The sequence below is a fragment of the Colius striatus genome, chromosome 18 (assembly GCF_028858725.1).
Source record: "Colius striatus isolate bColStr4 chromosome 18, bColStr4.1.hap1, whole genome shotgun sequence".
Taxonomy (NCBI): Eukaryota; Metazoa; Chordata; class Aves; order Coliiformes; family Coliidae; genus Colius; species Colius striatus.
Window position 1 is genome coordinate 2771832 of NC_084776.1, and position 115479 is coordinate 2887310.

The 115479-nt window shown below is 53.7% G+C and overlaps 5 protein-coding genes and 1 long non-coding RNA gene across 18 annotated transcripts; 3 read left to right on the forward strand and 3 right to left on the reverse strand.

Annotated features, from left to right (window-relative positions):
• Window positions 1-2575: 2575 nt before the first annotated feature.
• FAM20A (FAM20A golgi associated secretory pathway pseudokinase) lies at window positions 2576-16784 on the forward strand. The gene is made up of 11 exons (XM_062010796.1): window positions 2576-3028; window positions 7272-7456; window positions 7766-7816; window positions 8198-8276; window positions 9615-9707; window positions 11094-11209; window positions 11998-12178; window positions 12462-12571; window positions 12944-13025; window positions 13103-13162; window positions 16110-16784. Exons 1-11 carry the CDS (start codon window positions 2715-2717, stop codon window positions 16372-16374), a joined length of 1536 nt encoding a protein of 511 aa, XP_061866780.1. The 5' UTR covers window positions 2576-2714; the 3' UTR covers window positions 16375-16784.
• Window positions 16785-19217: 2433 nt separating this feature from the next.
• On the reverse strand, window positions 19218-33546 carry PRKAR1A (protein kinase cAMP-dependent type I regulatory subunit alpha). Of its 2 annotated transcripts, XM_062010810.1 has the most exons (12): window positions 33447-33546; window positions 32326-32389; window positions 31266-31444; window positions 27852-28025; window positions 27129-27220; window positions 26884-26945; window positions 26357-26403; window positions 25608-25766; window positions 24907-24967; window positions 24502-24623; window positions 23907-23988; window positions 19218-21667 (listed from the first exon to the last, which is right to left on the reverse strand). In XM_062010810.1, exons 3-12 carry the CDS (start codon window positions 31440-31442, stop codon window positions 21495-21497), a joined length of 1149 nt encoding a protein of 382 aa, XP_061866794.1. In that variant the 5' UTR covers window positions 31443-31444; window positions 32326-32389; window positions 33447-33546; the 3' UTR covers window positions 19218-21494. The 2 variants fall into 2 exon arrangements, with proteins under 2 accessions (XP_061866794.1, XP_061866793.1); XM_062010809.1 differs by lacking the exon at window positions 32326-32389.
• A 6725-nt stretch (window positions 33547-40271) lies between these two features.
• On the reverse strand, window positions 40272-44026 carry LOC133627150 (uncharacterized). The gene is made up of 3 exons (XR_009819972.1): window positions 43587-44026; window positions 41561-41731; window positions 40272-40835 (listed from the first exon to the last, which is right to left on the reverse strand). It is a non-coding gene; the product is annotated as an uncharacterized LOC133627150 (long non-coding RNA).
• Window positions 44027-44426: 400 nt separating this feature from the next.
• Window positions 44427-65106, forward strand: WIPI1 (WD repeat domain, phosphoinositide interacting 1). Of its 6 annotated transcripts, none has more exons than XR_009819969.1 (14): window positions 44427-44536; window positions 45708-45790; window positions 47274-47443; window positions 50784-50880; window positions 54770-54867; window positions 55795-55887; window positions 56510-56580; window positions 57459-57566; window positions 57926-58090; window positions 58231-58338; window positions 59346-59467; window positions 60292-60392; window positions 62069-62585; window positions 64640-65106. XR_009819969.1 is itself a non-coding variant. In XM_062010470.1 (13 exons), the coding sequence occupies exons 1-13, from the start codon at window positions 44466-44468 to the stop codon at window positions 62153-62155; spliced, it is 1374 nt and encodes a 457-aa protein (XP_061866454.1). In that variant the 5' UTR covers window positions 44427-44465; the 3' UTR covers window positions 62156-65106. The 6 variants fall into 6 exon arrangements, 4 of the variants coding, with proteins under 4 accessions (XP_061866454.1, XP_061866455.1, XP_061866456.1 ...); XR_009819970.1 differs by having other exon boundaries at window positions 62069-62464; XM_062010470.1 differs by having other exon boundaries at window positions 62069-65106.
• On the reverse strand, window positions 56088-89012 carry ARSG (arylsulfatase G). Of its 4 annotated transcripts, XR_009819965.1 has the most exons (13): window positions 88536-89010; window positions 84690-85430; window positions 83894-84081; window positions 82990-83037; window positions 82799-82910; window positions 82033-82170; window positions 79189-79382; window positions 78543-78623; window positions 75075-75183; window positions 70680-70800; window positions 67392-67482; window positions 65816-66823; window positions 56088-56681 (listed from the first exon to the last, which is right to left on the reverse strand). XR_009819965.1 is itself a non-coding variant. In XM_062010464.1 (12 exons), exons 2-12 carry the CDS (start codon window positions 84917-84919, stop codon window positions 66477-66479), a joined length of 1659 nt encoding a protein of 552 aa, XP_061866448.1. In that variant the 5' UTR covers window positions 84920-85430; window positions 88536-89010; the 3' UTR covers window positions 64884-66476. The 4 variants fall into 4 exon arrangements, 3 of the variants coding, with proteins under 3 accessions (XP_061866448.1, XP_061866449.1, XP_061866450.1); XM_062010464.1 differs by lacking the exon at window positions 56088-56681 and having other exon boundaries at window positions 64884-66823; XM_062010465.1 differs by lacking the exons at window positions 56088-56681; window positions 88536-89010 and adding an exon at window positions 85926-86288 and having other exon boundaries at window positions 64884-66823.
• Window positions 89013-90893: 1881 nt separating this feature from the next.
• Window positions 90894-99803, forward strand: SLC16A6 (solute carrier family 16 member 6). 4 transcript variants are annotated; one of them, XR_009819967.1, is made up of 7 exons: window positions 91803-92227; window positions 93064-93305; window positions 93907-94050; window positions 94723-94851; window positions 95834-96655; window positions 97266-99303; window positions 99659-99803. XR_009819967.1 is itself a non-coding variant. In XM_062010468.1 (6 exons), the coding sequence occupies exons 2-6, from the start codon at window positions 93071-93073 to the stop codon at window positions 97502-97504; spliced, it is 1569 nt and encodes a 522-aa protein (XP_061866452.1). In that variant the 5' UTR covers window positions 90894-91068; window positions 93064-93070; the 3' UTR covers window positions 97505-99803. The 4 variants fall into 4 exon arrangements, 2 of the variants coding, with proteins under 2 accessions (XP_061866452.1, XP_061866451.1); XR_009819966.1 differs by having other exon boundaries at window positions 97266-97998; window positions 99129-99803; XM_062010468.1 differs by lacking the exon at window positions 91803-92227 and adding an exon at window positions 90894-91068 and having other exon boundaries at window positions 97266-99803.
• Window positions 99804-115479: the final 15676 nt, after the last annotated feature.

Genomic DNA, 115479 nt, shown 5'->3' on the forward strand with positions numbered 1-115479 from the left:
GCTGAGGGCAGACAGCCTTGAGAGAGCTGGGGGTGTTCAGCCTGGAGAGGAGAAGGCTGCAGGGAGACCTTAGAGCAGCCTCCAGTCCCTAAAGGAACTGACAAGAAACACAGGGAGAGGCTTTTTGCAAGGGCCTGGAGTGACAAGGGGTGATGGCTCCAAACTGAAAGAGGGGAGATTTAGATGAGGTATTAGGAAGAAGTTGTTCCCTGTGAGGAGAGTGAGGCCCTGGCACAGGCTGCCCAGAGCTGCTGGGGCTGCCCCATCCCTGGGAGTGTTCCAGGCCAGGTTGGATGGGGCTTGGAGGAACTTGGGTTAGTGGGAGGTGTCCTTGTCCCATGGGTGGGAATGAGATGAGCTTTTAAGGTCCCTTCCCACCCAAACCATTCCATGATGCTGTTCTGTGAACAGGGTGAGGTGCTGAGGGATGTGTGTCGGATGAGGATGAGCTGCAGCAGCATCTCCCCCTGCTCCCATAGCATTCCAGGCCACAGCTGAGTGGGCAAGTGGAACTGGGCTGGTGGCTACACTGGCAAAGCCCAGGTAGCCCTGGCATCACAGCAGCATGGCTGAGCCCTTCTAAACGCCAATGAGAGCAGCATTGTTGCATTCCAGCATGTGAGGGGCTGGCAGTCACTAATGCTCTGGGCAGGACTGTAGTGCTTGGATTCATTACAGATTAATGGGACTGATTGATTAGGTTTTGTTTCTTTTTAATTAGTCCCATTACAAGTGGAATGACCTTCCTGTGGAGCACTCAATCACACCCAGCCACGGGCCCAGCTGCTTTGGTTCCTGATGCATTGGCTCAGAATGAGCGTGGCCAACCAGGAAAGATTTCAGAATGGTTTCTAGGAGAGATTAGCAACAGGGAAACAGCTCAGGGAGGATTAAGAGCAAGGCAAGTATTAGCCAGGTTTTTTCCTGAGGAGGTGTTTGTCAAAAGCAGCTCTTTTAAGTTTGAAGTGACTCAAGGAGTGCCCTTCAGAGGGCTGACAGCCACAGCCCAGCCTTTGTCCTGGTGATTCATTGGGGTTTGTTGAATTCCACAGTTTGTTGGCTAGGGCTGGTTAATAAAGTTTCTTTAAAGAAAGAAGAATCCTGTTGCTAGTCCCAGGCCATTGCTTATGAGCAGGGTTGTGATGATGCTGGCTGGGGAAGCTACAGAGCGGCCAGGCTTGTGGAAGGGGTGAGAACCACAGTGGCCCTGTGCAGAGCACTCTGCTGCAGCACAACATCCCTTTGCTCTCTCCCAAGAGACAGGGCCAGAGAGCTGGTGATCATTTTTATCCACACCCCACTTTAAGCTGCTTCTCTTCTTTGGTATTAGGAAGATCAGGTCTAAGGCTGGTGGGAGCCCTTCCCACCCTGCAGACCCCAACCCAGTGCCTCTGAGCTGAGCCCTTGCCCTCCCAGCACCCCCCAGGCCTTTCTCACACAGGAAAGACTCTACAATTTTCCCTCATGTCTGGTTTTGAGCATAAAGGAATGTGAGCATCATCACAACACCAATTTCATCCCCAAAGAGCACAGAGGTGTGGGGAGCACAGCCTTTGCTCCAACTGGTCCTCTCTGGCCCATAGAAGCACCAGCTGCAGCTTCTGCTTAGGATTTCTGCAACATACTGTGGAAAATACATAAAACTTGGGATTATAGGGGGAGAAAAAAAAGCTTAGAGCAAGGCCTGTCCCCAAACTCATCAGATACCAAAAGGTGGAGCAGGTTTGACATTGCATTTCTAAATAAGAGCATGAACTAGTCCCTGTCTTCCAAAGACCAAGAGGCTGAGGGGATGGATGTGCTCCAGGTCCCCCCAGCCCAGGGGACCATCTCCTCACCCAAAGGAGCATCCCAGGCTGTGGGAGAGGTGCTGGGCCACCAGCTCCACAGATGCCTGTTTGCACAGCCCCAAACCCCTGATCCCAGCACGCTTCCCAGAGCCTCCCTTTGCAGTGCTGCATACAAAACTGAACCCTGCTCTGGGCTGCTGAGAACATACCCGACTCTCCCTTCTTTCAGCAGCTGATTTGCTGTTGTCCCTTCAGCAGAGCGCTGGAGCCAGGCTGCTCTAGCCCAGGCTGCTCTAGCCACGCTCCTTTTGTTTACAGCCGGTGTTTTCTGCATTTCCCTCCCTTGGCCTAGCGCTCCTCAACCTGAGCCTTGCCGGGCTCCCCGTGCTGCTCCCAGCACGACTCTCCCTCCACGATGAGCTCAGTGAGTCCCAGCCCAGCACATCCCCACGGCCAAACCTCCCGGAGCAAACTGCAGGGAGGAGTTTCCTCCACTATTTTTTCTTTTCTTTTCTATTTTTTTTTAAGCAATTAGGAGACTCGGAGCAGAGCCCGAACCGTGTGCTCAGGAGCATCGCAGCGGGCTGCCAGCCAAGCTCCGGGGCCACAGCCCAGCGAGGCTCAGCCCGCAGACACCCAGAGGCGCAGACACACCTCAGCCCCGCGCCCCCGGCCCCTCCCGCAGCCGCACTCGCCGCCTTCCAGCTCCTGCCAAAGCTTTTGGCCGGCCGGACTTTCCGCCTCGGACACACGGGGCAAACCCCGTCCCCGCCGCGGGACCGAGGGGGTGAGGGCTGCTGGGGGGCGGCTGCTGGCGGCAGCGCCGGGGGAAGGGGGGGCTCGGCTCGGCGGTCCGCGACCCCCCGTCCCCATCCCCGCCCCGTCCCGGCGGCTCCCGGCGCCGCGGCTGCCCCCGCACCGGCCATGCCGGGGCCTCGCCGGGACCGCCCGGCCGTGCTGCTGCTGCTCGGAGCTTTGCTGGCGGCCGATCTCTACTTCCACCTCTGGCCGCGGGCGCGCCGGGAGCTGGCCGCGGGCAGCCCGGGCTGTCCGTGCCGCCGCCGCCGCCCCGCGCCCGCCGCTGCGCTCCCGCCCCGCTCCCGCAACGCCTCCGCGCTCCGCCGCCTCTTCGCCCACCCGCTGTACCGGCCCCCGGCCGCGCCGGGCCCCGCCGAGCCGCTGCTGCCCGCCCGCGAAGCCCTGCGCTACTACCGGCGGAAAGCGGCTCGCTGGAACAGGTGCGTCCCGAACGGGCACCCCAACCTGGCACCCCAACCTGGCACCCCCTGCACGGGCAGCTCCTGGGCACCCCAACCTGGCACCCCAACCTGGGCACCCCAACCTGGGCACCCCAACCTGGCACCCCAACCTGGCACCCCCTGCACGGGCACCCCAACCTGGCACCCCAACCTGGCACCCCAACCCGGGCACCCCCTGCACGGGCAGCTCCCGGGCACCCCAACCTGGGCACCCCCTGCACGGGCACCCCAACCTGGCACCCCAACCTGGGCACCCCCTGCACGGTCACCCCAACCTGGCACCCCAACCTGGCACCCCCTGCACGGGCAGCTCCTGGGCACCCCAACCCGGGCACCCCAACCTGGGCACCCCAACCCGGGCACCCCCTGCACGGGCAGCTCCCGGGCACCCCAACCTGGGCACCCCAACCCGGGCACCCCCTGCACGGGCAGCTCCCGGGCACCCCAACCCGGGCACCCCAACCTCGGCATCCCCTGCACGAGCAACTCCTGGGCACCCCAGCCTGTGCACCCCTTGCATGGGCAGCTCCCAGGCACCCCAACCCGGGCACCCACTGCACGGCCAGCTCCCAGGCACCCCAACCCAAGCACCCTAACCTGGGCACCCCCTGCACAGCCAGCTCCCGGGCACCCCAACCTGGGCACCCCAACCTCGGCATCCCCTGCACGGGCAGCTCCCGGGCACCCCAACCCAGGCACCCCCTCCCCGGGCACCCACTGCATGGACAGCTCCCAGGCACCCCAACCTGGGCACTCCCTCCCCAGGCACCCACTGCACAGCCAGCTCCTGGGCACCCCAACCCGGGCACCCCAACCTGGGCACCCCCTGCACAGCCAGCTCCCGGGCACCCCAACCCGAGCACCCCAACCTGGGCACTCCATCCCCTGGCACCAGCAGGATTTCCAAGCTCTCACTTTCTTCACTTCATTGTGGATTCCTCTTATTTCTGGGACTCAGCCAGTCCCTGTTCCAGGTGGGATTCACAGCAGGAGATGCAGGGAAGTGACAGTGGAAGGAATTAAAGGGTGACCATCGTGGCCTGAGCAGCTCCCAGGGGCTGGAGCTGCCAGTGTGCTTGGCAGAGGTCACCCCTGTGAGGCTCTCCCCTTGCCTGAGCTGGTCTGGGGCAGGTCAAACCCCTCTTCACTTCACCTGAGGTCCGTGGCTGGTGGGTTTGGGTGTCCCTGGGGACATGCCATGGCCCACCCTTGGGTGCATCTGCTCAGAGCTGTGCAATGCCTCCTGGAGACATCAGCATTTGGGCAGCAAGATGGAGATTTCCCAAGGCAAAGCCCAATGGGGATGGGCAAGTTGAACCAAGGCAGCTCTCAGCACGTACTGGATGGTTCTTTAAGCACCCCCAGCAGCACTGGGCACCCAGTGCTCAGCACTCACAGCACTGCTGGCATTTCACCCACACCAGCCTTGCCCATGGCACAGCCCTGGCTGTTGGGTATGAGCCCTGCATTCCCCAGCGTCCCTTCCCATTTGGTTCAAACCTGTGACTTGTGACAGCGTGGCTGCACGTTGCTTTTGGTGCTGAGGTCTCACTGCCAGGAGAAAAGCCATGGTGCTGTTTCCTTCATTGACTTTGCTTTGCACCTCTGGAAAGGAGAAGGGAGGCAGAGTATTGATTGTTCCTCGGTCACTTTGAAACAAAGCACATGATGCTCATCAGTGGGTGCAGCCTCCAGAGAGCAGGCAGAGGCTGAGGTGACACACAACCTCTCCTGCTGCTGGCACTGCACATGGAGTGTGCAACAAGATGGCACTTGCCAGCTGTGTTTCATAACCCTGTTGATTTGCTGTGGGCACAGAGGAATTTCTGCCTCCCCAGAGCACTGCAGAGCCCGTGTCAGCTCCAGCATGGTCAGTGACAGAGCTGCCTCCATAACTGCTGAGAGCAGGGTCCTCTCTGGGACTTGGGAACCCTTGGCTTTGCCTCCCAATGCATAGGTTTAGTGAAGCTGTTGAGGACTGGGGGTGGTGCTACAGGAGCAATGTCCACAGCAGCCCTCAGTGAGGGCAGGAGGCTCAGAGCTGGGTGCCCATGGGCCACCCTCCCCTCAGCTCCACTGGATGATGTTTCTGTGTCACACACACATCTGGCTGTTGGCAAAGCAGCTTTCCAGGCAGCAGGATGCACCTCTGGAGTGAAACAAGCTGTGGCTTATCCCTGTCCTATAGCACAGAGTACCAGTCTTCATCTCTGCAGCCAGATGGGCACCAGCTGGACCAGGACTCTCTGTCAGCTCATGAAGTGGCTGCAGGGTTCATCCCATTTTGGATGCCCACAGCCAAGGCAGCATGTCCCACCTCCCCAGCACTCACTGCATGCTGGTGACTGCTCTGCTTTTCCCTGGCACTTCAGTTAGGAGCAGGAGCTTGATTGCAGGATGCAGAACCAGCTGGAGAGACTGGCAGGGATGGAGGAAGGAAAGCACAGAACAAGCCATCCACACCTCTTCAAAACAGAAAAAACACCAACTTTAAAACCTCCAGAGCTTATTTTTATCCATGAAGGAACAGCTGCTAAACTCTGTAACCAGCTCAGTGCTGGGGGAGGCACAGGGCAAGCAGACACTGGTAGCCTGAGCCCAGCATCCCCCCCAGGCCGTGCCCCAGCCCAGTGGGCAGCTGGCCCAGCACAGAGCTGGGGCAACCCCGGGGCTATTGATGGCAAGGTAGGAGTCAGCCTGGGTGGGTTTGTTCATATCATGATGACTTTTGCAGAGAGCTGTTCCTGCAGGGAAATATTTCAGGAATCCTGAAGGAAACAGGGAGGCAGAGGGAGCTGGATTTGGGGTGTAAAGGCTGGAAGGGGGGTTGCTGGCCCCATGCCCAGGGCAGGAACCCCAGGGTGCTGGGCTGAGAGGAGCTGCTGGGCAGGAACAGCCTCCCCTTGCATAACCACTGCATTTTTCATCTATTGCTCACTGTCACCCTGGGGGGTAACAGCCTGTGTGTATGGGAGGCAGGAAAGCAAATAGGGTAAAAGATTTGAGCTGCTTCTCTGGGGGAGAATCCCGTGTCATTGTAAGTCACTGTGTCATTGTAAGTCACACCAGGGTCTTGATTGTCCCTGGCTACAGGAGGTTGTGCCTCAAAGACTTGCCTACATGTGCTGGTGCACAGCAGCATCCTGGGACCACATCCTAGGGCACAGCCTGCCTGCCAAACCTGCCAGGGAGTCTCAGCACCCTGCCACATCCCATCCTCCCGTTTGCAGGTGTCCTGAGCCAAGAGCCAGAGCACAAGGGGACGGCTCTGCCAGCCTGACCATGCTCTCCTGGACTTTGGCCCGTGGCTGACCCAGTCCAGCTGAAAGGCAAACAAACAAATGGGGACAGGGAACTGGCTGCTCTGACCTGCAGATACAAACAAACCTGTTTCCTAGATTCCCCCTGTCCCAGGGAGCTTCTGAACCGTGTCCCTCACTGCCTGCAATGTTCAGCCCTTGCTCGTGGTTAGACCAGGACTCACCACACTGTTTAACCTGCTTGGATGGAGAAGGATGGGGGAAGAAAGGAAACCAAAGGAAACCCAAAGCTCTCCTGCTGGCATAGACAGGGAAGCAAGTAAACCCCAGCAACATCCATGAGGCCTTTCCAGGCACCAGCAGCAGCTCCTTGGCTGGTCAATGCCTTGGTGCACAGTCTGTGCCCCCTGGCTGCAGCCATGGCCACCACTCGAGCTGCCATCCCATCCCATCCCATCCCATCCCATCCCATCCCATCCCATCCCATCCCATCATGGCTCTAAAGACAGTCCTCTGTGGAGGCTGGCTCAGACAAGACCTTGTTATCCTCTGGGGCTCTCCAACACCTCACTGAGCAGTCAAGCCCTAAATTATCTGCTGTCACATCGGGTCCCCTCCCCAAGTCTGGGCTGGAGCCTGCAGTCCCCTGGGGAAGCACTTCCCCCATCACACAGGACAGCTCTTGTGTTGCTGGAGATGTGATTTAGCTCCAGCCACACCTTGACTCTCCTCCTGGTCCTGGTGGGGTGAGGATAAGATGACAGAGTCCCTCATGTTCCCACTTGATGCTTTCCCAGGGCTGTAAGGCAAGAAGGCAGCAGAGTCTGGGACACCTCTGACCGCCTCAGTCATCACTCCCTGCCTCAGTTTCCCCTCGGGTAGCACCCAGTGTCCTTCTCAGCACCTCTCAGGGCAGTAAGGGCTTTCCATCCCATGGCTCATCCTCACTCTCTCTTTCCCAGGAGACACAAGCTTTACAGGGAGGAGCTCAACCTCACCTCGCCTGCAGCCCCGCTGCTGCTCCGGCCAGAGGCCAGCTGGCTGCAGTTCCACCTGGGCATCACCCGGGATGGGCTCTACCCTCGCTCCAGCCCCACTGTCAGCAGGCTCCTGCGGGACATGAGGGACCTCACCACTATCAGTGCTGGTAAGTCCCCTCCTGCCATCGAGCTGGGTGCCATGGAGGAGGCCCCAAGCCCAGTGACAGCTTCCCAGCAGGTGTTGTGCTTGCAGTTGTTGTGCTCTTACCTTGAGATGGGAGGAAGGACCTGGGCTGTAGCCCTTCCTGCAGCATCTTTTGGTGCCAGCCATGGTGGGGACACATTGCACAACAGTTTAGTCCCAAGAGGACTGGACACTGCAGGCAGGATGGGCAGGAACAGGCAGGCAGTGCCCCCTGCATGCCCAGAGCTGGGATGGGGGTGAGGGGTTCTCACTGCTCCTCTTGCCCTTGCAGACTACAGCCAGGATGAGAAAGCGCTGCTGGGAGCCTGTGACTGCAGCCAGAGTGAGTGTGACACCCTACTCTGCCCTCACACCCCAGCTGACCCCAACCTTCACCTTTTCCATGCCAACCTTGGCAAGGGAAATGGAAAGCCAGGCAATGCCAGGCCCTTCTCCATCCAGTGAGACCCCACCACCACAGCAGAGGGTGGGATGTGGGGGCCAGGACATCAGTGTGCCACTGGATTCTACCAGAGAGAGGAAAAAGTCCCCAAGAGGATGTAACAAATAGCTGCTGGGAGGAGTGCTGGGGGGAAATTGCCTCTGTGGCACAGGGGAGAGGGAGGGAAAACAAGCACAGAAGCAGAGGGGAGGAGGAGGCAGCTGTGGGGTGCAAAGCTGAACCCTGCCCTTCAGGCAGCTAACGGCCCCTTTCCTCCCCAAGTCGTGAAGCCCAGCGGGGTGCACCTGAAGCTGGTCCTCAGGTTCCAGGACTTTGGGAAAGCCATGTTCAAGCCCATGAGGTAAGGCACTGCTAGGGACTGCCCATCTCCCAGCTGCCTGCCAAGAGGCCAGTGGCATCCTGGCTGGGATCAGCACTGGGGTGACAGCAGGAGCAGGGCAGGGATTGTCCCGTGTGCTGGGGGAGCCCCTCACTCACTGCCATGGGACACTGAAGGGCACAGAGCTGAGCAGCAGAGCTGGGGAAGGGGCTGGAGCATAAGGGTGCTGGGGAGGGGCTGAGGGAATGGGGGTGTTCAGCCTGGAGAAGGGGAGGCTGAGGGCAGACAGGAGCCCTCTCTGACACTCCCTGACAGGAGCCTGCAGGGAGCTGGGGGTCAGACTCTTCTCCCAAGTGACAGAACGTGAAGAAACAGGCTCAAGCTGCCCCAGGGGAGGTTGAGGTTGGAGCTGAGGCAGAACTGTTTCCCTGAGAGGGGTGTCAGCCCCTGTGCCAGGCTGCCCAGGGAGCTGAGGCAGTGCCCAGCCCTGGAGGGATCCCAAAGCCGTGGGGCTGAGGTGCTGAGGGCCAGGGGTTAGTGCTGGGCTGGGACTGCAGCAGCTTCAGGGGCTTTTCCCACCACAATTCTGTGATGTGATTATTCCCCTTCCCCACCTGACCTTGTGTTTTACCTTGTTTCTCCTTGGATTCCCCAGAGTATTTCCAAGAAACAGCCATCAGACCCAGTCACCTCACACAGCAGTTTTAAATCACTTCTGCACTTACCTGTAGCCCCCTGGGACTCTTCACACTGGCTCCCAGTTGCTTTCCTTCCCATCCACCCCAGCTGGCATGGTTTGTTCATCCAGAAAGCAGCCAGCTCCTCTCCTGTGGCTTTCCATCCTGCAGTCCAGCAGGTCCAGAAGTGTCAGAGAGCCAGGAGGGCTCAGCAGTGCTTGGGGGCTTTGCTGTGAGACACAGCTGCTCTGGAGGCTGAGCATGCAAATTCACCTCTTGACATATTGGGGCACTGTGTGACAGCCACTAAATTAACTGAGCTGCTGTTCCCACCCCAGGGGTGTGAGATGAGCAAACCTGAGCTCTTCTCTGCCTCCCACGGAGACTTGAGAAGTGCAGCACGGCCTCTAGCATCCCCTGGGCCTCTACCCACCTAAAATGCTGTCCTAAGTGGGTCTAAACTCTGGCACAAATGGTTTAAAGCCTTCTGGCTGCCTCTCAGGGCTGGGTGTGCAGGTGCTGCTCCCTGCCCCAGCGAGCGATGGCCCTGAGCCCCCAGCGCTGCAGCTCCGGCCCTGGCACCAGCGTGGCCACCAGCACACTGGCTGTCCCAGTGCCATGGCTTAGTGCCCAGGCTGCCTGCCAGCTGCCCAGGCTGCCCTGACCCCCTCCCTCTCCCCAGGCAGAAACGTGAGGAAGAGACCCCTGAGGACTTCTTCTACTTCGTGGACTTCCAGCGGCACAACGCCGAGATCGCCGCCTTCCACCTGGACAGGTAGGGAGCTGCCCCAGGGCCTGGCCCTGCCAGCACCCCCTCCCCTGCCAGCACCCCCTCCCCTGCCCCCCTCACAGCTTTGGCACCAGAAAAGCCACGCTGAGCCCTGCAGAGCTGCTCAGCCTCAGCTGAGCCATTGCTTTGCAGCTCCCTTCTGGGCACTGATGCCTCGTGTGGGGATGGGGTGGCTCTGGTTCTCCTCTGAAGCTCAGGGAGCAGCTTTGACTTGGTCACTGCACAAGGGCAGGGTGGCAGATGGAGTCCAGGGGTCAGGTATTTGCCTCCCCTGCATCAAAGTGCAAGGAGGAGCTCTGGGCACAGCCTGGATCCCCTCTGAGGGAAGGTGGCACAGTCAGCAACCAGGGTGAGTTTGGATTAACTGCAGCTACAGAGCAAGGGAAGCTGGCAGCTCTCCCCAGCAGGCTCTGTGTTTAATACAGAGGACAGCAGCCTCCTTCCCCTCCATGGGGCAAGTATTGAACACCAAGGGAAAGTGATCCCTGATGACAGTGGTGGATGGGGGGCACTCCTCTGATAAGCCTGACTCAACTGTAAGTGCTGCAACTCAAGCCCAAGCAAGGGAATGGAGAGAGGAGAGCTGAATCCTCCTTCCAGCCCTGCCCCAACACATCAGCTTGCGTCTGCACCCCAGCTCCACTGCCAGAAAAAGGAGGCTGATTGCTTTTCTGAAGTGCTTTGTGGTTTTTAGAGCTGAAAGGTGCTAGATGAAAGCAAAGGCTGTTTTGTTGTCTTTAACCATTGCTCAATAAGTAACAGGCTAAATCCTGCTTTGGACCCGAGTCTCAAAGCAGAGAAGCAGCTTTACCCAAGGAGCAAAGCACAGCATCAGCCTGTTCACTCCCTCTTACTGACTCAGCAATCAACAGTGGCTTTCCACTCTGCCAGGAATGCCTTTCTGCCCCAGGCCCTGATCTTTGTGAGGCTCTTTGAGATGAGTCAGCAGGGCCTGACTGCCTCTGTGGGGGAGGGAATCCCACTCACCTCCCGCTGCCTCTCATGTACCAGGTCCAACACATCTTCGCTCCCAGTCAAACCCAACATCACAGAAGGGCCTGAAAGGGCTGTTTTGGCTCCTGCAGGACCCAGCTTGTGTGTGAGGGGGTGGGAGAAAGCAGAGAGAGACACAAGTTCTGGAGAACACCCAGATTGTTCCAGACAGTAGCTATTAAAACACCAAAACCTGGACTCAGACACGTTTTGGTCCAGAGGGTAAGAGGATCCTGGCTGCTTGCTAGAAAGAAGCTGGGAGGGAAAAAACCACCCCACAAACCCCAAAGATGTGGGTGCAGCCATGGAAAGGCCCCTGGTTTAGCAAAGGAAGCAGCCCCTGTGTGCCCCTGTCAGCCCCTGTGTGCCCATGGGCAGGATCCTGGATTTCCGGAGGGTGCCGCCCACGGTCGGGAGATGGATCAACGTCACCAAGGAAATCCTGGAGGTCACCAGCAATGAGATCCTGCAGAGTGTCTTCTTTGTCTCCCCAGGTAGGTGAGCAGCTAGCTGCCTGCCTGCAGGGGGAGAGGGGAGGGTCTGCATGCAACAGGGGCTGGAGGGAGCTGGGCTCTGGGTTCACCCTCAGGTGAAACGTGCACAAAGACCCAGCTGCAGCTGAGGTGTCCCTGGGATCATCCTGCCCCCTTCTCCCAGTCTTTCCCTTACAGCATGGGACCAGGTCTGTCCATTGATCAAAACACAGGTATTGTCCATCATTTCCCTGAATAGTGGGGGCTGGAAGGGCCCTGCAGAGCTGCTGCAGCCCCAGCCCCTGCTACAGCAGGTTCCCCTGGCTCAGGGGGCACAGGAACATGTCCAGGTGGGGTTGGAAACCTCCCGAGAAGGAGCCTCCACACGCTCCCTGGGCAGTCTGGGCCAGGGCTCCCTCACCTCAGCACCAAAGGGGTTTCTCCTTGTCTTTAAGTGGAACTTTCTGTGTTCCAGCTTGTGCCCATCACCCCTTGTCCTGGCACTGGGCACTAAAGTGTCACCCCCCATCCTCCTGACACCCACCATTCAGGTACTCACAAGTGAACAGCCGCAGGTCCTGCAGCCTTTCCTCCTCACACACATGTTCCATCCCCTCAGCCTCCTGGTAGCCCTGCCCTGGCCTCTCTCCAGCAGTTCCCTGTGTCTCTGGGGGCAGTTTCCCATCCAGACTGTGGTGGCATTTGCCACAGTACATGCAGTTACTGACAGGTGATGGGGAAGGGTTCAGCCCAGCCTACCCTGCAGCCTCTTACAGTCTGTAGCTCCTTTCTCCTCTCTCTCCTCCCAGCCAGCAACGTGTGCTTCTTTGCCAAGTGCCCCTACATGTGCAAGACAGAGTATGCAGTGTGTGGGAACCCTCACCTCCTGGAAGGGTCCCTCTCTGCCTTCCTGCCATCCCTCAACCTGGCACCACGACTCTCCATCCCCAACCCCTGGATCCGCTCCTACTCGTTTGATGGAAAAGAGGAGTAAGTGGGTAAATGCTGCTGCTTCCCATATCTGCACTGCAGGGAGCAGGTGGGATGGGGAAGGGGCAGAGCACAGACAGACAGAAATTGCACCTCCAGGCAGAGGAAAGCCATGGCACAGAGATGGCCCAGAACTGATCTATTAACTCTTAATGCCTGGCCCTTGACTGGGTTTGATTTCCAGTCTCCTGCATGCAGGAGGGAGATTGAAGTCCTCTCCATCTGTCTGGGAGACTGGACTCAGGGTGCTGAATGTCTCTCCCTTCTCCTCCATCTCTGGCAGGTGGGAAGTGAATCCACTCTACTGCAACACAGTGAGGGAGATCTACCCCTACAGCAACGGCAACCGGCTGCTTAACATCATTGACATGGCCATATTTGACTTCCTAATAGGTATGATGAAGGGGGAAATCACATCCCTTCCTTCCTTCCTTCCATGTGGGCCTTCAGCCTCAGTCTGTCTGCCACAGTGTTCCTCAAAGCCATCCCTCCTGCTCCACAGACAGTTTGGGGAGATTCCTGTCTCCCCACAGCCAGCCAGAACGACCCCTCCTGATGTGCAGGCAAGGGGGACACCCCCCCACACCCCACTCCTCACCCAGGGGGAGGTCCAGCAAGATGAAAACAGCAGCTCTGAGCATCTCAGACCCTTCCAGCAAGGCAACAAGCATTCCCTGCAGCTCTGAGAAGGAAACGTAGCGTAGTCTAGACAATGACAGGGTCACGTGCAAGGGAAACTCTGTTCCTCTGTCTGCCCTTCACCAGGGAACATGGACCGTCACCACTACGAAATGTTCACCAAGTTTGGGGACGATGGCTTCCTCTTGCACCTGGACAATGCCAGAGGGTGAGGCTGGGGGGCACAGGGGAGGGGGCAGGGGCTGGGCAGGGACTCAAGCTCTGCTCTCCGTGCTTCGCCCGCAGGTTCGGGCGCCATTCGCACGACGAACTCTCCATCCTGGCACCGCTGTCCCAGTGCTGCACGTAAGTCACCCCTGGAACAGGGCTTCAGCTCCTCTTAGCACTCCAAGGTTTCAGTCCCTGGTGCACTGCAGCCTGCCACAGCCTCATACAACTTCTTTTTCCTGGATGCTTTCCCACTGAAGCTCAAAGACCCTTCCAGCAGGGCTGACTAACGTCTCCCAGCCCCTGCACGTGAGGTGCCGTCAACACAAGGCTCAGAACTCCCCCTGCAAAGGCCTGGTAGAACTCAGTTATCAGGTTTCTTCTTCCCAGGGCATTAAGGAGAAGCTCAAACATTTTACTAGGTGAATCCTATCTTCCCCTTCTGTTAAATTCACAGAAGTCATCAGCTGGAAGTTTCCATTTGAGAGACAGAACGAGCTGCTGTGCCCTGTGGTTTCTCTTCAGGAGCCTCCTAACCAATTTCCTCGCTGTGCCTGCTCCAGCTCAGCCTCAAGGTGTTACCTGCACTCTCTCCCCATCCTCTCACATCCCTGGATCTAATTTTAAGAACTGTTATTTGCACCCAGTGAGTCTTTTCCTTTCCAATTGCAGGCTCACAGTGAGTCCTTCTCTCGGACTCCTATGTTGTGCAGTTCAAACCAACTCTGCCTCTTAATTGGACCTCTATACAGTAATATCCACAGGTCAGATCCTCCCTCTTCTTCCACATCCACCTCCCAGGAGCTCCTCTTAATTTAATCCTCCTTGTAAGAGGCAGTTAGAAGGAGACTGCAAGTCACACCTTGCACTAAGCCAGCTAGGGCTGAGAACAGCACAAAAGCCACTCATGCTCCCGAGGGAGATGCACAACCCCCATTTCCCACAGCAGCCAATCCCTTCTGAGTGAGGGAGCATCCAAAAACTGCTGGGAAAGGAAGGAAATAGGTTTATCTGAGCAAGCACAGAGGCCACAGATTTCAGCCTGTCCTGAGCAACTCTCTGGACTCAGCCCATCAACTTCTCTCCTTATTCCTACATGAAGTTGAGCCATGTACAGCTCAACTGGAACGAAGTCCTGCAGCAAAGAGAGACCACTCCAGCCACAGAGATGCTCAACAGGCTGCTGGCTTCTCTATCAGACACACTCAGCTCATTCCCAGATGAGTTCTCCTCTAAGTTTGGCTTCCAGCAGGTTTTAGTTGGGTATTTTTAGCTGCCTTTCACAGCTCCCACACCAGTCCTGGTCCCACACGTTGAAGTTTGCTGCTCTCCTCTGCCAGCATTGCTCCAAGGACAGTAAATGGCACAAACAGAGCCATGCAGTAGGAGATGGTGGTTGTCCTTAAAGTCAGAACCCTCAACAAGGCACAGACAGCACTGAAAACAGCCCCTTGTTAACCCAGCACATGTATCTCCTTGGCTGATGAAGCCCCTAGAAAGCTCTGGGTCAAACCTTCAGCAGTTCAGTAGAGGAGTGGGGATCTGCCCTGTGGGACAGGAGCAGGGCTGGGGGCAGGACTTCCAACCCCCTTCCACATTCTGCTTGTTCCTCATTTAACGCTGTAACAGTTACACAAGCCCTTTCCCCACAGGGTCAGACTATCCCCTTCTCCACCTCCAAGCCCCACTGCTGTTCAGACCAGAGCAAACACAGCTGGTGTTTACCCACAGCAGCTCCTCACTCACCCCTTGCACAGGCTCTGCACAAGGCTTTCCCTGGCAGCAGCAGAACCCCACAGCCACACTCCAGCACCAATATAAAACAGGTTTAGCACCTGCTCCATTCATTTATCATTAATGCCAGCTTGCAGTGGGCAGCCAGGACAAAAGCCAGGGTTTAAAGTCACCTGCCCTGTGCCAATCACTGCACATTTCTCCCTCCCTTGTGCAATGCAACAGGCATCACTAGACTGTGACACTCAGGGCTTCTGCAGCAAGGTGACCTGATGGATGGGGCCAGTCTCTGTTCTGTGGTGCCCAGTGACAGGACAAGGGGTAACAGGCACAAGCTGGAACAGAGGAAGTTACACTGGAACCAACTCCTTTGGTGCTGAGGTGAGGGAGCCCTGGCCCAGGCTGCCCAGGGGGGGGTGTGGAGGCTCCTTGGGAGGTTTCCAAACCCTCCTGGACACATTCCTGTGTCTCCTGATTGAGGGTAACCTGCTTTAGCAGGGGCTGGGGCAGCTCTGCAGGGCCCTTCCCATCCCCAGCATTCTGGGATCTGAGCAGCTCAGATCCTCTCAGAGAGCCACATCCCTGTTCCACATCGATGCCCTGAGTAAATGACAAGCACACACAGGCAGATCCTGGGGTTGGTGAAAAAGGTTTCTAACTTGACCTTTTACCATCTGAAAATTGTGGCTTAGCTAAATCAGAAAGGTTCCATGAACACAGACTATTTTGTTTCCAAAATGTAAAGGGCAATAATTAAAAGCCCTGATTAATGTCAGTATTTGAGGTACTGGAGTCAAAACAATTCTCACTGAGGATCAAACAAATGATTTCAGAAAACTGAGTTTCCTTCCCAGCAGTGCTCTAAGATTATAGCTTGTCACTGGAAATGAGATCTGAATCTCAGCACCTCTGAAGGTGAAAAAAAGTCACAGTTAAATGAGTGCCAGGAAATATTCCCTCTCTGCTAGTGTTTGACAGAAGGTTTATGTCTCATTCATGCCTCTTCATTTTACCTCCCCCTCTGCCACAAATGTCACCCTGGGAAGCAAGGCAGCACCCTGCAGGCATCTGGGGAACTGGGTCACTTGTGACTCAGACAAAAACCACTCATTACTGAGAACTTTGATCACATTTATCTCTCTGCTGACAGAACTCTGCAGTAGGACTCCTCTGCAGGCTGGAAACCCAAACCAAACCCAAACCAAGGGGGAATTTTGTTTCCTTCAGAAAGTGAAAGTTCTTTGTGAAGAGCCTTCCCCCAAGCTCTGCCCTGCCTCCTTCCCTGGCAGCTGGCTCTTGCTGGGATGCCACCTGAAGTTTGCATTAAGATGCTTTCTTGCTTTTCTTCCAGCATCAAGAGGACGACGTTGTTACGGCTGCAGCTCTTGGCCCAGCCCGAGTACCAGCTGAGTGAGGTGATGAGGGAATCCCTGCTGCAGGACCCCCTGGCACCCATCCTCACCGAGCCTCACCTCCTGGCTCTGGACAGGAGGTTACAGCTTATCCTGAAAGCTGTGAGGAAATGCATAGACACCTATGGAGAAGCCAAGGTGGTGGCCAATGACACCACACAGCCCGAGGCTGCTGCATCCCACAGAGTGAAGCTGAGCACTTAAACAGTCCTTAGCTCGTGCTCAGAGGGAGGGAAAACAACCCCTGCAAGGCAAAGCAGCAAGTTTTCATTCCCACCTACAGACACTTGCAGAGACTGAAGGGGGAGAACCCTTCAGAAGACCTTCAGCAGTCACCCTGGGCTGCTTTGCCGGGTGCTCAACCAAAGCTTCTGCGCTTGGTCAGCGTGTTGGTAAGGGGTGGTCTGAGTGCAGCAGCCCTTGACAGCCTGACCACCAGCTCTGGGGGATGAACAGCAGGAGTCTCCTGCTCTGGAGGTGGTCATGCCCTTGGGAGGGCAGGGGAAGGTGTGGCCATTGGCTTGCTCAGCCTGCACAGGGTCTCAGCAGTGAAAGACAAACTGGATGCGAGGATGAGGCTTGAATAAAGAGATGGCAAGAGCACATTCCTCTGAGGAAGTCTCTGTTCTGTACTTAAGGCTGGGTATTTGAGAAAAGAGGCATCTTACCTGCCCCTGAGCCCAGACAGCAGGCTGAGGCAGGGCTGTCAGCCTGCACAGCAGCCACCAGCAGGCCTGTCCCCAGCCTCTTGCAGCAGCCCACATCTTGCTTCACAGGGCAGCAAAGCCACTTCTAACTTTTACTGTCTCATGGGTGGAAGAACCAGTTGGGGAAAACACAGGTAATGTGTTGCCTTTGACCCCAAGGGAAGAAAAAAAAGCAAAGCAACCATAAAAAAGCCAAACCCTCAGAGGCACAGGGCTGTGGTGACAGCTCCAGCAGCCACCCACCTCTGGTGAAAACACATGAGGGAAATCTCAGGTCACCTTCTCTTAGCTTTGACATCACTGGAGTTGACAGAACTCTCTGGGTGTCCCTGTTGTGTTTTGGTGCATTTTGAGGAGATGCAATAGGAACTAGATAACAAGAGCACAAGGAGGGAGCTTTCATAGACCTTTCAATGTGCAGTTTTTCCCCTTGCCTCCCAAGGACAAGGTTTAACAACTCCATGACTGAAGCTCTCTAGAAGCGTCTTCCTTTCACTGCTCAGGAATAATTGCAGGGAGTCTTTTGTCAGCTTAGAGAAAATAGCTGAGAGCTCTGTTGATATTTATCATCCTTAAGGGGGAAAAAACTCCAAAAACCCACAAAGCAACCCAAAAGCACCACAACCAATCTACTAGAAGCTCACTCTGAAGTAAGTTTCAAGTTAAAACCCACCCACAGCATTGCAGACCTTCCAGAGAACTCCAAAGCCACAGCACACAGCCAGGCAGGCAGCAGTTAACAGCTTCTCACAACCTGCTGCTCCCACCACCAGCTCCTTTTCCTCACTGGCTGGAATTTTGCCCAGCCTGAAGGGAACATGGTGATGCTGGCACTGAGTGCCTGGGTCATGCAAGGAAGGAACAAGCATGGCCACAGCTATCACTTTTCACTGGGCTGACATTGAATTCAAACCCCACAATTGTTTCTGTCTCCTCAGTGTTAAAGCATAGGAGGGACTGTAGCTGTAATTTGAGTGTGTCCCTACAGGCACCTCTCTCTTCACTTGTATGTTTGAGGGAGTTTGGAGTGTTTCTACTTAGCAATGAGATTCCTCCAATGTCCTGAAGCCACAGAGGGTTAGTACAAAGAAAACCCCCTCACACAAACCCAACCAACCCAAAGCAAACACCACACCACACTCCCTGAGTCTCCTCCAGCTTGTGATCCAGCCACATCCTTCCACTCCCAGCTTCCCAAAAGCCAAGGGCTGTGGCAGTTTCAATCAAACAATCCTCAGCGGTGGTGGCCTTACAGACCCTTCTGTAAAACAACAGATAAAGGCAGAAAGGGTTGAACTCACTCTGGGCATGCCCGGTGCGGGGGTTCCCTCGGTACAGGACGCGGATTCCCAAAGCTCCATCTCCCTCTACTGGTGCCTTTTGCGAGTGCTCAGCACACAGACAGCGATGCCAGGAATGGTTGGTTACTGCTGCCTGCTTCAACAGGAACAACATGGCAGCAGAAGATAAGTTTAAAAGTCGAGTTATAAGGCTGGAAGAGGAAGTTCTGAAGTTTCATTTTAGATAGTAAGGGTTCTGTCTTCAGCCTCTTTATCAAGGGACAGGGGGAAAGGGCCAGAGGAAGGAAACAAACCCACAGGTATTTAAAGGGCTGGGAAAGGGGCTGCAAGGTTGCTTTCTACTTGGCTTTGTTCTCCCTTACACTGAGAAGCTCCCATGTATCTTCACAGCTGTGTGAAACACATCCAGTCTGAGCTGCCTCAGGTCAGCACTTCTAAAACCTTTCCCATTCAGAGTGTGGAAGTCCCCCTCTTGTAAATGATTAATCATGGATTCATAGAATACATGTTCAAAATGTCCATCAAAGTGTGCAGCGATGGGAGCTGAAAGCGTCCAGAAGCTTCTGAGCTCCAGGAACAGTGGCTGGGCCAGGAATTAACCCCCTCAACAAGAGATCAAAGCAGCACAAGTTGCTCAGAGACACTCCAGCATTACACAGGAACCTTATGGCTTCAAAAGCAGTTACTGCCTGTAAGGCAGGCTCTGAGCATCCAGAGCTGAACACAAAGCTCATCCATTGAGAAACACAAGGACAAATGTCTTCCCTGTTGAGGTGAGGCAGCACTGGCAGGGGCTGCCCAGATGGGCTGTGGAGTCTCCTTCTCTGGAGACATTCAGCCCCAGCTGGATGAGTTCCTGTGTGCCCTGCTCTAGGTGGTGCTGCTCTGGCAGGGGGTTGCACTGGATGAACTTCCCAGGTCCCTTCCAACCCTTGAGATCCTGTGATTAAGCTGATCATTAACTACCCCATTAATAATAAGGAAAACAGGAAAAACACAACACAGATGAGAGGGGAGGGGAAAATAAAAGGGAGACTGATTGCATTTAAGAATTTAAATCATTTTATTGCTTTACCTGCCATTAGGACAATCTATAACAAAAGGAATATAATAGAATATATTAGCACATACAGTAAATCAGACTGATAGAGTCAGGTAACAATACAAAAATGGTCCTCTGGTTGACTATAGCTTCCTAGGGCAATAGACTTGATAAATTCACTAAGGTTGGACTAGCAAAAAATTCCTTCTAAAGCCCTGAATGTTAGCTAAGGCAAAACTATGCCAAATCGTGGTGTCAAACAGCTTGAAATTGCACACAAAGGTAAAGCTGTAACTGTTGGTTAATATTGAACTCAGACTTGGCTGATTTCTCTTAAAATCTCGTAGGTAAAACTACAAAAGGGAGTCAACAGCAAGCTAAAAAGATGCAGTAGTGAAACTTGATTAGAAAGCCTTCTATAAAAAAAATGTGCATTGTGTGTTTGTTTGGTGAGCTCTAACTAGTTGACAGAGTTTTTGGTGCTTTGAAAGTAACACAAAGAACACAATGAAGAAAAATAAACCTGGAGAGAGTCAAAACTTAAGAAAACTGTTGTACCAGAAAAATCGACAACAAAAAGAACCAAAAAGGTAGCATTTGCTTACCCCTTAAGGACTCTGGCAGAAATCCTCTAGCCAGCATCTTCTGAAGAGGCATTTCAGGTAGAGAAATACCCTGAAATCTTTTGTAAAGGCTTGATAAGCTCAGTGTTCATTTGCAATTAGACTCTTCCTGATTAACATCACACCTGGGAGAGAGTCTGGTGGCTTTTGAGTCCGGTATTAGCTCAGAAAGCAAAGAAGGGCTCTGTCCTTAGAAGTAGCTGCACAACAAATGCAAAACTGCTTGCTGTCACTCCCAAATACAAACCTACTTTATATAAATTACAGTGTAAAGGAAACCTTAAAAATTGCCTACCATCATTGAACTGTGGAATTCAGTACAAACTTTGGGGGAAGTATTGGAGAGCACAGAGCAATGGAACACAAAGCTGGTAAATACTGAAACACATTTAAGACTCTGCAAGGTATTGGGAGGAAAGAAAAAGAGTATGAAACGTGTCAATTCCATAAGCAAGATGATGCACCTTTTGTATTTCAACTAGATTGAGTGAACCATTTGAAAAGTTACAGATTGGCAGATTTTAGACCTTAAAAATAGCTGAGTGCTGCAGGAAAGTTACAACATTCACTTTTTCTGCCTCACCTTCTCCACCAAGAATAATGGCATCTCTACACACCAGCAATCTTGTCACCTGCAACTGCTGCTGGCCAGAAATACTCAGTGTTTTTAATTCCCCTGGTAACAAAGGGTCACCTGCTGATGATTTCAAAAGTCAACTGAGGAATCCAAAGCAAGAGTCACGGGGAAAAGAAAGTGTTTGCTTCCAGTTTCTACACCAATCTAAGTACTTGGACATTACTAACAGCTGGACAGCTGCAGCATTCTCACACCAACCTATGTACTAGAGACCAAAGTCAGGCATTTAATGTAACATTTGGTTATTGCCACTTTGACAGGAAGAGTTTTCCATGGCAAATCTATCGCTGAAGAACGAACAAGAAACCGAAATGGGTTGCAGCCAGTCAGCAAATTAAGTAACAACTGCAGTGGTTCACCAGAACTAGTAACCTTGAAAGCTTTGACTTAACACTTGACAAAAAACATAACCAAGCAACCTTAAACCAGCAGACACAGGAACAATGATACTGTTATATCCCAACTGTGGCTTTCTGAGCAGCCAGTGCCTCAGGATTGAACCTGGGAATACAGTACCCAGTGAATCAAAGCAAACCCCAAGCCCCAAGAAGCTCAATTACAAGGGCAGTTCTCATTTGAAAAAGGAATACAGCAGATTATGACCACAGTCTCAGAAAAAAGATTGGTCAACAGTTTGAGAAGACACCTTTAAAGGAATTTTTCCCTTCCCACTCTACTGTCACCCCCTTCTCTGTGGCAGCTGGTGTGGTGCCAGGAGCCCTGTCTCTCACTGAAGCAAGGCTGCACTCACCCAAGTTGGACACTGGTGCACAGAGAGAAGCCCTAAGCTTAAACATTTCCATAGAACTTTCCCTACCCATCAAATGGGACAGAGAGCACAGAACCAAGATGCTCTAAATTAAAAACAGTGCCATGATAAGCAGTTGGGTTTCTCTTTTCTCTCTCTTTTTAAACAGACAGGAAGCTGCAAATGCCAGTGGCAAAGTGGCTCTGCACAAGGGGAAATCAAGCAGTCTGCGTTGGTGAAGCGTGGTTGGGAGAGGGAGGAAGGCTTCAGACAGACAGTGATACAAAACTGTTGTACTGCTGGATGTTTCGCTTGAGGATGTCGGAGCAGGGGCCCAGGACACGCTCGAACCGCGGCCGATCCAGCTTCACGCACTTCAAGAGCCCACGAGCAACCACTGTGGCAGCACGGGGCCGGTTCATCAACAGAGCTATCTCACCTAGGGACACAGCAGAGGGCAAACACTGTGAGAAACAGGTGTGCAGGAGAGCAGAGGAAACCACCCTGTTGTGTTGCAGACTGCTGAGCATGAGGTCACTCAGGTTCTCATGCTGCTCAGAACGAGCAGCCACGGAGAAGGAACCGGGAATGAAGGTTAAAAAAGTCTTTCATTAAAAATCCTGCCCCCACTTTCCAGTCTCCCTGGAGAGAGCCTGAAGGATTTTCAACATTGGTTCTATTTGAGAACAGGTTTTGTTTCCATGAACCACATAATTTCCCCAGTCAACAAGCAGCTCGTTTGCTAGTAAAGCCAGGTGTGCTACTGCTCAATTCTGGTCTTTCTGGGACACTCAGGGCAACACCACCATGGTGCTGAAGTAAAGAAACCACCAATACACAAGACAGAAGCCTCTGACCCATAGCTAACCACCATCAATAGTTTGGCTTTGCCATGGTGCTGTGGAAAAGGAGCATCTTCAAGGCCCAATGAATTCCCACTCGATAAGTTAAGCACAAAGATGCCAAAAGCTTCCCTTCAAACACCTGGAAATGAAGTTTTCAACCAGCCTTTGCTTCCACTGGTGACAACAGCCACCCCTAAGATTCCTAACACCAAGCATAAAAGAAACCACAGCATCAACTTTTGGGTTTGTTTTTAAGCTGCTGGGTTGGTTATCTCCATGTTCAGCACTGAGGCAAGAAGTCAGTGCTCCCTGGAGGATACATTTGCCTGCATTATCAGAAGAAACATTCAAAAGAAATGAGGAAACCTTTTCCTCTGTGCCAAATTAAAACCCTTGAACTCAGTAGCCTCCAAAACACAAGCTTGAAGAAGAGTTAAGTAGGTTCTAAAGGAGAGTTAAACCTCTGGGGGACAGGTCTGCAGCACCTGAACACAATGGCAGAGATAAAGCTTAGTGTGAGGGTGGAGTACACATCAAGGGAAATATTAGAAGAGAGCAAAATGATGCACATAGAACAAAACTTTAGTAGCAGATCCTGAGCTGGGCAGAGCTTTGGACAGATCCAGTACTACCAGTGTACCCTTGAGTCCATCCCACTGCAGGCCTTGCAGCAATTTGTTGATTACATCATCTACAAGGCTTAAGCAGTCCCCCTGCTAAGGAAAAGTGGTAAGGAGACAGGACCTATCTTAAATATGAGGAAAAAAGGTAAATTGTTTTAGGGTTGGGTGGGTTTTTTTTGAGGGAAGTATTTAAACAATAAATAGCAGGTTCTGACCAGGTTGCTTGCTGGGCTTCAGAACTGCAAGACATTTTCCTGCTGAACCCAAAATAAGGTCACCAAGAATATCTTGTAACATACTGTTACATTAGAACCCAAGAACACTCTGTGAGCACACACACACTCCTCTGTGATCCAAAATAAATCAACACAAGTGATTAGTTCCATGTGAAGATTATTTCAAAGACTTCATTAGTGTTTGTAACAGATCTTGGCCTTTCTCTCTGCCAGCATGAGCTCTTTCAAACCAAAGGAACTTATTTACCCCATAACTTTTAGCTGAGTAAGAACACCTTCAACAGAAGGAGAAAAGACCCTGATATGCACTTGGGAGACCGTTTCCAACAGAGTTTTGGGTCTCCAGTATGCTGACAAAGCACAGCAAGCCCAGCAGTGCTGAACAGATGGTCGAGGGGACTGCAGCACAGGATGTACAGAGAGATACTGTAGAGCTGGGTTAGTCTGACCTGGAGAAAAGGCAGCTGAGGGGGGAATCTTATTGCTTGCTTCAGCTGCATAATGAGCTGTTATAGAAACAAAACTAGACTGACCACTCTCAGCACAGTAAAAGGCAGAGAGAAAGCAACAAGTTGCAGAACAGGAAATTCTTGTCAGGCATAAAGAACAGAAATCTTCACAAGGTTAAACAGTGAAAGAAATTGCCCAGAGACATCCCTGGAGACACAAGACACTGGACACAGCCCTGAGCAACTTCATGCAATTTTAAAGCTGGTCTGACCTTACTACTCTGAGCAGAGCTAAATCACCAGCAGACCCCTTCTAAATTAAAGTGTTCTGCAATGATCCCACTCTGTACCATGTAGGCATCCCTGTAGGCCAAGTGGCTCTGATAACTCACCTGACATTGAGTGAAACCACAAGAGTTGACCAAAACAGTCATTAAGTGAATCCATCCCATCACTATCACCCACAGCAGAGGTGAAGTGGTGACAGAGGTGTATGTAACGACAGCTGTCACTGTGTAAACTCACCAAAATAATCAGAAGGTGCCAGTCTGCCCACTTCAACAAACTCTTCATTTTCTGATCGACGCTGTAACACTGCAGCTGTGCCCTTTAACAAATCACAGTAGTTAAACAACTGGCACTCCCAGCAGCATATGAAACACTGAATTTCATCAGGAATCAGCTCTTCTGCAGAAATAACCTCACACTTCACAGCCTTTGCACAGTTCAGACTCCTCCCTCCTCTAAGCATCAAATGGTTTGTGTATTTATACATCCACAGCAACGACTTCTTCCTGTTTGTCCTAACGACACTAAGAATATTCCAGTATGACTAGCAAAAAAGCCCAAACCAACCCAGACAGAAGACACTAATACCACTAGTAAGACATGACTAGCCATTTAGAATGTGTCTCTGCTCCTCTGAAAAAGAGAAATTGGTTCCAGACCAACTTTTCCTGCAAGTAACATTTGTGAGAACAGCCCAACTAAATGGGAGTCCCTGCACGTCCAGCAAGGCTCTGTTGCTTTAGGAATTCTCTACAGGTGCATTCTGGCATTTGGTTTTTCTCCAAATGTCTATTTAGAGGCAGAAAGAGCTTTTCATTTTGACCTTACTTACCTCCAAGATAATGAAGAACTCGTCTCCAGGCTCTCCCTGGACCACGATCTTTTGCCCATCCTCAAACTGTACCGGTTCCAAGGCATCAGCTACAGTGAGACGCTCCCACTTGTCCAGAGATTCTGTAGGGTTAGTAACTCATTAACAAAGCAGCTTTTCAAGGCACAAATTATACTGTTTGCTCTGTTTTTAATACAGAAGCCAACCTATTTCTGGCTACATTTGTGCATTAGATAACAACACTTGAATTAGAATTCTTTTGGAAGGATGCAGCAAAGCTGTAGAGGCTCTGGAGTCAGTTTTAACAGATCACTACAACAGCCTGTAATCATCATAATGCTGGGTAACAGCTTGATTACAACATGGCATATTATTCCCCTTCAGAACGAAAGTCTTCTCACTTACCTAATATAGAGACTTTACTAAGGAATTCCTCATACATCTTTCTCTTTCTCAAAGTACTCCCCTACAAAGAAAAACACAAGCACAGGAATTGTTTCCTTCCTACTTCACATTTTACATGAGGTTTCAAATGAAACCCCAAGGCAAAAATACAGTTAAGCAGACACACCACATCCTGTCTCATGCCCCCAAACCCACAGAATTAAGTGTTGGGACTTTAATTCTTTCCACAATATTTCAGAGTTGAGCAACTTGGTACTTTGCATTGATTGCAGCCTTAAATGTTTCTTCAATGCATTCTAAGTGTATAGAACCTTACCAACATTCACACCTGCTGAAGTGAGCTGTTCTGCACACACATTGCTTTCAGATAGCAAGCCAAATGCAGAGCAGGATCAAAACAGCTGGCGATTTAACGAGCAGGTATTACATTTTTACTCCAGTTTAATGTCATGTTGGTATTGTTTTGTTCACTAATGCAATATTGGCCCTTGCCCCATGCCTGGTAGATGTATGGATGCTGAGTGATCAGCTTGCTGATTACAAATGAGAGCAGGACTTTGAATAAGCAACTCCAGCAAAGCACAGCCACAGAGAGAAGGGCAGATGACCAGTACAAGTTGAGTGACTAGTAAAACCAAAAGCACAATTCCAGGCTATGCAGACAGCTATTTGAGGCACACATCAGCTAGAAAAATACTTGCCATCAGGATCCTTCTGTAACTATCTCTGTCAATGCCCCACAACTTCACATTTGTCTTTGCTTTGACGGTTGCAGCACGAGGAGTTCCATATATAAGGGCAAGTTCTCCAAAGCTTCCACCCTCACCAACGCTGGTGGCCCACTCGTTGTTCACATAAACCTGAAAGGCAGTGCAGGGTGCTAAAGCCAAGGCCCACAGTGTCTTGGGAACTCATTAGAGACAACATAAAGCTCCTGCCACCTCTTATTTCCTTAATAGTAAAGAGAAATTCTCACATCTGTACACTTAATTGACTATTTCAGGACATCATTAAGGCTTGGCAGCCAACTCCAGTCCCAGCTACAGCTTTTTACTTTCATCCACAAAGGGATTCTCTTCCACATCACATGGTAGGACATCAAAAATCTCAAAAGTCTCTGTCCCAGCAAGCTATGGATTAGTTGGACTAGAAAATATAAAGCCTGGTGATTCTTAGAGGCTGTCCTACACCTCAGCTAGACTCCACATCTTGCACTTATAAAGCATTAGTATCATGTTGATGTCTGAAACACCCAGGATGAAACTCAACACAACTCGTGATCTCTAAGCTCCAAAAGCAAACTAAGGATCCAAAGCAAAATAAGCTTCTATATGTAAGAACTTCTTATGAGAAAAGCTGCTAAAGGAAGGAGGCGTAGAAGAGGCTTACAAATATCAGATCATTCTTCTGCTAGGAATGAACACATTAATAAACTACCCATAATGCTTACATCCATCTCTCCTTGATCAACAACATAGAAGTTGTCACCTTCATCACCTAAAGGAGAAAAACAAAATTGAATGCACACTAAGGAGAGGATAAAGCTATGAAAGCATTCATGTTTCACAGAACCTCTGCCAGCTTTGACGTTTAGAATCTAGTCAGATTTGCACAGCTTGCAAAAATGGCATGTTTTGCTGACTCCACACTCCTCTGTCCTGTGAGAGGACATCTACTGGCATGCAGGAGATCAGCAGCACTTCCAGCATCACTGGAAAGGCATACCAGATCCAGAGGTAACATAACCTGTTCTACAGAGCCATTAAATGGTAATATTTTGACTAGATAACATTTGCAACAAAACCACATCTTCCTCCACTTGCTGCAGCACTCACTTTAGTACGAGCTGTGCTTCAGGTAACGAGAAAGGATCACTGCATCCTCATAATGTTTTTCTTTTCAAAACAAAATGAAAACCCCAAAACTAAGAGCAGCAGGCCAGAGGCTGCAATCATCACTGTCAACATTGTCACTTGCCTTGCTGTATGACAGTCTCTCCTGCAATGTAAGTGACGGGGAACATGGCATCGAAGATGTCACTGAGGAAAAAGATAACCAACATTAGCCAACTGCCACCCATGACACATCTGTCCCTGCAACCCACCAGTCCTTTCCCTAAACCCTCTGTGTGGTTACAGGGCCTGCTGTAAAGAGGCTGTGCAGCTTTGTACATCGTGACACATTTAGCTCTTCAGTCAAGCTGCATTCAGATTTATTCCTACCTTCTTTCATTATCATCAAGATGGGCAAACAGCACATTCTTCTCAATAGCTTTTGCCAGAGCAGCCATTGTCTTATAGTCCTTTGGAATAACCTAGGATAGAATCAGAAAAAGTAACTGATTCATGTTTGCAGGAAAGAATTCTGCATTCCCCAGGGCAAATAACTTCTTTAAAGTCCTACAAAACTCTGGCTGAGCTTTTCCAGTTTCTTGCAAGCACTATGGATCTCAAAGCAGCCACAGCCAATGTTGATAGCCAGTCTGTGCAGCGGGGAAATAAAGCTTTGCATGATTTCATGGAACTGCAAAAGCATTATTCCATATTTATAAGGTTTTTTTGCAAGAACACAAGTAAACTGTTCAATTTATGTCTTCCTATGAATAGCAGCAGGTCTGCTCTGCCATTAGGCTCCATGTCATGTAGCTGAAGCTGTTGAGTAACTGGAAGGACTTTGTTTATATCTATATAAAAGATATTTATGTGTACATCTAAACATACATAACTTCAAACAGAACAGGCCTAAGTTATGTCTAAATGGTTTAAGTGCATGACAGTTTTGTCTAACCTCCAGTTAAACATCCCTGCACACAGGTCTGCTGCTTTTCACAACTCCTACCAGGCTGCAGGAGCTTGGTGTTATTCAATACACTGGAGAGAATGAGGTCTTAGGCAAACTTTTGGATTGCAGATGCAATTTTTAGCAACTTTTAAAAGTCAGAGCACCTTTCTAACATAAGATGCAGCATCCTCTTCTGTATAGACTTCTGCACTGATGGCCCCACGCCTTCTTCGACCCTTAACCACAGGGTTCATAGGAGGAGGAGGAGAGATTTCATCCTCCCGTGAGTCTGAGCGAGAACCAGACTTCTGTTGATTCAACAACTGCTTTGTTTCCTCCTAAACAGGAAGGAAGGTATGTTTGTGTCACATAACTCAGGAAAGAAAAAGAATGTCACATAGATCATATTGCAATTCAGCCTGCCAGGGCAAGGCAGCTTCCTGTGTCCTATTACTCCTACATTAAGGCAAACAGGACACTACAGCAACCTAGATCAAAGGCCTTCCAAAATAGCTGGTAGATATGCCTTTCATTCATAACACTCATACCACAATGGTGGTTATTTTAGTAACTTACACTACTAGTTTCATAAATTTAGAAGCATAACAAAGTTGATTCCACCTTCCCCCTGCAGTATTCACCAGGCACTGAAGACGTTCTGCAAATGCTAAAGACATTTTCCCAGCTGCAAACCCAGCAGCTCCTGCCCTCAGCTGAGAGGTGTTAAGCCTTTTTTTATTTGAAAGACAGAAGAGCAATTCCTCAGAAATCCATGTTACATGAGAAGCTTCTGAAACAAGGTCAAGTCATGGACCAACTTGATACTCAATAACCAACAGTTGTTTTAGGAGAAATACCAACAACACTTGCAAAAGAGATGGGGGAAGGATGCTGGAGGATTTGTCAACCACACATTTGTCAACTTTGCAGGACATTACACATTTTCCTTCTTTCCCTCAGTTACCTGTTGTGCTATGTTGCAGTGATATTGTAGAGAACCAGCCTACTTACAGTAAAATGAAGTCTAACCAATGTGACACACAAAGCTGATTCTTCTATCTACCAGAAGATTCACCTTAACTAAAATCAGGTTAAAACCACCACAAAAAAGCCAACCTTGAAGCCAGAGCATTTGCATGGTAACAGCTCAAATGACTTTTCCAGCCTTAAGGAAACTGGGTTTGGGAGATGCCTTAAAAGAATAAGGTATCATCTGTTCTCCCAGAGCTCCCAGCACTTTTAAAAGCCTGGTTTGTCCCAGTGCCCTTGATCAAACCATCCCCTGCCACGCTGCACCCCGGAGGTGGGCAGAGGTATGTGTAACACCAGCACTTTGAGGAAAGGGCCATCAGATAATCCTCACAGGGAGCATACATCTGACGCCTCTCAGATGGCCAAGAGGAAACACTCACTGATCCATTGAGTCACATTTCACTTCCTGGTATTTGCTCATGGATAAAGAGCATTCCAAAGTGATGGGAACAAAACATACTGAAAACCTTGGCTTTATCTTCTGATTTGTTGAGAAACAAGGCACAAGTGAGGTGAAGTTAAAAACAGCTTCAGCAGCAGCAAGTGTTTGTTTGAATTGCTTCTCTACAAAGCGGGCAACAGCACCAACCATAAACCCAGTTTGTTCACACACAGGACAAAAACACCTGACACTTTAAATACATGAACACCAGCTCCATTATCACAGAAAACATCGAGAGATGCTGTTCAACAACAGACTGACCAGGTCCACAAAGAACAAGGGAAGTGCACTAACAGGAAAAAAATGTAACAGGTACCCTCTGCCTGATCTGAGACTTCATATATGAGAAAGAAGTATGATAAGGTAAGGACATTGAAACAAGTGACAGGCAGTAAGATAATACATTCACTTAAAATATATCAGCTATTCTAAATACTCTGCATACACACTCATCAAGAGGAAGATGATCTCTGAATGAGACCCATCTCTATACATTCATATTACCTGCTCCACTCCCAGGCCTTAGTACACCACAAACAGATAAAATAACATTCACACATTCAATGTGCAGGAGTTAGATTCAGGTAGCAGCTTTTGCCCCTCAGAAGAGGACACCTGAGTTCCTAGAGTAGCTAGCACAATCTCAGAGGCACTAATGTTCATGTTTCTGAACATAAATCCCAAAGCACATTGAAATGGCTTTCACGTATTTTAATAACATGACAGTGAATCAGCTCTGTGTTTGGGTGCTGGGGAAGAGATGACTTGTCAGGATAACTAGGGAGAAAACAGCAACCTCACCTCAGTTTTTAAAAGTTATCAATCTAACAGTAGTTAAATTGGAGAATGTGAGGTAGGGAAGGAGGCACAGCAACAGGGAGGGACAATGGATTTTTAAGAACCTGATTTGCTGCTGCTATTCTCTCTGAAAGAGAACATGCTCAAAATGTAACCACACACAGAAAAGGAAAGTCATATGGATTAGAGAGTTCTTGCTCATTTAATAAGCAAAATGTTCCTCAAATACATTTTGAGTTTGTGCCATTTGGTCATTTTTTAGTATCTACCTTGAACATTTTCATTAAAAGACAACTTCCACTATACATATTTATCATCTCTCTTCTTCACATCAGCAATTAGTAACTAGCTAGGAATAAAGAGAAATAAGCTACAACTCCATATCCAACAAGCACTGAAAGCAGCACTTGCCAATGGCTGCTAGCCAAGGTCACAGCTACATTATTTATTAACTGTGTATTCTGGATTGGAGTCGCTGCATCCAACCTTTCTTCTGCAGTCACCTTTAAAACCTCCCACTTTCATAGGAGAAGCAGCTGCCATCTGCTCAGATATCAATATACAAAATAAACAGCTCAAAAGAATGTGAAATCGGAGTTTCAAATCCAAGCACTGAGATGACAAAATGAACTTTGCATTCCCAAGATCCCAGAATCACAGAATCTCAAGGGCTGGAAGGGACCCCAAAATATTATCCAGTCCAACTCCCTGCCAGAGCAGGACCACCTGGGTCACAGAAGAGCTCATCCAGGTGGGTCTGGAATGCTCTCAACAGTAACAACCAAAAAACACTAAAGAGACCTTGAGGACAAAACACAGAAGGAACAACAAAGCAAAACACCAACACCAGATCTCCCAAGAGAAGGCAAAACCAGGCTTGCTCTCCCACATTTGAAATGCAAATACTTGCTAACTACTTCTGTGCTATACCCAAACTACTGTAAGCCATTTCTTTCAGTCTCAGAAACCAAATGTCTCTGACCAGTGTCTAACCAAGGTCAAACACCCCAGTTATCACCTAACTACAGACATAATTGTGTATGCTGTTAGCTCCCATGAGTAAGCATTAGATGGGGATTACATCTGCATCCCAGCCAAGCAGGTCTCCTTGTCAGCTTATGTTCTGTCCTTCAAGCTTGCTTATGACAGAAGTGCTCAGCCTGCAAAAACTCCTGGAAAACAGGACTTGTTTTCACAAAGCACCAGTTCCAAGACAAACACAGGTCAAATCTGAAGCTCTGTCTCTACATCACAAAGCCACGCTGTAAATTTAGGTTACTCCACACTCCCACTATGTATTTTATACCTTCTCCAATCGTTCAAAGTATTCTCTGAGGAATCCCATGGGTCTTTCAGGTCTCACTGTGCATAACTGTACAATGCAATCCTTCAGAAGTTGCTGGATATTGTGTTTTTGGACATAAAGTTCACATTCCCGAAGGCTGCGCTCCTCCTCACTGCTGCTGCTGCTAGAAGCTGCCATGGCTGAAAACAAGAGGGAAAGAGAAGGTTAAAAACTAGTGGCAACTAAAATGCTGCTGCCTCAAAAAGTTATGCTGCATTGCCATCTTACTGATATCCCAGCACAGAACTGCATTCATCTATAAGACCAGTAACTGAGCTATGTCATGAAAGAAAAAGCTATGAATTCATGTAGCACCTGGGGAGAAATAAACAGGCTGGGTGTTCCAGAGCCACAGCTCCAACAGGAGAAATGTTCAAAACAGCTTCAACAACCCAAGCTCTGTGAGCACTTGTAGTCAAGGAAGCTTCCACCTAAACCTTCTGCTGAGTAAACCTGGTGTTTTGTAGGACTGGAGGCTCACTTCAGAGAGGGACACCTGTATGGGGTGGTGGGGATGACGACCAGGAGATCACAGATCGGTGGGTGGGAGCTGGGAATCTGAGAGGCCAGTAAGACTAATATTAGGAAGTGAAACCTGTCAAGGTTGAGGTCAAAGCCAGTTAACCAAATGCCAGAGTTTGCTAAAAGAAGTTATGAGGCGTTACTCCTGAGGAGATACTCGCTGGTTTAAACTGCTCCACACTTTATAACCATCTCTGTGGATGCACTGTAGCTCCCCCAAAATATTTCTTCAACTGTAAATAACCCAGAGTTACATCTTTAAACACATCTGTTACATTGTCATGTTTTCAAGAGACTTTCAAATTATAGTGTCAGCTGTAACAACTTCAAAGACATCCCTAAGCAGGTTCTATTTCCCCCTTTTCATGTTCTGAAACCATTTAAAAAAGACATTTTTGCACATACATCCAAAAACATTTCGTGTCTCTCTTGTCATAAAGCAACAGGAAGAGAAAAGGAATTTCTCAGGGCACTTTTGATGAAATACAAAGAAAGTTACCTGCTACAGAGACAATGGCAACAGCTTATGAATATGCAGTAAGATGTGTTGATCCCAGGATCAGCTTTTGAAAGGGAAAAAAATGGATTCAGACAAAATAATCTCGAGAAATGACAAGTCACTGAAAAGCCAAGTGGTGCCATCGCATCATGGGGCTTATCCTACCGAGGCAGCAGGCTGAGAAACACGGGTCACAAGGTAAGAGAACACTGTGCCCCTCTGAATTATGCTACTGGAGATGGCAGGAGGCCTAGAGATCATACTAAATGGCCAACACTTTAAACAGGCTTCATTCTTGTCACAGCTAATCCCTGCATAAGTATGCACAGACAGATGTATTATGCATTGCATAAACACACAGTCAGGGTTTCACATGGGCTGAAGAAGTGCTTTAAAGCTCTCCAGTTACTTCCTTTGTTTTGACAAGTCGCACAGTGAAGGTCAATCCTAATTAACAGTCCCGGAGAAACTCGGTGGCTCCATGACAGCCTACAAATTACAGTCTATGGAGAAAGCACCACACTGCTGACAGACAGCAGAGCAGGCACCGGCCACGGCTGCTGCCGCGACCGGCAAAACCAGCGCAGAAAATACCGTTTTTACGTGGGTTGGGGTTTTTTTTCTGCATATTGCAAACCCGAAGCTTTCCAGAGCCCCCGAATCGCCTGGGATCCCGCCTGCCCGCCCCTCACCGCACAGCCGGGGCTGCCGGCTGCCCACCTCTCCTCAGAGGCCGAAGTAACGACCCGGTGTTCCCGAGGGAGGAGCTGGAGGAACAGCCCCCGCCGAACGGGCTCTTTCAGCCTCTATGTCCAGTGCCCGCAGGCGCCGCCCGGCACGGCCCGGCCACCCCACACCGCGCGGCCTCTCTCGCCCCTCAGACACGGAGCGTCCGGTCAGGGCAGGAAGCGAAGGCACCGCTCCGCTTCCCCCGCAGCGCGGCCCCGGGGAGCTGCCGGCTCCAGCACCGCGCCGCTCCCCTCAGCCGGGCCGGCCCCCGCCCCCAAGGCCGCAGGCCTCCCGCTCCGCGCCCTTCCCGCCCGGCCTCGCCTCGCCTCCCCGCCGCCACCTCGGCTCCGGGCTGCCCCGCCGGGCTGAGCCGGCTCCCGGCCGCCGCTCACCTGTGGCGGGCGGCTCCGCCGGGCCCTCACCGCCCCCAGCCCGTCCCGGCCCGGCCGCGGCCTCAGCGACAGCAGCGGCGGCGGCTCGCACCGGAAACCACCTCCCTCAGCCAATCACCGCCCGCCGTGACGTCAATGCGCCTCGCTCTCGCCCAGACCCGTCGCCGCGGTAACCTTAAAGGGGCAACGCCGGGCGCCGCCGCTCCAACGGAGCCGTCGCGGAGGGGCCAAGCGGGGAACGCCGCCCGCGCCTTTAAGGCGAGCGAGGCCCGGCGAGGCGAGCCCGAGCGGGGCGCTGAGGGGAGCGGCAGCCGCGGGCCCCGCCGGGGACGGGCTGAGGCGGGTTCGCTGCCTCCGGGCCGGCCGCAGGTAAAGCGGCGCTGCCTGTGTCCTGTGCGGGCGAACGCCGGCTGACGGGAGCCGAGGCCGCCGGGGCGGGGAATGAACCGCACTCGAGCTTAACGGAGACTCGGCTGCACGGAATTGTTGCCCAGGGCTCCGTGGCTGAGATGGGCCCTTTGAGTGACGCCCCTAAAGCCCGTGTGGGGCCCGTCAGGCGGCTGGTGCTGGCAGAGCCCCACCGGCCTCACGAGCCTGGGGACGCCAGAAACCAGCCCCGAGTGCTGGCCTGCGGGTGACTGAGAACGTCACTGCGGTTACAGCGCGGTGCCACGGCTGCCCCGAGAGCGGTTCAACCCAAATTCAGCCCTGCTAAACCCCCTTGGGAGAGTCATCGCCACAATGATGCCAGTAACGGTGACAGGACAAGCCACCTGCCGCGGCCCTGCTGGCTCACTATTCTCCTATTAAAGAAAGAACGATACAAGCTAGCTCTTGGATCAGCATTTACGACGAGCATTTCACGTTCCTGAACTGTTTGGGAGCTTCTGTCTGTTGTGGGTTAATTATCAACCAGGGTCCAGGGTTTTCTGACGCCAACCCAAAAGCTGGAACTTGAAGCACAAGTACAAATTGCAAAGGAATCGTTAATACTTGTGAGATCCTCTCAGAGCATTTAGTAAAAAACAAACCTACTTGCTCACCTGGTAACAGAACGTTTCTGTAACTGAAGCCTAAAAGAAGTTTCTGAAGGATATTAGAAAGCTGTGTTGGGTCCCACCTACACACTTGTCTCTTTTATTGCTTTTTATCTTCCCTTTCTGCAAGCTGCCTGCTTCTGTCACATCTCACTCGTTGTTTGGACAAGTCCCAGGGATGTTTTGGGATAGATCTCATCAGACTCCTGTAGGTAAAACCTGTCCTGCAACATTCTCTTTCTTGAGAGAACAAGTATGCCATGGCACTGCAGTGCTCTTGCTGCAATCCCTTCCTGACAAGAGTTGGGATGGCGAGGCAGGAGAGTAAGGAAGGGAACAGGACAGGCTTGTGACGGCAGCCCAAGGTCCCTCTGGTTAGTGGCTCAAAGCTCCTTCACTGTGACTCAGCACTGATCTGTCTTTGAAAGTTAAATCATGCCTCTCATAAGCATCTGTGCATATTCATGTCTTCATTCTGACACTGTCAAAGACGTAAGAGACGTTACAAACAAACAAAGCCCTGCTCCCGTTGGGTTTGGTCTGAATCACACTCAGGCCTTGGTCTTAACTCTCTAATTAAATAATGACCATTCCTGAGTAAACATCTTGCCTTACCCTCAGCACTGTTCCCACCACTTTCAAACAATTTTAGGCATCAGACTTTCTCATGAAGCAATCTCTTGCCTGAGGCTGTGGCTGCTGAAGAGCAGAGAAGAGCTGCCCAGCCTGCCAGCAGAATATCACTCACAGGATGGTGGGGATTGGAAGGGACTTTTAGAGACCATCCAGTCCAACCCCCTGCCAAAGCAGGTCCCACCTAGATCAGGGGGCACAGGAACGTGTCCAGGTGGGTTTGGGGACCTCCAGAGAAGGAGCCTTCACACCCTCCCTGGGCAGCCTGGGCCAGGGCTCCCTCACCTCACAGTGAAATAGTATTTCCTTATGTTTCAATGGAACTGTTTGTGTTCCAGCTTCATCCCATCACCCCTTGTCCTGTCACTGGATACAACAGAAAAAAAATGGCCTCAGCAGGGCAGAGCAGAGGGGGAGGAGAAGCTCCCTCGAGTTGCTGCCCACACTCTTCTTGATGCTCCCCAGGATGTCAGCACCAACGTAAGAGATGTAGCGAGGCAGGCAGTACCTGGCCACAGCACAGGGGAAGGGGGGGAGCTGCACTGCCTGTTCCTGCTGACATTTAATAACAACCTCACTGAACCATCTTTTTAAATGCAGCCTCATCTACCCTGTAGCAGAAGCTGTCCCAAAGCACCATTATAGCTGAGGTCACTGCTGGTTCAGGCCCCAATGGCATAGCACTATGGAGTAGCATGGTGGTGATTCCAGTGGTGGTAACCCTCATATGGCCTCAGTGGTGAGACAGGCAGCTTTTGAGATGGGTAAATGCTGTCAGATTCCCCAGGCAGGGGCTGTAAATCACGTGTCACAGACTTGCAGGAAGCTGTGGATGGGGCTTCTTGGGTTTTAGCAGCCTGATTGCTCTTCATTTCCAAAGCAAGACACACTGCTTGAAGTACAGTATTGCTAGGCAGGCTCTGGATGAAAGCATCCAGACATATTTAGGTTCCTGTGAGCTAAGAGGAGTTGGCTGCCTAAATACCTTGGAGAATCTGGACCAGTATGTCCACTCATTTTTGTCCAGTACTCTGCTGTTAGGTTTATGGATTTAGCCACTTCTGCTTCAGCCTCATACAGAGTCAAAAGCAGCGTTTTCACGACTAAATAGAGCAGCCCTCTTCAAGACCATCACCATCCCTTCATCATCTGAGTGATAATGCCCCCCTCATCATTCTTGGGCATTTGGCTCATCTCCATTCTGCACTAAGTCATGTACAACACATATTCCTGGTCTCATAAAAGACCAATAAATCTGTCTGTAAGAAGCATCTGAAATATCCCAAGTGAGAAGATAATTTGTTTGCTTTTTAACAAAGCTTCCCAGAAGTCCTTACAAAGACTAAATTTATTACTCTAATTTTTTATGGTGCTATTTATCAACGTGGTGATCAACAGTAATAGAGGCTGGGAATGGTCACTGGGAAGGAAAGCAGCCCAGGCTTTCTGTTCTGCTTACCACCACCTAAACGCCACAGAGATATTGACTCAGTATTACCCTGCAAGCATAAGGCATAAAGGAGTGTGAAAAGCAGCTTGAAGCTGAAGTGGCCAAGGTGTGGGATCCATCTGAAAGGAAAATGAATAAATGAAACAGTTTATAGATCACTAGACCAGGGAAAAAAACCCCTCCATGGGCAGTGGCACTCTGCCAGGAGTAACAGTGGGGTTATGGGGGAAAAAAGGCTTATAGGAGCCAAGAGGAGAAGTAAGAGCATAGAAGTCAACTACCCCTGCTGTGAGCATAAACAACAACAAGAGCTTCTTACAGGTACTTTAGTGGTGGCAAAATCATCAGTGTCTGTGGGTATCTGCTATGCTACACTGGAGTTCTAACAGCAGGGTTTCTATTGAAGATACAGCCCAGCTCCCCATCACTTGAGGCACCATCACCTGAGGCAAATCCCCTGGGATTGAAAGCAAATGAAGGGAGTAAGTGTCAGATTGGAGCAGCCCATGTTTGTGTGTGTGTGTGTGTGTGTGTGTCCCAGTCCCAGTTTTACATGCTAAATCATGCAAATCTGTCAGCCTTGATGTAGGAGCAGGGCCCAAGGAGGCACAGCCCAACAGGAAACACTCCTGACCAGGTGACTGTTGTGTGTGCACTGCCTTGGGGTGGAGTGAATGGGGAATGGAGAGGTTTAGTGGTTTAGTGGCACAGAAAGGTTTCTTCTACCAACAGGAGCTGCCATTAGCCCCAGCAGCCTTAAAACCCATCACCCAGCAATCAGAAAGTCAGTGGGACCAAAACCTGTGAGCTCAGTGACGATGTCAGAGGTAGAGTTCATGCTGTGTCCTTTGGCCATGTCATCTTCTATGTTGTTTAAGCTTTAACTGGCACAGAAAATAACCAACAATGGCTGCTGTACACCACATCTCACTGTGATTCATGGGAGGATCCATAGACAAGGAGCCAAAAGACAGGGGGAAAAGAGTATTCCTGATTAACAGACTGAGGGCTTCTGGGTTTCAGGTCAAACTCTGGGGTTGACTGTATGAACACCTTCAGTGGGACACTTCAGTATGCCTGTATGCAAGGAGAGAAAAGGATACTTACCACCCAGCAATGCACAGTGCCTGCCAGGTAGTCTGGGCCTCTGGATGAGCTGCAGCATGAATAACTCTGGTGTCAACGTGTGTGATTTTGCCACATGAAAGGCGATGAGAGAACAGAGCAAGGAATTGATACAATCAAAAACCATCCAGTCTGAAAGAGCTTCCTGCTCTAACCCCACCGTGAGCTGTGCTGTGGGCTAAACGCACTCTGGACCCTGAAAGATGGTGTGTGGAAACTGGCTTTGGTCTTGCTGCAAGTCAGAAAGGCAGACAGCTGTGTGAAATGGTCCCCAGTGCAGAACCAGTTTGCTTTGAGCAGCAGATCTCAAATCATTTCCATATGTTACTTTGAAGAAGAAAATGACGGGTAAGACTCAAAGCACTAAACCAAGAGCCAAGAAAATAATGCCCTGAAGTGCCCAGATCTTAAAGATAGACCAGTTGAAGGACCCATTTCCATCTGCAGGACGTGCCTGCTGCAGCACAGGCTTTTGCATGCTCAGCATGGTTCCTGCCTGGAAGGTTTCCAGCACCCAAGGGGCAACGCTGGGAACATTTTACCTCCTGAGTCAATGCTGAAGAGCTCAGCAGGGGGAGGGCAGCAGCAGCCAGCCAAGGGGCTGTCATTGTCAGAGGTATGTCACTCAGCTCACAAACACATCCTGTGTTTGCTTAAGGACAGGCTCAATGACACTTCTCAAAGCCACCATCCCCTGATTAAACTCTGACACAGATAACGGTGTCCTGCCTGTCAGCCAGCCCTGTTTAACCTGAACTCACTGTTCTCTCTTGCTTCTGACTTGTGCCTAGATCAGCAATTAACCTGCACCTCAGCAGTGGGGCAGGAAGTTTCTAAGCACCCTCCTGACAGTATTTACTGGAAACTCCTTCTTTCAGTGGCTATGCACAAGTCTGAAGATGGGCTGTGGAGTCTCCTCTGCAGACATTCCAAACCCAGCTGGGTGAGTTCCTGTGTGCCCTACTCTAGGTGGTGCTGCTCTGGCAGGGGGTTGCACTGGATGAGCTTTCCAGGTCCCTTCCAGCCCTTGAGATTCTGTCACTCTGAAGGACTCTCCCTCTCCTCAACTCTGCATGAGGACAGGGATTAGCACAGAGGGAACCAGCCACAGGTCAGAGTGCTTGGCTGCTGTGGCCAAAACACTCTGTGAGGCTCCAGCCTCCAGAGAGAGGGAAGGAGATGGGAGAGCAGCAGGTCTTTGCCTCCTGCGAAGTGTCTTTGTTTTGCATCCTTAACATTATACAACCTCTGGGCAGCTTCAGCCCTTCCTGAACTGCCCCAACAGCTGCAAATGTGATTCTTGACTTGAAGATCTCTCTGACGCAAACTGAATTCAAGAGCAATGAGCTAGTGTGCAGTGCCTGTTGACTTCTTTCCCGGGCATGCATGTGAAATACTACCAGTGTTTGTTTTGTGACAGAATGTAAATACCCCCTTTGAAAAGAATCCTCAGTTCCCTTGCATTTAATGTAGCAGCATTCTGGGGAGAGCTCCCTCTCAGCACATCTTCTGTGACACAGTTCTCTTGCAAGCTAAATGCACACATAAAAGCACTCAAAACAGCCATTGGCTTATGTGCTTGTCTCTGAAAGCAGGTGGCAAAGTAAACACATCATGCAGTCGGTCAGATCCACTGTTCTTGGTCTGGACTGACATCCCAACAATGTCTGGACTGACATCAAACAAACTGGCTACAGAATCAAGCGATTTCTGATGCAAGTTTCTGCCTACCCCCCCCCCCCAAGATAATGGAACATTTTTTTCCCAGATGGAAGGAACCCACTTTAAAAAACAATAGGTCTTTGAAATGTCAGCTAAGGCTTGCTTGGCATGTGCTGTGTGCCACAGGAAAATGATACAGCCTTTTTCATTCTCCAACTGTAACCCTTAAATCCAAAGCAGCGAGATGATTAAGAGACGTGGGTCTGGTTTCCTGCTCTGCTCCTCATTTCCAGCCCCTCTCTCCCATGGGAGTCACTCAGCCCTGCTCCATCTCCACTTCCCCCAGTGGGCTGAGGATAAAAGCTCTCTCTGGGGTGAGGATAAAGCCAAGCTCATGAGATGTTGGTATGCTCCAGTAATGAGGATCTGAAGCTGAATTACTTGACGAAGCTTTAAGCCAGCCGCACGCCTGAACTGATGCGCTGTGGTTTGCAGAAGGAGCCAGAAGCTGCACCCACATGACCTCAGAGGCTGGGGCTGGCCATGGCTACAGATACCTCAGCTCAGACAGCATAGATGCCTCTCTGCACTCTCTGTTTGAACAAAACCCAAGCTGTTTCTGCTATGAATGCATTTATGATACCGATCTTTTGTGACATTTCTCCTCAAAGCCCTTCCATGTCTCCTCTAGCATGACAGGGAGAAAGTCACCCAGGTCATGAGCTTTACTTACACAGCAGGAGCTCTGGCAGTGAGCCTGTCTCTTCCAGTGTTATCTCACCACAGCCTTACGAAGCAGAGCTGCTCCTCTGGTCTGCTCACACCAGCCTGTGCAGGAACCTGATGTTCCCCTGTCTGCCAGAGCCTCTGTGTGCTCCCAGTCTTCTTCCACAACATTCCTCGCTCTGATCTGTCACGTCAGAACTTTCATCTTTAATAAATAACAGAGGAATTACAATTAGTGCTGTATCCAAGAGTTAAAGGGAAGGCAAAAGTTTCTCTCTCCCATCTTCCAGTTTGCTCTCAGTGGTAACAGGTCTTATGGTTCTCAGCTGAAAGGACTCCAGGATGTTAAAGTGTCTGGTGTGCATCCTAAAGAGAGAGGAAGATCAGCCACCCTCAACTGTCCCAATCCTGTGAGGGTGCCTCAAACCTATCCATGAAAGCCTCCAGTGAGATAATTCATTCCCAGGGTAGGTGTGATGTCCTACTCCTAGTCAGGGAAATGGGATATTTGCCAGAGCAAGGACAAGATAAGGAGCATTAATCCCATTGACAAGCTGCAAGCTGTACTCTGACCTTGGCAAGCACTTCTGAAAGGGCTGCTCACAAACCACAGCAAACCCCCCAAAACTTTGGTGCCTGGCTTCAGGCTGTCTGTGGAGTCAGGCACGCCTGCCCTTGTCCTTCCATCCCCTCGGCTGGTAGAAGTGCCAGCAGGTGGCTCTCGAGGTCTCGATTCATCTTCCCCGATTTCTGTCCCTAAACAGAGTGAAAGGAAGCGCACGGTACTCACAGTGCCCCTCTGTACCCTTCCCCTCCCGCACCCACTGTCCGGTTGATGTAGCAAGACAAGCTGGTGACTGTCCCAAACATGTTTTTTGCTTCCCCACGTTTTCAGGTTTGATACAGGAATCATGGTATTTAAGAAAGAAAAGGGGGAGGCTTTGAACTGATGGTGTCTCTGATACCCAGATCTTGTGATGGGGCTTCTTCCTAACTCAGCCTGGCCTCTGACACACACAGTCCAGCTCTCCACTTTCTTCTCTGTATAAGAGAAAAAAAACCCAAAACTTACCCATTCTGCCACAGACAAGAAGGGGCTCACCACAACAAGAGGAGAATGCAAGGTATAAACTGCACGTTCCCTTCTATAGCATCCTCTTAGCAGGACACCCCGACTCAGGTCGAGGGCAGGTTGGGGTTTCCTTGCCATGGGAAATGTTTGCTCTTCTTAGCAGACATTCACCTTTGGCTTGTTGCCTCCTGCCTGTTTTTCCCCTCAAGTCCCTCAGCAGGTTCCTGGCTATCATGAATACCCATGAAGGATATTTAGCACATTTAGCCTCTGCCAAGACTTTGTTTTTTCCTGTTGCATTCAAATCCCAGATACATCAGTAGGAGCAGGCTTTCATCTGAGAGGGAAGAGCTTGGCTGGAATTTAAACACTGAGCAAAGACAAAGCCTAAGAGCTGCCAAAAATGTACCTGAACTCCCTCATATGTCAAAGGGGAAGATGCAGGGTGCTGTGGCTGGGAGATTCCCTTCTGGGCACAGTGGCTGCTTTCCCAGCTTCTTCACCTCCATTTCCTCTTTAAGGCTTGAATACACACACCCAGGGTGAAGAATCCAAACCAACATCTGTCACACCGAGTTTTCTGCATGGAAAAATACTCACAATCAGTTGGCCACACTCTGGGCTGGGTTTAGAGTTAATGACTGAGCTGAGGTTGTTATTGTCAATGGTTACAGCACACAAAGTGGAGTCCCTGCAATCACAGGATTGTCAGGAAAGGGATATATTCTGATCTATTCTTCCCAGCAAATGCATGCAGCAGGGCAAGAACTACCCTTCTGGTGCCTGGCATGGCTCTCTGCTGTCTCTGCCAGATCACTTTCCCCAGGTGTGACAGACACCCAAACCAAAGAAAGATGTTGGGCTTTAACTCCTACCTCCTTCCAAAGGAGGTTCCTGAAAAAAAAACACCAAAAACCCCAGTTTAACTATTTCTTTATGTTTGAGACACCTCAATTCTTTACCAGAAAGACCCACAATTACCACACACAACCCCTCAGCTTCTATTTCATCCCCAAAGCCCAAGTGCTGCAGCACAGATCCAGAGACCTCTGAGGGCCTTTGTGAGGCTGAGCTTCAGCAACACACAGGAGCTATTCCAGCCCAAGGGGCAGCCTGCCCTGATGCTGACCCTGGACTTAACTGTGCTCAACAGCAACATCTGCTCCAAAGGCCACCAAAGGTTTTCCCACTGTAGCAGAGGACCAGAACTGTTTGTTTCTCCTACCTCTGACCTGGTAGGCCAGGCAGCTGAAAGGAAGATTGACCAACATGGTTGCATCAGTCAAGCTACAAAAATTGTTCTGTTGCCCAAGTCTCAGAAGCTTCTGGGGCTCCACTTATCAAGGCTCCAGCTCAGGATGATTACCCAAGCAGCAAACATCCAACTGGAGCAGCTGCTCAGAAACTCGTTTTTTCTGAGTACAAGGCACTGACTCCCTGGTTTTGTTTGTTGTTTTTAAACTCCTCCTTGCTCCACAACTCCATTTTCCATCTGACATGCCTGTTTCACAATCAAACCATGCTGGTCCACAGGCATGGTCTCAGGACATCCAAACACAGCTGTTCTGTTTCATTTTTGGGGGTTTATTAGAGCTTCTCACTAGGGCTCTATGGATAGAAGATGTTTTCCCCCAAAAGATGCTTAATTTAGAACTACTGTCCTGCTGCCTTTGCAGCACTGCTCATGTGCTCCCTGTCCTAGGGACAACGTGCCACCAGCCTCACTCCAAGCTCAGGATGTTTAGAAGCTGTGTGTAGTCACAATTCCTCCCCCAAATCAACCATGTTCACAGTTGCATGTTTTAAACCCTGCACCACGGGAACATTAAGGACACTCAAAGGCTGACATGTTGCTGGGGGGATTAATCCAGGCAGATCTCTGTGTCCACATGGAATCTGCCTCACTGAGACGCTATTGCATGTGGCTTTTTTTCCAGAAGTCCTGTGGTGCACATCAAGTGATTTGGGGCCAATGACTTCAGCCCTCACATGAGGATTACTCATCTAATGAGGGGGTTTGCAGGCTCTGCCCCTGTTGATGCTGTTAATGTCATCATACTGACTTCTGGAACGATTTTTTCATTCAGTGAATGGCTCTGGGGTTTGTTTTTTGCCTCTTCCCCTCCCCAGTAGGTTTGACCCTGTGAAGTTGTGACGCTGTGAACCCACATCACTGGAGCTGCTCTGTCCACAAAGGCAGATATTAGTGTCAATTCCACAATGAACCAACTGTTATTGTAAAAGCTGGTCACCTCTAACACTCAGCTGTAAGTTGCAGAAGGCAGGCATTCTTTATTGCAGCTCCACCTAACGTGCATCCCGCAGGCTGGGCTGAACACAGCTTGTGTTCCCTGTGCCATACATATGCATGAGATTTCCCAGGCATCTGCATAGCATTGCCTGGAACTAACTGTGACATTTGCATAGACACTAACCACGCGGTCTGAGTCTCTGAGGGTCCTCCATGGGGTTTCTGGTGGTTCCTAGTGGTTGCTGAAGAGGTGTTTTGCAGATTTCTTGAGTCCTTTCCGTGAACACTCAGTTGCTTCTCCCGGGTGGAGTCTTTGGCTCAGCTCATCACTGTGTTTGTAGAGCTCTCAGGTTTCTTATCTTGGTCCTGTGGGCTATCTGCACCCCTCAAGACATCCCAGGCACAGACAGTGCCTTACCTTACGGGACTCAGTCCACACGCCTCGTTTCTCACTCACCTACGCATACAAACAGCCTCGAAACCGCTCAAGCACCACAAAACCACCACAACAACCCACCTTTCTGCTTTTGCTCAAGGCATTGGGCCGGCCAAAGCCCCGCAGCACCCTCCAGCCGAGCCGCCAGACACGCCGCATCTCTCCCGCTGCGCTCAGCAGTGACGCCATCGCCCGCCCGCCACCGAGCCCTTCCCCGCCCCCACCCCAACCCACACGCCCCCAGCCCCCCGCCTCGTCCCGGGCCGCCCTGCGGGACGCGTGTGCGCGCTGCCGTGCCCCCGCTGGCACCGAGCAGCGCCCCGCCGCCGCCCCCGCGCCCCGCCGCCGCCCCGCGTCTGATGCAACCACAACATCACCACGTGGCCACGCGGCGCAGCCGCCCGCCGCCAGCCAATCGCGGCCGGCTCCGCGCGCCCCTGGGGCGGGACACAGCCCGCCTGCCCCTCGCCGATAGGTCGATCGGCCCGTCTATCTGCGGGGAGGGCGGGTCCTCCGGCGGGGCGCGGGCCAATGGGAGGCGGCGCCGCCCCTGGGCACCGCCTGCGCCGCGGAGCGGGCCGGGGCCGGGCCGGGTCGGAGCGGGGCCGGAGCCGCCGCGCCCGCTCCATGGAGGCCGCGGCCGAGGCCCCGGCGGGGCCCGCGGCGCTCAGCTGCTTCTCCTACAACCAGGACTGCACGTAAGCGGGGCGGGCAGCGCGGGAGCGGGGGGGGGCGGCCGGCCCCGCGGGACACGACGGCACGAGCGGGGCCGCCCGTAAACCGAACGGCCCGGGGGGACGCGGCGCGCCTCGCCCGAACGGGGCTGCCCCCGCCAGGCCCCGGCCGCGCTCCTCGGGACAGCCGGCTCCCGCGTGTGGGCTGGGGGGCAGCCGGGGCGCGGCCGCGGAGATCGCGGGCGTTACCGCCCCGGCAGCCGCCAGCGGATGGTCCGCAGCGGCTCTCTCCGAGGCCTTCGTGTGCTGAGCTGCGCCGAGGCCGCTCTGTCCGTGCCAGAACCGGGCAGGGCTGTGCTGCGAGCCCCGGAGCGGCTCCTGGCAGCGGCCTGTGCCTGACCACAGCCCCGTCACCGAGGCTTCCCTCGCAGCCTCCCCTCCGTACAGCGGGAGCCTGTGGTTCACCCGCTTCCAAACCCATCCTTTAAAGAACCGGGTCCAAGCAGGACAACAACCATCCCAAAAGCCACACACGGTGTCTGGCTGAGCCCGGAGTCAGCCCAGCTCAGGGGGTGCAGCAGGGTAAGCACGGAAACAACAGCCAGCTCACACCTAGGAACAGCCTGTGCAGCTCTGCTTTGCATATGCCTTGTCCAAACAAAGAGTGCTGTGATGGGTGGCCCTGTGCTGCTGATGGAACCTGCAGGCCACTGCCTCCAGCACAAAGGCTGTGTGTTGGTATTCTGGGCTGGCTGCTGGTTTAAGACCTGGATGTTGCTGCTTACTATATCTGGAGCTGAGCAGAGCCAGCACTTGGCAGCGGCTGCACCCACAGCCACCAGCAGCGAGAGCAAAGCTTCCACAGCCCTTGCATGGCAGTGTAAGTGGATCAGCTCCCAGCTTAGGAAACAGCCTCCTTCTACATGCCAAAGGTCCTGCCTGCAGCCTCCCAGGTAGAGGCATGCCTGTGTGTTCCTCCAGCAGCCACAGGATGACAGTTTGCCGTCTCATAGGGATAGTTGCCTTCTGTAGGCTGGATCCTTGGGTTTACTTTATATGCTTTGAGAGTTGAAACTGAAGTTGTGCCATCACAAGATCCCTGTGAAATTACCCATTTCCCCTACCTGCAGGGACTCCTGCAACCACCCAGAGGCCCTAAGATCTGTGTTAGGAGGTTTGTGTCTTGTCTTTGCAGCTCCCTGGCAATTGGAACCACAACTGGATACAGGCTTTTCTCCTTAAGTTCTGTGGAGCAACTGGACCAGGTCCATGAAAGCAGTAAGTCTCCTGTTTCACTGCAGTGGAATGCTGGCTGATAGACCTTACCTGTGTTACTGCACTTCAGCCTGCCTCGAGGGACTGATTCTGCTCACTGCTGTTGCAGAGGTGGCATCTGTTTCTGCTGTACCCAGGTCAGGAGAGGGAAAGCTCTGGTTGTTGCCCTGGGACACAGCAGCCCTTAGAGGGAATTGCAGCCTTTGACAAGCTTCTGAAGAGTCAGCAGTACTTCAAACAAAGCTGAAGAACTCCCAGCTGAAGTTCAGCTTCTTTTTTACTGCTGTCGCCCTGACAGTAGCAGTCTGTCCTGCAAACCAGCATCCTGGGGTAGTTTACCACTGGCATGTTTCAGACCCATGGACAGGAGAGCACAGATGCTGGAGAGCTTGCAGGCTTTTAGTCCAATTTGGTATTTACAAGCAAGATGGTTTTTTAACAGGTTTCCCATGTAAAAAGGTCATTCACAGCAGGCTTCCAGCTGTTAGCTGTGCTCAGAGCAGCATGCAGTACACTTAACAGCCCCAAACAAGGCAGGCCTCATGGAGCATATGCTGTGGTCTGGGTCAGGCCATGGCCAGAAGGGAGATGCAGTAAAAATACACCTCACAGCTGGGATATGCTGGTCTCTCTCTGCTGGCTATGGAAAGAGCCTCAGCAACCACACACAGCTGCATCATCTGGAAGGAAATCCAGGCCCCTTGCCTCTTTGTCTCCCAGGGTAACAGAGCTGCTGTGCAGCAGCAAGGCATAGACTTACACCCAAAAGTATTTAGGAGTCTGGATTGCCTCCAGAGTCAGGCCAAAGAGCAAAAAAAGTCCCTGCTGGTGACAGACTGAGACATAAGCAGCCTTTATACTTCCCACACAGCACAGCCCAAGCTCTGAGCACTACTCAAGACCACCTACACTGACACAGTCCTCAATAACCTGGGTATAGGTCCACCATAATGATGCCTTCTCAGAGTCATCCCAAACGTGGCCTCTGCAAGACTTACCACAGCAACTGTTCACCACAGCCATGCTGAAGCTCTCTAGAGGCCACAACCCCAGCTGCAAGGAGGGTTTAAACAGCCCAAGGAGGCTAGAGGAATTCAAACACCAGAATAAACAGGAGGTCATGCATAGCTTACTCCTCACCAGCTTGTCCAGCCCCTCCAAGAAAGTCCCTGACCTTACTGGGTGAGCTTCTCTTTATATCCCCTTCCCAAGGATTAGCTTCAGCTGGAGGGCCCTGCCCAGGAGAGGCAGGCCAGCCTGACAGGGCTCTGTGTTCAATTCTGCCTGCAGGGGAAGGTTCCTTAACCCCTTCCTGCTCTGACCTCAATGCTTTGTGCCAGGTATGAGACATTTTTAACAGAAGCTGATGTTGAGCACCTTAGAACTGAGCATTCCAGCCTCATTGTGTTGAGTCTCCCTCGTTGCTGCAGTCACACCAGCCATAAGCCCAGCTGCAGCCTCTGCTTTGCTTCCTTTCTGTGCCCAGATGAAATCCCAGATGTTTACATCGTGGAGCGTCTCTTCTCCAGCAGCCTTGTGGTCGTGGTCAGCCATGCCAAGCCACAGCAGATGAATGTGTACCACTTCAAGAAAGGGACAGAGATCTGCAACTACAGCTATTCCAGTAACATCCTGTCCATCCGCCTGAATCGCCAGGTAAGGCTGGGGCAGGGCTTGCCCACAGCTGGCCCACTCTGGCTCTTTGCTGCTGTTGCTTTCCCAGCTGGGACCCAGCTGCCTGCCAGAGCAGAGCAGCCTGAGGTTTGCACTAAGACTGTGCAGTGGGGCTGGCTGGGTAGGCACCTGTGCCCTCCTACCAGCTCCACGTCAGGCTTGGTGAGCTCTGGCAGAGGAGCAGGATAGCCCTGGGTATCATCTGTTTTGCCTCAGTAAAACAAAGCCAAGGCCTTGTTTTCGTGGCAGTTACACAAAGGCTTTTTGTTGTCTGCCTTCTTGCCTATTCAGCATGCAGCTCTGCCAAAAAAGCATCTTCTCATCTTTTCCTCCCTCCCTTGGATTCCACATCCTGACTTCAGGCCCACCTCTGCCATCCTGGTGGCAAATGAGACCTCCAAAGTTGGTAACAAAACACAGGAGTAACTTGAACTCTGTGGATGAGGCAAAAGGCTGTTTCTCAAATGCTTGTTTTGGTTTTTAAAGGCACAGGAAACATCCAGGCCACTCAGAAGCAAGCCTTTAGAGGGTTGTTCCCTGAACTGGCCCAGCCTCATGCAGCCCTTTTGGAGGACAGAAAGTCTCTTTTGTCCATAATTACTTTCCAAGTATGTGCCATAAGAAGCAGAGGACTTGTGACAATGAAGAAATAAGCAGTCTCTGTAATTGTATATAATCAGCCTCTCCTCAATTAGCAACAGTGAGGCCTGTAGTGAGGCTGTTCTGTAAGGAAACTCTGGGCTGAGTTTCCAGTAAAGCTGTGTTTGACCAGAAGTTCCTGTACTACAATTAAATCTCTGCTAAATCCATTCTTTTCACTTACACTTACAAGTGAAATCAGCACTTGCTCTGAATTGCAGATAGAGGCATTCTGGATAAAAATAAGTGGGAGGTTCTGCCCAGCAGCTCTGGGAGGGGAAGTGTGAGAAGAAACTAAACTAGGGCTTTTCCCCATCTGCTGCTCTGGAAGTTGCCTGAAGATGAGGCACAAACCCAGCCTTGCACCTGCAACCCTTGGCTGTTTTCTGAGCTTGGGTTCAAATCTGGTCTGAGCTCATCCCCTGGCTATGGCATAGACACACCTGGGGAGATGTGAAGATGCTGCAGACATTTGGGTGTGTAGACAGAAGAGAAATCACCGTTCCCATCCACGTTCCACTGGTGGCAGTTGGGTTCTGCCCGTGCTGTGACATTTGAGCCCCTTCCCTGGGCCTCTCTAGGAAAGCTGCACTGCATTAAAAATCCATGGAGGGCCAAATCCAAGGAGTTCACACAGGAAAGGGATGGCAAATAAAACAAGAGGAGGGTTCAAACAACTGGTGCATGGCTCAGCTTGATCTCAAGCCCTCAAACAAGCAAGTCCCTGGGGTTTTGAGCCATGGAGGTTCTTTCTTCCAAACCCCATGGTAGCTCTGAAGTGATTTGATGATAAGACCATGCTGTGAGAAGCTCTGTCCCAGCCTCCCTGGGTTTTCCCTCACTGCTGAAGCCCTGCTGAGCTCTTTGCAGAGGTCTCACACTCTTCTCTGGCTGTGTCCATACCCAGCACATATAAATCCTCACTGGACAACCCGACCATCTGAACTGATTTGTGTTAAACTCGAGTACTACAGAGAAACACTGGTAATGTTTTAGACAAGAGGCAGTGCCCTGAAGCCTGTGTAGCCATTGTGGCACCAGGCACCTTGTGTTGTGTGCACAGGGAGGGTAAAACCCATTGCTCACATCAGCAGGGTGTTGCTGGCCCCAGGGCTGCGTGGAGGGCAGGAGGCAGAGAACCAGCCCTCTGTCTCCTGCTGAGCTTGGTAAGGCCTCCTTCACCTCCCACCCCCATCACTTCTGGATTTCATCCCTGTCAGTGCCAACAAGTCTTTGCTGCACCTCTGGCTGCTCTTTGCCATCATCTGGAAGCCTCCCTTCACCTGTACAGCAATAGCAGTGCCTTCTGCAGTTCTGGGAAAGCACACGGTGGCTTTGCTGAATTCAGCTGTCTAAATATTGCTCTGTCTGTCTCTGGGAGTGAGCTGATGGCTCTTACTGTAGAAAAGGCAAAGCCTTCCTGGAAATGCAGAATGGCCCTGACACAGCCCCAGATGCTGTGGTTAGCAGGAATAGAAGTGGGAAAGAGTTTGATCCGAGAGTAATGGTGGAGCGAGGCAAAGATTTTCTAATGTGGGTGTTTCGAGTTAGTGACTAAGCTCCACATTTAGCTGCTAAATAAGTGGCCTCATTGCTAAAGAGGTGGAGGCTTCCTGTCCATGGATTTGGGTGCTCCAGCTTCAGGAGCCTGGATGGAGTCTGGCCTTAGGGTTTTATTGGGAGGTTTTCAGTGCTCCTGGACACTTGGCACCAATGTAGGTAGAGCTGTGCCCTCACTGGAGTTAGATAGCACAACCCTTCAGCCAGACACAAAGCCTAGTCCCAAAAAACAAGCCTCCCTGCACAATGCCTCCTTGGTAATACCCAGAGACCTGGCCCAGGCAGAGACATAAAGCTGAGTGGTCACAGGTGCAGAGCATGAGGCTTCCTTTTCCCTCTCTGCCTTTCCTCCCCATAGCTCAGCAGCTCCTGTCTTAGCAGCTGCCCCTTGGCTGGTCATTCCTGATGAGTTCAGCAGCAGAGGCACAAGCACAGGAACATGGAAATGCCCAACCCATCTGCCAAGGTGGAGGAAGTGCCACTGCCCCTGAGCAAATGTTTACAGTTCTGCAGGGCCCATAAAGCTGAGCCTTGCCTGCTGGTGCTGAGTGGGAGCAGATTCATTTACTGAACAGATGCTTTAGGTTTCACAGCAGTGAGAGGCTCCTCACCTAAACCTTCACCCCCAAATCAGGAAGAAGTCAGGGCAAGGGGCACATAGTCCCACCTGTAGGCACACTGACAAGCAGGATGGGCAGCCTCTCTACTGCCAGGTCTTTATGATCAAAAAGTCATTTGCTGTGAAGAGAACTGCAGAGAAACAGTTGGTGTAGGGATGGATGGCAATGGAGGCCCATGGGAGGGTGTAACCCTGATGTATCCTCCTGTTCCTGGGGTCTGCTGATGTGGAAGATCAACTCTTAGAGTGGTAGAGAAATCATGATGGTTTATCTGAAGCAAGACCAGACAGAGGCAGCTCTCAGAAGCAGAGTCATACAAAACCAAAGGGAGAGGAGATGGAAAAGCAGAAGAGACCTTGTTTCTGTTACGTTTCAGTGTGTGAGAAATCCCTGCTGAAGTTTGCTGTCAGTGAGGATTTGGGTGTGCAAACCATGGGAGCAGCAGACAGAGGCACTGTGCTCATGCTGGAGGAGTTCTGTGCATGTCCCTTGTGTCCTTGCAGAGGCTGGTTGTTTGCCTGGGGGAGTCCATTTACATCCATAACATTAAGGACATGAAGCTTTTGAAGACTATTCTGGATACACCTACAAATACAACAGGTAAGCACAGGAGGGGTGTGTGAAAGGGAGAGAGCAGCTCTGCAGGAGCTTTGTACAGCCACCACACTCGTGTGAGAAGTCAAAGCAGCCTGTGGTTTGTGTATCTGAATTCAGCACTGGTGAGCCAGAAATGCAGAGAGGCAGGAGAGCAGAAACCCTGCTCTGTCCTGAGCAAACCCCTGCTCTGTCTGAGCAAATACACCAAAGAAGAGCAGAAATGCTCAGTGTGGTTTGACTTCACCTCCCAGGCTCGGTCCCTTCCTGTCCTCACATGGGATGTTGTGCAGCTCCCAGCTTCCCACATTGTCCCTTAATCCTCTTGCACAAGCAGAAAGTTCTAAGGCAGGCCAGGACCCCAGGTTTCCCTCCACACATAGGACTTAACTCCAATTTGTCCTTCCAGGGCTCCCTGCCCTTCCCTCTCCACCCCTCCCTGCCGTGAGTCAGCTCTGCAGTGTCCCGCTGCTCCCTGCAGCAAACCCAGCTTCTTTGGCCATGGCCATACACTGCTCTGCTAAGGTAAAAAGCTCCTGGGATCACTTACAGGCTTGGGGCTCAGCTCCCAGAGTGATTAGCAGTGTGCAGGAAACAACAGGGCACAGCACCAATTCCCTGCTGCCAGTCCCAGGAGCCCAGGCTGCCACCTGATGTTATTCCCTACATGCTGCAGAGCCAAGGGGCAGGGCAGGCTGCACAACAGATCCTTCCTCTGCAGAGCAGGGTGAACCCAGCTTTCCTGCTCATGGCAGAGAAGCTATTTTTAGGTGTGGGGAGGAAAATCTGTCTGAGGGCTGGCAGCAGCACTGCCCTGTGCCCTGGCACTGCCCCTGCAGCGTCATCTCATGGGTGGTTGATTGGGAAGTTGCTGATGTGCTCACATCTGCCTTCTGGGCTTTCAAAGGATGCTTTTCTGGTGGCTCCCCTGACCTACTTCAGGTCTTACCAGATGGCCTCTCCATATGGATTAAACACACTGAATCCTGCAAATATAATTAAAGTTTAAATCCTTTCCCAGCAGTGGCAGGAAGGGCAGAGTTACCCAGGCCTGAGCCTGTGGGGCTGAATGGTGAGGTCATGGTCTGACAGCAAGAGCAATGAGTGCTCCCCAGGCCAGGCCCAGGCTGCTGCAGATCACAGGGCTTCAGATGGGGCTTAACTTTATAAACCCCTTTTCCTGCAGCAACTGTCATTGAGATGAGCTGAGTGGTGCCACGTGGGCTCCCTCTGGCCCTGGACCATCTGCTTTGGTCCCATGCCAAGACACAGGTGTGTCCAGGAGCTCTTTGGACCCCTCTTTTTGGAGTGAGGATTGTGGTGTGGAGGTGTGGGAGGATACAGCGTGTCATCACCCTACCAGATCATGTGCCCTGGGCACAGTAATGCCAGCAGGGTGAGGAGCAGTGAGATCTTGGCTGTCCTTGCCCAGGACCTGGCTCTTGCTCCACCTTCCTCCACACAGGAGAGGAAGATGCCCACAGTGGGTGAGGCTGTTGCTTTTCATGTGGCTTTGCCCTGAGGAGCTGGTGCTTGTGGTGACACACGTGCCATGAGAGCACATCTTGGCAATGACTGCAGCTTTGGAAACCACCTCCCCTGGCTCCACACAAGCCCAATAGATCCCCCTGGACCTGCTGACTCAGAGGCAAGGTCAGGTTTCTTGGACACCATAGCTTTTCTCCTTGCTGCAAGAGGAAGCCACTCACCACGTGGCACTGCCAGAGGTGCCATCCTGGGCAGCACCAGCCCGCCTCCTCCCTCCCGAGCCCGCGGCCACACGCAGTGACCCTCGCCAGGGCTCTGGGCTGCCAGGGGCAGAGGAGTATCTTCAAAGGCTGCCTTTGTCCCTGGTGATCCCTGTTCTTGGTGCATCCCTGGGGTCAGCCCAGTCCACCAGCCTCTGTGTTTTCCCCTGGGCTGGTTTCCCAGGCGCCTCTCCCAGCCGGGCGCGGAGCACAGGGAGCGGGTGACTCACACCAGCTCTGAGCTGCTTTGTGTAGCTCCAGCCTTCTCTGCATCCTCCCAACAGAGAAAGGGCTGTGCTGATCCCCCCAAGCTGCCTGAGCCTGAGGGAAGACCATCCTGGAAAGAGAGGCTGCTGACCAGGAGCAGGATCTCTGGGCTATCCTCACCTCCCTCCCATGCCTCGCTCCTTGGGCGCCTTTCAGCTGCACGTCGCTGCTGCTGCGCCTCCACTCCCCATCCCTGGCATGATGTAAATGCTTGTGATTGATGGGGAGTGGATCCCTGGGGCCCCTGGCCCACCCTGCAGCTCCTGCCTCCGCTGTGGTCTCTTTGTTTAGTTATAAACAATGACCTAAAACGAGAGCTTCAGCCGATCCTTCCTCAGTGCTGGGCCTGGGCCAGGGCCGTGTCCCGCTGCGGGGTCTGTGCGTGTCCCTGCACACACGGGCAGGTGTTGTTCTCTCTGGGAGTGTGGAGCAGCCCCAGCAGCCTCTAACCCTGCAGTTTCCTCCACACATGGGACGTGGTGGGACCTCAAGGAGAGGTCAGGAAGCTCAGGTCGTGCTGAGGCCCCGGCTTGGGGCTGGGACGGCTGCGAGCAGGCAGACGTGGTGCAGGAAGCGAGGGAGACCCGTGTGCGTGTGACAGGACTGAGCGGGACTGGTCCTGAGCCAGTGGCAGGAATGAGAGGCAGGAAGAGATGCTCTTTCCCGAGGTCACCTGAGGGACAGGGGGATGGCTGCACCCACCCACACACACGTCCAGCCACCCCTGTCTCACCCTGCAGCTCCTGCTCACTGACAGGGGCGTTGGGGAAGCTCTGTGCCGACGTTGCCATCAGAACAGATGGCTCTTTGGGGCAAGAATTCCTCCTGTGGGGAAAATGGGGCTGAGCTGGAGTTCCTCATCAGCTGGAAACTGCCTGCACCGTGTGGCACTTGCTTTTGTCTTTTCTCTGCTTCCCTTTTCCGTACAGAGAAGGAAACAAAGGGGATGCCCATCTCCTGAGCCTCTGCCCATCTCCTGAGCCTGTGCCCATCTCCTGAGCCTCTGCCCAGCCCCTGAGCCTCTGCCCATCCCCTGAGCCTCTGCCCAGCCCCTGAGCCTCTGCCCATCTCCTGAGCCTCTGCCCATCTCCTGAGCCTGTGCCCATCTCCTGAGCCTCTGCCCATCTCCTGAGCCTGTGCCCAGCTCCTGAGCCCCTGCCCATCTCCTGAGCCTCTGCCCATCTCCTGAGCCTGTGCCCATCTCCTGAGCCTGTGCCCAGCCCCTGAGCCTCTGCCCATCTCCTGAGCCTCTGCCCATCTCCTGAGCCTGTGCCCAGCTCCTGAGCCCCTGCCCATCTCCTGAGCCTCTGCCCATCTCCTGAGCCTGTGCCCATCTCCTGAGCCTGTGCCCATCTCCTGAGCCTCTGCCCATCTCCTGAGCCTGTGCCCAGCTCCTGAGCCCCTGCCCATCTCCTGAGCCCCTGCCCATCTCCTGAGCCTGTGCCCATCTCCTGAGCCTGTGCCCATCTCCTGAGCCTCTGCCCATCTCCTGAGCCTGTGCCCAGCTCCTGAGCCCCTGCCCATCTCCTGAGCCTGTGCCCATCTCCTGAGCCTCTGTCCTGCCGTGCCAGCCTCCCCGTGCCATGCTGCTGCTGCCCTCAGCTGCTGGCCCGGCCCAGACGAGCCCAGAGACCGAGATGGCCTTCCTTTTCTTGCCTTCTCAAAGGAGATGATGAAGGGGGAGAAGGCAGAGCGGGGCTGGGGTGCTGGGAGGAGGGAGCCGTTCTGGCCCGTACCAGCAGGTGTCCCCACGGCCGAGGCACGGCGGGGCCAGAGCTGCCCCGAAACCAGACAGAGCCTCAGCCCCCCGCCGAGCCCGTGGCAGCCTCTCTGCTTTCCCTCCTCCAGCAGCAAACGAACCTCTTTCTCCCCCTGGCCAGGTCTGTGTGCTCTCTCCATCAACCACGCCAACTCCTACTTGGCTTATCCCGGCAGCGCGACCAGCGGGGAGATCGCGCTTTACGACGGAAACACTCTGGTACGCGCCAGGCTGCTCTGTTTGGGGACGACTGGAAACAAACACAGCCCACAGCAAGGCCAGCACGGCCTCTGGGGAGGGTGAACAAATACACTCCACCGAGCTAGGCTGCAAGGGAATTGCCCGGGGAGGCTGTGCCTGGGCACCATGAAGGCAGGCAGCCTCTCGGAGATCAGGACATCCATCTCCCAGTATGGGACGTTCAGGGGAACGTGACCCATTGCCCCACAGCTCCAGGGCTGCTGCCAGGCTGGCACAGGGCTTCCTGTGGGAGCTTCCTGGCAGGGGTGTGAGCAGGGTGGCAGGGATGTGAGCAGAGTGGCAGGGATGTGAGCAGGGTGGCTCAGGGAGGGCCGGAGCTGCTCCAGATGCAGTGGTCAGAGCTTCCATGGGCTGGAAGGGATGTCACAGGGAGGGCAAGGTGTCCAAAGACCCCTCAGGATATCTGTCCCTGGCTGGAAGCAGGGTTGTGACCATCTGCTGTTCATGCCAGGCCTTTGGGTTACTTAAGGCCATCGCTCTATACGTGCGGCAGGAGCTGAGGAGCTGCAGCAGGTGAGGAGCAAAGCACAGGGGGACAACACGCTGCTACTGCTGTGCCAGGTCCCAGTGAGGGCCTGGGCTCTCTGCAGCACCAGGATGGTGTTGCTATGGCACATTTGAGGGCATGGCAGCCAGGCCCAGCTCTGCTCTGCACCAAGGAACAGTTGCAATCCTGCAGCCTGCAGAGGTGGGGAGCTGAGGTCCTCTGCCCCTGCCAGCTGCCTGTAGTCACAGAGATAAGAAATGCTGAGGATGTTGAAGGGATATCTTAAGTGAGTCCATATCAGAAGAGCTGGGTAGGGTGTGAGGCAGAGAACACCCTGTCCATAGCCAGGCCCAGCAGTGACCTGTCTCCTTGCACTCACCTCACCTTCTGCCCCTCAGAAAACAGCCTGTACGATCCCTGCCCACGACGGGCCTCTGGCTGCTCTCGCCTTCAACTCCACTGGCTCCAAGCTGGCAAGTGCTTCTGAAAAAGTGAGTGCCATGGCAAGCACCCTCCCTCCTGCTGCTCTCTGCCCTCCCCTCACCCTGCCCAGCCCACCACTAACCCACAGCCCTCAGCACCTCAGCTCCACGGCTTTGGGATCTCTCCAGGGCTGGGGACTCTCCCAGCTCCCTGGGCAGCCTGGCACAGGGGCTCACACCCCTCTCAGGGAAACAGTTCTGCCTCAGCTCCCATCTAAATCTCCCCTGGGGCAACTTGAGGCCATTTCCTCTTGTCCTGTCCCTTGGCAGCAGAGACTGATGGTGTCTGCCCTCAGCCTCCTCCTCTAAGGCAGAACACCCCCTGCTGCCTCAGCCACTCTCAGCCTTATGCTCCAGACCCTTCCCCAGCTTCATTGCCCAACTCTGGACAACCTCCAGCCCCACAGTGTGTTTTCTGCAGTGAGGGGCCCAACACTGAACACAAATACTCAAAGTGTGGCCTCAGGAGAGGGGCACAGAAAGGACTGTGACTTGTGAGAGCCCGGTGTGTGGGGTTCAGATCAACCCTGGCTGGCAAACAGAAGCCTTTACACAGCCTGGGAGTGTCACAGGAGGAGCTCTCACTCTTTGCCCTGCTCCTGGGTGAGCTTTCCCTTTGCATTTTTCACAGGGCACAGTCATTCGTGTGTTTTCCGTTCCTGGGGGGCAGAAGCTGTGTGAATTCCGGCGGGGGATGAAAAGGTCAGCTCATGCTGCTGTGGGTGACACGTACACAGAGCGCTCCCGGAGCACCGGTGTAAACAGAGGCACAGGGCAACGTCAGATCCTGGCAGCTTTGGCATCTTTTGCAGAAGGAAAACAAGAGAGTATCAGATAGAAATGTCACTGTGGCAGCCAGCCACGCTGCACCCAGCTGCCTCCAGCCAGCGTAGGGATTCCACCCAGTGTGGCACAGAACAGGCCATTGCAGAGAACAGAGGTAGATTCACTCTGTTTACTCTGTCCTTTCTTACTTGAAATGATGGAGTCCCCAAAGCCCAACTCTCACCCTCTCAAAGTGCAGGCATGTGCAGAGAGCCCAGGCCCCAGTGGCAGGAATGGGCTGTGGCTGCCCTTCTGCAGAGTGTTTTCAGTAGATCCATTCCTGACTTTTCCCTCTTTCCCCACCCCTGACCTGCCTGGGAGTTTCCCTCCAGTTCTGCCATCAGTGAGACACCCTGGCCCTGCTCCCCCTGGCAGGAGGAGATGCTGTGTGCTTCCCACTGCCCAGCGCTCTGGGGATCCTCCCTGGCCTCTGAGGAGCAGAAGCTTCAGCTGCTGTAGGGAGGCCAGCACAGCTCTTCACATTTTCACCTCTCTGGCTGTTTGTCATTGCTCAAGGCCAGTCCCAGCTCTGCTGAGCAAAGGGTTAGGGTTAAGGTTAGGGTTAAGGTTAGGGTTAGGGTTAGGGTTAGGGCTAGGGCTAGGGTTAGGGCAGTGCTGGTCAGTCAGCCCATGGGCAGGGTGCTCCTCACTGAGGATGGGTCTCCTTCCCCCCCATCCTCTTCTGAGCAAAACTGAGCAGTTCCCCTTGAACACTTTGCCATGAGGTGATCAGTCCTATCTTTGCTTGGCCCTAGGTACGTGAACATCAGCTCTCTGGTGTTCAGCATGGATTCCCAGTTCCTCTGTGCTTCCAGCAACACAGAGACAGTGCACATCTTTAAACTGGAGCATCTCACTGACAGGTGAGGGGATTAGCCTGCCTGCCTGGGGTGGCCCTGCTTCAGAGGTCTGCCTTTACACAGCTAGCCTCTGTTTCCTCACCACCTACTCTCCACAAGCAATTCCAGCTGCACACTCCTTGGCTTTGTGTCCTTAGGGACTCACTCCTTGGAAAGGTACACACTGCATCCCTCCTGACAGCCTCTCCAGGCTGGGTTTAGGAGCTGCCACCGTCCCTTGGCTCATCCCTGGTGCACCAGGGGAGTGCAGGTGCTCCAGTGAAAGCCTTTGTGTATCTGAGATCAGGGTCACTTTGTTCCTGGTGTGTTTTGGCACGCTGGTTGCAGTAGCCCCACTGATGCTGCTTTGTGACTCCCCTCAGCCGGCCAGAAGAGCCTCCAACTTGGAGTGGTTACATGGGAAAGATGTTCCAGGCTGCTACCAACTACCTCCCTGCTCAGGTCTCGGGCATGATGAGCCAGGATCGAGCCTTCGCCACCGTCCGCCTCAACTTCTCCGGGCAAAGGAACATCTGTGCCCTCTCCACGTACGTACGGCCATCCGTGTGCCCTCTGCCATGCCAGCCTGGCAGCACACACAGCTGCCCCTGGCCCCTGAGCTTGTGCCTGGCTGCTGCCTCTGGGCCAGTGCAGGTGTGTTTGGGCTCATGAATCTCTTTCTTGTCAGGATCCAGAAGCTGCCTCGGCTGTTGGTGACGACGTCAGACGGACACCTCTATATCTACAACTTGGACCCGCAGGACGGAGGGGAGTGTGTGTTAATGAAGAAACACAGGTAGCTATGGCTCCACACACAGCTCATACCCTCCACACACAGCTCATACCCTCCACACACAGCTCATACACAGCTGCTCTTGTAAAGTTCCACCTGAGAGCACAAAGTGGAGCTGGAGGAGCGAGAGCCTTCGAGCTGGCTTTGTGATCTGAGCTGCCTGATCTGACAGACGTGGGTGGGAACTGCAGCAGCAGGCAGATACACAAGGAGAGCACCTTCTCCAGGTGTCACAGGGTGCTGATTGTAGGGGTGGGGTGGTGTGGGGGGACACTGGGAGCTTTGCACAGTTGCTGCAGACGTGCAGCCGTTCGGTTCGGATGCACGTTTGATCGAGCCCCAACAGCCTCCCCCTTCCCTCACATCTGGGCTACTTGGCTGCAGGCTCTGGGCTGGGGCAGGATGGAACATGTGCTGTACGGCAGGAGCTGGCTGAGGGCCAGGAAATGCCAGTGGTTTTGGGAGAAGCCACAAAGCAGAGGCCGATCCCAGGCCCCGCTGCCCCGCGCTCCGGCTGCCCTGCGACACCGCTCCCGGTGACCATCTGTGCATGTGGGTTCCTCTTGGCATCACAAGACTGAGAAGGGCCCTTGGGTCATGAGTTGTGTTACATCACACTATATCTCTGCTCAAACTCCATCCTAAACTGGCCAGCACTGCTTTTCCCATCTAGTCCGTTCCTGTTGGAAGCCCTTTGGAGCCCCCTCTGTGATTAGAAACACTGTTTGCCTTTGTAACCTAAAGCTTCTGTGGTCAATCTGTTCTCTTCTGTTCTCCTGCCAGCATTGTCCTCCAGCTGAAGGAGTGCTTTCCCTATCTTGTGCCTCCCCCCTGCCTCAGCCATGGAGCACAATGGTCCCCTCCTGGGCAGTGCTGCGGGCAGGGCCTGGTGCAGCCGTGCCATGGCTGGTGGGCTGCACGGATCCTGGGCTGCTCTTAACCAGCACTGGGGGAGGAACTGTCAGGATCAGAACTGACTCTTCTCCCCTCTCTTGCTCCTGCACAATCAGTCTGCTTGGCTCAGGAAAGATGGAGGAGAACAAAGAAAACGACCTTCGGCCTCCATTACCTCAATCTTACGCAGCAACTGTAGCCAGACAAAGTACAGTGCCTTCAACTTCAACCATGCCAGGTAAGCACTGTGCCTGCCCATCCTCAGGTAGCAGCAAGAAAGTCACCTGGGGCTCAGTGGAATGTCACAACTTCCAAGGTTCAACTTGTGCAATGCAGATGGGGGCAGAGGTGACTCTCTGGAGCTCACCTGCTTCGGGCCCTGCCCCAAACCCAGGCCAGGCATTCACTGCTCTGCTCCCCAGGCCCACTTGCCAGCACTCCTGCTCCTCCTGTGGAGCTGTGCCACACAGCAGCAGCCATGTCCCTTGCAGCTTCTCAGGCAGCATCCTCAGCACCTGCCCTTTAGGGATTTCTCAGCATTGATAAGGGCCCCCCTCAGCCTTCTCCAGGCTGAACAGCCCCAGGGCTGCAGCCTTTCCTCCTCACACACATGTTCCAACCCCTCAGCATCTTGGCAGTCCTGCACTGGCCTCTCTCCAGCACTTCCCTGTCTCTCTGGAGCTGGGAAGCCCAGAACTGGACACAGGACTCTAGATGAGGCCTCACCAGGGCAGAGCAGAGGGGCAGCAGAACCTCCCTCAACCTGCTGCCCACACTCTTCTTAGTGGCCCCCAGTATGCCACTGGCTTTCTGCTCCCAGAACTCCTGGGTCTCTCTCCCAGAGCTGCTCTCCAGCAGGTCACTTTGTTGCAGAAGCCCTGGGTGACTGTCATGTTCTACTCTTGAGTCTAAAGCTCTGCATACAGTTATGCATCTTACTCTGGCCCCAAAGAGCCAGAGAAAGCAGCTCTGTGCTAGGAAGGGGACAACACAGTGCCTGTACTGTTTGTTTCCAGCCTCCTCTCACCCATTTACCCCTAAGGGTTTGCTGTGCTCCCACAGGTTACTCTGAGGACGGCGGGGCCCTGCGAGGAGAGGTCATCCCCGAGCACGAGTTTGCAACTGGACCAGTGTGTCTGGATGACGAGAATGAGTTTCCTCCTGTGAGCATTCGGGACCCCTAAAACTGCAATTCAGCCCTCATGCTAAGAAGACAGTATTAACCTCTTACAGAAGAGATACTGTTGCCCCCACCTTGTCTCAGCTCACTGTGAAGCCTAAATTAACTCAGTTGTAGGGACAGTGCCAGGAAAATCAGCCCCCCCTCCCTAAATATCAGCTCAGGATGGGGCAAAGATCATCAGACCTAAGAATTAAGAGATGGATCTGAACAAACTCTTTCATGGAGATGCAGAATGATGCTCAGAGCCAGGTCTGAGCTTTGTGCCTTGCTCAGATTAGTGCTCCCAAGAGCAGCTTTCACTTAACCAGTACCAGCATTTAGAAACAAAACCTCCCTCTTCCCTGTTGCACTTACAGTAAGTTGTGTTGGCTTTGGGATGTGACTGGGGTGTACCTGACCCTCACCAGTCATCTCCAGGCTGACTGAAGAGGAATCTCCTTTTCCAAGTACAAAGCTAAAAGGAAGGATAACTGGCTTTTTAAAACCTACCCTTGGCCTGGCAGTGGCTGTCCTGCTCCTCTTCCTCCTGCACACCCATTTGTTGTGTTAATGGGCAGATGTTGGTACCATGCTACAATCTGGCTGTTGTCAGTATAATTCCTTCATAACAGTAATTCATTAATGCAGCAGAACGTTGTAAACAGATTTCTAATGGCAGGCTTGGCAGACTTTTGAAGCCCTTAACTCTGCTTTTACATAACCTGCTGTTAGAGTTTGGCCTGAAAAGGAAGAAGTGAAACCTTGATCAGGATCCCTGGCTACACTCCTCTGACCTCTGTGAGGCACGGCCCTGAGCAACTGATGCACAGTGCTATTTAGATAAAGAGTGACCCTCTCATGACTCCCATTGAGACAGCACTGCCAAAATCCAACCCCATTGCATAAACCTTAGACTGATCCATTACCTGCCCCATAACCTGCTGCAACAAGAGGTTTCTGGTTGTCAGACTCCGTTACCCACGAAGGAGATTTGTCATATCCCTCCTCTGGCCAATGTGGTGTTGCCCCAGAGAGGCTGGTGTCTCAGCATCTAGAGAGGCTGGTGGCTCAGGATCCAGGGAGGCTGGGGAAGAGCCTCAGAGAAATCATTTGCTTCCTTGTGATCCACCTGCCCTTGACCAGGCAGTTCACGGCCGAGCAGATGGCAGCGAGCAGGAATCACGCTGCTCCTGCCTGAGCCTTCCTGCCCTGTAACAGCAGCCCCAGCCCCCTGCTCAACAGCACCAGCAGCTTTATTCAATGAACTTTCATCTGTCCAAAGCCTGCACTGGAATGAAGCTGCCAGAGCAACGTCTGGGTGTGATGGTAGGGAGGAGGTGGGATGGGAGGGAAGACGCTGCTTCCCAAACATCCAGCCCGATGGGGTGGCTCAGGCCGTGGGCTTTGCCCCCGCTGCTGCCTTTGGCATCTGCTCTGCAGCTGGTGCTGCTCCCAGAGAGCTGCTGGGGAGGGGCTGCTGCTCAGCATTTCACTCAGCTCTGCTGTTTTCTCAGCACTGGGCCGTTGGGGCTCGCTGACGCGCTCAAAGGGGGTTTGAGGCATCGGTCACTTGAGTGTGGAGAAGGAGGGAGAGAAAAACCTGACCTTATCCAACAAAAATGTTTTGACAGCGTTGTGCTCTGCGGAAACATGGGAAGGGTTTGGTTTGTTTTCCAGTGTGCAACAAAAAGACATTTAAAACCCTCAAAACTTGTGACAAAATGGAATCTTCAGGCACAGCCCACGCCACAGGGATGGCTTTGAACTTGGACAGGCCGCTGGAGAAACAGCAGCACTCAGACCCAGCAGCTCCTCTGCGTTTGGAAACATCCTGCCCTGACCCTCAAGCGACACTTCAGAGGCTCAGCTGTGAAAGAGTGAGGGAAAGCAGCTTCAGGCTCGCATCAGATCCGTTGCTGGTTGTTGAAAAGTGCCTCTTCATTAAGCAGGAGGAGGGATGGATCAGAGGAGAGAGCAGCAGCTCGAGGACAGCTCATAAAGAACGGCCTCAGCAAGAGCGAAGGCGGATGGATGCTGCCCCCCATTGCAGCAGGACTGCGGAGGGAGCAAGAGGTTAAACAAGTGCACTTGTGTCTCTGCTTGCATTGCTGGGCTGGATTCAGCCTGCCCAGGGCTGCTGTGCATCCCACAGAAAGAACTGTGGTGGTGCTGAGGTGGACAGCTAGAGGCTCAGGTGAGGAGCTGCAGTGCTGGAGGCGTGCTGGGAGGAGGCCGTGCTCAGGGACGCTGTGGGATGGGAAGAGCAAACCCATCCCCAGCTGCAAACCCCTGTGGCAATTACAGCTCTTTCCTGGTTACCTGCTCCAGCAGCTGCCACTTCTCTGTGGGTTTTCCAGCACCAGTGAAGTTTCCAGCAGTGTCAGCTCTTGGTGTGTGGGCTTTGGGCCAGGCTCTGCTCTTGGGAGCTACTGCAGTGTCTCTCCCCACTACAGTCAGAACAGTTTTGGGGTAGTGCTGTGAGCATTGACAAAAGGGATCCTACAAGATCCAGCAGCAAGATGGACCTGAGGAATGCAACCAGGGATCTTCTTAAAACTCCTTGGATTCAGTCAGGAGAGGTGATTCCTTCCAGCAGACTGCTCAGTGCTTTCCCAGGCACGTGTGATCCGTCTGCATTGGCTGCACACCAAAGCCTCTCAGCCTTGGGACCAGAGCTGATGTGAAGGCTTTACCAGGAGAGCCAGGCTTTACCAGGAGAGCCATCTCAGTGGGGACTGTACAGTAGTCACCTCTTCAGAGGCAGCTTCCCCTTTGTAAAACACATCTTTCTCATGTCCCTTTTTGGCTACCTCCAAACTGTTTGGGCAACCTGCTTGCGCTGGCAAAGGCTGCTCCTGCCTGTATGTGCCTGTGGCTCGTGCCCACAGCATTGGTTATGGGGTACACAGGGTGTGATCCGTTCCCCCAGCAGTGAGCAGCAGCTCCTGGCTGCAGCTCCCACCTCCTCCCTGGCAGGATGGGCAGGAGCCTGAGCTGAGCAGCCCTGGGCACCGCAGCCGCCCTCACCAGCCACATGTTCAGTGTTGAGCCTCGTTTCTCCTGGAGGGAGAAATCAGTGCTGTGAAGGGAGCTGCAAAACCCCCTCAGCTCCAAACCATGGATCCTAACACAAGCAGCCAGGCTGTAGATGCATCTTCACCTCGGTGGGAGCTGTGTTTGCTCCTTGCTGGGTGCTGTTTCACTCCTGTTGTGGCTGTGGGATGCTCCTGATTTGAAGTGATCTGTAGCAGCTGCCTGTTAGCAGAGGAGAGGCCACAGATCTTGCACTGAAGCTCTCCTGGTAGTTCTCTTTCATGAGGGATGAGCAACTTTAGCAGAACCTGAGCAGCCTCTTCTCCCTCACAGCAGCTCCTGCCCTGGTAACTCAGGCCTTTTGGGCAGCTGGGGCTTGCAGGATTAAGCCCAGTCTACAGTACATCATCAATCCAGTGCTAAAGCTTGTGCCTCAGACCTGAGGGTCCCAAAGCCCAAGGAGAGAGATCCCAGGAGGAGGAGGAGGTGGCTCAGAGCCCTCCTGCAGCAGGGCTGTGGGGATGGCATCGTGCTGCAGGTGATGTCTGGCATGGCAGGGGACATCTGGGCCTTGGTCCATGGCTTGTGCCCACAGAGGGACCCATCTGGGTGCTGCAGCAGCTCCACAGCTCTGCCCAAGCCTCATCCAGGAGCAGCTGCACATCTTACCCAGGGTCTCAAGCCTCATCCATGCCATGGGTAGCACGTGGTTGTGAAGTGTGTGGTGTGGTGTGATGTGGGCCAGGGCTCTTAGTGCTGCCTGTTGTATGTCTCTGCTCTACCCTTTGACTCAAAGGTTTGCTGGTACTCGGGTTAAGCTTCCCCTCAGCTAACACAGCTTCACCCTGGGCTCCATCTGGAGACCCCGGAGAGACACAGTGGTGCATGGCACACACCTTCCCCTCCTGCATGTTGGAGCTGAACTTCTGGGGAGGACTTGGTGAGGCAAATGGACTTCACCCCTAATACCTGAACTGCAAGCACAGCCCAATGCCAGCCAGAGGCAAGCCACTCAGCACCAAGCCAGGCCTAAGACACACTCAGCACCAAGCCAGGCCCCTCCCGTTCCCAGGACTGTAAATTAGGGGAGGGAGAGTGTAAACAACCAAATCTGCCTTTGAATGGCAAGTAAAACACTGCAGGACATCCCTCCCCCTTCTTGAAACACCCCTTGCTGGGAAAAGAAGTAAGGCCGTTCTGTTTTGATTTTGGTAGATAATCTTGTGCCGTGGAGGGGAGCCGGGCAAAGCCAAGAGGCCGTGAGGACACACAGCCCCACGCCTGGGAGAGCCACCAGCAAACATCTCTGAGTCCCCAAGATGAGAAAAGCCAGCAAGGCAAGGTGGGCCCCTGCTTGTCCTCCGGTACGTTTCGGGGCCTGGCCGGCAGCCCCGTGTCTGGGGTTGGCTCTGGGGGTGTCTGTGTGCTGTGTGGAACAAACCAGGGCTGATGCAAATGCTGACTTGAGCACATTTGTATGTCACCACCATTTTATAGACCCCTTTTTTTTCTAATTTATGCTGTTTCATGTGTATAAATGTACTTACAGGAAGAGATATTAAACTTATGTCTTTGTACAGTATATACAGAGCTATTTCACCCAAGTACTTTTGCTGTGTTGGTAGAGAAGGTGCCAGTTGCTATGTCTAAAGAGAGAATAAAGCCACGGTCTGTCCCCAGCAGCTCGCTGCCTGTGCTCCTGCTGTTCTTTGTGGGGCCCTCAGATGTCAGCCTTGGGTAAATTTTATGAGTGGGAGAATGGGTTTGGGGGGCTGGTTCGAGGCTGCTCCCACAGCACCCGACACACCTGGCTGAGTTCACTTACAGCTTGTCCAAAGGGAGACCTGGGGGTGTAAACTTGAGCCCAAAACTCTTTGAGCAAACCCTCACTCAGCTGCTGAGGAATCCCAGTGGTTTCTTCAGTTTCAGTTGTACTTTTGGTTTTGCCTTTGTGGCTCCCCAGAAATGCATCTGCCAAGAAATGACCCTCCAAGAGCTGTCTGGCCCCATCCACACCCCTGGCATCATGCTGGGCCTGGCAGGAGCAGCTCCTCTGCCTGGAGACCTCGGGGCAGGGACCTGACCCTGACCAAATCTGCACTTACACTATTGCTCTTCCCAGGGAGCAGCAACCCCAGGTCTGCCTCATGAACCTGCCCCATACACCTTCCCAAATGAAGCCTTTTCCAACTGCTGGGCCCTGGGACCTTGTCTCAGCAGTCCCTGAGCTCTGCTGTGTGAGGAGCCATGGGACAAGCTGAGCATCCTGGGCAGGGAGAGCCCAGGACACTCTTCCCCTTACAGACAGTGGGGTCTTTAACAGGAGCCCATTACTAAACCTCCCCTGGCAGCCACTGGGGCAGGAGCTCTGCTCACAGAGCACTCACTCACCTGGGGCCAGACGGGAATTTCCTCTCTGCAGCCAGACTCCAGGGTCTCAGCACGAGGGGATGTTTGCTCAGAGGCTGTGGGCCTCATCCTCCTCTGCCTTGTGCTCCCACCAGCTGCTGCTGTAAGGTCCATTTTAGAGGAAAGCCACAGGAGTTCTCTCCCAAAGCCATCTCTCACTGCAGGTGGTTGTAATCCAAGACCTGACTCCTCAGTTAAAGAGCTCTACAAAAAGCCTGTCTCCTTCCACGTGCCCAGAGCCACCAGGTGCTGCACAGCCCTGCTCTGCCAGGGTGATGGTCCTGCTCTGCAGCAAAGGAGACTGTCCAAGTGCCCACACAGACCCACAACCCACTCACCTCCCTGCTTCATAGCAGGAACGGTTTCTCTTAAGAGGGCTGTCAGCCCCTGTGCCAGGCTGCCCAGGGAGCTGGGGGAGTGCCCAGCCCTGGAGATACTGCACAGATGCATAGCAGAGGTGCTGAGGTTCAGTTTAGTGCTGAGCTTGGCAAGGTGAGGTCAGTGGTGCAAATCGATGAGCTTAAAGGTCTTTTCCAACCAAAATGATTCTCTGATTGTCTGATCATAGCACAGAGCAAAGGGGGCTGCAGCCTCCATCCCTCTGCTCCTGCAGCCAGCCCCTCCTTGCTCACAGAACCCAGGCTCAGGGAAAGGAGCTGCTTGAGCTGTGGCTTGCTGAGAGCCCAGGGCAGGGTGGTGCTCGTGGGCAGGGGGCTGTGAGCAGGGCACAGCGGCAGCTCTCGCGCCCCGGCTCACAGCACGGGATCACCGACGGGTCCCGGGAGTAATCGGCCACCGAGATGTTGTCTGTGGCCAGGTCCTGCAGAGCCTGGGTGTAAGCCCTGCTGATGGCAGGCAGCACTGCCTGGTACTCTCTGGAGGCCACGTCCAAAGGCTCCTGCTCCTGCACGTCACGATCCAGGTTGAAAATGAGGGGGGGCTGGTGCTGCTGGGCCGGCCCGATGCTGCCATCGCACGCCATCGCCCCTCCTAGCGAGGAAAGGACAGCAAAGGAAAACACTGAGTCCCAGGGAGCATCTCTGTATCCCTCAGCCACCCATGATGGCCCAGTCCCACCACGTCCCAGCTTTGGGAGCCCTGCTGCCAGTCCAAGATTGCTCTCGAGGCCAATCACCCCACACTGCAAAGCCCATCACACAGGCACAGACCGGCACACGCTCCTCCCTGGGTTTGCTCTTGCTTGAATTAACCCTCTCTGGAGGAGGCTGAGGGGAGACAGGAGCACTCTCTACAACCCCCTGACTGGAGGCTGGAATGAGGTGGGGGTCAGTCTCAGCTCCCAAGTAATGACTGATAGGACAAAAGCAAACAGCCTCAAGTTGCCCCAGGGGAGGTTGAGATTGGAGCTGAGGCAGAACTGTTTCCCTGAGAGGGGTGTCAGCTCCTGTGCCAGGCTGCCCAGGGAGCTGGGGGAGTGCCCAGCCCTGGAGGGATCCCAAAGCCTTGGAGCTGAGGTGCTGAGGGCCAGGGGTCTGCAGGGAACCAAGAATTCAGAGTTTTTTGGCAGCCTCTCTGATCTGTGCCAGGGACACAGCACCTGTGGTGTAAAACGCCTTGTACTGAGCCAGCCGCAGGGCCTCTATCCCACCGTCCTTCCCAGCTGCCCCACTGTTGGGGTGGAGCAGAACCTGAAGGAAGGATAGAAAAGTGCCCATCAGACCACTGAAGACAAAAACCTGCCCTGTGAAACCTGCTCCCTCCCTGGTGAGACCACATCCCACCCTTGAACGTGTGTATAGACACCAAGCCAACTGAGCTTCACCTGCTGAAGGGTGGCAGCCAAAGGGCACCTGGATACACCAGCATCCCACTTGTGCCTTCCTGGCCTTGCATGTGAGAATGTCCAGATTTACCTCCCCAGATGAATTCTACCACAAGAAAGGGATCAGGAAGGTGCAGGGGGTCTCTGCAGAGCAGGGCAGAGCATTATGGAGCCAGGACGGTCTCAGGTGCTCCATGTCACCCACCACTGCCCTGTGTCAAGGGGACACTCAGCTCCTTCTCTGCTCACAGCTGGTGCCAGGGACATCTAAGGGAGACAAATCATTGCCTGGAGCCAGCCAGGAGCCACAAGCTGAGGGTGAGCTCATGTGAGGCAGAGGCCGCACAGGAGGTGAGGTGCTGGAACATCCCTCACGCTCCGTCTCATCTCCGCCGCTGACTCACCCTGCTGTGCGAGCGCTCCCTGCCCTAACAACAGCCCTCCCAGCACTGGGGATGGGGCTGAGAAGGAAGGGAAGAAGGGAAAGGGTGGGTCAGATCTCTCCCTTTCTCTATTTGGGACACTTGATCCACACAGGACGACTGCTTTGGCACAGGGGAGCGAGAAGACAAGTGAGCTGGACGGCTCGGCGGGCTCCTCCGTCAGATAATATCTGCCGCAGGGCCAATGGCTTCATTGAGGGATGAGTCACTCGAGGTTTCCTCCCTGGGAATTGAGTTTAAAAGTGATTCAAGAAATTTCCACTGTGCTAAAAATGAGAAACATCTGCTGCAGTTGTAGGCAGCTGCAGGGCCAAGTTTAGTAACAGCGTTCGCAGCTGCCCGGCGCAGCGATGCCTCAGCAGGTGCCCGGCACGCGGCACTGCCCGGCACCGAGCCCCACGGCACCAACCAGCCCTCCCTGGCCACCCCAGGGACTGCTCATCCCCTCCCCAGCCAGCCCAGGGACTGCTCATCCCCTCCCCAGCCACCCCAGGGACTGCTCATCCCCTCCTTGGCCAGCCCAGGGACTGCTCATCCCCTCCCTGGCCAGCCCAGGGACCAGCTGGTACCTCACCCAACAAATGCCAGGAAGCAGGACTGGAGGGGTGAGACTTCCCAACGCTGCCCTCCACTGACAGGTCAATGAATCCCCCCCTACCTCTGGAATTTGGTTCAAAACTCGTGTTTTAGATGGAGAAAATGAAGGGTGTAAAGTGGGAGAGGCAGTGAAGCCTGAGCCTGCTGCAAGGAGGAAACCCCTGCTACAGAATCCCCTTGTGCTGATGCTCCTCAGGCAGAATAAAACAGCTCCAAAGCAGAACTCAGCAAACAGCCAAGAGCCCCTGAAGCCAAAACACCAGGAACTGAACCAATTCATCTGCCTCCAGCGACAAAGCTTTGCCTACACCCTGCTGCCAGCCCTGCTACCTTGAGCAGCACAGTGGGATGCTGCCACCTGGGTGTGAAGGGACTCAGACCTGTGACAAGCAAGTTCCTAAACCTGCCTCGTGACCCCCCAGCTCAGAGAATCCCTAATTCACTGTGTCATTTGTGACTCTGTTTCCATTGAGCCCTTTCAAGAAACATTCCTGGGTCTGTAACCCCTCCATTGATCTTTGGCTGTTTTAATCAAAACATTAATAGGAAAAGGGGTGAAAAAAGCAGCTTTTTCTCCCCAGAAAAGTTGTTGTCAGAGCTCTGGGCTGTTTGCACCAGTGAGCAAACACGAGGAGCAGGCGCACACCCTGCTGCCCTTCAGCTCATGGAAAGAGCTCATTTGTCTGACACTTGTACCCTTGATACTTCTTGGAGATGTGTTTATTTTTACTGTAAATAGCTTTTGCTTCCAAACAGGGGCCTGGCACTGCCCCAGCCCTGGCACAGGTTGTGCTGGAGCCCCGCGGGCTGGGACACTGAGTGAGGTTACTCCAGGGGACCCCGTCTGCAGAGCAGCTGAACGGGGCAGTGGGTGAGCAAAGGAGCTGCTTCTGGGAGGATTTGTGTCATGGAAAACCCAGCAGCATCCGGGGGGGATGTGAGTGGGTGATGAAAAGCAGAGAGAAGGGAGGGAGCAGGGACAGGCACATGCCCCTGATCACCCCATGGGGCCGGTCTCCCCATCCCACAGCAGTGAGGGCAGCCTAAGCACAGCCCTTGGGGATGCCCACTCCATCCACAGTGCTGGGATGGGCTGGAACAACCCAGCTGTGCCCCCTGACTGCAGCACAACCCCCCAAAATGAACAGTGGCCTGGGGGATGCTGGGGGAGCCAGGGGAGCTGGGAGGGCACACGGCTCTGGACCTTGTTCCTTGGGCTGATGCAGGAATGGCCAGTGTGGGCTTGTGCCCTGACACCCAGAAAGATGTTGCTCCTAGAAAACCATCATCCCCAGCAAACCATTGCTCCCAGTAAAAAACCATCACTGCCACTCAACCATTGCTCCCAGCAATCCGTGGCTGCCCCGTCCCAGGCCCAGGGGTGCAGGGGCAGGGGGCTCCTGGTGAGGATCCCAGCAGAGCTCATTGCCTGGATCTCACCCACTCCCCCACTTCCCCTCCTGCCTCAGCTGAGGGTTCCATAAATATGAAGCAAATACCAAAACCCTGATGGACACTGAAAACAAATCCAAGCCCCCTGCTGGGAGCTGGCCCGTGGTGCTCACAGGAGGGGGGGAGGGGGCTTTAACAGCCAAATCAGGCTTTATCTGTGGGACTATTCAAGCCTTGGGCTTGGGGCTTTTTTTTCTCTCTTTATGGTTCTGCAAAAGTCTTGTGCAACTCTGAGAGGAGCGTGTCACCATGCTGCTGCTTCTGCTAACTGTGACTTTGAGGCTTGAAGGAGCTGTCAGCAGCAGCTCTTGCATGGACAGAGAGCTGAGGGGTACAGGGGGAGGGCTGCCCTGCCTGAGAACCAGAAACCACAGGCACGTTGGGAGAAGGAGTTTGGTTACGTCCCATCTCTGTCTGTCCTCCTCCTCCAGGACACGGGGTGATGCTCCCAAGGGTCCATCCATTGCCAGCTCTGAGCCCTTCTGCCCCCCAGCTTACCTGTTTGGGCTCAGGGGTGGTGGGACCTGCTGTCAGCAGAGGGATGGCACCACGGGGGGTGGCTCTGCCTTACCTTGTGCCCCACGTCTGAGTGCCCAAAGAGAACCGGGGACACGTCCAGCCCGTCGAAGCGCCTGTTCGGGGGCAGCGCCGCCCCAGCCAGGGCCACCAGCGTGGGGAAGATGTCCAGGGTGCTGGGGAAAGAGAGGGATGTCATCAGAGCAAAGCCTCCCCCAGACCCTACCAACACCCCCTCGCCTGGGGGGCACTGGGTGTGCTGATGCCAGGGGAGTGGTCTTTGAGTGGGGTGGCCGCTTCCCACCCATCCCAACGGCTGAGCTCTGCGGGAAGGGTTCAAACCAGCTTCAAGCAGTGACTTGGCCTTGGCAAACTCACACATCTCCCTTCAGCACCTCCCTTCAGCACCTCCCTTCAGCACCCCTGGCACAGCTGCTCTGCAGGTTCAGCCGGGATCAGCCCATCCCCTGCCTGGCAAACCCGGCACTCACGGGGCACGGTGGGGAACAGGGCAGCCCCTTCCCACCCTCCCATCCCTCCCTGGGCACACACAGGGAAGGCAGCAGGTCACCCTCTGGAGAAAGTGCTGGCACAGGGACTTTTTAGGCCAATGACAGCAGATCCCGTGGCCCCAGGAAAATGTGGTCTGGCTTTTGCATGGCGCAGCACGAGCCGGCGCGGCCAGAGTGGAAAATGAGAGCGGTGCTATTTTGTGCACTCCCACCAAAAGGCCTGTCAGCATTTCCACCCTAAACCTCTGGGGTTTTTTTTTCAGGGGCCTCAGCCACAAAAGAGCACTCAGAGCTCATCCCTGCCTGCCTCCCGCTGTGGAGGGCCGAGGGGAAGGGCCCGGAGTCTCTCTGGCTGCACGGGGGATGCAGAGGGGCAGAGCCTCTCCTGCCCTGCCTGCTACCTGTGGCCCACCCACCGCCATGTCCCCAGGGCACACGGGGGCTGTGGGCTGGGAAATGTCCTTGCTGGGGTGGGACAGTGATGCCCAGCCCTGCTGGCAGCCCCTAGGGCAGCCTGGCCATGGGCTTTCCCCTCCCCTGGCCACGTTACTCAGTGGGGTCTGGGCTCAGTCCAGCAGGACGCAGACAGCCCCTTGCAGCCCCCTGGTCCAACCCTCACCCCTCACCCCCTCCTGCAAGGCACAAATGTCTGAGTCCCCCCCCAACACATCCCTCCCTCTCACAGGAGTGATCCTGAGGTGACCCCACACCTCTGAAAGGAGCCCCCTCACCCCGGGGTCTCCCACAGCCCCAGGGGACAGCAGCACATCAGCGTGGCCAAGAGACACATCCCCAGGGATGAGGCTGTGCCACCAGAGCCATCAGAGCCACTAGTGCCAAGCAGCCAACAGGGACTGGGCCAGAGTCCCTCTGGATGCAAAACCCTTGTGCCAGTGGTGTGGGGGGCGAGGGAGGGGGGCTGGAAACACAGGGGGCTCTGTCAGGGCAAAGAAATTGTTGCAGAAGGTGAAAACTCTGGGTGCCTCAACCAGGGGGGGGCTTCCCAGGGTGATAAGAGGGTCCTGCCATCCCAAACCCAGCACTCCTGCACGATGGAGGCTGTGGGAGAGGGGAGAGAAGAGAGTACAGGGCTTCAGGGCCCCCGCTTCTCCCATTCAACGAGTTTTAATTTAGCTGCTAAGAGACAGAGAGAACAAATAAGAACAAACACTGCTGAGAGACAGCCCAGGGAAGCACCGAGGCCAGCAGAGCCCTGAGGCACTGAAAACAGCCTGGCCTGGGGATGCACCAAGGCAAGGCCAGGCATAGCACATGGCACATGGCACATAGCACATGGCACATGGCACATAGCACATGGCACATGGCACATGGCACATGGGACATGGCACACAGCACATGGCACACACAAGATAGCACATGGGACATGGCACATAGCACATGGCACAGGCCCACCCTGAATGGCAGTCCCTGGGCAGCACAGGGATCCCCATCAACATCCCCTCAGCAGATGGAATCGCTGGGAACTGTCACCCAGGGGTGAGGACAATGGCTGAGGGCAGAGGTGGTCCAGGATCCCCCCTGGCTACAGGCTGATGTAAAACCATGGGAAAAGGCATGAAATCAATAGGGTTTTGGTCAAAGCTGGTGTGGAAGCAAAGGCTCTGCCTGCAGGCCCATCCCAGAAGCCACACTGGGGATGCCGTGCTCACAGGGAAAGGGGAAGCCACGCTGCCAAGCCCAGCCCTGGCCCTGGGAGATCTAATAGATAAGTCACTCCAGTGTCCTGAACACGGAGGGAAGGGAAGGGAAAAGGGCCCATCAGGTGCCTGCCTGCTGCCCCAGGGCAGAGCTGCTGGCTCAGGCAGCCGTGACGGGGTGCAGGCAGCTGAACCAGCTCTCCCCACAGCCTGCCCAGGCAGCCCAGCCCCACGCCGGCGGCACAGCCAGGGTGATGCAATGTGCTGCCTCACCACCCCACTGACCTACTTCTTCCAGTGCCCTGCTTTGGGCTGGGACAGGGCAGGAGCACAGTGGTTGGCTCCCACAATTCAGTATCATTAAGAAAAGCCGAGGAGGCAGCTTTCTGCAGGCAGCAGCGTGCAGCTGCAGGTCTGCAGCCGTGCATCAGCGTCTGTCTGCTGGCTTCAGCCTCCCCAGCCCCTGGGCACACTCACCCTGCCTCACCTCTCCACTCCCTGCTCTGGGGAGGACACCAAGCTGAGTGATGCTGGGCAGAGACACAGCACAGTCCTGGGCAGGCTCGCTGCCCGGGCAGATGGCATTTGCATAACCTCAGGGGCAGAAGGAGGCTCGTGCAGGTGGTTAACATGTGCCCTCCCTCAGCCCCTGCCCTTCCCAGGGGATCTCACCAGACAGATCCCTCCTCATGGGCAGAGGTCTCCCACCACACAGATTTTATTCCCTGCTGGTTTCTTGCTCTTTCCCATCAGCTGTGGGGACAAGTCTTCAACTGTCCTATTTCACACACCCATCCTTGGTGTGTTGTCCCCAAGGGTAACTGGAGGCACAGAGAGAATCCACCTGCCCTGACACACTGAGAGCACTGAGCAGCACCTGCCCTCTGCACCCCTCCACGTCCCTCTGCACCCTTCCATGTCCCTTTGCACCCCTCCACATTCCTCTGCACCCCTCTGCATACCCTGCCCAAGAGCTCAGGCCGTGGTGACACCTTTCTGGGCATCCCCCAGGCTGGCTCTGTGCTGCCTCCCAAAGAGGGGGTTGCCTTTTCCTGATGCCAGGGCATCACCCTGTGCTGGTCAGGCATCGCCCTGCAGCAGTCAGCCACGGCCCTGTGGCCATACTGGGCTGTACTGGGGAGGATGCTGGGTTTGCCACAGCTCCCAGGGAGCTGCAGAGCTGCTTCCCCAGCTCCTGGCGTGCAGCACAGCACATGCTGCTCCTGCCTTGCTACACTTCCAGCTGCCCAACCTGCTGGACTGGAGCTGGGAAATGCAGCAGATAAAGTCTTTGAGGAGATAAACGGGATGCCTGAGCTTGGGGCAGGGCTGCAGGGTGCTCAAGGGGAGTGGGGTGGAGAGGTGGAGGGGCAGTGACCCTGCACCTCACTGTCATGGCCATGGAGCAGGTGTGGGTTGGCAGCTCTGCCCCAGCATGTCCCAGTGCTCAGTCCATCAGCCAGTCATGAAGGGGAAGGGTTTGGAGGTGAAATCCATCTGCTCTGTCAGATGTCAGTGACACACCTCACCTCAAACCTCCCCCCACAGCTCCCAGAGCTGCCCTCAGGCCATGTCGAGAGTAAGAGGCTTCATTTTATCTCATGGACCTTACACACACTCAGCACACCAGTCAGGACTTGCTTCCAGCAGCTGGAACACTTTCCCAACACCCAGCAACGCCCCAACCTCCACCATCAAGGGCTCCAAGCGACAGGAGGGGCTGGGAGGTCGCAGAGCCTCAGCCCAGGCTGTGCCCAAGGAGGGCTGTGAAGAGGGGTGCAAGTGCTGCACACAGGGACCCCTCCATGTCCCCCTCAGCGAGGCAGGAGCAGGGGGTCACAGCCTTTCCCCTCCACTGCTGGAACCTGCAGCATCCCTCCATCCCTCCCTCCCAGCCTGGCTGCGTCCTGTTCCCAGTGCCACCTCTGCAGCTGCCCTTTCCCACAACCGCCCCCTCCTCCACAGAAAAGCCATTCCCAGGTCACAAAGCCTGAGCCTGCTCCTCGGCGGGGAGAGAGGCCGTGGTCAGCTTTTAACTGCCGGGAGGAGCACACGGGGCGCGCTGCTGCCCCCGCCAGCACACCCGCCTCACAAAAAGCCCTTTCAGCTCCTCTTTGCTCAAGCATTAAGTCTCACAGGCTCGGGAGAGGACGAAAGTACAGAGTCTGGCACAAGGCAGGGAAAAACCAGCACGGGCAGCTGCTGCTGCCAAGATGCACATCCCCACCTGAGTCCCAGTATGGGGATGGTGGGTCTGAGGTGCCCTGGCCGGGCTCCTACCTGAGCAGAGCGTGGCTGGTGCGCTTGGCAGGGACGTGCCCGGGCCAGTAGGCGAGTGCTGGCACCCGGTGCCCTCCTTCCCAGGTCGTTTGCTTTGCAGAGCTCCCACCTGCAAAAGAAAAGGGCAGCACTCAGCATCCTGCTGATGGGGGAAAAAAAACCCCTCCTGCCTCTGGAGTTTCCCTGGGAGAGGAGCTACACAGAGACAGAGCTGCAGGAGGTGACCCCAAAGAAAGGGGATTTCACTGGGGATGGAGCTGGGTCAGGTGGGGGGAGAAAAAAAACCACAAGTGGCCTCAAGTTGCCCCAGGGGAGGCTGAGATTGGAGTTGAGGCAGAACTGTTTCCCTGAGAGGGGTGTCAGCCCCTGTGCCAGGCTGCCCAGGGAGCTGGGGGAGTGCCCAGCCCTGGAGGGATCCCAAAGGCATGGAGCTGAGGTGCTGAGGGCCAGGGGTTAGTGGTGGCTGTGGCAGGGTGAGGGGAGGGCTGGGACTGCATCTTAAAGGGCTTTTCCAGCCAAAACGATTCTATGATTCTAAACAGGGAAAGGGAAAAGAGAGGGGGCTCAGTTTGGCACTGCTTTGTGTTTCTCCTCTGCTCCAGAGGAGAAATGCAGTCGGCTGCTGGAGCTGCCACGTTTCCATCCACTTCTGGTGTCAGGGGAGAGAATGGAGCAGGTGGGAAATGCAGGACTGGGAAGAGCCCGTGGGGTTGGCTGGTGCCCTCTGCCTGGTAAAGCACTGACAGCCCCCAGCCTGCTGCAAACCTCCTTCATTAAAAATACCACCCTGCTGGGAAGTGGCTAATTAACCCACAGAGCTGTTCCCCTGGCATCACCCAAACTCCCCTGCTCTGCCCTTGGCTTTGAGATGCACGGCATGGGGAAGCTGCCCAGTCCCTTCCTCCACCTGGAACGCTGAGCAATGGAAATAAGGATGCTGAGGAAGTGAATGGGGGTGCTGAGGCACAAAGCAGGAGGTGCTGAGGCATCGGAATGGGGGTGCTGAGACACAAAATGGGAGCATTGAGCAACAAAACGGGGGTGCTGAGCACGGAAATGAGTAGAAGGTGTTGGAAAGCCTCTGCTTTGGCTGTAGCCCAAAGGGCTCCAGGCAACTGAGTGGGGGGAAGGGGCTGGAAATGGGGCAAACAGAAACTCCCAGCAAACTTCCCAGGCACAGCCTTTGTCTGGCGCCTTTCAGCGTGGGCATGGCAACGGCGCGCGCCCACAGCCATTTCCTCGGGGCACAGCCAAGGCAGAGGCCAGCCCCTGCCCTCCTCTGTGCCCCTGCCCCTCTGCCCACCCCAGCCTGGCTCCTCTTGGAGTCCTGTCCCGATGCCACAGGCATCTGTGCTGCTCCTGCGCTCCCGAGGCAGAGCAGGGTACGAGGGTGCCGTGGGGAAAATGCTTCTGACTCCACAGTCCGTGCTGCTGGCACAGAGCTGGCACATCCCCACTCTCCCACTGCCCACCCAAACTTCTGGCATCTGCCCTGGATGAACATCTCTTTGTGGCCTGGAGCAGTGGGGCATGGCTGGCACCGGGGTCTCCTGTGGCTGTTGGAAATGCAACGGTGCTTCCAACACACCCCCACATGTGGCTTGAGCAAAGGGCCTGCCCTGCCTCCAGGTGCCCCAGGAAACTACAGCAATTAGAGCAATTAATACCATTAATATCCATCTCTGTGTGTATATTAAATAACCCTCCCAGTGAGACAGCTGCTTCCCCAGGGCATGGTCAGGGGGTCTCCACATCAGGTGGGGGTTTCTCTCCAGCTGCTCGAGTATGTCTGAGCAAGACACATTAACGCTTTGGGCAGTAAATGGGGCTGAAACACCCCAAACCCAAGTGAGGATTTCTGTCCAGAGCTGGGATGATGCAGCCCCACTGCTGTAGGGACTGGGGAGGCTGTGGCCTTCCAGGAAAGCTGAGCTGAGCATTCCTGTGCTGGGATGGAACCCCTGGTTCCCCTGTAGCGTGGGGACACGGTGTCCAGAGCCTCCCACGCCTGCCTCGAAACACAGCCGGCACCCCAGCCCTGAAATGCACATCTCCATCCCAGCTGCCACAGCCAGGCTTCAGCCCAGAGGTGGGAGATGGAGTTCTGGGGCAGGCTGGCGGCTGTGGGAAGCTCCCCAGCTAGAGAAGGGGGTGGCACACATGGATGTGCTCTGTCTCCCACCCAGAAGCAGCTCCAGCGACCACCCAAAATCCATGGCAAACAGCCCTGGAATGTGTGTCAGAGCCTAGAAGGAAACACTGAGCTATGTGAAATGTATAGAGCCCTGAGCAGAACATCCTCCCCCACCCTTCCCCTCCTCACAGAGCTTCTCCTCAGCAGGGGCCACCGCCAATGGGCTGCCTGAGCATCCCCCCAGCAGCACCAGGGCTGGGAGCAGGCAGCAGCAGGCAGCAACACGGAGCTGGCTGTGAAAACACCCCTGCAACAACCAGCCCAGGGCTCTGAGGAGCCTGGTGGGCACAGCCAGCCCTGAGAGCCCTGCCAGCCCCACCTCCTCCTGCCACACCAAGCCCGGGGGTGTTTTTGTGGGGCAGAGAGAGAGGCTGGACAAGGGCTGTGTTTTCCTCCCTGACTTTGTACTGCCTGTACCGTGTGCTGGGGCTTGTGACCGTGGGTTGCTCAAGAGCAAAGCCAGGTCGTCAGCAGGGTTTGTTTACTAAAAGAGGGGGAAAAAAAAGAAAAAGAAAAAGGAAAGAAATAAAGTAACTAAGTGAAGGTTAGGATTTCATGCCGAGGCCAGCAAGGGAGGGCTCTGGGAACGGGACTGGGAGCCAGCCCGGCTGCGCCTGCCCGGAGAAGCGGCCACGGTCGCATCGCCTGACGGTCAGGAAGTGGAGGAGGAAAGAGGAGAAGAGGAGCTGTGGCCCCTCTGCCCCCCTCCCTCTCCTCCTGTGACCCTGAGCAGCGAGGGGAACCGAGCCCAGCCCCCGTTCACACTGCGTAATACAAGCAGAAGTGGGAACTGCCTGACTCATGCGGGCTCCCGGCTGCTCTGGCTGCGAGAAACCCACCGAGCAGATGGCTTGGCCGGAAAAGGAGGGAAGGCAAGGGAAAGAAAACACCCCAAACCCAAAGGAAAGCAAAGCCCAGCGGTGCTGGGAGGGCTGCTGGGTGCTCTCCTCAGGGTGGGATGGGGCTGGGGGGGGTGAGACCCTGATGGAGCCAGTGGCTCCTGTCCTTGGGCACTGAGAGCATCTGTCTCTGCAAACGGGGGCCGCTCGCCTTGTGCTCTGGGGTAACTGAGCCCCAGCCCCCCCTTGCAGGAGTTTTAGGGGAAAACTTCACTGCTTGGAAGAAAAACTTAAGTCTGGGTTGTCTTCAAGACAACAGAGCCCAGGGCAGCAGCCAGAGGGAACGCTGTGAAACACTCCCTGTGCCCCCCTCAGCAGGCAACGAAGGGCTGTGTGGAGCAGCCCCTGCCCCCTGGGGACACGCTGCCAGGTTACCTCGCTGCCTCTGCCAGGCCCCCACGAAGGGCCCCGGGCGTCCTGCCAGCTCACACTTCTGTGCCCAGGGACCATTGTCACCTGCGAGAGAAAGAGACGTCCCAGTGAGTGCCACCAGCTCTGCAGTGTGGGGCTGAGCAAGGCCAAGGGGCCCCTGAATCCCTCCCCCCATCCCTGGGACGTGTTTCTCACACGAGCAAGAGCAGTGAGATTATTTGTTTTCATTTCTAAAAGTCAATGTCCCAGGCCTGGGGCTGCCCAAGTGCCTGGGGGAGGGGCTGGAGCCGGGCAGGGGGGGATGCTGCCACCAGCTTTGGGTGTTAATGAGCAGTGGAGCAGTTCCTGGCATCATCCTCATTAGGGAGGCTCAGCCAGAGCGGATTTGGGCTTCTTAATGAACCAAGGATTTGTGGGTTAATTAGGCACAGCCTTGCCAGGCCAGACCCGCAGTGGGTGCTGGGGTGGGCACTGGGCTGAGCCCCAGATGTGACAGCCTCAGGCAGCTCAGCCACAAATCACCCAGAATGACAGAATCCCAAGGGCTGGAAGGGACCTCAAAAGATCACAGAGGGCAGGGGACAAACCCAGGGGCTGCCCCTCAGCACCCCCACACAGCCCTGTGCCCGCTGCCTGTCCCTGCCCGTACCTGTGAACCACAGCAGCGTGTTGCCCTTCCCGTGGCTGTCAGCCAGGAGCTTTATCTGTCCCACCAAGGCATCCATCTGGCTCAGGGCAGCTCCGTAGATGCTGCTCCCAGGGCCGGGGGGCGGCTGGGGCAGCTGCAGCGGGACGTGCATGTGAGCCAGAGCCAGGTAGAGGAAGAAGGGGCGGCCGCTGTCGCTGTGCAGGGGAGAAGGGGAGGGTGTTCAGCTGGGGTGGGGAAGGGGAAAGTGGCAGCAGGAGCTCACTGGGGTGGCACTGCCCAGCCTGGGGAACACGGACTGCTGACCCTTCCTCCCGGGAGCTCTGCAGCCAGCCCTGACTCTGCCACAGCTCCTGGGGGACAAACCACCCTGTCTGCCAACTGCACACCCTCTGGGTACCTCCTCCCCTTGCAAGGCGGCTGCTTGGTGCATTGTGAGCCACTTGTCCCCTGCTCCTGCTTAAACTTCTCCCCATTATCCACTGTCCTTCCATCTGGGACACACTTGCCCCTTCATCTCCCGGTGCCCCACAGCCAGCAGCCAGCCAAACACTGTGTCAGAGCACCCCTGGCACCCACATGCCTCCCTGCCCTCTCTCCTGGGGCCCATTTTGGCCTTTCCTCCCCCTCCCCAGCAAGAGCTGGTGATTTTAGCAGAGGACGAGCAGCAACAGGACACCCACAGCAACCCCAAGCACGGCCTGAGGACAGGGAGCGTGGCACGTTCGCTCACCGCACGCTGCCCCGCTGCCTGTTTGCTTTTAAATCATCAGAGGACATGTCCTGTTTTCTTGTTTACAGCTATATTTATCTCCTCCAACGAGGCCTGCTCTTCCTCAGGGACCTCGGAGGGGAAGGGTGGGATGGAGAGCGCGGGGAGGGGCCGGATCCCAGGGACGTGTCGCAGCCCGCGCACGCGCCCGGCTCCAGCCACCCCATCGCTTTCGGGGCCCTTCCAACGTGTGTTTTGGCACTTCCTTCCTTCACCCATCACCCACCTGGGGATGGAAAATGAGTAAATCCCATCCTGCCCGGAGCTGCCACATCCTTCCCTGCCCTGCACCCTGAAGGGGTCAGGGAGTGCTGATGTGCCCCTTTGCCAGTCACCGCTGCCAAAGGCTACGCGGCACCTTTCCTCTTGGGATGCCGGAGACCCCAAGGTGGGAAACGCTGCATCACATCCCAGCTTCATGCCCACAGCGTTCAGCTGAACATCCCTCTTGCTTTTTGCATCGGTGGTTCAGAACTCTCTCAAAATCTGAGCAAAGCTTTAACCAATGACTCAAGACAGACGCCCCTGACTTTTGCTCCCATGAACATCGCGCTCGGGGCGCTGCGGGCAGAGCCAAATCTCTGCCACCAATTGTTCAACCTTGACACGAGTGGTTAAAAAAACACCAAGATGACAAATCCAGTGTTGTTTTGTTGCCCTGTAATGAATGAGTCAGGCAGAGGAAAACTGGAATAAGCCATCAAAGAGAAGGCGCAAGAAGGCAGGCACCTGCTTGATCCTGTTCTCGTGAACGCTGATAACCCCGAGATGCTGCTGGGAGTTTACAGGCTTTTCCCATTAACCTGGAGCTCACACGTTTGGTTTCACAGCCTGACAGTATCCTCACAGTGTGGAGGGATGGGGGTTTGCATGGGAGGAGGGATAACTGCTGCCCTGCAGCCTGGTGCCTGAGTACACTTGAGCCCAATGGGGATAAACTGTAGGGACTGTGTGTGCAAAACAGTACCCAGGCTTTTAAGGAGCCATTTTCCCCCACCAGGTTGTTCCCTGCCCAGCCCCTCAATTGCCCCATTACCCCAACCCACCCATAGGACACCCCACCGTGGTCCTTCCCCGGGTCAGTGTTGTCCCTGGGTGCAGGCACAGGCCGGGCTCTGGCGGGGCTGCCTGGCAGCACTCCCCTCCTCACACTGCAGGGAGGCTTTCTGCAAAGTCATAGCTCATAATCCGCTGGTAATAGGGATTAAAATGACACAGCCCATCTGCATCAGCAGAGCTTTGGGGCTGTTGTCTCTGAGGAGCTGCTTTGCTCCTTGGAGGAGAGCGTGTCCGAGCTCCTCGTGTCCCTGTGAGGCTGGGGAAGGCAAACCCTGAAGCCCAGGGATACTGGAGGGCTGTATCCCCAAAATGCATCAAATCCCACACACAGGGCAAGTTTAAGCACCTCAGGGTGCTGCTCTGCTCCAGCCACAGAGAGAGGAAGGACAGAGGGATGGCAGCACCTCTCTTCCATCTCCCATTGTTACAGAATCACAGAATCTCAAGGGCTGGAAGGGACCTGGAAAGCTCATCCAGTGCAACCCCCCTGCCAGAGCAGGACCACCTAGAGCAGGGCACACAGGACCACACAGGTGGGTTTGAATGTCCCCAGAGGAGACTCCACAGCCCATCTGGGCAGTCTGTCACCTGAACAGGGAAGAAATGCTTCCCTGTGTTTCTTTGGAACCTCTTGTGTTCCAGCTTGTGCCCGTTGCCCCTTGTCCTGTCATTGGCCATCACTGAGCACAGCCTGGCTCCAGCCTCCTCACACCCACCCTTGAAGGATTTGTAACCATGTATGAGGTCACCTCTCAGTCTCTTCAAGCTCCAGAGCCCCAGCTCCCTCAGCCTTTCATCACAAGGGAGCTGCTCCACTCCATCATCTCAGTGGCCCTGCCCTGAACTCTCTGTCCTTCTCCCCGTCCTTCTGGAACAGAGGGGCCCAGAACTGGACACAATATTCCAGATGTGGTCTCACGAGGGCAGACTAGAGGAGGAGCAGAACCTCTCTGACCTACTGCCACAGCTCTTCCAGTACATGCCAGGATGCCATTGTGCTGGGGCTGGCCACTCACCTCGCCCGCCGGATGAACCACGCCGCCTGCTCCATGTAGCGCGCTGCCAGGCTGCCCAGCTCCACGGGCTGCTGCACGATGCTCACGTTCTCAAACAGAGGGAGGGCAACCTCTGTGTAACAGTCCTTCCTCGTCACCCTGCCAGGAAGAAGCCATGTGGGCTCATCAGCAGAGCAGGGATTGCTGTGGCAGCAGGCACAGAGCCTGGCTGCTCCCCCTGCTCCGCAGACAGCCCAGGAGGGGAGAAGAAAGGGGACAGTGATGTCCTCATGGCATTGGGTGCTTTGGGAACTGAGCCAGCTCCCCAACCTGCACCCTGCTGTGGGGTGCACAGAGGGGAAACTGCATTTACAGAGCATAAGGGAAGGTGATTGCAGCAAAGGCAACACTCTTTTTGGGGTGACACTTTTCTGTAGTGCCCAGTGACATGGCAAGGGGTGATGGACACAGGCTGCAACACAGAAAGTTCCACTTAAACACCAGGAGCAAGTCCTTTGGTGCTGAGGTGAGGGAGCCCTGGCCCAGGCTGCCCAGGGAGGGTGTGGAGGCTCCTTCTCGGGAGGTTTCCAACCCCACCTGGACACGTTCCTGTGCTCCCTGAGCAAGGGGATCCTGCTTTAGCTGGGGCTGGGGCTTCAGCAGCTCTGCTGGGCCCTTCCCACCCTCAGCATTGTGTGACTCTAGGAAAGGGCAGCTCTGGAGCTGGGACACCGTGCAAACCCCCACCTCCCAGTGCCAGCACCGGAACCCACCGCATGCCCTGTACCTGGCAGCCACTCCGGGCCGTGGGCAGGGCGGGCAGGGTGGCACGTTGTAGCCAGGGCTGTCTGTGCAGCCCATGTCGTTGCTGTAGGGGATCCCAAAGTAGTAGTCAAAGCCTGAGGGGCAAACGAGGGTGTCAGCAGGGATGAGGTGGCTGCAGGGTGCCCATCCCATCCCCCCTGGCACAGCCCTTACCGCGGAAGCTGGGGTGATGGTGTCCGTGGTGTCCCAGGTGCCACTTCCCTGCATGGAAGCCATAGAACATCATTTCAGAGGTTAAAGCAGCTCCAGCCACCACCAGCCATCACCCACGTGGCACCCGCAGCCCTGAGGGCTTTAATCTAGCAACAAGAAAGGCCACTTGTTTGTGCTGGCCATGTTTCCAGAATGCCTTTTATTTGGGCAGAAACCCAGAAAAAATGCATAAGGTATCTCGTGCCCGTGCAAATGGACTGTTCCCAGCCTTAAAAGGCTCTTTCATGCGTTTGTGTTTGGAGGAGACAAGTTTCTAACCCTTCCCCAGCAGGCAGTTTCATCCCCTGAGCTCCAGCACGTGCTTGCTCCCACTGAATGTGTCAATCCAAGAGGGAGAACCACAAAAACTACGGGGGAAGGTAGAAACCAAGGGCTTTTCTGCCAGCACAATGTGTGCAAGCAGCAGGAGCTGCAGGTGCAAAGGGTTTGCTACCAGCAGGGGCTTGTGCTGGCAGGGGGGTACACCCGTGGTGAGAGGAAGGTGCCCACGGCGCCAGTGGCACCCACCATGCTGGCACCAGTGGCCTCACTCCGGTGTGGGAGCTGCTGTGCACAGCCATGTTTGCTAAGGGAAAGCCAACACATTCCTTGTGAGGTGAAGCAATTAGAGCTGAGATGGAGAACTAGGGCAGGCCTGCATGTCAGGCAGCACCGTGTGCCTGGGAATGCAGCATTTAAACCTGGGGCTGCCAAGTCCAAGGGGGGATGAGCAAAGTGTCTCCCATCTGATATTTTAGAGGCTGACTGCCAGCTTTTCACCCAGCTCCCCAGAGCTGGGCATCTTCTGGACATGGGCATCTTCATCCCCCTCACCCCCAGCTGCCCCTGGGCACGGTGCCGGTACCTATGGCCGCGGTGCTGTACCCGGCGTGCCGCAGCACCTCGGCCAGGGTGCTCTCGTTGAGGGGGAGGCCGCCCACTGAGCTGATGGCGAAGTTGTGGGTCACCCCATTGCGTGCACCCAGGCGCCCCGTGAGCAGAGAGGCGCGGGATGGGGAGCAGGTGGATGCAGCTGAGTGGAAATCCACAAACCTAGAAAAGGAAAGGAGCCTTTGCTCACAAACTCTTACACGGTCTAAGGCTGCCCCATCCCTCCCTGCTCCCCTGCACACATCCCAGGGGTGAGCATGTGGAGTGAGAGATGAAGATACATCCCACTGGGCACAGATGAATGTGCATCCCATGGTAAAGGGATCAGGCTGCTCTCCCCATCTACCCAAACCCATATTAATGAAAGCCCTTTGCCTCCCAGTCCCATGGCAGTAATTTCCCCCTTTGCTGCAGACAGAGTAACCAGGGATCACACAATCATTTGCCTTGGAGCAGCCCTTTAAGGTTCTGGAGCCCAAGCCCTCCTCTCACCCTGCCCAGCCCACCACTAACCCCTGTCCCTCAGCACCTCAGCCCCACGGCTTTGGGATCCCTCCAGGGCTGGGCACTCCCCCAGCTCCCTGGGCAGCCTGGCACAGGGGCTGACACCCCTCTCAGGGGAACAGTTCTGCCTCAGCTCCAACCTCAACCTCCCCTGGGGCAACCTGAGGCTGCTTCCTCATGTCTTATCACTTGTTATTGGGGAGCAGAGACCAACCCTCACAACTGGATGCTTAGAGGGAGACAGAGGGGGGACAGACAGACGTTACCTTGTCCCTTCAGCAGCCAACTCATCCAAATGCGGCGTCTCCTTCGTCTCTGCCCAGTTGGCCCCCAGATCCCCCCAGCCCACATCATCTGCCAGGATGACAATGAAGTTGGGCTGCCCACGTGCTGCACAGGGCCCTGAGAGCCCCACCAGCACCGCGATGAGCACCAGCATCGCCCGTGGGAAGGGAGTCTCCATGGACCACATCCCCACCCTGCCAGGCTGGAGCATGGGCAGCTTTGCCTTCGCCAGGCTCTCCCTGCTGTGTCCCTGTGGGTGCTTCACAAGCCCTCACAGCAACAGCAGCTCGAGAGCAACGGGCTGGGGCTGGGTTTGTCCCTGTGGCTACTGACCAAGCTTGCAACGCCTGTGCCTTTCACACCCAGGCACAGCAGATATCCCTGAGATTGGCACCAGCAAAGGTGTTATTCTTAGAAGTCAAAACCACCCTTTGAAGTCACTGTCACCCTATTTTTAACCTTCCTTCCTTCCTGGTAAATATCCAACTAGACACCAAACCAAAGAGGTGCTGAAGTGGGCTCGATCCGTGGCAGCGGCTCCTTTCTCTCCCCTCGCCACAGCTGGGGGGATGTTTGTGTCTGACACACAGCTCTTTCCCAACAGAACACACTCCTCAGCTCTCCAAAGCTCTGCTTTCTCTTCCTTGAGGCAGATAAATAACTGCTGTGGCTCTGCTGGTGACCGTCAGTCCGTCCTTCACCTCACAGGACCACAGCATCCCCTGTGCAACAGAAACAAGAGGTGATCAGAGTCTGCCAGAGCCCTCCTGCACCCAGCCTGGTGACCTGAGTCTCAGCTCTCTGGCTGGAGCTCCCTGCGAGGCAATGGAGCAGGAGATCCCTCAGCACTGGAGTTGGTTGGGGGGAAAATTAAAGGGGTAAAGTTCAGCTGAGCCCTGTGTAACCATCCCAGCTGAGCCACGCCTAAGGGGGTGCTCACCCTTCCCAGGAAGCCACACCAACCATTCCCACTCTCCAGCACCTTCACTGGCATCCAGCAGCTCCTGGGCCCCTTCACCAGGCTGAGCAAGGTCCCTGTGCTGAGACTCAGCCTCTCAGAGCATTGTCCATGCAGCACCATGACAGACCCCCATCTGATCCTAGGGGGTGGCCTTTCACCACACAACATTGCACTGGGAACCCCCCATCAGCACCTGCAGCCACCCAGGGAAAACAAGCAGAGCCCAAAGGAGCCAAAGCCACCTTCACCCACAAACCTCCGGCCTTTCCATCTGCTCTGGGGAGGGCTGCCAGGATGACACGGCTAACAAAAACAATCAAAACTGTTTTCAAAGGACACTCTCTTCTCTCTAAATTACAGGGGAAAGTCACCCAGAGCTGAAATTTATGCGTTAGTCAGACAAAACTTGCTGATCTCTGGTGCTCAGAGGCCGTTTGAAGGAGAGGTGGAACACGGCCCGTGGAAGGTGGGACATGCTGGCGAGGCTCTTGCCAGACTCCTGCAGAACTGTCCTGGTCCACAGCAGGACCAAAGCTCAGTGGAGCACGAGGCTGTCCTTTGGCATCAGCTCCAGTGTGTTCTCCTCTGAGCTCCTTGGCAGAGGCACCTCTCTGACCCTTCTTATCTGCAGTTCCCGGGCTGCGCCGGCTCTGCCCTCACAGGGCTGTCGTGGGGACGCTCTCTGGGACCAGCCCCTGCTCACCCCACACTCCAGCAGCACCTCTGCTCCCCTATCACATCACAACAGCTGGAGCTGAAGGACCATCCTTTAGCTGCTTTTTCCAACAAAATAAGTGACTCAGAAGAGATTCCCCCGGGCTGACTCTAGTGGGAACGTGGTTGCTGTTGCGGCACCTCGCTTCGTGCCAAGTAGGAAATGCTGCACCGGTGGTTGCAGCCTGATGAGCTACCTGGGCAGGATCACACCAGGAACCAAAGCCTCCAGAGCACCAGCTCCACGCTACTCACCACCAGCATGGCAGGGCCCGGATGCCGTGCAGCCAGGCCCCACAGCACACACCTTGTACCAGGGCAGAATCAAACCAATAAAAGCACACTTCTGCAAGCCAGACAAGGCAGTTGGCAGAAAGATTTGGGATAGGTCGGAACCAGATAAACCAGTTTAGAAAAGCCCTCAAGTTTTCTCCAACCAGGACACCCCAGGGCTGGCCCAGGGGAGGGGAGATGGCTCCTTGGCTGGGGGATGCCACTGCTGGCTGTACCACCACTGGCTGCGCAGTCAGCACTGGGAATATCTGTCATGTATTTATTACACATTAACCAGAAGTTTACAAATCTTGGGGCCAGCACGATCATTTTCACATTTTTCACATTCTTTCACATTTTCACGCCTGCCTGGAGAGCAAAACAGCAGCAGGAGCCCGGAAAAACCTGCGGCCCTTTGAAGCAGGGCTGGCTGCGCCAAGCTGTGCCACGGCCCACACCCCACCCGAGGTGTCACAGCTCTGATCTCCGGCCCAAACTCACACCAGCAACCCTGCTCTCCTGCCAAAAGCCCCATGGGGCAGCCCCAGGCTGTGAGGAGCAGGGAGATAAGGGCACAGCGAGGGATGAGAGATTCAAAGCGGAGTGGGCACTCGCTGTTATCCCAGGACCACCCTGCAGGCTCTCAGTGTCGCCCCTCGTGCCAGCTGGGGCAGGGAAACTGAGGCTGAAGCAGAAGCGATGGCTGCAGCACTATGCTGACCCCACGGCTGCCGAGTGATGCAGCGCTGGGGACGTGAGCCCATGCTGTGGCTCGTGGCCCTGGCCAGGATGCCCAGCTGCAGCCCGGAGGGGACGGACGGTGCCAAATCCCACCCGAAACACAGATTTCATGGCAGGGGAGAAAGAGAAAAACCCCACAAAATAATCCATGTTTTGATTGCAAAGTAAGCACACACAGGTTTGACTCTTCCAGCACAGCCGTGGGCAGCAGGTGCCTTGTGAGGAGCTTCTCCGTGGGGCAGGGCCTGCACGAGCTCTGCGCCCGCCCCGCCAGGCCGCTGCGGTCCCGGCCTGTTTACCAGCACAGCTCTGTTCCCGGTACAACCGTCCTGACAATGCTCTGAACACAGTCAAGACTTTATTCCAGGAAAAGGTTTCCTACTGGAATAGTTTATGCTAGTTCCCTTAACAGAATCAGCAGCACCGACAAAAACATACTTCTGCAGATCTGCTAGGATTGCTGCCAGGTCCTGAGACAGGAGAATGTTTTTCACCCATCTAACGGCCGGGTCTTTCAGAGCAAACATTACACATGCCGAGCAGGGCTGGGCAAACCCCGGCACAAGAAGTGAACTGGAAGTCCCTGAGCCATCCGGCCGCAGAAGGCAGGGGCCCGCGCTCCCTTTCTCTTTGCAGCCCGCCCTGTTTCCCAGCTCCTGGCTGATTTATGCTCACTGACAGGACTCTCACTCTCCTTCTCTATGGGTTACAGAGCCCTCAAACCCCAGCCACGCGCCTGGGCCACCAGCAGGGCAGAAGTCCCCAGGAAGATGCAGGAGCAGGTCCTGGTGGGAGCCGCTGCCGGGCACGGACGGACTTGTGTTGGATGTGCGTCCTGGCAACACACAGCCAAGCCCTCTCCGAGGCCAAGCTGCAGCAGAGGAAATCCCTCCAAAGTGGGCTAACTATATGGGGGGGCAAAAGGATTTTACCAGGAGCCCTGTCCCTCCCAAGGGGCCTCGCCAGCCCCCATCGCTCCCTGATGCCTTGTTGCACTTGGAAAGCCCAAAGCAAAGGAATGAGAAGGTGAAGCAGACACAGATGCAAAGCACTGACAAGAAATACCAAGGAGTAAATTGCCTTTGTTTTTTCATGCCAAAGATATTTGCATTCTCATTTCTCCCCTGGAGGCACAAACCTCTTTTGTTGTCCCATAACCACTGCCAGGAAGAATTACAGCTGGGGAGGGCGACCATTCTCAAGGAAAGGCTTGTGTAACGGGGTATCTGCTCCTGGAGGCCAGAGGAGGTGGCTGCCCTTTATCTGAAAGGCAGAACCCCACGGGGAAAGGCGTTTCCTGCAGGACAGGGCAATGTGAGGCTGTGGAGGACACACAGGGCACAGTCCCCATGGCTCCCCACGGCCCAGTGCCTGGATTTGAGGGTTGTTTAGGACAGGACTGAGAGAGGTGAAGCTGCTAAAACCTCCCTGCGAGGGCAAGACCTGCAGCATCTCGCTGGAGGCAGTGGCTGTTGGACTAGCACTGCCATGAGGAGCCAGCAGCAGCTTTCCCAATGTCACCCAGCCAAAGCAGGAGCTGATTTGCCTCATTCAGGGTTTTGCCCCCCCGTTGCCCACTACGCCCACCTGCACCACCCCGTCACAACTCCCATTGTGACATCCCAAAAGCAGAACCAAGGGACTCTGGCCAAAGCAAACACAGCAGTCCCTGCTGACGGTGAGGCACCGAAGGGACATTTTAACCTGCGTAGACATTCCAGGGGTACAAACCGAAATTGTCCAGGTTCCATTTCAGCCTAGCACACTGTGGTGAGGTGCCGGGCCAGCAAGGGAGGGCAGGCTCAGAGGTCACTTGCCCACAAGTCCTGAGGGATGGTGTGAAGCTCCACAACCTCTCTGGCAGCATGTGCCCGCCCCAGCGCATTGAGGCAGCAGCGGCCATGGCACAGGAAACACGGAGCTGTCAGGTCTTTCCCTTTTCTTTACTTGTTTCAGGGTATTTTTGGGGAAACCCTAAAGCATCCATTGCTTTAGCTCCATCCTCCTTTGTGGGCACTGCTGGGTGCAGGAAGAGCCCCTGCCCTGTGCTCTCTGTGCCTTTCCTCCCCATCCATACAGGTGGTGAGTCGGTCTCGCCTCCTTCCAGTTTGATGCACAAACTGCTGCTTCTTTAGCTCCCCACACAAGGGAGATGGTTTCCCCTAAAAGTGAAACATGTGCTGCCTGTTGTGCTGGACAGTGGAATGGATGAGCACATGCTGCCTCCTCAGAAAGCACAAGGCTTTCTTTGGGGTGTGCTCAGCCCCATCCCAGTGGATCCTGTCCCATCTTCATCACCCTGCACAGCAAACGGGACAGCAGCTGCCCGAAACACCGCCAGCCTGAACCCAGGATGCTCCCAGCGCTGCATCCCACTGCTGTGGGGTGAGGGGGGAGTGGGCAGCCTGCTCCCAGACACCTTGCCCAAAGGGCCTAAAGTGCATAACAATATCCTTTGCTCCCACATCATCTCATCGCTTTCCCATGAGGAGATCAAGGCCTTTTCTGCAAGCTAAGGGCTCAAAAGTTTGGCACTGCAGAGAGTGCTCCTGTCTCTCCTGAGAGAGGAATTGCTTTGGTTGGAAAAGACTCCTAAGATCATCGAGCCCAAGCCCTCCTCTCCCCCTGCCAAGCCCACCACTGAGCCACGACCCTCAGCACCTCAGCCCCACGGCTTTGGGATCCCTCCAGGGCTGGGCACTGCCTCAGCTCCCTGGGCAGCCTGGCACAGGGGCTGACACCCCTCTCAGGGAAACAGCTCTGCCTCAGCTCCAATCTCAACCTCCCCTGGAGCAACTTGAGGCTGTTTCCTCTTGTTCTGTCACTTGTTACCTAAGAGATCGGCCCCCAGCTCACTGCAGCCTCAGGTCAGGGAGCTGCAGAGTGCTCCTGTCTCCCCTGAGTCACCTATTCTCCAGAGTAAATCCAGCCACTCCTCAACTCTTCCTCAGCTCCATTGCCCATCCCTAAGACACGCTCCAGCCCCTCAGATCATGCTCAGCACCAAACTGGATTGGGCTCTCAGAGCCCCACCATGGCCTGGGGATGCGGGGACCCAAACTGAGCCCCTCCGAGGGCAGCGCCCACCCCCTTTGCCCCAGTCCTTTGCCCCGACAGACCTCTTCGCTCCCCCCTCCCCTCCGCCACACGACCCCCGCAGCGCTCGGTGGGGCCGGCGGGGACCTGCCGCGCCCGGCGCCGCCAGCCCGGCCGGGCCCGGGGCAGCGGGGGCCGCAGCGGGGACCGCAGCGCGGGCGGGGGGCGCGGGCGGCCGCTCCGGCAGGTGCCGGCCCGGGGCGGGGAAGCGCCGTGGCCGGGGCCGTCCCGGGGGCGGGGGGGAGGGAGGAGGGGGGCCGCGGTCCCCCGCCGCCAGCGCCGCCCCCTCCGCCGCACACGCGGTGCCGGCGCTGGGGCTGGGGCGAGCCGGGCCCGGCGCACATGGCGCTGCGGAGCCACCGGCGGAGACCGGCTCCAGCCGGTATATAAAGGGGCCGGGAGCGAGCGCAGAGCAGCCGCCGGCGCGGGCAGCGGGAGCAGCAGCGGCCGGAGGCCGGCGGGCAGCGGGGCCGCCTCTTCTCGCCGCCCCGCCGCCGAGGCTCGCCCGCCCGCCTGCTCGCCCAGCCCCGGCCATGGGCAGCCCCTAGCCCCGCCGCAGCAGCCAGCGCCGCCCGGTGAGTGGGCTCCCGCCCGAGGACTCCGGGGGAGGGGAGGGCTTTGTCTGCCGTTTCATTTTTTTCATCATTATCATCATTATTATTATTATTGTTTCCTCCACCCTCCTTTTTTTTTTTCTCCATTTTTTCCTTTTCCCCGCAGCTCTTTATTTTTAGCCGGCGGCCCCGGCGCTCGCCGCGGAGCTGGTGCGGCGGTGGCGATGCAGAAATCAGGTCTCAAATGTTGGGAAAGTGATGCAGGGAAGGCGGAGGGGGGGGACACCGAGCCCCTCGGCTCTGGCATTTTCTTTTTTATCCCCTCCTTCCCCCGCCATCGTAATTTCTCTGAAGTGTCCATAATGTGCGCCAAGCTTTGCGCTGGGGGGTTTTCTCGTTTTTTCTCTTTTTTTACTGCTTCCAATAGCGTGTTTCCTTCTAATCGCATCTCCCCCCGCCGTTCCTCGTGGAGTGACACAGGGATTCACTGCAGCCCCGTTGCCTCTCTCGGGGGGTATTCAGGCACTTCCCACAAAGTTTGGGCAGCGGCTCAACTCCCGCCTGGGCACACGGCGGTGGTCCTGCCTGTGCCCCCCGCCCGGCCCGCGGCTGCAGCACAGCCTGGGTGCAGGCAGCGCCCCGAGGGATGCTGGAGCCCACGCCTCGCTCCATCCCTCGGCTGCGAAGCCCCCGAGGGAGCTGTGCACCAGCCTGGACCCACTGTGCAGCACCGCAGAGGGGTCAGCGGGGTGCTGAGACCCGCCTTGCCCCGCTCAGGGGGATCCCTCGGATGCGCTCCTGCATCCCCCAGCCCAGCCGGGCTCCCGTGGGGCTGCCGGTGGGTGCCGGTGGCGCCGCGCACGCACTCGCCTGTTCCTCCGTGAGAAGTTCCCCAGTGGGATGAGGAAACGTTGCCGGAGCCACTTGGGCTTCCTCTGCCGAGAAAGTCGTGCCGATGCTGTGTAGTATAAAATGGAGGAGGGAAATGCCCGGTGGCTGCCGGGGCCGGCGGCGCGGGAAGGAAACGCGTCCGCACGATCGCAGGTTCACGCCGTGCCCGGGACACCGCGGGGCCGGGGGAGCGAGGACGCGAGTGCCCACGGCCACCTCGCAGTCCCAGCCCGGCGTGGCTCCTGTCAGCCGGCGTCAGGGCCTGACCCCGCCAGCGGCCCGTGCGCAGGTGTGGCAGCGCTGGCGTTTGGCGAGGAGCCCCGTGAAGGGACAAAACCGCCCCTGCGGCACCCACGGCCGCCGGGGGACGCGGAGCCGGGCTGGGGAGATCCCCCCAGTGTCTGACGGGGTGTCCTCCTCCAGCCCCCTGGCACCCTGTGGGGCTGCAGCCTCCTGCTGTGCTTAGTGACCTGGGGGCTGCAGGGTGGCAGGGAGGTGTCTCCATCCCCTGCTGCCAGGCTCCCTGCCAGCAACATCACCCCGTAAGGCCCTGGGGCTCGGCAGCCCTGGAGCAGCCATTTTGGGGAACGGGCAGGCTCCGGAGCAGTCACCATCACCCCGAGTGCCAGTGGCTGCTCAGTGGGTTCGGGATGCCGCGGGCTGCGGTGCTGGGTTGTATCATTGACCAAATGCAGAGCAAGTGGGTGGTCCTGAGGTGTCACCAAGCGCCCCGGGCAAGGCAGGAGGGTGCAGCAGGAGAGGAAGGGTGTTCTGGGGAGCTCCTGCAGCTCCACCAGCCCTCACTGGGTCCCGCGGTGGATCCTTCAAGAACCACATCCATCCGCCCCCACGCAGCGAAGCGCAGGCGACAGCTCCCAGCTGCTGGGCTTTGCTGACGGAACAGCTCAGCCGCCTGCTGAGCGGAGAGTTCCTGCTCCTGGGCTCAAAGGGCGTGAGCACCGAGGGGTGAGAGGCAGAAACTTCAGCCCAAGCCCTGCATCTCATCCCTCTGCAGCACGGGGACCGGCCGGCAGTGCCTTAGGGAGGTTACAGCTGTCAGTCCATGGCTCTTTCAGCAAAATTCATCTTAAACTGACACCTGGCTCTTTCTCTCCTCTTTTCCAGATCAAAAATGACGGTCAAAGCTGAAAAGATGTCGTGCTTAGCTCCAAATGTTTATACTAAAGTGCCTGACGGAGGATGGGGTTGGACAATTGCTTTTGCTTTTTTCTTTGTGGAAGCTCTAACTTATGGCATTCTCAAATCATTTGGTGTCTTCTTTAACGACCTGATGGAAACCTTTGATGAAACCAACAGCAGGATATCATGGATAATATCCATCTGTGTGTTTGTCCAGGCCTTCACAGGTACGAGACACTGGGAGTGCAAGGAGGAGGCGTGCTGCTGACTCAGCATACAGGGACCCGCTACCTGTGACTTTTGCCTCTCTTGATGGCTCTGTTATAAACTGCAGCCATAAAGCCCAGAGCCCACGTGCTCCTGAAGTACCAAGAAATGTCTATCTTGTCCTGGCAATCCCTTTGAGCCCTGGCTTACGGCCTTGTGTGTGGTACAGGGACATGGTCCGTGTCCTTGAGCCTCGCCTGGCTGTTGAGCTCACGTCAGCAAGGGCTGAAAACAAGAGTTTGGAAAACTAACTCTGTAGTGAAAAGGATTAGAAATAACTTGAGCCTTGCTGAGGTCCAGTGGTGCCTGTGGGTGTTGCTAGAAGTTTGTCCCACGCTGCCACGCGTTTGATTTGGTCTCTTCTGACGATGTTTTTAGCACCTCCTGAATGCCGTGAGCTGTGCAGGGACGGCTCTGGGATGATGCCCTGGGTGGCAGTGGAGGTGGCATGTCACAGGGACATGGCCAGGGGTACTTAGAGAGGCTCTGAAGGAGGTGGCAGCTGGTGGGGTTGCTGATTTGGGTGCTGACCACGGCTCTCTTCCTCTCCTGCCCATCCAGCTCCTCTGTCGACGGTCCTCAGCAACCGCTTTGGCCACCGTCTGGTGGTGATGGCCGGAGGGGTGCTGATCAGCACCGGCATGGTCATCGCGGCCTTTGCCCGCACTGTGGTGGACATGTACGTCACCATTGGTGTCATCTCTGGTGAGTGCTCCTGCTCCTGAACCTCCAAACACTCCCCGCTCTCTCCTGCGGCTTCCTGCAAGCGCAGCTCTGGCCAGGGGGGCTTCACTCCTCACGACACGGGGAGCGCTTGAGAAACGTTCTTGCCCTTGCTGAGCTGTCCTCACCCTCCTGGTAGAGGTGAGGACCTGGGCTCAAGGCTTGGCTTTCTGTCCTGTGCCACCCTGGGGACCACGCTGGGACTTGCTCCTGCAGACCGCTGCGCTGGTGCAGCTGTACTCGTTGCTTCCAATGACTGATGAAAGCTGCTCACGAGGTCAAATCCTCTCACCTCTATCTCTCTCTTTTCTGATCCTTTCCCCCCTCTCCAGTCTGGCCTGGATGTGTGTCCTGCTCACACCCCCACCACGAGCTTGCCTTGCTTAGGACAGCAGTTGCTACAGGCTCAAACTCTTTAGGCAGATGGGCCTTGCTGGCTGTTGGGGAGCAGAAGGCATTATCTAGCAGATTTGGGAGGTTGGGTCTTGTTCTTTTCTCTGTTTTTTTTTCTTTTCCCCCCATCCAATTTAAAACAAAATAACAGTCTGCTTTCCCCAATGATTTTTTTCCAGGGTGACTTGCTGAGTTGGTGTTGCATCGGTGTTTCCCTCTCCTTTACTTGTTGTTATGGCAATTTTTGGCATTTATTCACAGGCCTTGGATACTGCCTCACTTTCCTCCCGACTGTCACCATTTTATCACAGTACTTTGACAAAAGGCGTTCACTGGTCACAGCAGTGGCATCTACCGGGGAGTGTTTCGCCATCTTCTCCTTTGCACCAGGTACAGTGCCCAAAAGCTCTTGTTCACACCTGCACGCCTAAAGCACACTGCTGCTCCAGGCCCTTTCCCCAAGCAAAGTGGAGCCATCAGTGCTGAGCTGGTGCTCGTGGACCTTCCCCTGAGCTGCTAAAGTCCACATGTGGTTGCTCAATGTGCCCGTGGCACTCGTGCCCTGCAGGCAAAGTTACAAGTAATCCTAAAGGCTGGTCTGAGGATGTCTGAGCCTCCTCAGCATTGCCTGCCAGAGCAGGACGTGCCTCGCTGATAAACAGCCCGCTGGGTTCCCTATATAGATCTACCAGGCTAAAAATAAGACCCAGAAAGTTCAGTTATTTAGAAGACATACAGTACACATAACTGTTCCTAAAGGTTAATGGGCTTGTGCTTAGCATGGGCTGCCAAACTGCTCCAGCCTTTTGCAGACCTGTCCCTGTGCTGTCAGCACCTGTCAAGTGAGCTGCTGGGCACACTTGCTTTCAGCTAATACCCGTTGCAAAGCAGCTTTGATTACAAGTGAAGGCTTGTGATTGAGCAGTGGCATGCCCCTTTGAGTACAGCTGAGACACTTCCTCTAGTAGCTGGTTTCAGGGTGGGGTGAGCTGAGAGAGGAAGCTTGAATGTTGGGTTTGCTCTCATTCGCTATAAATAACACCACCTTCATCCTTGTGCATCCCAAACTCACTGAGACCTCAAAAGTGGCTCCCTAGAGGGTACCTTTTGCTAGCCAGATGCTAAATGCCAGGTCTAGCTCTTGTCTGCTGCAGCTGATGGGAGGAATGTGGGTGTCAGGCCCCTGGGTGGCCCTGGGCAGGATGGACCAGGAGGGACTCACGCCCAGCCTCTGCAGGAGCTGAGGTGCTTGGGACCCTCCAGTCCTGGAGCCCCAGTTACACCCCTAGCTGTAAATTCATAGAGCTCCTGGGTACAACTACAGGCTTTTCTAGTTATACTTTCTTCTTCTTTTTCTGCCCTCTTCCCTCAGCAATTACTGCTTTGAAGGAGCAGATTGGCTGGAGATACAGCCTCCTTTTTGTCGGGGTGCTGCAGCTGGGCATCGTCATCTGCGGGTCCCTCCTGCAACCCATCATCATCCAAGCGCAGGAAGAAGCGAAGGCGCAGCCTCCGGAAGAGCCCACGGAGACAAAGTACATGCTTGAAAACGAGCAAACACGCACCTCAATAGAGTCCATAGACTCAGGAGTCGAAATAACTACCTCACCCAAAAATGTGCCTGGAAACACCAAAGCAGAGCCGAAAAGTGAAGAACCAAAGGAACACGTACAGATACTTGCTGAGAAGAACAGCACCCCTCCAGAACCAAAAACCAAACTACTGGACTTTTCTGTGATGAAAAGCTATAGCTTTATCTGTTATGCACTCTTTGGCCTCTTTGCTACCCTGGGCTTCTTCGCTCCCTCTCTCTACATCATTCCCCTGAGCCTCAGCCTCGGCATCAGCAAAGACCACTCCGCATACATCCTGTCGGCCATGGCCATCGCTGAGGTCTTTGGAAGAATTTCAGCTGGCTGGGTTCTCAACAAGCAGCCCATCCGCAAGATCTACATCGAACTCATCTGCGTCGTCCTGCTGTCTCTAGCGTTGTTTGCCTTCCCTTTTGCCTCCGGGTTCTGCGGCTTGATGGCATGCAGCGTGTTTTTTGGGTTCATGCTGGGGACGGTGGCGGGCACACACATTCCCCTCCTGGCAGAAGACGACGTGGTTGGCATCGCAAAGCTGTCTTCTGCAGCCGGAGTCTACGTCTTCATTCAAAGCTTAGCTGGGTTGGCTGGACCACCCCTTGCAGGTAACTCGAAGACTTTTCACCTGTGGGGGTTTTTTGGTGTGTTTGAGAGCTCTTGGTGCTGGTACCTGTCTAGAAAGCGTTCTGGCACTGCTAAGCATCGTACTATCCTAAAAGCCCTGCAACTACTATTAGGAGGCTCTCTGAGCCAGAAGGCTGCTGCAATGCAGCTCTGCAGAGTCCCCCAGATGAGGCAGTCGCCACTGAGGAACCTCAGAGTGAAGAGAAATACTGCAGCGCTACCCTGATCCTGTCAGAAACCTAAAACTGGCACCACTTCAGGCTCTAGCGCGCGGCAGAAACACATTGCTTGTGCTGGGCATCTGTTTCCACCACACGCTGCAGAGAGGTGAAGTCCCTCCCGCGACACAGATGCTTGATGCATCTCTGGCACTGCGGGGATGCCGAGCCCGGAAGGTTCTGACTTGCCTGAAGATGACACCACGTAGCCCAGAACGCAGTGTTTGTACTTTTCTCAAGGTAGCATCTGTTTTTCACTGAGCATCTCTCGATGGCAGATAAAATGACGCAGTGGTACTTGGATCTTACAGGAGGGATGGAGGGGAGAGGGAGAGTGGGTCGTGGCTAACTGCTGTAAATGTGTTTTCTGCAGGTGTCTTAGTGGATACGACAAAGAACTACAGCTCAGCCTTTTACTCCTGTGCCGCTGGCGTGCTCCTGGCTTCTGTGTTCCTGTCCCTGGTGAGGCCGTGCAAGGTTGGGCTGTGCCAGCGCCGGCAGCGGTGTGTGGAGAGGACGGCGGGGGTTGTGTCAGACTTGCCAGATGATTTTATTGATATGGATATTGGAAAAGCAGAAAATTCAGGAAAAGCCTCTGAGCGTGTGGCATAAAAGCCACCCTGTCCTCTCTCCATCTAATGTCCTCGGCGTAAAACTAGGAAAAGTGTCATCTCTGCTCCACGTTCTAGAACAGCATTCGAAAGGGAATGTGAAGTTTTAAATGTGAACACTTGCCACCAACAACTTCTTTTGTGTTTTTAATTCTTAGGAAGATCTTTTTTTTTTTTAACCAACAATGAAAAAGCTCCATAGAAAATACAGATAGCCACATAACTTCTATCTAGCATGAAGATAGGATGCACACTCCTGCTTTCCTCGTAAGAAGCAACACCTAAAGGTTTGATCCCAGATAAAAAACTGAGAATGGCAACAGCAGAAGCAGCTCAGCCTCTGACTGTCCCCATCCATCCCCTACTGCAATTTCTGCCAGGCAAGAAAACAATGATACAGACTGGAGATGAATGTTTGGCAACACCACCCGTATCCAACTGAATCTTCATCTGGAAGAATATGGACTTATGTTTTAGATTTGAGGAGGAGATTAGGTGAGATAGCAGACTTAAACCATTGATAATGTTCTTCTAATTAACTTGAATGTCACAAATGCTGGGAAATTGGAGGCTCCATATGTCTTTATGGCCAGTTATTACTGCACATATAAGATAATTTTTCTTCTCCCAATGGGTATCCTTAGAACTGTTTTCCATTGCTAGGCAGATCTGATGTACTGTTTCTAATTTAACTAGTATTTATTAATTTATTCTGAGATTGTTCAAGGAGGTTAGCTTCAATCACTGGAGAGGAAAAATCATCTTTTGCATAATGGAAAGCCCTCTTAACATCACTGTCTTCAATACCTATCTTATATTGCTAGCTTGGGAAATTGTTGGGAGACTTATTCTTGCAGCATAGAGTGTAGCTGTTTTTAATAGGTAGGTCTTAGGTAACCCAATTGTTTTAAAAAGGAAAAAAAAAATTAAGAGAATAAACTCCAGATTCAGCATCATCTTTCCATAAGGCCTCAGCTGGTGTCAGTGGCCCCGAGCGCTGCCACAGCCAGCCCACCCCGCAGGGAGCATTCGGCACAGTATGTCTTAATGTACCCGAAACCTTCACTTCCAGGTGCACACGGAAACCTTCACTGAGAGAACATGGAAACCCCCACGTTCCTCATCCCCTCGCAGGCTGCTCCCCACATCCCCCACCCCTGGGGGCACAGGGTGGTTGGCCTGAGCCCTACCCTGGCCCCTGGCTCTCCCCATTCCCCCGAAGTCAGCGAGAGGGTTTCTTTGCTGCTGACTTCAGTGAGAAATGAGCTGGAGCCTGTGCACGTGGAAGACATGAAGGGAATGATAAGGAGACAACATAGCTGTTCATTTAGTCTTAACGGGAGCGATTCCTGCTCACAGTGACACAAGCTTGCTTACCCCACCTATATGCATCTTAACGCCTCTAGGCAACTCAGGGGGACAAATAAAACAAGTCTGTTCTGGTTTGGACAAAACCAAGCCAACGTTTCTGTGTATTGAAGTGGAAATGGCATCACGCATTAATTGCTATGCTGACCTGTGTATTACCAGCCATAGAAATGTGGGACAATCTTAAACCCAACAAACTGTTTTGGGAAGGTGCTCAATTTGTTGTTTTTTTTTTCTGTCTTGGATGTCCAAAAAAGAAGAGAAACGGGCACTCTTGCAACCAAGTGGCTAGAGCAATTCATCCTCACTGCCTGAGACCCGCGGTCTCGTGTCCTTCCTCTGCCTCAGCACTTTATCACGGCCAGCAGAACCTCGCTGCATTGCACCCAGGACTGGAAGACCCCTTAGAGAGAACTAGAGTTTTGTGACTCAGTGAGTAAATGAACAAAGAACGACGTTGCATTAAGATGTACTTTTTATTTATTGTTAATTTATGATACTTCAAGCATTTTGGTAAATGTTCTGTAGACTTATCAGTGTAAGGTTATTGAAGTCTTTGTGATACGAGACCTCACTACAGCACTTTGCTATTACAACTCTGCTTGGAAGTGGAATAAGGCCTCGAGGCTGTGCGTGTGTGTGGAAGCTCCCTGTTCTGCAGATTCATGAGGTTCTACTGTAACTTAATTATTGGGTTGGGTTTTGTTTTTTACTACACTTTCCAATACAGATCAAATAATACGTTTGTCACTGACCTCACAGTACGTTTCTGTTCCTGTCTGTGTAGCGGCACGAGCAGGGGAGCGAGTGAGTGTGTGTGCGGGCGCAGAAGACCCAGAAGCAGGACTTACTGATTTGTTTGTAACGTACTTAGTGGACTCTGGAAATACTCTAAAACACTGAGATTTGCAATAAATTTTTTCTTGATTTTTTTTTCTCGTCCTCTCTCCTTATTTTTTAACACTTGAAATAAAGGAACAACCTCTGGAGGAGGCGGCAGGCTGAGCCTTCACCTCACAGTGTTGTGCTGGGCTTTGGTTGCCTGCTTTCCTTCCCCAAAGGGCTCTCACAGCGTGGCTGTCACATGCCACTTCCTCAGCCTGAAGTACAGTGTTTATCCTGCCCATTGGGCAATCCTAAGCTCTTTTAAAAGGAGTTGCTTGGAAGCTGGGAGATTAGTGCTGACCTCAAGCGTACTTGTGTAAACCCTCCGCCAGGAAGGCTTGATTAGAAGGAGCCTTTTCTTCTGAGTGGTAACTGAATGGGTGGCACTTAGGAACATTATCCTCGTGTCTTCAAGAAGCATGCAATCATGTCATTATTTTATCATGTCTGAATTGCAGAACAGTTTCCCACTGCCAGGCTGGGCAGCTCACGGATCAGACATCAGGCTACTCAATAAAATAGCAGGATAAGGGGTGATTTTCTTTCCTTCCAACCTTATTTGTTTCTTACACCAGCTGAGATACGCCCTTCCCTGCTTGGCCCCTAAGTCCTAACATCACCAAGCACTACAAGGAGTAATGCTGCCATGCTGCTGAATTCCAAAGATCATGCATACATTAGATTTGCAAATGAACCACTTGTTGAGGGAATCATCAGGAGCCAAGCAACTCGTTTCCATTGTAGTTCTGATTGCAAAAGTCCTCCAACAGAGGTGATCACACATGCAAGTGGCACGGCCTTAACACAAACACCAAGGAGCTAATCTGTCTCCAAATTTCATTCTGGCTCAGCTACAGCAGTGAACAACAAACATTTGCAACAGCTTCCTCACACCACCATCCCCCCAGACCGATGACAAGGGCTGTACACTGTTCCCATCAATCAAAGCACATGGAACTGTTGCACTAGCACATGTTTCCCTGAACACAAACAAATTTGAGTAACTTTTCCCACGTGGTTTAAATTAATTGCCCACGACCTCCTCTGTCCTCCTAGTACAAAGGCATAGAGGCCAGAACAAAACAGGGTAAGAATACTTTTTAATCGGTAGGATTGTAGATGTAGTTAGTACCGGTAAATAAAAGGACAACATGGGTCAGAACTCACTTCTCAAGCCCCGGTATCCCTCTGGAAAGTGGTTGTATAAACTGCTGTAGTCAATGAGGCCAGGGCCAGGCAAATGTAAATAAAGGAAACTGCACAAGGTCAGCTTGCAGAAGGACAAAAAGCCCTCAGAGTGTAGGTATCTGTCCTTTCCGAGGCAGAAAGGAAGCTGTACAGTGGAGTTGTTTGTTGTTTTGGGGTCTTAAAAACAACCCAAACCAACCAAACACAACAAAACCATTTTCCCATTTGAAATTAAAAGGAAGGGCAACCTCTTGTTCTGTTTCACTCCTTTTAGATAAGCCAACATCAGGTACTTCAGGGGACAAATGGATCTTTAAAAATAGCTAAACTGGCTTTGGAAAAAATAAAGTAGGTGCTTACAAAACAACTGGAGTGTTTTAACGCTTCCCTTCAGATGTTACTTGTTAGCATCTGAGATCATCATTTTCCAGCTGCCCGTAGTAAACATGACCTGAATATTCACAGTGATGCAAGCCCAAGCCCCAGCCTTCCTTCCTCCTTCTTTAAAGCTCTTCTTAAAGGTGCTTCACAGGTCAGGTTTAGGAAAAGACCCCTGTAACCTCTGGCTTGAAGACTTGAGAGAGAAAGCGCTGCTGGCCCTGTGGAATTATGTTATCCTTGATGTGCACAGCAGAGGACATTTCCCTGGTTCCCACAGTGGGAAAGGCTCCCGGGCATCCCAGGCCGGTTTGGGGCCGCGATGCGTCGTGCCTCGGCCGACCCAGGCCACCTCTGGGGATCCTGGCAGCCCAACAAAGGCTTTTCCCCTCCCTGGTTTCACTCAACACGGACTTTTACTTGCAGGATTTGCAAATCCGTGGCTGCGCCAGCATAAAGTTCGCTCTTGCAAATTGCAGTAAGTCAGCTAATAAATCAAACCCAAACCCCCACCCTCCTTCCTACTGCAGTTGTCAAGCTCCAGTTACAACAATTTGTGGTAAAATATTACTCACCAGCACTTTGGCCCGTGTGAGCAGTTCTGCCTCTGTAAAGACAGCCCCCTAAATCACTGTTTTGTCACAGAAGCCACAAGCATAACCGAAAGACTTATTACACACAGGCATTATGAGAATAAGGCCGAGGAGACAATAGTTTCCCTTTGCTTCCCTTTTGTCAAAGCTTTCATTAATGTCGTGAACATCTTTTTCTACTTCACCCGCTGCCAGCTGCTTGCCACAGTCAGCCTGCCAGAGGAACAGTCCAAACGAGCCCCCAAGAGCCTGAGCAGCAGCGAGACCGAGCCGGGTGACAGCACAGCAGGGCCCTGAGCATCACCCTGTGCTCCTGCTTCACTGACCTGCTGGCACCCATCACCCCGCCTCTCTGCTCTGTTAATTCCCTTTGATGTCCCTCAGCTTGCACTTGTGCTAGGAGGAGTTACCAGAATTAGGCACTTTAAGCACATCAAGGCTTTTGCATTTGATGTTGATGTGGCTGGTTTGGTTTTTATTTCCAGTGTTGTGAAATGTGACAAAGACCCAAAATCATCAGTGACAAGTGAAGGCCATTTGTGGAGTTATAGCTGGGGTTCAAGGGCAGACAGAGACAGGCACAGGAGGGGGGGGCACAGGGCTCCCAGCACCAGCTTTGGCAGGGGGGCTGTCCATTCCCACTGCTGTCCAGGCACAGCAACAGGGCGATGCTCCTGCCTAAGCTGAGCATCCTCCTAACCCCCACCCTGGGGGCTGACAGAACAGGATCAGCTCCTCTCGTGCCCCGACTGCCACCTCAGCTGCCTGTACATGTGGCCCCTGCTCCACCTCCATAATGGCAGAGAAGGTTTCCTGCAGTGGGTATAAACTGACTGTAAATGAATGACTAAGTAACGCAGTGATGGATGCACAGATGGCCTGAAGGAAGGAGTCTCCTTCTCTGGAGGTCTTCAAAACCCGCCTGGACATGTTCCTGTGTGACCTGATCTAGATGGGACCTGCTTTGGCAGGAGGGTTGGAGTGGATGGTCTCTAAAGGTCCCTTCCAACCCCTGTCATTCTGTGACTCTGTGATACCAAAAGTGTGTGACAAGGTCTGATTCTGACACCGCCGCTGAAGCCTTTTGCTCGTTCCTAGGCACAGCACTTGAGCAGTTACCCAACCCCTTCCCCTGGCAGGTTGCTTCTCTCTGCCAGTGGTGACCACACAGTGGCTGTGTGTCCCGGCCAGAGCCGGCCCTGGCAGCCGGAGCACTGCGGTGACTTGAGGACACCTCGACACGCACGGCCACTTCTGCTCAAGGTGCAGCATCCACGGGCACAGCAATTACTACACCTTGACATTCTCACATTGCACTCTCCTAGAGAGCTCTTAACCAAGTGTGCAAACAGGTTCTGAATTGCAGAGAGAGGAGGGAAGAGGTGCCCTCTGCATCCCAGCCCTGGAAGGCAGCCTCGCCGCAGGGTGGGATGTCCCTGTGGATGCAGGACAGGCTGTGCAGCTGCTGCTCCTCCAAAAGCAGCACTGGGGCACCAGGCAGCCTCTGCTGAATACTGCAAGGCCCACACCGGGATACTTGATGTTGTTAAACACACACAGAGCAGCAGCCCATGCCGTCCTTGGAGCCGAACCTCCAGAAAGCCAGCTCCTTCCCACACACTGCAGGGCTCCCTGCCTACCCTGAAATCACTCCCTTCCCCTCCTCTCAGCCCCAGGTCTCTGGTGTGAGCTCCCAGTTTGCCCTCACCATACCAAATATCAGCTGCTAAACACCTTGCACATCGTCCTCCCTCGCACCCTCCGAGCTGCAGCAACAGCAGCTTATCATCACCAGCCATGCACTGCTGGGCACCCTCAGGTCCTATCAGGTGCTGCAGGCCTCCCACGCCACTGGGATGGGCTCCTGCCAACTGCTCCCACCAGGCAAAAGACACCAGGCAGTTTGCTGCCATCAGGGAAAGCCATCACAGAGCTGGGTGCCCCCAGGACAGTCAGTAAAACCCAAAGCCAAAGTCCGTACACTCAGGGTGCAGAGCTGTCTGCCACATGTCAGTCCCTCACAGCCCCACTCCTCCCCATCCTCATCCCCAGCTTGCAAAACACAGCCCTTTTGCACTCAGACATCAGCCATACATCACCCAGAGAGGGGTTTTGTCCGTGTCCTTGCACCATTGCAGCCTGAAAACCCTGAGCTGCAGCTTCAGCAACACACGTGTCCACCCTCCCCTGCACAGAAACCTGGCTGGCCTTGCAAGACTTTCCCTTCTCTGGTAGCTCCTGCCATCCCCTGTGCTCTGACAGAATTAAAATGCATTAAATCAACTGTACCTGGAAAGGAGTCTGCAGGCATAAAGGCAGCTTTTCTGTTTCTTGTCCCTTTTGCTGTCTCTTCTCCTCCTGCCTCCCCCAGCGAGGGGTCACAGCCCTTCACAGCTTCTTCCAATACTACAATCAAGAGTGCTCAGAACAGAGGAGGTGGAAACCTGCTCCCTCACCAGCAACAAGAGCAAATCCTGATGCAAATAGGTCCCCCCAAATATTTAAACACAAGACCACATTCAAGCTTAAGTTGGTAACATGTATTCATGGAGACAACCCCTGTCCTTCCCAGACCTACACTGCTATCTCCACATCTCAGAGATTCCCATTCCATCTCATTTGCACAGCTTTGAATGAGACAGGAATTCCAACCTCAGAGTTTGTCTTCAAGGACTGGTCCCTGATCTTGCAGCCTGACCTACGTGTTGGATTTCCACAAGATAAAAAGCACCTTCAGTGTAGCAGAGGGGGCAAAACTGGTCAGCTTACAATGTGTAAAGGGGTAACTGGCCAGAAGATGTGTATTCATGTAAAATTCAACTTCAATAGGCAAGGAAACAACAGCAATAAATATCAGAATGTGGAGGTGATTCTATGTCCAAAGAGTAATTCAAAACAATACACACAGATGCCCTTCAGCCTGTGCTTTTAATAGCAGGTAATTCACAAGCTTTAGAGAAATTAATTGCTCCCAGAGTGTAAGAGCAGGAAGGGAGCACAAAAGGAGATCTGTGAAGCAGAGAGCAAAAATTAATCCTGAAAATTGTGCCCAGTGGGAACTGTCCCCCATCAGCCTCATTTGAGGCCCTGCTCCGAGGAGTCAATTTACCAGCACGGAGGAAGCATCTACCTGGGTGATGTGAAGGCAAACGGAAGCCCAACCAAACCCTGGTCAAAGTAATTAAACACAACACTGGGACACAGGAAATTACACCTCTGCACAAAGTGCCAATTAAATGTGTGGACCTGATTAACAACCAAAAAAAAGGAGAAGAGGAATGATATAAATAACCTGGATTAAAGTTCAGGGCATCTTCTCTTGATCTCCAGGCAAACTCTGAGATGCAACTGGACTTTGTTCTCTCCTTGCAGCCCTCACTAAGGACAGATCCTGGCACTGGGACTCTGCTCTGAGACAGCACATGTGGTGCTCACAGTGTCTCCCCAGCAGTGCCCCAACACCCAGCCATTCATCCACAGCTGCCCCTTGCACCTGCAAACACCTTTTTACCTCTACACAGAGACTCTCATTCCTGCAATTGTATCATCAGTCTTACAAACCCCACAGAATCAAGCCTCCCGAGCCTCCTGAGCTGTGTGGGATCCAGCACACCCCAGACCTGATTTAGCAAAGAAGTGTTCCAGAGTGATGAAGACAAACGTTCCTGGATACACGTGGCAGCAGCACAGACCAAATACTGTAGCATCACGTTAGCAACCGGTGTCAGCCAAGAGATGATACAAACATTAGCTTTTCAGTGAAGAATTTTTAGTGCACTGGTAGTTCCCTGTCAGACAGTACATTTTAAAATAGTCTGTAGTAAATGACAGAAGGTAACCCTTTAAATTCATGACTTCTGCATATACTATACAGTCTGCTTGTCTGCTTTGGTCCTGCAGAGCATCAGGGCATTTTAATAACTACTTGGGGCTTTCCTTTAATGCTTTGTGGGGGGGTTTGGGGAACACATTTGGGTTCCTGCCGCTGTTTCATCTTCATGCCTGTCTTGGTAGTAAGGTCTTCAAGATGTAACACATTAAATGAAATAAGAAAATGGAAAGGTTTTAGTCTTAATGTTGAAAGGTTAAAGCAAAATCATTCTCTCTCTCCACTGCTTTCTGCTTTTTGCATTTAAAAACAATATGGTTAACACTGGCTAGAAGGTTTTCAACCCCCAGACCATGTGAGCAACACAAGTCTCTCCCCAAATACCCTGACTCTTCTGTAACACCTGCTTCTACTTAGCAAAACAAATAAACAGTTACTAACCACAAGTATAACTCCCTACCACTGACATTTCTTTGCATGTCTCAGACCACAGTTTCCTTTGGAAACCCTGAACTTATGTGCTCCTTCAGTTTTTACGTCTGTAAGACCGTAGAAAGATGAGAAAAACAAGAAAACACGCACAGACATGAGCTACAGTATCTACAGCAACAGCTGAAACACAAACTGAGGCAGGGGTTGAGAAACTCATCCTGCGAGGGAGTTAAAGATGAGGCTGCCTGATGCACACCACTGATGTTGTAATCCAAGCTCCAGTGCGAGGGGACGGTTTCCCTGCAGAGCTCATGCAAGCAGGGGCTGGGTACCTGCACCACTGTGGGACAGGCACACATCCTGCCAGGCACAAGGCTCCCAGGGAGAAGAGTGGCCAGAAATCAACCCAGAGCATTCTGATGATAACACACTATTGCTAAACAGCCTTGTCTCCAGGGTTGGGAAGTGGTGATGCAGTGGCTTTGAAGATGTGCTACTGACATTCATGAGCACTGGTTTCTGTAGGACAGCAGGTCACCTTAGGCCAAGCAGCCGGCTGGCAGTGCTAGCACATGTTTTTCAAGACTGGGCTCTTCCTGATGTCCTGTGCCACTAGCATCAGCTCTGTTGGGGTGGGCAGTGATGCCCCATGAAGGGCTGAGCAGCACTCTCCTATGCCACCAGCATCAGCTCTGTTGGGGTGGGCAGTGATGCCCCATGAAGGGCTGAGCAGCACTCTCCTATGCCACCAGCATCAGCTCTGTTGGGGTGGGCAGTGATGCCCCATGAAGGGCTGAACAGCACTCTCCTATGCCACCAGAATTAGCTCTGTTGGGGTGGGCAGTGATGCCCCATGAAGGGCTGAGCAGCACTCTCCTGTGCCACCAGCATCAGCTCTGTTGGGGTGGGCAGTGATGCCCCATGAAGGGAGCAGCAGGAGGGCTCTGTGGTGGGGGACAGCAGCACAGCTGTGGGAGGGGAGGAAAGGAAAGGTTGGGTGCTGGCTGGTGTGGCTGCCCGCTCCCTGTTCTGTCTGTCTGTCTGTCTAGAGTGTCCGAGCCTATGGCAGCCCGCAGTGTGTGCAAATCCATCGGGCACAGGGCTGGGTCTGTCTGCCCGTTTCCTCCAGGCAGCTGGAGCCCTGCATCATGTTTGTCTGTAGGCTCCAGTGACAGGACTAGAGGTCCTGACAAAAGCTTGGAACACAAAAGGTTCCACTTAAAGACAAGGGAAAACTTCTTTATTGTAAGGGTGAGGGAGCCCTGGCCCAGGCTGCCCAGGAAGGGTGTGGAGGCTCCTTCTCGGGAGGTTTCCAAACCCGCCTGGACATGCTCCTGTGCCCCCTGAGAGAGGGGATCCTGCTTTAGCAGGGGCTGGATGAGCTCTAGAGGGCCCTTCCCACCCACCATTCGAGGATTCTATGATCACATCTATCTATCCAACTCCTCCAGGCAGCTGGAGCCCTGCATCACACCCTGCGGCCACGGGCAGTGATAGAGACCAAAAGCATTCCCGATTTTCTCAGTCAGAGCCTGACAGCCTGCATCAGAACTGCTCCTCGCTACGCCTCCAGCTCTCCCTTCATCCCACCGCAGCGGCCGCTCCCTCGCCTGGCGCCTCCTGAGAAGCTGCAACTCACGAGGGACGGTGCCTTGCCACAGAGAGCCCCGGCACAGGCCCTGCACGGCCCTGGCACACCCCCGGCACAGGCCCTGCAAGGCCCCGGCGCGGCCCCGGCGCGGCCCCGGCACAGGCCCCGGCGCTCCGAGGGGCTCCCGCAGCGCCTCCCGCGGGGCCCAGCCGCGGCCCTATGGCGCCCCCTGGCGGCCGCCGCAAGGGCCGGGCCGCGCGTGGCTGTGCGGGCAGCGGAGCCGCGTCCCGTCCCGCACAGCCCCGGGCTCCTTGTCCGCTCAGGTTACGCGGGCGGGTCCGCCCGCGTAACCTGAGCGGACAAGGAGCCCGGGGCTGTGCGGGACGAGACTTTCCCACCCGTGTGCGCCGCACGCCTGAGCGGCCGTTCCCCGCACGCTGCTCCTCCCCGTGACGCACATCTCACCTGCAAGAAGCCGAGAGAGACGGTGTGGGCTGCCACCAACCCTGCCCAAAGGCTGGTGACCCACGGGATGGAAACGCCGTGGCTGCCCCGGGCAGTGGGAAGCCCAGCTTCTCTTGCCAGCCTTGCTCCACGCCTTTCTAAAGCTTTATTTCTCACTGAAGTCACTGTGGAGTGGCTGCTGTCCCTGCCCACGGAGCCTCTGAGCAGGGCCTGCACGGTCATCCTGCCATGGATGGGATTTTGTAAGCATGGTGTCTTTAGGAAAAGGCTGAATGAACACAGCCATTGTCTTGTGAGGGAAGGACCAAAGAGCATGTTTATGTCTAGTAGAGTTCAGGCACCAGAGAATCCTGCTGCGACCAGGAGGCAAACTCAGGCTCTGAATGAGGCAGGAGGTCACTTAGGGCCTGCCTCTCTTTCCCCTCTTATCTTTTCACACTCTTTGCCTTTACTTCACAGCAAAACCATAACTTGTATCCAATCATTCACATCTAAAGACCACTTTCAGGATGTAAGAACAACCCTTTACACTTCCCCTACAGCAGCCGAGTTCACTTCACAAGCAAGAGGGCATCTGCCTTTGTTAGGAATTCCCCTCCTTCCTTCAATCTGCTTGGGACACTTGGCAAAGGAAGGAGTGCCTAAGCAATGCAGTGAATCAATACTACCACTGTCCCTGCCTTTTCCAAATGATCTAGAACTTAATGAGCTGGAAACTCATCAGTCTTCTCCAAACTGCATAAAGCAAACCCCACCAGGCCTGCAGCATCCCCATTTGCCTTCCACCACACCGCAGCAGAAAGTGTGATTTGGCTTTTGTCCTGTTATTGAGCTGATTGTTCATCTTTTCAAAGCCATTTCAGTTTTCAACACTGGAAAGTTGTGCTGCTTTTCCCAAAGAAGCTTGTCAAATGATGAAATGGCAAGACTTTTCAGAGTTATTCCCACAAGACCAGAAGCATCAGGGCTGTTTCTTCTGTAGGTGTTTCAAGGAGTCTCCTGGAAAAAAAACTAGTGAGCCACCAAGAAAAAGACTATTTCAGGCAACAAGCAGCGATATACAGAAAAGCTGTGAACACAGAGGGCTGTTTTACACATGTAAATGCCCACTACTGAGCTGGACAGTCTGAGCATTCACACACAGTCATATTCCAAAGACTTTGAGGACCAAGTTCCCTTTGCAGACTTGGGTCTCAAGACAAAGAGGCTCAGATCTGGGTCATTTTTTCTGGTTCACGGATCATTGAAATACTGTTTTGCAAAAGCAGAAAGAAGAGTAACAAACTGAGATGCTTGAACCTGTTGTTGACTGCTAGTGGGAAGTTTTCCCAACCCTATGGACACTAAGTGGGCTCAGAAAACATTCCTAGTAGGCCACAACAGATAAAAATCACCCAGAATGCCCAAACAGTAGATTGTATTACTATAGCCAAAGCAAAATTGTCTTAACCAGAGTTGACAAGAGCTTGATCTTTACTGTTGAAGCTAGAACCTAAATTCTATATAATTATGCTTAACAAAGGGCAAAACCTCCAGCTGACCACTGCATCAGTGTGGGGAGTTTATTCCTCAGCCTCTGTGGCTGGCAGAGCTCAGACTTTGCAGCTCTAACAAAGTCATTGAACCAGCTTATGGCCATTACACCTAAGCAAGACAATACATGAGGCTAAAACCACACAGAGACAGTGCTGCCCACAACCAGCAGTGCCCAAAAACCCATTAGCATGGCATGAAACCAGGACAGTGAGCTGTAATTCAGCTTTCAGTTCAGAAAGGAGCAGTGCATGCCCAGAGGAGAGGCTCAAACACACGGTACCTATGTGCACTGGGCCGTGCCATGCTCATCTGGTTTTTTCCCAGGATTGCAATTATTAATACAGAGTGTGTGCATGAGAGAGATGGGGCAGATTTTATTAACACAGCTAATTAAAAAGTTGCTAATTTGAAAGTTTTCAAAGAGCCATGTGAAAGCAGCAGGAAGTGAAGGACACTTTCCTCATCTTTGTATTTCCAGCATTGCCCTTTCTGAAGGAGGATTTGTGTAGAACTTGCAAAAATGAGGGAGAAAAGCATTGTGAGTGATGAGACACCGTGACCACGCTCTCGTCATGGAGCTGAAACCCTTCAGTGGGCTGCCTGCCACCCTGCAAGCAATGAGGAGCCATTTATTCTATGTAACTTTACAGTAGGATGGCATTCCAGGGCTTACTGGTTTGTACGGGTGTGTCCTTGCCAGGAGCTGCACTTCCCCAACACACCTAACAGTTCTTTGGAGTTTATATAAAACAAACAAACAAAGCTCTAATATTGTGATGCTTCTGTGTCCAGAAGCTTCTACAAATGTCTTTGTGGCTTGCTGGAAGAGACTACCTGCAGACAGAGGAAGAGCTTAGCCCATGGCTCCAACACAGGTACCTTAATGCTCTGGTTTTTTTCCCCATGACAACTTCATTGTTCTCTCAAGCATTTCAAAGAGACATAAACCAGCAAAAAGACAGGGATCCTGAAACCCTCAGGAAGCATTGCTGGTGTGGTGATAAGAGATTGGATTCCACACCTCCCCTCAGGGTGATGTGATTTGTCCCAAAGCGGGATGTTATCTGCTGAGTGAGCATGGCTGCTATATTTAGTGCTCAGATGTTCCTGGAATCTCAGATCACGGCGCTTCTCCCTCCACCTCGCAGCTCCTCTGTGAGGATTTGGTCTGAAGCAAGCAGAGACAGCTCAGATGTTTGTGACACTTCCCGGGGCACTGACGTGGTTGGAACGCTGGCGTCACGCTGCCTGCCCACCTCATCATGGTGTGGGGCTCAAACAGAAGTGTCTGCAGGGAATAATCCAGCTATTTCAGTCAAGCAAACCAGCTGTATGTTGCAGATCTGCTGTTTCTCTTACTGATATGTTCAGCTCTGAAGCATTTTTCCTAAGCATTGCATCAGGAGCAGTCTGGGCTCACCCACGGTGGAGGAGACATAAAAATGGGGTGAGATGCACGTCTGCACCAACAGAAACCCTGTCTGACTGGAAGAGTGGGGAAAATATCAGCCTATGCTAAAGAAATATGTGATCCAAGAAGCTCCAGCTATGGAAATGGGGATTTGAATGAGGATTTCATTTTCCTTTGCTTTTAAGGAACTGTAAAACACACGTGATGTTGTTTCCTACACCATTGCCAAGGTATTTACTTGCAATGGCTTGTGACTGTTACAAGATAGGATGTGTGAAATCCAGCCACAAAGAGATATTGGAGGACTCTGCATGGAAAATGATCCTCAGTAAGAAGACTGACTAGACCTTTCCTCCAAGGACCACAAGAGAGCTCTTCACTAAACAAGCTGACACCACACTGCCTTTCTTTATCAGGGAAATACAGTACAAAGGTGCCGGGGTGGAGGTGGTTTCATTGCACTGGAAGTGTCTCAAAGTGCAGAGACCAAATCTGGGCTGGGCACTGCTGGGGAGTGACTCATTAGATCTACCAGGGACACCTTCACAGGCTCAGAATTGCTCTCTGGAGGTGCTTTTTTCTCCCTAATGATTACAGATGGCCCTTGAAGCTGCCAGCCCCAAGAAACATTCCTCCTGTGGGTAGTGACTCTCATCCAAGGCACAGCAGGTACCCTGCCTGCCTGGGAAATTGCTGACCTCCACCTCCCAGGACAGCCATGGCACTAAGCAAAGGTGTCAGACTGTTTTCCTCCTCTGCTTTCCTTATTTTGGCATCATGACAGACATTTGTCTTCCTACAAGCAAATGAGACAGAGGATGGAGCCACGGAGTGGAAAGCCTGGCTCCAGCACAACGGCTGGCTGCTGTCCAGATGCTTTCATCCTTGACTCCTGCTTCTGTGAAGAGGGAAAATCAAAACACTTTACCTTGATAGCTTCTTAGAAAGGAGCTACTTTTGACAACTAATTTGGATATTAAATGTCTGAATACCCTACATGTATCTAAGCTGCCAGTTCAGGCAATTGGGGTTGCATTTCTAAAGCAAGAAATCTTGCAACAGTGTCACTCAGAGCTTTGGCACAACGAGGCCACAGTGACTCCCTGCTGACATTTATACACAGCAAAATGTTTCCCTACCCCAGTGGCATCCCCAGATAAAAAGCAGCAGAGATGGTTGTGCACTGCTTTATTGCAAGTGCAATGAAGGGCAACATTTCACTGGAGACAAGAGGAGGATTTAGGCTTTGCTACAAGCTGGAAAAAAAACATTTAGTTCTATTTCTCCCTGAGTATTGCAGAGGGGAGAGAAGGAACAGCAGAGAGGTTTCCTGATGCAAGCACAGATGTACTGCCATTGGCAGGAGGAGACACTGGGAGCAGAGGAGGAAGGAGAGCTGGTGTGGCTCTGGCTGGGGAGCTGCCAGGCTGGCATCCCCTTCCCAGGCAGCAGACAGGCTTGTGGAGCACAGCAGATGATAAAAGCAGGAACTCTGAGGTTGGTTGGGCTGTGGTTTTACAAAGGCCATCAGTGGTTGGCATCAGGCAGGAGTTCCCTTAGCAGCTGGCACCATCGCTCCGTGCGCTCCCGATGCGCTGCAGCCCGCAGCAGCCTGAGCACACCTGGGCATGGGCTGCAGCACATCCCCCTTTCTCCTTGAGTTCTGTAAGTGGGGATGGGAGAGAGGGGCAAGGAGAGTCTGCCTGGGTCATCTGCATGAATAAAAGAGGAAGTTTTCCCCTTACTTCTAGAAGATTTTTAGCAAATGCTAGACATGATGTAAGAGGGCTGTTGCTGCTGAAGGCTTGCTCAACTGCCTGCCCTGCAAATCCCAGCGTTGGCTCTTTGAGAATGCTGGTGTCACTGAAGCTTTTTGTTTGCTTCCTTTTTCTTCAGGGAAAACAGAGGCTACAGCAGTAACTGGTCATCAATTCACAGCTGCTCCCATCGTTAGACTCTGGATTAATACAAGAGAATCCAGCTCAGAAAAAGCAAAAACTATTATGCCTAGGCAATCACATAAAGCTCTGTCTCATATCCATAGATACTGCCCTTTCCTCCTCTAAAAGCTGAAAGCAAAGGACAACTCCCAGGCAAAGACTGTGGGTACAAAGAGCACTCAGAGTTGCACCTCGTGTCAGGGCTACTAACGGTGGAAGTGCTTACTGCAGTGACAGCCTGGTGTGGGGAGCTGCCAGAGAGAAATTATTCACCGTTGGTGTCATCCCACAAACACTGTTTGCATGGTAGACCGTGGTCAACATGGAAACAGTCACTCAGCTTCTCAGTCAGCACAGAAGATCATCTGGAGGAGTGTTAATGCTAAAATATATGCCCTTTGATTTTTTTCCACTACTGTTTCCCCTTTGAATCTGATAAAGGGGTGACTTTCATCCATGTAACAGACATTGACGGCCTCCCAGGCTGCAGGGAACGTAAGAGGGAACACAGGATAGAGCCTGCAGTGTCACTAAAAGCCATCCAAGGTTTGGCCTGGTGCTAGATAAAACAGAGAGCTGGAGATCAGGCAGGGATTATGGCTCTAAGTGTTGCTGTCTGTCAATGGGAAGAAGCCAGGGAAGGGAGTCAGCATCTTCTATAGAGGCAAGATACAAGATCTACTACTGGGACAGGGAATGGGGAAAACTCACTTTTGGTACTGCTGGATGCACAGGGTCTTGTGCTTCCTCCTGCTCTAAGAGCCTAAATTCATAAAAACCATTTTGCGCAGATCAGCATCATCTTCCTGGGTCACAACCTTTCAAACCATCCAAGCAGAGAAATAAGATTTATTCAGTTACAGCATCTGCTGACAAACATGCTCATACCTTACCCTCCAGCGCCTTTGCAGCCCTCACTGCCTGAGGAACAGCAAATGGACAACCTGCTGCTTACAGCCAGGGCTGGGGGGATGGAGGCTTTAAATATTAACCTTCCTGTGAAGCTGAAAGCACTGAAGTGGATCTCTGCACGCACCAGCCCACCCCAGATCCAGCTTTGTCAGACGTAGTGCTCAACAATTAATCCCACTCAGGCTCCTCAGTGGAGCAGAGCAGAGGCAGTGGTGTGGCTGCACACAGGGGTGGGGACCATGGCTCCTGCCTAGGTGCACATCTCATTTCTGCTGGATGTTTTGATTCCTTATCTTCGAGTCATCTGCAGTTTGTTTACTGAGCTCGGGGGTAGGGACTGACTGCCACGGCATGTTCCGCAGGCAGAGCCCACAATGCTGCTGCTGCTGGAAGCTGAACCAACATCTTGTCACTTAAGTGTGCATGGAAACACAAGGGGAGAAAGCAGAGAAAAGAAATTCAGTGCTACCTTAGAGCCAGGCACAAATAAAACACTGCTGAAGAACCTTGAGAAACTGTCTGTATCCTTCTTATTCAATTAATTTAGTAATTTGTATTTCACACACTGAAAACACTTCAGCTTGGGTGGAAAGCACAGTCAAGCAGAGCATTAGGTGGGCTGGCCACAACTTACTTGATGCTAGTACCTTTTTGTTTAGAGCAAAAAAGCAGCAGCTCTTCATGAGCACAGCCTCCTGTCCTATTTCCAGCCCTCAACAGGCACTCTGCACTTGGTAGCCACTCCTCCAGCACTTTGCCCTGCAGCTGCTGTATAGCTTCAGTCAGAGCAGCTGCCCTGCAGGAACTGTTCTGCTAAGGCCAGCTCTGAAGGCAGCTCCTGCTGTCTGTTTGAGCAGAGCTCTGCTCCACTCCGGGCCCTTCCGTCAGTTATTGTGAAATCAGCGAGTTACTTTAACAGGAAGGAAGAGGCTCGAAACCCCAACCTATATTCAGCACTATGTGCAATGAGGTGTTTGTTAAATCAAGAGCTTTGTGAAAGTGAAGACTCTTCCAGTTGCTCACTAAAACTCTCTGACATGCCCCTTCCCTGCCCTGCCTTCAGCTTCTCCCACCACTGTCAGTCACCAGCCCCAGCAGTGCTGTGAAGTTACCAGCATCTACGAGCACCTGCTGCACACACCACCACCACACCATCACCAAACTACATCTAATGACAGCTGTAGTCAACAAGAGCTTAACTAGAAGCTTAGGTGAACCTTGATGCAATTACACTTGTATTACTGGGCTTAAAAGGAACAAACAAACATGTCCTGTTAAGAGGAGTTGTAGGTGGTGTTAGCTTTCCTCTCAGGTGCCTGAATGCACCTCAGGAAATGAGATGCAAGAAAAAAAGAAGGTTTTGAAAAGACTCTATTTGTAGAGATTCAGAGTCCAACAGAAGGCCAGTCAAATCCAAGGGAAGTTGTGGAAAATGAAACATCTCAGGC

Bases quoted from the DNA above. Each gene is read 5' to 3' on its own strand.
- PRKAR1A (XM_062010809.1), bottom strand. From the start codon at position 31,442: ATGGCAGCTTCTAGCAGCAGCAGCAGTGAGGAGGAGCGCAGCCTTCGG. The intron at 24,624-24,906 runs GTAAGTGAGAAG...CTAACCCTACAG, and splicing joins TAGTAAAGTCTCTATATTAG to AATCTCTGGACAAGTGGGAG. The intron at 21,668-23,906 runs GTGAGTTTACAC...CTGTGTCCCTAG, and splicing joins GGCACCTTCTGATTATTTTG to GTGAGATAGCTCTGTTGATG.
- FAM20A (XM_062010796.1), top strand. From the start codon at position 2,715: ATGCCGGGGCCTCGCCGGGACCGCCCGGCCGTGCTGCTGCTGCTCGGA. The intron at 11,210-11,997 runs GTAGGTGAGCAG...CTCTCCTCCCAG, and splicing joins TGTCTTCTTTGTCTCCCCAG to CCAGCAACGTGTGCTTCTTT. The intron at 13,163-16,109 runs GTAAGTCACCCC...CTTTTCTTCCAG, and splicing joins CCGCTGTCCCAGTGCTGCAC to CATCAAGAGGACGACGTTGT.
- WIPI1 (XM_062010470.1), top strand. From the start codon at position 44,466: ATGGAGGCCGCGGCCGAGGCCCCGGCGGGGCCCGCGGCGCTCAGCTGC. The intron at 55,888-56,509 runs GTGAGTGCCATG...CATTTTTCACAG, and splicing joins TGGCAAGTGCTTCTGAAAAA to GGCACAGTCATTCGTGTGTT. The intron at 57,567-57,925 runs GTGAGGGGATTA...GACTCCCCTCAG, and splicing joins CTGGAGCATCTCACTGACAG to CCGGCCAGAAGAGCCTCCAA.
- ARSG (XM_062010464.1), bottom strand. From the start codon at position 84,919: ATGCTCCAGCCTGGCAGGGTGGGGATGTGGTCCATGGAGACTCCCTTC. The intron at 82,911-82,989 runs GTAAGGGCTGTG...TTTGCCCCTCAG, and splicing joins CCATCACCCCAGCTTCCGCG to GCTTTGACTACTACTTTGGG. The intron at 78,624-79,188 runs GTACGGGCAGGG...TTTCTCTCGCAG, and splicing joins CACGCTGCTGTGGTTCACAG to GTGACAATGGTCCCTGGGCA.
- SLC16A6 (XM_062010468.1), top strand. From the start codon at position 93,071: ATGACGGTCAAAGCTGAAAAGATGTCGTGCTTAGCTCCAAATGTTTAT. The intron at 93,306-93,906 runs GTACGAGACACT...CTGCCCATCCAG, and splicing joins GTTTGTCCAGGCCTTCACAG to CTCCTCTGTCGACGGTCCTC. The intron at 94,051-94,722 runs GTGAGTGCTCCT...ATTTATTCACAG, and splicing joins CACCATTGGTGTCATCTCTG to GCCTTGGATACTGCCTCACT.